Source organism: Phacochoerus africanus, chromosome X (genome assembly GCF_016906955.1).
Source record: "Phacochoerus africanus isolate WHEZ1 chromosome X, ROS_Pafr_v1, whole genome shotgun sequence".
In the NCBI taxonomy this organism is placed as follows: domain Eukaryota; kingdom Metazoa; phylum Chordata; class Mammalia; order Artiodactyla; family Suidae; genus Phacochoerus; species Phacochoerus africanus.
Genome location: NC_062560.1, coordinates 37,015,891 through 37,160,069, shown reverse-complemented (window position 1 = coordinate 37,160,069; position 144,179 = coordinate 37,015,891).

Genomic DNA, 144,179 nt, shown 5'->3' with positions numbered 1-144,179 from the left:
AGAAGGAGAGCACCCATCTTTGCCTTTTTAATTTGAGAAAGGCTTTATGGTTGCAGCACAAAGCTAACCTTGCATTTGTAATAACAGCAATACCAAAAGTGAACATTCGTTAAACATTTCCTATGTGTCAGGCATGGTGCTAACTTGCTTTGTAAGAATTTTCTCATTTGATTCTTCCAAGAGCCCTATACGAATTGTTACCATTATCTCTTATTGGGGGCAAGGAAAAAAGTGAGAAAGAGGCTAAGTTGGCTTCTCAAAAGATCTCACCTTCATGGAAAGGACCATTATAATACTTTCTGGAACAGGATCTTGAGGGTGAGACCATGATGTTTACTATGTATCCCATGCCTGGCATAGCCTGGGTCTGGCACACAGGCTCAGGATAGGTTTTTTTTTTTAAATGGAGAAATGAAAGCTCTCATTTTATCCATTGAGGTAGATGTAGTTATTTCCTCCATATCCAGATAAGAAAGCAGATTCAGAAGAGGTGGCTAGCTGATTGTCGAAGGTCACTTAGCTATTAAACACATGAATTGTGCTTTGATTGTGGCTTCCATCTCTAAAACCTATGCTTAGTCCCATATCATCATCCACAGTGCGGTAGAGATGATAAAGAAAGGGCCACAAATTCTTTGCTGCTCCTGCTCCTCCCATCAAGAAACTGAGTCTTCTTTTTTTTTTTTTTTTTTGGTCTTTTTTCTTTTTAGGGCCACACCTGCGGCATATGGAGGTTCCCAGGCTAAGGGTCCAGTTGGAGCTGGAGCTGCCGGCCACAGCCCCAGCCACAGCAACACCAGATCTGAGCCTCATCTGCGACCTAGACCACAGCTCATGACAATGCTGGATCCTTAACCCACTGAGCGAGGCCAGGGATCAAACCCTCAACCTCATGGTTCCTAGTCAAATTCGAAGAAACTGAGTCCTTTAATCCATCCACTGAAGTTTAAGCTTGGTCACTTGACTTGCTTTGGCTAATGGGATGTTGGCATATATGATGTAAGCAGAAGTTTGAGGTTTGCTTTTTCTTACTTCTGGGAATATTTCCATTACCATGTGAAGAAGCTCAGCAGAGACTCCTGGAGAATGAGAGACTATATGGACAGAGAGGCCCCAGCAATTCCATCTGTCCCAGCTATCCCCACTGAGGCTCCAGACATTTGAGTGAGGTCATTTTAGTCCATCCAGGCCCAGTCAAGCCAGTTCAAAGAAGAAGCCACAAAATCTTATGCAAATCAATGATTTGTGGCCTTAAACCACTAAATTTGGGGTTGATCTGTTACACAGCAAAGCTAATCTACACAAATGGTTACTATTATTTTATGCTGAACGACCTTTTTCACACTTAAAATCTTGAAAACTCATTCCTCATGCAAACACATACGTTCACACTAGAACACAAACAAATGTACACAGATGTAGATGCATCCTTAGAGTCAACAAACCCAGGGAAAAGAAAAGGCACCAGCTTTTCTAAAACTTCTTTTAAGCACATGAAGTTGGCTTGAAGAGGAACTAGGTCCTCAAGGAAGAATTTCAAGCATTATTCTGGTTGTAATTTACAGCCAGCTCACGGTTGCCCTTTGTATCATTGTTGACTGGCTTTTGTGGGGCAGTCTGGAGTAGATAAGCAAAGAAAGGGTATGGGAAAACAATAAGGATGAGTAAAGGATTCGCATCTGGGGAGTCTGGCCATTGGCAGACCCCAGAATTGAGCATAGGACCACAGTCTCACAGCATCTGCCAACAAACTGCTATCAACAAGTCAACTTGAGGCAGTTTATGCAGGCCAGCAGGCATAAAGGACACAGCCCACCACCTGAGTAAGCCAGCAATATATGTGCACGGAGATGCCTAGCCAACCATAGGTACTTCATTCAAAATCCAAGGTCTACAGCAAAGAAAGTTCACCTCTTACCAGAGCCCAGCATCTCTTGGATAGGCACCATCAGGGCCTGCCTGGCTTTTCAAGGGGGAGTTAGAAGCTGCCAACTGGCAGAAGCCTGAGCCCATGGCTACTGTTCTTGCAACCTTCCCACGGTCTGTTATTTGGGCCATTTCTAAGCCCTGATTGTTGTCACAGAACATCTGCATTCGACTAACCATGAGAGGCCTGATGACCTACCCAGTGAGAAAACAGAGGTGAAAAAAACTAGGATAAATAGAACAAAATAAAACTAGAGGTGTTGAAGCCTAGCAGGAGCTGAACCATACAGGATTGATAGTGCCATATAATAGACCACACACAAGGATCTGAGAGCCCAAGAACCAGGTCTAGCACAAAGCAGGTGCTCAACAAATACCTGCTGAATGAATGAATATAAATCAGCCCAGCCACAGAAACAGGGCTTTGCACCTGTTCTCTAGTCTCATTGCAAATGCATTTGCCCCCCACCCCCCCTTGATTAAACCTGGCTTTCCTTTCAAGGTCAACTCTGACCTTCACAGAGGCACTCCAGGCCACATCTTAACTGTCACAAAAATGCTTTCTGATTACCTTAGAAACTGAGGTGTAGGCCAACAGCTTTCTCTTCTAGTGATTTCAGATCAAATAAATTAGCATCTTCCGTCTCAACTATATTGTTCGATAGAAACAACTTTACATGCTAAGACAGGGGTTAATTTACAATTCCCTGCCTCAAAATAAAAACTTACTTATGTGTTTATTTTATGCCTCATCTGCTTGCACAAAAGGTTTGAGACTGTGACGGAAAAATATCAAATGCAGCATTTTGTTTGCAAGCCTACAACATGGAGAAGAAGGAAGCTTTAAAAAATGTTTTCCTGGCAGCCTCTTTTGACCTACACTTGGCATTCTGTGTAATATCCATGTGCAAGAGATTACAGTGGTGGGAAGGTCATGGGTTACGCAGTGTCAGTTCAGCCCCATGCAGGGGGATGTGAACCTCCAAGCAAATTGTAGCTGAACTTCTGGCCAAATGAGGTCATAAGATGGGAATGTCAATTCCAGAGAATGTATGTTTTCTGGTTTTACAATACAATTTGGGGAGTTGAAAGATCATGTCATTACAAATTCAATAGAGTTCAGAGGAGGGGGCAAGCAAGGAGGGACGTGGGAGAAAGGTTTGCCAATTTATCAATCTCCAAGCCCCTATATCTCTCTCCTCATGCAATCAAGAGTAATCACAGGCAGCTTCTAAGGAAATATTGTGCTTCCCAATATTTTCCATTCAACAACTGTACATCTGTAAGTTATCTACAACACCAGTGGAAGAATGGTGGACAGGACAGATGACCTCCAGGCAAGACCAAGAATAAAAACTGGCTTAAAGTGGTTGCCTAGGTGGTTGGAAAGAATAATCGAGGCTATAATGATGACAGACGAGAAGAGGGAGCAGAAGATATGCAGAACTGAGCCTGGCAAGGATGGCAACTCAGCCAGGGGTCGGCTCAGAAGGTCAGACCCCTGAGTGCCCCCGAGTGAGGCTCAGGTTGAATTGGTTTGCCTTTTATTCTCTTCAATATGAAAATGTTTCAAAGAAAACCTGAAAGAATTTTATAGTGAACACTCATATCAACACCTAGATTCTATAATTAACACTTGGCTACAATTGATTTATTACATATCTATCCCTTTATCCATCCAACAGCTCATCTCTTTTTCAACACATTTCGAAGTGAGCTACAGATGTCAGTTCACTTCCCCCTCAATACATCCCCATGCATATCATTAAGTAAAGTTCAATATTTGTTGTTTTTCCTCTTGAGGTGAAATTTATATATACAATGGCATACACACGCACATACCTTAAATTACTATTTGACGAATTATTTGATGAATTCTGACAAAGGCATAAAACAGTACAACCCAGGTTCCTATCAAGATAAAGAACATGACCATCATCCAGAAAGTTCCCTCATATTGCGTCCATGTCCTAACTCTAACCCTAGCAATCAGAGACAACCACTGTTCTGATTGTTTTTAACCATCATGGATTAGTTTTATATATTCTAGAAAGTCACGGAAAAGGAGGCATACTGTATTCACTTGTGCAAGGTTTCTATCACTCAGCATAACATCTTTGCAATCCATCCAGTGATAGAAACCATGCTATTATGTATATCAGTACCTCGTTCCTTTTTATTGCTGAGTAGAATTTCATTGTATGAATTACCACATTTTGCTTATCCACTCACTTGTTGATGGCTATTTCAATTGTTTCCAGTTTTTCTGGCTGTTACAAATCATTTTGGATTCATGTAAATATAGAAGTTGACAGGTCTAAGTGCAATAGATCTGTCAACTCATAGATTCTACTTTTCAACTGTCCTGTGGTTAACCTTATGGCTTGCCATGTTAAGTGGCAGAGTTTAGAGTTGAAATCCAAAACAACTTACAACTTAATCTGACTCATAGTCAACAATGTATATCCATTTTATTGCCTCATAAGGTAACAGACAAAATAAGAATTAATTTACATAAATAGAAAGCCTTATTTAAGGTCACCTGGGGCCTCGGAGGGCAGAGTAAACATCTTTGCGGTCTCTGAGTCCTGTCCTCACCAGAAGGAGGAGTTCCTCACCACTATCTTTCTTACCTCTCTCACCAGGACCAGTTTTAGGGAAGAAAGGAGCTCCACCTAAAGCCAAGCTAAACTCAAGACCTTGGTGTCCATGTCCCAGTTCTCCAAATGCCGGCAGAAGTTTCTCTCATGCCTTCTCCAAAGAAAATACATAAAACACCTCTATCATGTCCACACTCTCACCTCCCATTTTCTCCTCAACCCACTACAGTTCCACTGCTAATCTCAGCACAGTGTAAAGTAAGGTGATCACCGAGAGGTTTCCACTGGATTTGGCATCCATTGGTGAGGCTCGAGAGGACAGTTTCAGTGAAGTGGTGGGGACGGGGAGGTGTTTGGCACAGCCAGTGAGAGACCAAGATAACTGAGCTAAGGATAGGAAGAGAAGACCCTATGAAAAAGGAGCTGCTGCAGAAAAGGAAGTTGCTGCACATGATCTTCACGTGCTTTCAAAGGTCACCTAGAATCAACCTAGCCTGGTCACCAACTCAGGTCTCAGGGCTGTTTCCTCTTCACTTCTCTCTGGGTAAGAGCTCGGCACTCTCCCCAGACACTGCTCAGTCTCAGAATAGCACCTGCCATGTTTTCCACAGCAGCCTGGGCCTGGAGCGTCCTCCTCTGATATTTGCTCCAGCCGAGGAAGGCACTGTCCTAGCTGGCTGCCAATGCCTTGGCACATACCATCTTTGCTCCCCTGAGGTCAATGATCCCCTGGTCTCTGGAATTCTTCCCTTCCCTCTTGACCCTTTCTATCTGGCTTGTTCCAACTGCCTGAAGAGAGTTCACTTACAAATTGCCAAGGCTGTTCTGGCCTCAGGTGAAGCTGGGCTTCTTGCCTATTATTTTAAGCTACCAGCCCAGACTTCCTGGCAGCCTGAAACTTTAATGGCAGCCTCTCCATGTTCTCTGGAATCCATGAGGCTGTCTTTGGTTCCTTCTTACAGCACTGTCCCCATCTACTCCCAATTCCATCTCTTCTCATTCATTTTTAAATCCAGCATCGCTATTGGGCCTCCCACTTAATTTTAGTTTCCAGGTAATGGGAAACATCTAATTATAAGTTCATTTGTAGGGCAGATATGATTAAACACAACCCAGGTACACTGAATGATCGTCAGTGGATCATCTCCCACCCACGTTCTCCCTGGTAACGGATTTAAATTTCTCCACCACTGTCACACACGATCCCCACCCCCACAGCCTGAGCTGTGTGAGCTTTCACAGTCCTTAGGCGGCTGATATACAACATCGATGTGCTTTGAATACACAGTGACAACAGCCGCTGGAGTTTCCACTAGGGGAAGACTCCCCCACAGGGGCACCATTGTGAATATCAGCTACCTCATTATGATGTAGTAAGATGATGCTGTCATGTGATTTAGATGTCTAGCTTGGTTTGTTCACACTATTTCACTCCAGAACATCATGGCTTTTGTTTATGTGTTTGTTTTTAATAGCTTTGTCCCTCATCTCTTTTCTAGTATCAGCTTTCAGCTCTATTTGCTAGTGTCATTGTAACTGTCTTCAGTAACACTGGCCACCCCATCTTCTAATTTGTTGCTTCTAGTGAAACACATTGGAGAAAGTATATGGACTCCGAGTAATAACAATATATAAATGGGCATGGTGCCTGGAATATTATAAGTACTCAAAATATGTTTTTAAATATTATGAATTAAATGTTCCTGCTACAACAAAGTCTAGATAAAATATAGTACTATCCTTCCCCAAATTTTATAAAAGCACAAAGCTTGGCTTGAAAGAAAGAGAAACCCCCAAATTCCAGATAAGAAGAGGTAAATGAAAGCCAGAGCAGTAAATACACACCGGTGCCACTGAGTCCCACAAGAGCTTCAGCCCAGGGAGTGTGACAGGGGCTACAGCATCCTCCCACATACAGAAACTATGGCTTCAAGCCCACGCGAAGTGAGAGCTCAAATTGAGGCACCTGCATAGAGCTTGGTGCCTCAGAAATCTTTCCTGTCCATTAAGAGGGCACACAACAATACTGTTTACCAGCTCATTAAAGCAATAAGGATACCTGCTGTCTGTTTGGGCTTTAAACAGGTAAATCTAAAAAGACATCTATGACAAAAACCAAGAAATTAAGCCTCTGTTCCTTGCAGATGTAAAGTGGGAGTTGACGTTACCTGTGCGTACAGAACCCAAGCTGAGAAATTAACATAAAAACTGGTCTGGGGCCTAGGAGATCCTAGAGCCTTGGCAAAAGTAAGTGAGAAAGTCTAGCTCTGAAGTCTAGAGGGGCCCTCGCAGACTCACAATTAAAAAAATGACTAGCTGCACAAGGAAATGAACTACCATGAGGAATAGTTAGTAGATACAACAAAGAGAAAGAATACATCTTATCCACTGAAAACAATAGAAAGAACTGAAGAAGAATATAAAAGATCCTAAAAATGATTAAAGAAATAAAAGAACAGATACCATTGTGAAATTAAAGGATAATATGAATAAAAATAACCTTGATTTGAAATAATAATAACTTGTAAGAATAATAATAAAACCTTATATGTAATGGAAATTTCGAGGGAATTTATAATTTAACAGCAAAACCTAAGTGTGGTAACAGGCAGCAGGAAGAGACTAGGAGAGAAAAAGGGAAAGTCACAAGGAACACTTAATGACAGGAACATAGAAACCTCACCACTGTGCTGTATGCTCCCGGAACATGGGTCTCAGGACCATTTTCTCTTTGAATTTACATGTCCAATATCTATTTATCCAGTCTCTGATATAGAAGACCTCAAAAAATGCTTGTCAAATGACTGCAGTAGCAAAAGAACAGGCTACAGGTAAAAGGATTAATGAATAACAGGGGAAAGTATTCCAGGCAGCATGCTGGACTAAAGATTTTCTTTTCTCTCTTACAGCCCAAGATATCTACCCAAACTCATCCCATCTTAGCAATGGAAGACATTCATGGGCCAAGGACATTTATAGACATCCAGAGGCAGCAGACATTTTTGTAGAAAGCATTTTGCAGCAGACCCCAACTGAGTTCATTACTTTGTAGACTGTGGCTGCACTGAGAGCTACACTCCAGCCCTGCATGGATTTAAGAAAGCGTGAGTGGGGAAAGAAAGAGCTAGGGCAATAGAAACCCAGCTGGGGAAGTCCACGCAGAACAAAGCAGAAGGTCTCTGGTCTAAACACTGAACGGTTACCAACAGAGGGCCGGAAAGCCCCGTGACAGCAATGGCTTGACTTGTCAGTAGGGATGTGACCAGTCTGGCTTCTATCTGGATGAAACTGGTGGCATGTGAATGTTGAATCAAGTCAAAACACAATGAAGAAACAGGTGACAAAAGATAAAGGGGACCTGTTTCAGAATCAGCCCAATGATGCATCTGGAGCTTCCTCACAGCTCTAAGGCAAGGGAAGTCAATATTAATATAAAAAACCACCCTGTCATGATGGCTTGAAATTATTTTTGTCAATGATTAATTTACCTATTTCATATATGTGTGTGTGTGTCTGTGTTCCACTCTTAATTTAGGATCCACTTGTTTTTAGATTTATCTTTTAGTTTGCTAGAAAATACACTGGATTTTTCCAGCCCTCTCCACTCAATAATGTTCCTACTGCTCTTATATCACTCAAGATGTTAAGCCTGCGGAAGTAGTTCCCACAAGTGGAAGCAGCAATGGACTGTTGCTATAGGCAACACAAAACACACTTCATGAGAGGTTAACACTCCAGAATACTGGAATCACATGGTCATGTTTCTGCGCTTGTTACATCCACTCTGGGAAATAAAACTTGTCAGGTGACTTTCTGACCTTTATTTATTCATTCTATAAAATTAGGATGAATGGAAGAGGTTTGAGGCACAGGTTTGGGTATCAGGCTGACCAGAATTTGAAGCTGAGCTTTGCCAATTACTATTTAAATGACACCGGTGAGTAACTAACTTCTCTAAACTCATCTGAAAAATGGGACTAGAAGTCTTAGCAGCTGATAACAGTAGCCACAGTGCAATTCCACTGTAGTGACCTCATGGGGCAGCTTGGAAGCAAAACAAGAAGATACATATGTGATTATACCATCCGTAGTTACTCAAGGCACCACAAGGACTACTGAGAACACTTATCATGGATTTTTTGGGGGTGCTCAGCCATAGATAAAACTCCTGAAAGAAATGCATTGTTGAAGCAGGGTGTTAGGGTTTGGAAAAGCAAAATCCCACAGCAGAATTGCAGAACTTACAGTACATGGTCTCCTCCTGCCCCTTACCACATTCTCAAGAAATCAAACCAAAATCTCACCTGGATCCCAGTGCACTGATTTCACATGCAGAATAGTGGTGTTTACATTTTCAGAGCATACACATGTTCAGATGCACACCAAAGTGTTAACAGAAATTACCTCTAGGGTGTGTGATTCGGCTTATGTAAGTATAACCATGTGGGAGATTGAATATGGTCAAAAAGTCTTTGCTATTCCTCCCATCAAGAGCTGGCATCAATGCTCCACCTGCTGCACTGGGCTCACCTTTGTGCCTTACAGGACAGAGAGCACTCAGGGGAAGTGATGTGCTGAGACGTCCAAGGCTAAGTCATGAGAAGCCTTGCAGCTTCTGCTAGGTCTCTTAGGAGGCTTGTTGTGGGGCAGCCAGTTGCCGTGGAAGGAGTCTGACTGCCCTGAGGCTACCATGCTGAAAGTGCACAGGAAATGACCACATGGAGAGGCCTGGACACTGCATTAGGAAAGAGAGAGAAATGTCCAACCAGCCCCTAGGCCTTCCAGTCATTCCTCGCTGAGATTCCAGTCATCCTGGGGTAGAGAGTCTGCCTAAGCTGCAGATTCAAAAGCAAACTACACACTGCTTTTTTAAGCCATTAAATTTGGGGGGTGGTTTGTTCTGTAGCAATACTGGTAGAAAATGCACTTCTGCACTGTCTGAATTTTTGTTTTACAACCAACATGTGTTTCTTTTTTAGTTTGACAATAAAAAGGAAAAACGAAAGGGAAAGTTAAAGTCTTTTTAAAAAGACAGAGGAAATCTCCTGTACACTTTTCATATCACTAGCCTCTCCAACAACCTTCCCTTATGGTACACTTAACTGAGATTGTCATGGGCTATTCAGCTCCCTCTTTTGAAGAAAGCCACCATTTGATGCCTCCTGTCATCTCATGGAAAATAGAGCCTGTTCCAAACAGCTGCAATCACAGGGCAAAGTCCTCCAGAGATTCAGAGATAAGAGCTCCAGCTCCTTGGGGATTGTTAAGTCATTTTGAACATATCCCCACACTCTTCAGTCTGCCATACCATAAACGGACTTAGCTCAAACCTAGCTAAAAATAAAGAGAAGCAACAGCTTTAGAGTCTATAACCTGGAGTCACTGTGATGCAACTTTGGAGAGGGCCAGCCTTCCCTAATAAGAATATGGTCTTTAGGATATTGGCTCAGCAGGGACCTCAGAGAGTCTTTGGTTGTGTAACTGGGGGAATGTTCATGTCACCTCTTGGCTACTCCCTCTGCGAAACAAAGAGGTTAGGTTTAATGGTCTTCAAGAACTCTTGCAGTTATGGAGGGTAATGCTTGACGCTAATGTAGAAACCCAGGTCTTGCTCTGCAATGTGTCAGAGAAGTCAACGGTGGAAAGGAGTTTTCCATGGTGCGATCACAGGCAGAATGCTAAAGCCTCGGTGTGACCTAACAGGGCAGCCTATCATTCATCCATCCCCTTTACTAAAAGACCAAAGTTCCTGTGCATAAGGGACATTTAAGAGTAAAGGAATGTCACTTTGGCATAGGCTTTCTATTCTCTGAGGGGAATCAAGTGTAGTAGCTATTTTTCAAAAGGAAGATATGGAATGTGTGAAATGATGAAATAAGCAGATCTTTGGAATAATTTTCACTGTTTCTTGGTGGAAGAGTACTTTGGTGTTTCCTGGTATCTCCTGAATGGGCCATTGGAGATTGTCTACCAGCCATTCCCTGCCCCCAGCAGCAAAGCAGGAAGAAAGCAGCTTTCTGATAGAATGAACCTCTCCTCCATCCCCCTGGTGCAAGAATTCCCTCATCAGTTAAACAGAGAATCAGTTCACCCAGTGAATTCTAATGAGGCAGGCTGTTCAGCTGTCAGCAGGCCTCCCTGCTGAAGGCAGCAAGCAAAGAAAAAGATGGCGCAATGCTCCGAGCAGTTTATCTTCCCACACCAAGGGACATGAGCAGCAGAAACAGCTTCCATTATAGCTGGGCTACCAGACAAACCCAGCAACAAGGAACACGGGATTAAGCTACCTTGGGTCCAAGGACTCCCATAAAACAAGGCAGGTGTAGAATGGTGATTCCAAGAAATTAATTAAGGTTAGTCATTAGTCTAATGAAGAATCTAGGCTTATACATACATATATACACAAGCACCCTTTGGGTGCCAGCTCTGAATTGAAATGGAAGAACATTTCAACCTTCGTCCCAAGGGCAACCAGTTGGAGGTCTGTTTTGATACCCATTTACAAAGATGGTGATGAGAAAAGCAGGAAACAGGCTGGAGGCAAAGTAGCAGGGGTCCTAGACCGACCTTGGTCACTGGCTTTATCAGTTGAGAAAAAACAGGTAAGCACTAGGTCCGTGCTTCTGCAACAAGGGAAAGCAGTGGAATGTTAGCAGTGCCTGGACCATGGGGATAAACATAGCATTTCTTTCAAAGGCATCGAAATTGATGATGAGTACTTTCAATATAGTTTATTTTTAACTTAGAAACTGCTTTCCATTTTTTTTCCAATCAGCCTTGTGAAATACAAGCAACATAAAACAAAAATTTAGGCATATAGTTCATGAGTTCCAGCAAATGTATACACCACCACAATCAAAATATAGAATATTTTCATCATCTTCCAAAGTTTCCTTGTATTCTTTCACAAGTAATACTCCTTCTAGCTCCAGGAAACCATTGATTGCCTTCTGTCACTACAAGTTAGATTTGTCTTTTGTAGAGGTTCATAATAATGGAATCACACATGGATTTCCCGTCATGGCACAGTGGAAACGAATCTGACCAGGATCCATGAGGATGCAGGTTTGATCCCTGGCCTCATTCAGTGGGTTAAGGGTCTGGCACTGCTGGGAGCTATTGTCTAGGTCGCAGACATGGCTCGGATCTGGCATTGTTGTGGCTGTGGCACAGGCTGGCAGCTATAGCTCCAATTCGACCCCTAGCCTGGGAACCTCCATATGTCGTGGGTGCGGCCCTAAAAAAGCAAACAAACAAATAAAATGGAATCATACAGTATGTGTTTTTCATGTCTGGCTTCTTTCACTCAGAAAAGTGACTTGGAGATTCACTCATGCTGTTTTGTGGATCAAGCCATTCCTTTTTATGGCTAAATAGTATTCCATTGCATGAACATAGCAGATTTTTTTTAACCATTCATTCTCCCATCGGTGAACATGTGGGTTGTTTCAAGTTTTGGCTGTTATGCATAAAGCTGCTATTAACATTTGTACACAAGTCTTTGTGTGGACACATTTACCCTTCTTTTGGGTAAATATCTAGGAGCGGGATTGCTGGGTCTTGTGGTAAGCTCTTTAATCTTGTAAGAAAGTGCCAAACTTTTGCAAAGTGGTTCTACTATTTTACATTCCCATTAGGTATAATTTTTTTTTTGTCTTTTTTTAGGGTCGCACCTGTGGCATAAGGAAGTTCCCAGGCTAGGGGTCGAATCAGAGCTATAGCTGCTGACCTACACCACAGCTCACAGCAATGCTGGATCCTTAACCCACTGATCGAAGCCAGGGATCAAACCCTTTTCCTCATGGATACTAGTCAGATTCATTTCTGCTGAGCCATGATGGGAACTTCCCATTAGGAATAATTTATATCAAAAACAAATGCAAGTAGAATTGAGAGACATCGAATATGGGGGTTCTAAATTCAGTACGTAAGCCACAGTCAATTTCCCATGAAAAATCTCTTAAAGCATTCCCCAAAGTTACCATACACATATTTTAGGGGTTGTGACTCTGAACTGTAACACATGGGTGTGCATGTACATTGCATATACAGTAATATTCGTGCATATATATGTTTTATTTATAGTCATAGGTAACTATGTCACATACAATATCATTCTATATAGCAAAAAGTAGGGATGGCAGAGATGGGGGAGGGGCAGATCTTTACTGTTATCTGCTATTGGTGATGGTTCAGAGAAAAATCCTAAACTGTTGTATTCTTCAAATTTGAGTAATATACAGGCCTTTTCGAAGAAAATTTTTTCTTAGATGCTGGCTCAAATAAAAGTATTCAAAATATTGATCATCACATGCAAACATAACACCACAGATTCCTTATATTTGAGTTTGTCTACCTATTTGAAGCCCTTAAGCCTTTGCAAGTTAATGTAACTAGAACTATAACAGCAGTGCAATTCTAATTAACAACACTGAGTTAAAATAATGAATAATATTGTCTTGCTGAAACTAAAGAGCAACTGGCACTAAGAGTATGAGAGGGGACATTATGCCTACACAACCACAGGTCAAACAATGGCTCAATTTTCCCAGTGCTTTGCAAATTATTTTCAAATTACTAGGAAGTCTTGGCTCAAGCAATGTGCATTGGGCACAAATGCTTTATTAACATATAAGGTTTGCCTTTGTGGTTTTCTTATTAGGCCAACACAAGTTAAGTGGAACTACTGAGAACCAGCTCCGTCATAAACACACACACACACACACACACACACACACACACAGTGAGACTGTGAAAGCGGGGACCGTGTTGTTTTTGGTCTCACCATTACATACCTAGGAATTGAGAGATGGAGAGAGGGATGAAAGTCCCAAAGAGAAAACATAAGGTTGAATAATTAGGTCAAAGATTTTTTAATGAGACTTATCTTCTCAAAATAATCAAATATTTGGAGCCAATTAGACAAAATACCAACTTAAAAAAAAAATTTGAAGCTCTCAAATTCCCATTTGGCCTTTGGCAAGTGCAGACACAATCAGACACAATATGCGGCTCCTCTGAGGGAAGAGCCTGGGAAAACAGTGAAGCCACAAGGACAAGGGAGAAATTAATCAAGAACTATAAAGAAAGGCTGGGAATATGACATTGCTAGTGATGTGTAGTTTGTTCAACAAACAAATAGGAAGGCTCAAGGGAAATGAGATTTCTCAGGACAGAAGACCAAATGTGTCTTGTCAGCAAATGTGGAGAGGGAAACAAAGAAGTAAGATCACTTCTGATGGAAGCATGGGCAGTACAGGAATCTAGGGGCACTGGGAGAGAATACAATAAAGATTCCTTAGAATTTGAGCTGGATGCTACGTTTCTAAAGTATTTCCACATACAACTCCCTTGCACAGTAAGTAAGGTAACTGTGAGCTGCCACTTACAAAATAAGAATCCAAGGCTCCCAAAGGTCTAATGTTTTTCCAGTGTTCATGGAGAGAGCCAGAAAGGGAGATTGGACTTGAGCTGAGGTCTCCTGCCCACAGTCCATGCTCTTGCTAACACTCCAGAGATTAAAGACCTCAAGGCTATAGTGGTTAAGTGTGGGGGCTTGGAAGCAGACAGCCTGGCTGAGGGTATACCCTGGTACACCCCATCCGCAGCTTCATTGTCACACAATGAGATAATACATATGATGCAGCTCAATATCTTGCACATGGTCAGCTCCTTAAAAACTGTAACCATTACAGTTTCAAGGGTATATGGATTATGCAAATCATAGATGGGAGTGGATGAATTATATGCAATCTTTGTGCTAGATACATTCTGGGATAGATAATGAAGCACGGTTTAGAAACAAATTTGACATAATAAAATACTTTAACGACGACAAAAAAGATAAACCACAGAATTTTTACTATTAAGGAGTGAGAAATGGTAGTTCTTATCAAAGGGGAATAAAAAAAGAATTGGGGGCCAAACTGAACAATGAGATTAGACTGGGAAAGTCAACATTCACAATTACTCTTGTATGTTGCCGTTCAAATATCTCATGTTTAAAAGAAAGATTAGTTGATAGAGGACTTAGAATTGCATCTTACTGTGAATGTAAGAAGATTCCAATGAAACTTGTAGGCACTTTATGCATACTGTATTAAGGGGAAAATGTCTAATGAGTGGATAAAAGGCACGTTTTGTAAGGCTTTCCTCAATCATTTCCATTGAATTCAATTCTCTTCTGAAGACCCCCATTTACTGAGGGTCCACATGCTCACACGGGACTGCTGTGGTCCTGTGTGCTAAGTACTTTGCTAGGTCCTGGGAGCTCGAAGGTAAAAAAGCCCTGCCCTGCCCTCTCAGTCTAACAGCAGATTCAGAAAGATGAATACATAATGCTAAGACACTGCAGTGGTGCCATGAGCTGGCCTGTCTAAAGTGCTGGATGCCCAGATGAGAACATCTGGTAGACCAAGTCACTGACCTTGATTTTTCACTACTCTGTTATACACCTACCCATACAGCCTTGCCATGGCCTCACTGTAGGTGGGATGCTTCCCTGCTGCTTGACTTTTGGCTTTGCTATGTCACTGACTTGGATCAATGAGATTAAGAGAAGTGACACAAGCAGAGGCTTGAAATGAGTCTTCCCTCTTGAATTTCTCATTGTCATTAAAAGACCATAGCATATATATTCTGCAGATCCAAGGAGGGTGAGAGACCAGAGGAGCAGATCCAGATCCAACCTGCGGCTGGGAAACAAAACCAGCTCACCTCAAGCCAATGCACAGGACACTCAAACAAGAAATAAATGGGGAGTTCCCTTCATGGCTCAGCAGTTAATGAACCCAACTAGGATCCATAAGGATGCAGGTTCCATCCCTGGCCTCGCCCAGTGGATTAAGGATCTGGCATTACTGTGGGCAGTGGTGTAGGCCAGCGGCTACAGCTCTGATTCAACCCCTAGCCTGGGAACTTCCATATGCCATGGAAGCAAAAAGAAAAAAAAGGAGAAGAAGAAAGAAATGATCGTTTTAAGCCATGGAGTTTTAGGGTGGTTTGTTATGCAGCATATGGGGACAGCTATCTGAGATAGACCATGGTAGATACGACAAGGATGGACAGGATCAGAGAGTCATTGTGGCCCTTTCTCTGCCCACATACTACCCATTTCTCCCCCCTCACTCCCTCCACCAAACACATAAGCATGTACCCCAGAGAAGAGCTGTAGGAATTCTTGCCATTGCTGACTTAGAGTCTGATAAACAAGACTTTTGTTCGGATTGTGTTGTGGCGAGGCAGGGCCTTTGTATTAACCATCCCTGGACATCTCCAGGCAGGTTAAAGAAGAATGAGGAACAGAGTCACCCAATCCATATCTCCCTTTCTTGTTGCTCTTTCTTAAAATCAGTGGCTCCTCCAGAAAAGCACATGCATAGGGCTAATTCTAATGTAGTCATAGCACCAACCATATAGAGCTATAGATGGATTGTCCAGGAGGGGTGAGCTAGTTTGGGTAGCTGTGGCCAAACCTTGAAAAGTATCCTGCAACATGGGTATGTAGAACTGAAGTTCTAGATGAAAAGCGTTAATTTATTTCACTCTCCGGGCAAGCAGATAGATGTTAAGCAAAGGCTGGGGAGAGTTCATAAAGGGCAGGCAGGGAAGTGAGGAAAGTGGTGAGGAAAATCTATCTCCTGCTACGAGAAATACAAGACTATTCCTTTCACGTGTTCCTTCCACAGCATAGAACAATATCGGATGATATACATTTCAGAAGCAGAGGTTTTTGTTAGAAGTTTTTGTTAGTTAATTTAAAAAAGAATTTAAGGAGAGGGTTTCCAACTAAGGCAGATGAGTCCCACAGTATTAATACAGTTAAGCAAATATTGGAGGATCATAGGAAATGAGGTTGAATAAATTACATGTTTTATCAGACATCTTTGGGCTTTGAAACTGCTGACAGCCCACTGTGGAATATTAAATCTCACATTTCTCAATTTGCCTTTTTATTGATGTTAGGGAGGAGATTGTGTATGAAAATTTTTCTTCTCCCAACATTTATAAAAAATCATGCATGCATTAAACATTTGCATAAATATTTATTTTCAAGTGTGTCTTTGGCTGTGTTCCCCCAGAAGCTGACCTGAGACAAGGATTTGGATGCAGGTAGTTTATTTGGGAGGTGACCCCAGGAAGCACTGGTTGGGAAGTGACACAGGTAGAGGGAAAGAACAAATACCCGGTTCATTAAAGATCACAGTAGGGAATCGGGGCTCACCCGGTTAGGGACCTCTGGGCAAGAGTATGGATAACTGTTCTACCCAAGATGGGGAAGATAGAGGATTTACAACTCACTGCCATCCAACACTGGCCGAGGGCTGCTCTCAAAGGGCTCAATGCCTGAGCACTTTCAGTCGGCCCTCCCAGCAAGGCTCAAGAGAAAACCTTCAGGCGGAGACCCTCTGGCACACTCCATAGGTTATCGCTGGCTTGCACGGGACAGTGAGCGCTAAGAGGATGGAGGCCAGCCAGCAATAGAGTGCCCTGTAAGGTGCACGAAGCTTGATTTCCACCTCCTCCTGAGTGTGCAATGGATGTGCTTAGTAGTTCACTTCCTAATGACTGAGTATGTCAAGTTACAGTGAAGGAAGCAGCAAACACCAGCCTGTCATGTGGATAACACACATTCCATTCCCTAACTCGATGTGATGAGAAGGATAGCTCGCTTTGCGGCATTCTTCCCGCACACCTATGACCATGAGAAGAAGAGCAGGTAAACCTCAACTGAAGGTCATTCTACAAAATACCTGACTCCTCCAAACTTCCCAGGTCATGAGAACCAGAGAAAGACTGTGAACCTATCACAAACCAGACAATACAAAGAACACATGAAGACTAAATGCATGTGGTATCCTGGATTGAATCCTGAAACAGAAATGGAAAATAACAGATTGGTAAAATCTAAAGAGATTATAAAATTCAGTTAAAAATAATATCAAGGGCATATTTTAAATCCATGTGTCAACGAGAAGAGTTATATGTTAAGACCTTACAAAGACAGTCAATTGTTTAGCCCACCAGTGTGTTCTTTTGAACCACTTCAATTACAAAAACGTCTTAGTTTCTGGATGATGAGGAAGTCCTGGTAGTGGCCAAGGCAGCCTGGGAGGCTGTGGACTATTTACAACCAGCACCAGGTAGTTTGAAGTTTTACCAGCCAGGAAGGCTGTACCTGTGTTTATCTGCTAACCATGGGCCTGAGTTAAGCAACTTACAGACACACAAGACAGTGGTGTGGTGGGGATCCGAGCACGCATCTGCTGACTTCAAACATCCTTTTCCACCAAGTTGCCTCTGGATGAGCTGGGGCTGATGCAGGCCTGGGTTTACCTTCCCCCCGGGGAGGGGTAGAGCCAGGGCTGAGTGAGGCGGGGGTTGGAGGGTGGAAATCACACATTCTGCCAGAAGACTAGCCCTAAGAGATAGGAATCAGGGAAGACTTCTTGAAGCCAGCCTGGGTTTTAGCCTTTCTTGGTTGATGGAGCCCTTTAAGAGTCTGATGAAAACCACATATTCTCTCCCCTCTCCCCCAATAAACTCGTATGCACAAAATAGCACATGTTATTTTCAGAGACTTACAGTCTTCTTGAAGCCCCTCTCTGGGCCCTGGATGAAGCTACGAGGTGACTGAAACGATTTAAATTGTGTATGTTGTGATTGGGGGCACTCTTAGGAAAAAAAAAATTAGATTTTAGAAAATTCCCCAGGAAAGGGTCTTCTCTTATCAAGATTATTTGCCTCCCACTGGTAGTTCTCGTATCAGATCTACAACTGCAGCAATCCCGACAGCCTCAAGTGGCAGGTAGGATTCCAGATGCTAATTCACGATTGGATCTGGTAGGTTTCTTCGGGGCCTAGCCAAACTAGGTCAATCAATGACACAGAGAGGTTATAGCAAAGTAGAAATTAGCTGGGATCAAGTAACATACCTAATCGATTAAGTATCTTACAGAAAGGACTGCAACATGAGAGGTTAATGACAGTGGCAGAGATCTAGACTCCAAAATAGAGGGTTTTTTCCATCCTCGACCCTTTATTTAGAAAGCTGTGTTCTGGGAAGCCAATAGGGTGGAGAAAAATGTAACTCAGACAGGAGGGCAAGGCTGGTGCCATATCCCTGTGGTACCCATAATTCGCTGTACCCTGGGAAATAGGCTATCTCTCCAAACCTCACTTTTCACATCTGTACAGTGGGTGAATACTCTTTCCTTATAAGGTGGCTGTGAGAGATAAAATGAGAAATGAAGAAGCCTGGGATATCTCTTGCCTTCATTTCAGTGTGGATTGGTTCTAATTCCCTTGTTATCACAGCAGTCATGTCCCAAATTAGCATAATGATACTCAGAATGAACAAAAAAATACTTCTTTAATTATCCCTGTGTTCAGATGCTGTTGAAGAACTGTTCAGACTGGTCAGATTCAATTACCGTAAGTATCTCTGGAAGAAACTGCTACATGGAAACGAGCTCTAAGTCTTAGCTGATAGTCTCTTTATTTCAACCTATAGTTTCAAATTATAGAACCATAGAGAGAGGTGGGAGGGAAAGAGCAAAGGAGGACTCACATCCCACCTCTGGTTTTACAGTGAGAGAAGGGAGGTCCGGAGCAGTTAGATGTCCTGCTCCAGGACTAGTTAGTGACAGCATGAGAACTAAGGTCTAGATCTCTGGCTTCCAATCCTTCGGTCTCTCTACGGTAGCATGTTAATAAAATTCAATAAGACTGAAAAAAAGCGCCAAAAAAGAAATTTTACAAATCTCTTGGAATTCAGTGTGATGAGATGTTTTATTTATCCAAAATAGTCTTAGAAGAGAATGGAGAGAAAGTGCCTAATATGTAGTGAGCCATTCAGCATGTGGTTTGGTTCCACCTGTTTTGGCTTCCAGATCATTCTCGCCTGGAGCGGGGTATGTAGGAGGCAGGCAGCATGGTAAGCATGGCATTAAACAGGTGAACAGAAGACCTGGATTCTAATTTCAGTTCCAGCACAAATGTGTGAGGTTAAACAATGTCCTTGACCCCCCAAGCCTCCACTTCTTTATCTATAAAACCATGTTCCTACAAAAGGATGTTTCCGGGGCCCCTGTGAGCTCCCATGTCCCAGTTTCTCCAAGAAAGTCCCATCCCCTTCATGGTCTCACATAAACTGTCTTAAGGGGCTGGCTGCATGGGAAGAAGGAAAAGAAAATCTAAGGAGAGAAGAGGGGAAACTGAACGGGAGCGAGGACCCAGGGGGAGAAAGCAGGCAAGCAGGTGCTTGAGAAGGTGGATATGGCAGCAGGAAGGCTGGAAGGCGAGGGGCCTTGACATTGGCTCCTGCTCAGTGACATGGCCACTTGAGATTTTGGTTTTGGACGTGTTTATATTTAAACACTAAGGCAAAATGGCCCTGCTCATTCCTCCATTCATTCCATACCCCATCAATACTTCTTCTTCTTCTTTTGGTAACAACTTTATTGACATATAATTCACATACTATAGGATCCTTCCATTTAAAGTATACAATTCAATAGTTTTTCATGTATTCAGAGTTGTGCAATCATTACCATAGCCAATTTTACATTTTTATCACCCCCCCCAAAGAAACTCCACACCTTTTAGCTATACCCCCTAATGTTGCCATCCCCTCCCCCAGCTCTAAGCAATCACTAATCTCCTTTGTCTCTAGATTTGTCTATTCTTGACATTTCATAAAATATGGGAATGGAATCATGTAGCATGTGGTCTTTTGTATCTGACTTCTTTCATTTAGCATAATGTTTTCAAAGTTCATCCATGTGGTAGGATGTGTCAATCCTTCATTCCTTTTTATAGGTAAGTAATATTCCATTGTATGGATAGACTGCATTTGTTTATCCATTCATCATTTGGTGGATATTTGGATTATTTCCACTCCTGGGCTCTTATGAATAATGGTGCTATGGACACTTTTATACAAGTTTTTTTTGGTGGATCCATCAATAATTTTTGAGACCTGTTTCACACCAAAACTGAGACTTAGAGATACAAAAGTGAAGATAACCATTGCCCTCAAGGAAGTCACAATCTTACAGGGAAAGAAAAATTGTTTTTCAAAAGCTGCAATTATCTTCTGTGATAAGTGCAAGACAGTCAGATATGCAAAGACAGAGACAGAGGAGTTACAACACTTGAAAGAGGTGTTGAAAGCCAGTTGGCCCTCAGGCACAGAAGGGGGAGAGGGCATTACAGGCTATGGAACCTGCATGCGCAAAGGCACAGAGGTGTCAGAGAGAATGCCACATTCAGGTCACTGTAAATAACAATCATGCTACCTAATCTTTCCTGGTATTTGCTATGTGTCAGGTACTACACTGAGCACTTTATCTGTGTTAACTCAGTCTGCTTTCCACAGCAGCCTTATGAAACTATTATCCCCCAATTTTATAGATGGTGAAACTGAAGCACAGAGAGGTAAGTAACTTGTCTGAGGCTACACAAGAGTGAGATCCTGGATTCGAACCAAGAGTCTGGGAGTTTCCGTCATGGCTCAGCAGAAACAAATCTGACTAGCATCCATGAAGATGCAGGTTCGATCCCTGGCCTTGCTCAGTGGATTAGGGATCTGGCGTTGCTGTGGCTGTGGTGTAGGTCAGCGGCTGTAGCTCCAATTCGACCCCTAGCCTGGGAACTTCCATATGCCGTGTGTGAGGACCTAAAAAGAAAAAACAAACAAAAAAACAAAAAAACAAGAGTCTGAGCCACCATGGGGACTGCCTCATTTAATCTCAAATTGTCCTGGCTGGTTAGATTATGGAGTGTGGAAGGGGATATGCCAGGAGGTAACACTGGAAGGAGAGGATGTACTGAGCCATATGAAGAAATTCTAACTCCAAAAGCAAAAGGGAGCCAATTGGAGGTTCATACGCAATGTGATGACACAGATGAGATTTTCATTTTAGGAAGTCAAGTGGCAACAGTGGGAGGGTTGATGGAAAGCAGGAAGAGACCACAGTTTGTTTCACCAGCAATACCACTCAAAAACAAGCACTGCCCCTACTACTCTTTCTCATACAACACACCCATTACAGGTGTGAAATCGCAAAAGCAGTATTGGTTCTGCTCTCCTGGATGCAATCTTTTCAGGAGGATGCCACGGTCAAGATTTTATAAAGATAGTTCTCCTTTTTCATTCCCCATCTCTGCTATCATACGATTAAACTTGATTCCCAATGAAACAGGTCTGGGAGCTGACAAAGATCTCACAGTGCAGAAGCAAGAATTCTGAGGACACATGGCCCTCATGTATATTTTCACAAACATACTGAGGGACAGGATGCTGATAGACAAAGGGTTCATGTACCAGAGGACTATCTGATTAGGTTTTTTCCATACAAACATGAATAAAGTGGATGGCCCTCAACGCAGCAATAGCTTGCAGAACTCTCAGCCCTGCTTTCCTGTCCTCACCCTGGAGTTTTTTTAATGGTACTCCAGGTACCTATCCCCTAACACAGCCCACCTCAACTACAGAAGCAGCCAGAGGAGTTGCAAGCGCACCCATGAATAAGCGCTAATAGAAGACAAGACATGATTATAACACCGACGCAAGACACATAGAAAATGTACCATCTGTCATTATCCCTCTGCCTTAAAACCAAAGTTGTTTTATGGAATGTAGCGGATGATCCTTGAGCGAGCAAGAGTTCATATTTAACTCATAAATCCTCACAATCCCTTTATGAAGCTGCTGTGGTCATTCCCATCACACAGGTGGAAACACAGAGAAACTAAAGGACTAGCAGATTGACCTGCAGTATTCAAAAGTGTGCTGGTAAAACATATGGCTTTGGACAAATCATCTCACTTCATCCTCTCCCCAGATTGTTTTTCTTTTCACATCATCGAGTGTTTTCTAGAGCCTGGATGGTGCTGGCCTCAGCAGCTGCAACATTTGGCATGCACATCTTTTAGAGTCTTGCTTTTTTTTTTTTTCTTTTTTTTGGCCACGTCTGCAGCATGGGGAAGATCTTGGGCCAGGGATCAAACCTGCACCACAGCAGTGACCCAAGCCACTGCAGTGATGACACTGGATCCTTAACCCCAAAGCCACCAGGAAACTCCTGGAGTCTTGCATTTTTTAGCTGGAATCATGGTAGCGGTACCACAAATCTGTTGAATGAATGAATAAATAAATAGCGGGAAGTCTCTTGGAGTTAATCACCAAAGTATCATTCATCTTTTTTTCTCTCTATATATACATATATGTATGTATACCTTTGTGTATTAATAAATGTAGAAATACAATTATATAAATATATATGTATGTGTGTATCTATTAACTTTCAATGCCTTTTGTATGCTCTGAACTAAGTTATCTGTTTTGGAAGATAACTAAAATTACTATAATAGCTAACTTTTGTGGTGTGTTTACTACATACCAATAACTGTTCTAAGCTCTTTAAATAGTCTAACTCATATAATTCCCACAACAACCCTTTGTGGGATAAGCTATCATTTTTCCATTTGACAGGTGGAGAAACTGAGACATAGGGAGTTTGAATACTTTGCTCAAGTTTTCATGACTACTAAAGTGGAAGAGTGAGGATCTGAACACAGGTAGTCTGGCTTTAACCCTGAATTCTTAAATTAAAAGACAGGAATTTCCCATTGTGGCTCAGCAGGTTAAGAACCCAACTAGTATCCATGAGAATGTGGGTTTGATCCCTGGCCTTGCTCAGTGGGTTAAGGGTCCAGCACTGCCACAAGCTGTGGTGTAGGTCACGGATGCGGTTTTGATCTCTAGTTGCTGTGGCTGTGGTGTAGGCCGGCAGCGCCAGCTCCGATTCAACCCCTAGCCTGGGAACCTCTATATGCTGTGGGTACAGCTGTGAAAAGACAAAAAAATGGGGGGGGGGAAATAGGCCACTGCCTTCCTCATAGAGTGATTGTTAAGATTTAAATGGGCTCATATTGGGCAGATACAGCCCGAAAGAAAGAAAGAAAGAAAGAGAGAGAGAGAGAGACAGACAGACAGACAGACAGACAGACAGAAAGAAAGAAAGAAAGAAAGAAAGAAGAAAAGATAAAGACAATTTCCAAAATTGCTGAATGAGAAAATTATATTCCTCTCCATAATTTGTCTCCCCTGGAGAGAAACTGGTCATCTCCCCTATAGCCCTGAGTAACCTGATTGTTTTAAATGTAACCCAAATAAAATCGGGTTGCCTTGAGGCCAGCCTCTGTCTCAGCATATCCAAAAGAAACAAAAATCTAATTACCAAAACCCTTTAAAAGCACTGAAGATCTCTTGAGATGACGGTAAGGGGGGAATTTTATCATGAAACATACAGGAAGGCTAATTAAATTCTAAGTCACAAACTGTTCTTTCCAAAAATCTGTCTTTTTATTTTTTCTCTCCAGCCTTCCAGCCCCTGTCCCATTGCCGGTCTGTCTTACACTCTCTCTCTCCCCCTTCCTCTCCCGACCTCGTTTGTGCTCACAAATGGTGCCACTGTTCTTTCCACCCTCCTCACCCTGAACAGCCAACAAAGACCCGAAAAGTCAAGCAAGCAATGCAGGAACCCCTCCACCCCACTTCGCCAGGAGACACTAAAGAAGGCAAATTGAAAATACTTATCATTCATTTATTTCTGACCACAGTTCCATAACATAGGCACTACTATTATCCCCACGTTTCAGATATGTAAAGTGAGGTTAACTTAAAGTCACACAGCTGATAAAGGCAGAGGCAGGACTTGAATCTTGACCTATCTGAACCTGTAGCCAGTGCTCTTAATCTCTTTACTATACTGCAGGTGGTTCATGGACAAACACAATGATGAGGAACCTGTCGATCTGGGGGAACTTTTACTGGCTTCATGAACAGCACTGGAGAAAGAGGCTATGATGGGACTGTGAAGAGTTTAACATGCTTTGTTGAAGACTTAAGATTGTTTTGAAGGTTTTGAGAAAACACTGAAGATTTTAATCAGGAGAGATTTTAATCAGGGACATTTTAAACTTGAGCTGTTTCGTTTTTTAGAACAATGACTTTGATGACATTGTAGAGAGTGGACTGGTATCCCAAAGCCACCCAAACCTTTCTTTTTTCTGCTTGGTCAATAAGTTTATTGTCTTTATCTGAAAAATCTTCATAGAAAATTGTGGTTTGGTTTATTAGCTCTTAACAGCCCACTCCTGAGCATACATTATGTTCTTCCCATGGTTCAGGCTTGTTTTCATGGAGAGCTGGGGGATAGGGTGGAACTCCTGTACCGAGATACATGGGAAGGATTGAAGTGCATCCTGGGAACCTTTCTCTATAGAAAAAAAGAATAGCTGTGCCATGTTTAGTCCAGGGTCATAAGATAAATCTTTAAGGCAAGGATAATGATTCTAAATAAGGTCGGTTTATCATTAAGATTGCCTTCTGTCTCAGACTCCATGAATCCATACTCAAGTCCTAAGGTAAGAGAGCTAAAATAAAGAACAAATACAATCTTTTTTAAAAAAAAGATGGAGGGAGTTCCCTTCGTGGCGCAGTGGTTAACAAATCTGACTAGGAACCATGAGGTTGTGGGTTCGGTCCCTGCCCTTGCTCAATGGGTTGACGATCCGGCGTTGCCGTGAGCTGTGGTGTAGGTTGCAGACGCGGCTCGGATCCCACGTTGCTGTGGCTCTGGCGTAGGCCGGTGGCTACAGCTCCGGTTCAACCCCTAGCCTGGGAACCTCCATATGCCGCGGGAGCGGCCCAAGAAATAGCAAAAAAAAAAAAAAAAAAAAAAAGACAAAAAAAAAGATGGAGTTCACTACCATAAATACCTATGAGGCAGCAAGAACTTATTTTTCAGCAGCATCAGTATAAACATCTCCACAAGGATGGGAAAACAATGCCCTGGGTTCTGGCACCCGTAGCAATGGCCACACCTCAAAGGGCTCGGCAGGCAAGGCCTTGGGCATTGGTAGGTAGCAGCGGCAGTGAAGTATCTCCTGTTTTTGACAATGATGATAATGCATATCACTAGAGTAAACGAAAGTAGGAAAATAGAGCAATGGCAAGTCTTGTGGAGTAGCCAAGAAGACTGACTCCCAGGCTGCGTGTGAAACACTCCCTGGAGAATACCAAAACCATTTAGAGCCAGTCTGAGGGGATGTGAATTCCAGCAGTTGGCTAGGGGTGGAGCAAAAGAAAGTCAGTGTTGTGCCAGATATTCTGGCCCTGAATTTTACCCTCATCCTGGGACTGTGTAGTCTGGGAACATCTAAGGGTCCACTGAAATGGTATAGGTTAGAGATATAAGGGCTGAAGCACAGAAGGAAGAATGGGAGCTAAGGGGAGGTGACAGATACAAGAAATGGTTAAAAGGAAAATTGTCAGAGTATGGTACCTGGGTGTAGAGAGTAAGGGAAAGGGAAGAGCCTTAGGTGACATCCTGGTCAATGATGTGCCATTAACCAAAACAGAAAAATGAGGAAGAGGAGCTTGAATGGGCAGATGATGAATTCTGCTCTAGGACGGGCTGAACTGGGGGAAATAGAGTTGATTAAAGTGGAGGTACAGTTTCACACACGTGACAGAAGAGGAACACTTTAAAAGGTATTTACGCACAGGCTGTAAATGAACCCTCGGGGTAAAACAAGTCATGGAAATTATGCTAAGTGAAGAGAGAAGAAAAACAAGAGTAAGTCCTGGAGTGATGCTCATAGTTTGATACTTGTTAGTCAACTGAATACTGACACTAAAAGACTTTTACATGTCAAAATATCAGGTGAATAGGGCCAGAGGTCAAAAAATTAAGGGGGAAAGTAAAATAATATGATCGTGAGTTTGTTTTTTAAAGGAGCATGGGTGATGTAATCTAAAGAGTTTTAACGGATACTTCAACAAAATCCCTGTGAAAGGACAGCTCATGTTGGGACCTGCTCATAGATTAGTGTCCAATTAAGAAGATAGGAGGAGTTTCCGTCGTGGCGCAGTGGTTAACGAATCTGACTAGGAACCATGAGGTTGCGGGTTCGATCCCTGCCCTTGCTCAGTGGGTTAACGATCCAGCATTGCCGTGAGCTGTGGTGTAGGTTGCAGACTCAGCTCGGATCCTGCGTTGCTGTGGCTCTGGCGTAGGCTGGCAGCTACAGCTCTGATTCGACCCCTAGCCTGGGAACCTCCATATGCCGTGGGAGCGGCCCAAGAAATGGCAAAAAGACAAAAAAAAAAAAAAAAGAAGATAGGAGTTCCCCTCGTGAGCTGTGGTATAAGTCACAGACTCGGCTCAGATCTGGCGTTGCTGTGGCTGTGGTGTAGGCCAGCAGCTGCAGCTCCAATTCAACTCGTAGTCTGGGAACCTCCATATGCCCCGCGGGCACGATCCTAAAAAGCAAAACAAAGAAACAAAAATTAAGATCTTTTGATATTTCAAAGCCTGGTGGACCGGATATTTTCAGCACTATCAGTGTCTTCCAAGTGACTCAGCACCTGAGAAACGTAGAGTCACTGGGGAAGAGGCTGATTCCAGTTAATCTTTTCTTAGGACAAGGCTCAGCTGTCAGAACAGGGAAAATTCCCTTTCACTTAGCCAAACAAGAATGATATCAGGGTTGTATTAAAAGCACAGTTGGGGTGAATCCTCATCATCTAGCATAATTTCAACTTGCCCTGTAGCATCATCATTCAAGTTAATTATAAAGTTTTTCTCCAATCAGCCATCTTTCTCCTTCTAAATGTGTTTTCCTTCTGGCCTGAAATTTCTACAGGAAGAGTAACTGACTCATAAAACTTTAGGGCAGCCATAGAAGGTAAGGTTCAACTAGCTTAATCTCTTTATTTAGATGAGGATAGTTAAATGCAGAGAGGTTAAAACAAATTCCCAATGAAATGCTTTCCAGGATGAAGTAGATAACATGAATGATTACAACATGCCTTGAATCTGCTTTTTAAACACCCAATTTTCACTCCTAACATGAAATATGCCCTTTTGTTTTTTGGAAATAATGTGACCTTCATGTCCTAGCTCTCCTCCCCTGAACACTTCCAACAGAGACATGGAAACAAAATAGTATTTCTAACTTCAGGAAAGAGAAGCATTCATTATAAGGAGGATAAAGTGTATGACGTCAGTGCTGAGGATCAGTAGGGAATTAACTAGACAACTAGCTGGACAAGTTCCATCCAGAAGGGTCAGTTTCTCTCCAGCTTCAGTCAATAGTTGTCTTGAAGTACTGTGAAGCTATTGCTGCCAGACCTTCTAAATGTGCCTACTTTTCTTTCTCTCTTTTGCCTACGGGCTGCTCCACACTCTTTCAAAAGACCTTAACTCATCTCCTGAAAATAGGCTGTTGACCAGGATGAAGGCATAAATAACTTTCCTAGAGTTTCCCTGTTATTCTTGGAGCATCTGTTGGTTTTCCTGTGTTTCAGATGGATGTAGAATGTTCTAGGTGTCTTCAGCTTAGGTCATTTGGTACACAACACTCATGTTTCAGTTCTGTCTGCTTCTCCCAGTTTCTCTTCTTACAGACTATTTTCTGCAACAATTTCAACCACCAAACCAAACAGATTTTCAACAATCATATAGAAGTTCCTTCATAGTAAATAATGGATTAGGTTACCAGAGCAGTGTGATAGGGCAATTTTTCAGAAGTTCACGGTTTAAAAATACAAACAGGAGTCAGAAACAATTCAACACATACTTATCTCTAAGAGTATCTACTTGAAATTAGAAGGTTACCAGTGTTAATAGATTGTGGGTAGCAGTTCCTGTGGTGGCGCAGCAGAAACAAATCCCACTTAGGAACCATGAGGTTGTGGGTTTGATCCCTGGCCTCACTCAGTGGGTTAAGGATCTGGCATGGCTGTGAGCTGTGGTGTAGGTCACAGATGCGGCTCCGATCTGGCATTGCTGTGGCTCTGGTGTAGGCCGGCAGCTGTAGCTCTGACTAGACCCCTAGCCTGGGAACCTCCATATACCATGGGTGCGGCCCTAAAAAGACAAAAAAAAAAAAAAAAAAAAAGATTGGGGGCAAATCCCAGATTAAAACCCAAATATGTGAGAGTATTAGTTGTCTATTGCTACACAACTAATTACACCAAGTTTTAGAAACTTAAAACAACACACATTCATTAATACACACATTCAGTAATCTGGGCAAAGCTTAGCTGAGACCCCTGCCTCAGTGTCTCTCATCAGGCTGCAACCAAGATACTGGCTAAGGCTGTAGTCTAACTTCAAGGTTCAACTGGTGAAGGATCCATTTCCAAATTCATTTATGGAGTTCTTGGGAGGCTCCAGTTCTTTCAGGCTGTTGGACTGAGGCCCTCAGTTCCTCCCTGGCTGTTGGGTGGAGCCCATCCTCAATGCCTTGCCACATGGGCCTCTCCGGTATGGCAGTTTGCTTCATCAAAGCCAGCAAGAGAATCTGCTAGCACAAAGGCAAAATCTTGTGTAATCTAATCACGGAAGTGACCTTCCATCATCTTTGACCTGCTCTATTAATTAGAAACATGTCATTAGGTCTGTACACATTCAGCAGAAGAGGATGATATGAAGCAGGAATCACTGAGGGCCATTTAGAAGTCTGCCTACCCCAGTGTGGTTTCAAATATACTTCTCACTATACCAACTAGAGCTTAACATCAGGTATAAGGAATTTGAACTTTATTGTGGCCCTTGAAATGACTAGAGGGTTGGGAAATAGAAATGAATTCGTTCAGATAACACAGGCTTCTGTAACAAATAAACCCTAAAACGTCACTGGCTTTACACAAACTAGGTTATTTATTAATATAACCATGGAAAGTGGGTGTTCCTGATCAGGTGCATCTCCTGAAAGTGGTGATTCAGGGACCTGGGCTCCTTCCATCTTGTGGCTTAACTATCTTCAAAAGATCACCCTGGAGACTGCCTCCACTCCAGGAATCTAGAAGGGGGAAAGGGCATGAAGGATTCCGTCTGAGACGTTTCTGTGGATCTGACCTGGAAATGGTGCTTCCACTGAATTTCCATCAGGTAGAACTCACATGCCATTGCTAACCACAAGGGAGGCTGGGAAGTGAGGTCTGTCTATGTGCCCAGGAAGAGTACGAATCAGGTTGATGAGTAACTAGCCAGGCTCTGCCACAGAAACATTATCTACTTCATTCATTTAACAAACATTAACTATGAGCCTTTGTGTCAGACTCTATGCTAAATGTTGGGAATATACACATGAATGAATGAACAGTTGAAGAGTATTCCTATTATACTCTTGCATTTTCTTCAGTTTCTGTGGGTTTGTTTTTTTTTTTTTTTCAATTTCCTTAACCATTTCCTAATATTTTCCCCTCCTTATTGCTGGCAAACTGTCACTAAAGATAGCTACCAAAAATTCCTCCCATCCATCATGTCCATGCTGTTCCTTTTATTTAGAAGTGGAATACATTTCCCCTCCCCTTGAATCTTATGCTGACTTGGTGACTCACTGTGACCAATAACATGGTGTGGACTTGATCCAATTTAATTTCATAGTACTGGGCTGAGCCCTTAAGAGGCTGGCACCTTCTACTTTCTTGCTCTTGGAACCCTGAGACCACATTTTTATCAGAAAGTCCAAGCTAATAACATGAAGAGGCCATGTGGAGAAGAACCAAGGCATGCAACTGACAGCTCCAGCCCTGCCATTAGCTGAATGCAGCCACATGAATGAGTGACTTCAGCCAACATCATGTAGAGGAGGAGAACTGCCCGGCCAAGTCCAGCCAACCCACAGAATCACAGAATACAATAAATCACTGTCATTTAAGCCACTAAATTTCATAGTGGCTTACTACCTAGCAACAGATAATTGAAACACATTTTATTCATTTTCCTTTCCTTTCTTCCATGTTCTCCACCTTTCTAGCATGTTTTCCAGCTAAGGTTCAGGAGAAATTACTTCAGATAATGGAAACCAGGTGAAATGTATCATAGAGCAAAATATACATGATACCACAGGAACCCTGAGCAATCGCAATCAAATCCCTGGTGCAGTGTAGGCAGAGTATTTACTTGCCTTGTAGAAAGCATAGCCAGTGAAAAAATGCCAAATGAACTTTGGATGTGAACTGTTCCCCTCCTAGGATATGACCTGTTACAGCCACATTCTGCAGGCATGTAAATATTGATAAATGATAAGTTCTGTAGTTCAAATAAAAGAAAGTTCCAAGTGATATGGTCATGGATTCAAAATGTCAATAGCAAAAAATGAATGGGGATTGATATGACAGCTCATACCTGATAGTAGGGAAAGACAGGTCCCAATAATTACTGATATCCTGTTTATATTTGCATATTTCTCCTATAATTAACAGGCACTTTTTATACAATTTTGGGGAAAAAAATAGTTACAAAAGAAGTCCCAATTCCAAGAGAAAAAATGATGGTGAAACCTAGAGATGTTGCTACCTCACATCAAAGCCTAAAAGAAAATGACACACCCTTAGTTTACAGAAGAAAAATGGCTCTTCTCCAAGGGATGAGTACAAATGATTCTACCTCTGGTTCCCATTCAGGCTTGGCTAAGGCTACCTTTGTTTCCTCTGTCCTTGAGTACTCTGGGGATGGGGGAGTTGGGGGGGGGGCATTTGTCTAGCAGCCCATCAGCTATTTGCTTTCAAAGGGTGGAGGGGAAGTAGTAGGGTGGGGCCAGAGTGGAGCCAACAGGTTCTCTTTTATTTGCCTTTCTCCCATTCCATTACACTTAAGCTCGTAAGAGCTGCCCCCGAGTCTCTGTGCAGAAGCCTGGCATCACTGAGCTTTACACCACAATCTGTCGTTTGAATGACTTTTGTCTGCTTCTGAGCAGATGATACATTCACTGTCCATGTTACAACTGAGGCATCCTCATTATGGTCAATTCCCATCAGTCGATAAGATTTGCCTCTTTGCTTCATCAGAGAAGCACAGAATGGTCTTCATGCCAAACCTCTGTGGATGAAATGAGTGTCAAGGCTTATCTGAGGAGGCAGAAGACATCTAGGGGAAACGAGAAAGGAGTTGGAACTTCTGCTCTAGGGAGTCACATTTCCTGCACTTAGGTGGGTTATAGGAGCTGGAGACCAAAGAGACTTTTTAGCTAGAGGTCCAAAGGTGAGAATCTCATTTGTCGTCAGATGGCAGCCTGGGCAGGAGTCATCTGAAGGTTTCATTGGGCTGAACCTCAAGATTAACTTCTTCACTCCCATGTCTGGCACTCCACTGCTCACTACACGGCCTGCCTCTTCAGCAGAGAAGCCTGGACCTCTTTTATGGACACTCAGGGTCAAGGCTGGAATTAGAAACTGCCAGTCCTCTTAAAGGCTAGGCCCACAACTGGCAAAGATACCTGCGATATTCTATTGGTCAAAGCAGTCAGAGGAGTCCAGATTCAAAGGCGTGTACGCATGGTTAACTCCTGTTAACAGAAACATAGCATGTCTTTATAGGGAGAGAAGGAATTGATGCAGCCATTATGGAGGACAAGGCTCCTTCCACTCTCAAAGTTTTCTTAGTTTGCAAAATAAATCTGTAGTCCTAGGAGTCAGGATTGTGGTTACCTCTGAGGAAGGGTAATGACTGGCAGGATCATGAAGGGGCTAGCAGGTGTTCTGTTTTGTTTTGTTTTTTTAAGTCTATGTGTTAGTTACACAGGTCTGCTCATTTGGTGAAAACCCATCAAGCTACACACGTGCAATTTGTCCATCTTGCTGGATGAATGTTACACTTCCATAAAAAGTTTAAACAGAGTGAAAAAAAAAAAACCCCACAAACAACAACAACAAAAAGGTGATCCTTTCTGGATAATAAATTATAAGGTCACCTTGCCCATTACCCAACTCCAGGTCATATAAGAAAAGTCAAGTATGGGAGTTCCCTTCATGGCTCAGCAGTTAACGAACCCGACTAGGAAGCATAAGGATGTGAGTTCGATCCCTGGCCTCACTCAGTGGGTTGGGGATCCGGCGTTGCCATGAGCTGTGGTGTAGGCTGCAGATGTGGCTTGGATCCTGCATCGCTATGGCTGTGGCGTAGGGCAGCGGCTATAGCTCCGATTCAACCCCTAGCCTGGGAACCTCCATATGCCGCAGGTGCAGCCTTAAAAAGCAAAGAACAATTAAAAATAAAAATAAAGAAAAAATAAAGAACTCAAAAAAAAAAGAAAGAAAAAAAGAAAAGCCAAGTGATTCATTAGAAATTGAAGGTGGGGCAAGAGTGTTGGTGCCACCCACAGCCATGTCTAAGAATGGAGTTCTTTCTCTTGACCTTAAACCAGGTGACAAGGGCTTTATGAGAACCACTGGGAGCCTGACCTAGGCTTCCTGGAGCTTGAAGGACACCCAAGCAGCCATCTGACTCCCTCCTGGGGAAGTATGAAGGTGTGAGCCTATAGCTGACCAGCTGCCCTAGAAGCAGCATAGGGAGAGAGCTGATTTGCCCTTGGGAGCAGCAACACTTTCGGTGTCAGAAGAGTCCAAGATGCGTGCACGTTCCTTGTGAGCCTGATGTGGACCTTGGAAGGGATCTGGGCTGGGTGGTCCCGACAGGGCTCTGCCCAGGAGGACCACTGTTAGGGTAGCTGATCCCATCAAGGGATGGACTGTACCAAAGCCAGGAGGCTGAGGGAGAAGCCAGCCAGAGGATGCTCACCCCCATCAGAGGCCTTGCTGGGGAGAGACTTCCCAGCAATGGGAAGCCCCTGAGGGGCCAGGAAGGCTGCCAAGACAAGGGTGAACATTTGAACATTTTCCACACCCGGGAAGTTCCCTGGCCAGTAACCACTGCACCCGTCTGGTGAGAGTAATGAGGGGCGCCCTGCCCTGTCCTCAACCCCTTCCCATGCAGCAACTATGGAAGGACTGGCGAGGACAGCCAGAGACTGGGGCAGCCAGCGAAAGGAGGCAAAGAGAGGCCAGAGGATATCGCTGTGCCTCCCTCCCCGCTCCCTTTGCACATGTCCCAGTCAGAGGCAGACTGGAGTGCGGGATGGGGAGGGAAAGTGCTTGAAACTGAATAAAAGATTGAAGTTTTCAGGTTAGACTGGATGGGACGTTTTATTTACTAAAATGAGATTGCGCTTGAGACTGAAGGGGATTGAAAAGCTCTGGGACTTGCCTGAGATTTCATCCAGCAGCGAGCGAGAGGTAGCTGAGGAATCGTGTTTGATGAGGCAGTGGAAGGAAGAATGAATACTTTCTTCTTACATTCCCACACAAGTCGAGATCCAAGTAAAACACGAGTTACAATGAATGCCAGAGGCCTTTGGTAGCTGGCGACTTTGAATGAGATGGCCACCCAGCCTGTACTCAATCCAGTTGCTAGAATGAGTGCCCTTGCAAGGGCTCCCCCTGCCTCGGGCTGTTTTGGTGAGTTCCCCATGGCCCTGACTCGTGTGTGCTCCAGAAGCAGCCTCTTTTCTTTCCACACTTTCTCCTTTGCATCTTTATTCCACAAGAGTCACTGGGTTTAGAACGGATTGAGGCAAGAGGTACAATAACAAAAATAATAGAGTCCCAGCCCTCTTGAAGCTTGCAGTCTACTAGGAGTGACGGGTGGTCACGTCATCACACAAGGGAATGTAAAGGAGGGATAAGGCACGTGGGGGACAGTGTGGGGTGGGGAGAGTGGTACCAGGAAGGCCAAAGAGAGACCACCTAGTAATGGGGGACAGCAGAGAACTTTTGATTGAGAGGGGATCTGAAAAAAGAGAAAAAGTTAACTAGGGGAAGGGGGAGAATATTCCAGGTGAACGGACCAATATGTGGACCAAGCAATAAGAAGAGGGGCTGGAACAGAGAGCCAGAGGGCGAAGACCATACCAGGTAGAGAGGTGGGTAGGCGCTGGGGGGCCCTATAGACCTTGGTAATAATTTTGGACTTTATCCCAAGAGCAAGGGCATGAGGGAGCCATCAAAGTGTTTTGAGTATGAAGGAGACATTATCAGAATTAACTCCACCCTCAAAATACAACTCAGATAGGACCACTTCCCCACTCCCACTGCCACCAGCCTATTCCAACCTATCACCTCTTCTCACTTGATCTCTGAAATCACTTCCCAGATGGCCTCCCGCTTTCCTCCCTCACCCCACCCCTACCGTCTGTTCTCCAAACAGCAGCCACGGTGATCTTCCTAAAGTGCAAAACCGGTCATGCCCTCCTTCTACTCAAAACCCTCCCGTGCCTTGCCGTCGTCCTCAGAACATGACACAAAGTCTGTACCGTGGTCCACAAGGGCCTTCAGGAAACGGCCCCTGCCTGGCGCCCCTGGCCCTCTCGCAGGCCGCTTCCCTCTTGCTTACTCTGCTCCAGCCCACTGGCCTCCTGGCCAGGCCGGGCCCAAGCTGAGCCGGTTTCCCCTGCAGAGGACTTGCACCGACTGTTCCCTCCGGCTTCCCAGATGGCTGGGTGGCTCTCAATCTCAATTCATTTGGGACTCAAATGTCACCTCATCAGCAAAGCCTTTTCTAAAATAGCACCCTGCCTCCCCACCCCTAGTCACTCTCTATCCCATTTCCCTGACTTTTTTTTTTTTTATTATTATTTCAGAGCACTCACCGGTGCCTGACACATTTATTCTGTTTATTTCTGTTTCCCAACCACCTCCACTAGAATAAGCTCCGAGAGGGCAGGAACTTCCTCAGTCTTCTATGTCCCATTGCTAAGAAGTGTGCCTGGCAGATGGTGGCCCATCACTAAGTCTCTATGGGTGGATGAAGGTACGGCCACAGGGAGGAAATGAGGTGAGGGAGGGGAGGGGCAGAGTGAACGTGCATGGCCCAGCAGCCACTAAGTTCCCTGACACCGCCAAACACAAGACCAACACGCGACGCCCCAGCCAGGAGCTGTGAACACATCACCCCGATGCATAGCCTGCCCCTACCCAGTCGCCCTCCAAATGTGCCATGACACTGTAATCTCAGAGCAGAGGAGGCTACAGCAATGCCCCAGGCCAAGATGGGCAGAGGGCAGAGGGCAGAAGGCAGAAGGCTGTTCCTGGCCCCAACCCTTCCTGCACCTGTACCCAGGCCCCCTATGAGGGCAGAGGGCAGAGGGCAGAGGGCAGAAGGCAGAAGGCAGCAGTGGTCGCAGGGTGTGGGCAGGGCAGCCATCAGCCAAGAACCAATCTGGGGAAGCAGGGAGGCGGCAGGGCCAGAGTGAGCTGACGCTCCAAGCCCCCAGCACCACTGTGTTCCGTTATGCCCTTGAACTCCATGGACAAAATACAAACACAACAATAAAATGATGAAGGGGAGTTCCTGTTGCAGCTCAGCAGGTTAAGAACCCAACACAGTGTCCGTGAGGATGCAGGTTCGATCCCTGGCCTCACTCAGTGGGTTAAGGATCTGGCGTTGCTGTAGCTGGGACGTAGGCTGGCAGCTGCAGCTCCTATTCTACCCCGAGCTTGGGAACTTCCATATGCTACATGTGTGGCCCTAAAAAGAAAGAAAAAAATAATAATAATGAAGGCTTTCACGATAACAAGTGCAGAGAATTAAACCCAAGCATGAGGGCTTCCTGAGCAGGGGGCTCTGTGCTGCTGCCGTACGGGCCACGGGCCGTGCAGCCAGTCCTGCCAGCCATCTTTGCATTTGGTGAGAAATCTGTGGCTTCTGAACCAGGATGGGGTGGCAGCCTTCGCCCTCACTGTGCCAGGGCAGGAGGCTCAGAACACAGCCCTCAGCGTTTGTTCCGCCCCTTCACGGTGAGCCTGTTTTCCTGCCTGCAGTGCGGAGCGAGAGCTCTAAGCTTCTGCCCTCTCCAGTGGAGGGCATCCACTCCGACACTTCGGGCTAAACTGCGGCCTCCTCCCCACGCTCCATCCCCATCGCACACGTCAACTTTGCCCACCTCTTCAACTACTTTGGTGGGATGACGGCTTGCACATCTTGGAGACTGAAGCCGAGGGCCAGGCTTGGGGGACCAGACGGAGGGGACGAGGTAGGGGAGGGAGGGAGTGCTCCATGGGAGGACATACAGTGCTGAGAACGCTGAAGAGGTACTTTTCACCAGGATGTGACAGGAATTCATGTTTCTGTGCTGTACTCCACCGCAACTTCCTGAAGCTCTCAAGAAATTGCCTGGGGGTGGGGGAGGGAAGCCATAAAATATCACTAAAGCAAGGAGAATTTCAGTACATTAAATAAAGGTTAAGAGGAAGCTTGGCTATTGTTAATTGCTAATTGCCTACTACTTAAGGACTTCCCAAATAGACACTCAATTGATCAAAGAAAAAATTTAAGTGCAGATAAGACCCTCCCACTCACTCACCCAGATACTCAATGTGTGTGCACATAGACTCACCGAAGGAAAAAAGGCAACGTCAGGTAGAATAAAATAATAATAACAATAGACAGCACTTAGAGTGTTTATTACCATGTGCCTGGCACTCTTCAAAATAGTTTATTTGTAGTAACCAACTTAACCTTCACGCAAGTACATAAGGCATTCCTGCTATTCCTCATTTTACAGATAAGAAAAGTGAGGCATGGGGGGGTGACATAACTTTTTGTGTGTTGTCCCTGTGTACACAGGGCTAACTAAACCAGGCACCCAGTCAGAATTCCTAGAATTAAAGCCTCGCTGTCCAGAGCGGTTCTGGACAGAAGGAGTATGCAGCTGCACAGGTAAAGCTTAAGAGGAAAGTAAGTCCAAGGCATAAAGCTACAAGTCTGAAAACATATCCACAAGCACTCCTGTCCTGTTTCCTCTATTCAGTTACACTTAGGGGCACAGGCTCTGACTTTGCAGAGGGCTGGGGAGGAGATGACGTGACTACATAATCTGTCGGAGCAAAGAATAAAGGCCTTCCCATAATTCCCATCTGTTCCTGCTCCCGAGAATAAACAGAAAGTTCCCACATGGACTCATTTTTTTTTTTTTAAATACTGCAAGAAGCATGCCAAAGGCGTCCTGACTCATCGCTCACTGGTGGCCACGGCTGAGCCATGCTCAGCTGCTTCATCAGCATGGCCCTAAAAGTCCCTTCATACCAGAGCAGCGACCTGCCAAATATAGCAGGCGCCCTATTTTTAAAAAGGTTCAAATGAGCTAGCAGAGACACATGCCATCAGCACAGTTATAAAAACCCGGGCCAAGCCATCTGCATGGCATTCAAATAACGCTGAGGCAACATAGCCACAATAACAGCAGCGGCGGTGACAGTAGCGCCTGCTCAGTGAGGGCTTCCATGGGTCAGGCCCTGCGAAGTGCCTTCTATCCACGCTCTCACTGCATGCTGGTGGCTGCCCTGCATGACAGGTTTTATTACCCCCATTTTACAGATGAAAGTATAGTCTGAGAAAGGTCAAATGACTGCCCTGCATTCACTTAGCCAGCGCTCCACAGCGTCTCTGAGACACCTCATTAAATACCACCTACAGTGGTACATTTCCAGGCTGGTGACACTTGTGCTACTGGAGGTTGTACTGAGGATCTCAGAAGAGACAAACCCTAGTGGCACGCTGTTGCGTGTGCACCCATGGGTCAGACCCTCAATCATCAGCCTGGAAATGCCCTCCGAGTTTTGAGAGGTTAGAGCGCTTCAAGAATAGATCACGGACTTAAACATAAAATCTAAGAAGATAAAAGGTCTTGAGAAAAAACCAAAAACATCTTTCTGACAATGGGGTAGGCAAAAAAAAAAAAAAAAAATCCTAGCTAACAATAACAACAAAGCATGGACCATCAAAGAAAAATTAGATAATGGGCTTCATTGAAATGTAAAACTTCATGTCTTCAAAGGACACCTTTAAGATAATGAAAAAGCAAGCTACACACTGGGAGAAAACAGTTGCTATATATTTGACAGAAAACTGGTATCCATAAGGTAGAACTCTTACAACTTAGTAATAAAACCAACAAGTCAATTCAGAAACACGCAAAATAGTTTAACAGTCACTTCCTCAAAGGCGATTACGAATGGCGGTGAAGTGTAGGAAAAGTACAACATCATTAGTTGAAGTGCAAATTAAAACATGAGCTCTAAGCACATACCCACTAGAATGGCTAAAAATGAAAAGTCGGACCATATCAAGTGATGGCAAGGATGTGAAGGAAGTACCACTGGCGACACTGCTGGTGAGACTGAGAAATGGTCTAGCCGCCTCATCAACCAGTTCGGCAGTTTCTGATAAAGTTAAACATTCATTCCCCATGTGACTCAGCCATTCCACTTCTAAGTACTTATTCAAAGGAAATGAAACCATGTGTTCTCACAAAGACTTGGACAAGAATGTCCAGAGTAGTTTTCTTCATAATAGCCAGAGACTAGTAACAACCCAAATGTCCAACCACAGGGGATTGGACGAACACATTTTGGCACATCCATACAATGAAATGCTGCTAGTCATAAAAAAGAATAAACTATTAAGGCATATGATACCATGGATGGATCTCAGTAATTACGCTAAAGGAAGGAAACTAGACAACAAAATCGTACCAAAAAAAAAAATCTCTCTATGATTCTATTTATATGACACTTGAGTACATGCAAAACTAACCGATAGTGACGGAAAGCAGACCAGTGGCTGCTTGGTATGGAAGGTTGGGGTGGATTTGGCTGCAAATGAACACAAGGAAAATTTGGGGGGCATTAGAAATGGTCTCTATCTTGATCATGGTGATTACATATATCACATATGAGTATATAAATTTGACAAAACCCTTCAAACTGGATGTTTAAAATTGGAAAATTTTTCTTCATGTTTATTACACCTCAATAAAGTTGATTTTGAAACAAGTTACTGAAAAAGCATCTCAAGAAGGGACAGAAATTCAGAGGACAAGGAAGGAGGTTTGGTGAATGGGTGGCAGTTAAGTAATGGAGCAGGGAGGGGAAAGATGAGGGCTTCCAATTCCTGGAGGAGGACCCAACTGATAAGCGTATAAATACATACATATATACACACATTTATATATATATATATAGAGAGAGAGAGAGAGAGAGAGAGAAATAATTGCCTCAGCTTCCTCATCCCGTTTGGGACAGTACTGAGGTTGGTCTTCACTGTGTCCAGACCTTTGCTCCAGGACCAAAACGAAGTTCCCTACTGTGACATTGTGATTTATAATATATTAAGTCTTTGTTTTCATTTATGACACAAAGCTCCTAAAGCCCTTGGAATTTTTCTTTTGTTACATTACTGAAGTGACTTTTAGAAAGCACCTAAGGATGGGGGCTGGCTGCCAGGGGACTAGACCCTGGGTTTGGAGAGTTAGAACTTTCGGTTCCACCCCCTGGACCTTGGAGGAAGGGAAAAAGGCTGGAGATTTAATCACCAGTGCCTATGTAATGAGGTCCCCCTAAACACCCAAAAGGACAAAGGTCAGAAGGCTTCCTAGATGATGACCACATGGAGATGTGGGGAGAGTGGTGAGCCCAGAGAAGGCATGGAAGCTTCTTGCCTTTTTCCCATACCTTGCCCTAAGCATCTCTTCCATCTGGCTACTCCTGAGTCACATCCTTTCATAATAAACCAGTGATCTAGTTAAGTGAAGTATTTTCTGAGTTCTGTGAGCCCTCTAACAAATTAATTGAACCCAAGGAGAGGATTGTTAAGAATCTCTGATTTAGAGCCAGTTATCAGAAGCACAGGTGACACCCTGAACTTGCAATTAATATCTGAGGTCGGGACAGTCTTGTCAGGCTAAGCCCTTAACCTGTGAAATCTACTGTAGGCTGTCCAGCTGGGGGTGGACAACTGCTTGGTGGTGTGTGTGTGGGGGGAGAATGCATACATTGTAATTGATGCTAGAATCATCTTACCCATGCTCAGGGCCCTTGGCCTAATAATTCACCTTGATTCAGCTCCCTTCCCTCTCTCTATCTCTTGCTTCCCTTATTCCTGACTGAATTATTCCTAGAAACATTTGCTAGTAAATTGCTTTCCAGGAATCCTCACTTCAGGGTTTACTTCTGGGACACTGGGGTCTGAGTAATCTTCAAAGAAGCAGCAACCTTGGTATGTCCTTGAGTGTGTGCATGTATGTTGGGTGGAGGTGAGAAAGCAAAACTCTCAGTCAGGGAGGAGTCTGAACCAAAGTCCCAAGTTGTGATGAATTCGGGAAACAGCAAGCAGTCCAGCTGAGCTGGAGCGCAGTGCAGAGATGGCAGGTCACAGGGAGATGTGAGACTGGAGTAGCCCATAAGGGATGGAGGTCATAAAAGAGTAAGTCACGTTAAGAACTTATCTTCAGGGTAATAGTGAACCATTGAGAGGCTACAGTGAGGACACAGATCTGCTCTTTGGGAAGATTGCTGTGTTTGCAGTGGGAAGACCGTGTTTGAGAGGAGCACAGCGGAGTCAGAGCAGTTCGGGGGCTGGTCCAGGCATGCCAGTGGTTAACTGGAAAGAGATCATCGGAATGGAGCGGGAGAACATGGGTGCATTCAAGAGATGTTCCAAACAAGATTCAAGTTTTGGTCAAGCGAGCGAGTGATTGCACAGGGATGGGTAAGGAAAGAGAGGAGGCAGAAATGATCCCCGGGTGGTCACAGGTCTGGGTCCCCCAGAATCAGACTCTTATTTGGGAACTGGAAAGCAGGAAGTTGATTAGAAAATGCTCTCAGTACTGACCCTTGTTGGCAGAAAGGGACAGAAACTGGACTGTAATGAAGTCTCCATAAAGGCTTCAGTCAACCTCATGGGGGGTCTGGAGCTGGGCGGGCCCTGCAGGAGCTGTCCTGAGTGGGGACAAGGGATCTAGGCCCCTGTCCACACCAGCCAGCCCCAGGATGGAAATAACCCCGGGGGATGGCGCAGAACCTCGGATGATGTGGCTCCCTTCAACTGAAGGCAATTCCTGGGGAGGGCTGACAGCTGAGCCATCAGCCAACAAGCTTCCCAGCAGCTGAGGAGGGAGGTCCTCCTGTCCTCACAGGGGGGCCGGGCAGCACAGCACAGCATCCACCACTGACCCTTAGGTGTGAGGTGCTTGTGAGGCTTTGCAGTGGCACCCAGTTTTTGGCGTCTGGATTTCAGGAGAGGATGAGCTGATCTTGAGGAAAGGGGTTATCAGCTCTTGGCCTCTTTAGGGTCTTGGACCCTTTTGAAAAGTTGATGAAGGCTCTTCGCATTCACAACTCCAAACAAAAATCTGCATAAAATTTCAGGAATTTGTCTTAGCTTGGGTCCACCCATAAGTAGAAACCTGGGACCAAGATTTGGATTCAAGCTGTTCATTTGGGAAGTGATCTCAGAAAACTGAGGGAGTAGAGAAATGAGCAGGGAAAGGAGAAAAGCCAATAAATGTACATTAATGGGCAGGTGGCCAGCTGGGGCTCAGTCTTGCCGGAGCCCCTCTGAGAAGCCCCAAGGAACATACCCTAGAATCATCCCACCCACCCAGCCAGGCAGCTGAGGCATTTATCTGTCATCTCTCACTGGTTGAGGATCGCCTCGGGGGCATGAACTCTCTGGCCTTTCCCGTCACCATTCTCTTTGCTTTCCCACCCCTGCAGGTCCCAAAACAACACGGTCCAGTGGCCAGAGAACGCCCTCTGGGCAGAGAGGTGCAGGTGCTTTCTTACTGTAGTAAGAAACCATCAGATTGCCGATAACGGCTTGAGAGTCCGAATGCACAGCAAGGGCACCCACAGCACCTGCCACTGGACTTGTATGTTCCTGGAGAAGAATTCTTGCCAGAGAGGACTGAGGAACACGGAGATGGCAGAAGACATAGCCAGTGAAGTAGGAACAAAATAATCAAAACAACGTGGTGCCGTGTCAACAGTCTGAAGTGATGGAGACGTCTAGGGTACACAGCTTCCTCCAGCTGGGGCCCCACGGGAGTCACAGAGGAACTTACTGCTGTCAGTCAGCGAGCCTGGTTTTTCTGCTGTAACTCGGAGTTCTCCAGTCCTGACACGGCCTTGCCCGGACAATTCAAGGACCAGATGGAAGGCTGGAGTGGCCAACTGTTGGAGAGCGGTTTGGGAAACTAGGGTGCAGCTCTCAGGGGGCTAGGATTGAAGGGGATATTTAATCATTCACGAGTTCAGACTGGCAAGTATATAGAGAGGGCCAAGCCACTCGCCTCTGTGCCACAAGAATGCCTCAATTAAATGCCATTCAGTCAGAAGAGGCAGAAAGAAAAACAAACCTTTCGGCTGTAATTTCGCACTGGGTTTTTTTCATGTAAATCAAGGGGTGAGAATGGCCTGTGCCATCAGCCCTAAGTGTCAAAAGCGCAGAAGTCTGCAGCTGTTGGTCTGCAGTGTTACCCAGTGACCATTTAAACAGCCTATCAAGTTCCTCTCGGAAAACAAGGTTCTGAGTCCCAGTTCCGAGTTGAATCACTTGAAATGTCTGATGGCAGTGGAGCCATGAAGTCTCAAAAGCGGTCTTACAAAGGGAGCGTTTCCTCAAGGTTGAGCTCTACTGGTTTTTGTAGTTGTGGTTGCAGCTGCCGGGGTTTGAGTTTTCTTGCTCCTCAGAACACCTCCTCGCTACAAACAAACTGCCCTTGAACAAAGTGCTGTCGACCGAGGGGACAAGACGCAGTGTACACAAAGCTAAGGAAAGGTTAAGAGGAACTTGGTAACCTTGGGAGAGTCTGGAAATGAGCGACGCTAACAACGGGCCCTGCACGCGGTGGACGCTCGGTCAACAACCGTGCCTTGGCACTGGCGGCGGCAGCTGCTGTTCTGCAGGGAAACCTGCTGTGATCATTTCCTCCCACTTGGGAGAGACGATACAACTCTGTTTATTCATATCCTCAGGAGATTATAAAACCCTTGAATGCAGAGATTGGAACCCTCTATGCCCACCCCCACCAAATACCCCCGTGTTGACCGAATCACATATACACGTATTCCAAACAATTCCACAGTGCTCACACCACCGTGTGCTCCCTAGATGATTTGGTTGATCATTCTGCAAACATCTGGGTAAAACAAGGAGGAAATCACAGCTTAAAAGGGCAGAGCTCCTGCATTATTCTCCTGCCTTTCCACTGCTGAGTGATCTTGAATGAATTGCTAAATTCCTCTGAGTTACAGTTTTCCCAACCAGAAAATGGATAGATCACCCCCTGTTTACAAAGTGCCCTGGTAAGACAAGTGGAAATACAATCAAAAGTTTATCAAGTGAGTTCTCTCAACTAGAATAAAAATTAGACCATGACATTTTGGATAAGACTCAATATTTTGTTAGTCAAATTCCATCAAAATTATACTTAGGTGCATTAACTTAATTTAAGAACTAGTGGAAAATTATATTACTATTTGACACATTACTGCTCTGCATAATTATTCAATCAGAGCTCCCCTGAAACAAATTAATGCTGATGCAACCCAATCTTTTTTTTATTTTGAAAGAGTTCAAGAATACAGGAAAGCATGAAGAATATAATGAGCACCCATACATCCAGCTTTTGGGAGACTCACATTTTGCTATACTTTCTTAAGAAATAATACATTAAAGATCCAGTGGAAGTTCCCTGCATATCCCTTTCTCAGCCCATTCCTTTCCCTCTTTAACCAGGGATAAGGACTTAAAGCTGATGTGATTGATGCTGCGTGTTGCATGCCCTCAGCCCACCTCTGGCTTCAGCCCTCAGCCATACTGGCAGTACCCCACCTCCAGGGCCCAACTCTTGTCTGTGTCTCTTTACTCCAAGCCTTTCCTCCAAATCCTCAAAGAGTGCACTCAACCCTCATGGGCACATCACCAATGCAAGGAGCACCCCCAGGAGCAACATCAACCCATGGGGACAGAGCCTTGTATAAATGCCCTTAGGACAGATGATTCTTAGGGATCTCATGGGACTGAGCCCTGTTCCCTAAAGCAGGGACCTCATTAACATACCCTTTCCTGGCTTTCCCCCTTCTCTTGGCTCATTCTCCCTGCTCCTTCATACCTACTCCCTGGGATGGCCCCTCGATAAATGCCCTGCACCCAAGTCCTGGTCTCAGGCTCTGCTGGAAGGGATGACAAACTAAGACAAGGCTCTCTTGTAATTTTCTACTGCTTTCAGGCAGGTATGGTTCTATCACTCATGTGCCTGCATGCATTCAGGGACAATATATAGCTTTTCTGCAGGTTTCTGAACTCTATATAAATAGTATCATACTATACTTGTTTTTCGTACTTGTGACTTACCTATGCATTTTGCTGCTTTCCAGAACATGCACATTTGGTTTCCAAATGTTGAACCAATGTATTACATCCAACATACTAAACTCTAGTTAAGTCTTTCTCAGTTCATATCACATTAACATCTAAAGGGGCTGTTGAACTCGAAAAATCTCAGTACAAGTAAAATTTTCCAATTAGATGTAAATGTTTGTATGCACAGAAGACTAACATTTTAGCAAAATTATTAATTTCCTGGGGTAAAGAATTACCTTATTGCATGGAATTGGGCGTTCACCATAATTGTCATGTCTTTAATAAATTCATGTATTGCTTTAACTCTTTCTCTTTATAATGTGATTTTACATATAGCGATTTTACATACTCAGTCTCAGTTGAGTCTCTCAGCTCTGTGAAAGCCTGACTTACTTGTTTCTTTCACACATCTAGCCTTGCACATGGAAGGCATTTGATAAATATGAATGAATGAATGAATGAATGACTCACCATTTTATTCACGAGAATACTAAGTTCCCTAAAAATAAAAACACTACATACACATAGCAAATTAGTGGTGGACCTGGAAGTAAAACCCAAGTCTAGGAGCCAAAATTTGATTCAAAGCATTTTGAAATCTGTAAAATAATGTTATATTATCTTCTATAATTAGTGATTACAGTAGTACCAGTTCAATACTTCCTTTTGTTCAAAGATCAGTTTATGAAAGCCACAAGAATGGCTCTCTCTCTTAACATGGAATGCCAACAGAATCTAGAATACAACCCAGGAACAAAGCTACTATCTTTTTTTTTTTTCTTTTCCACATAAATCTATCTATCGGTCTATATCTATCTATCTATCTATCTGTGAGAAAGCACTTAACATACAGCAAAATGGAAAGAACACAGTTACACGAACTTTTATATTTATTCACCATGAAATTAAGATGTAGAACATTTCTGGCTACCCCAAAAGATGTCCTCATGCCCCAACTCAGTTAATTACCACCCCCAACTCTGCCAAAGATAACTACTGTTCACACTTCCCTCTCTACAGATTACTTTTTGCCTATGTTGGGACTTCATGTAAATGAAATCATACAGCCTGTATTTTTTGACATCTAACTGCTTTCACTTAATCATATGTCTATGAGACACATCAATGTTGCATGTATCAAGAGCCATCACTTTTTCCTTGCTGCATTCATCCGTTGCATGAATACACCACAATTTTCTTACTTACTTTACTATTGATATACATTATAAATTGTTTCTAGTTTGGGGCTATTATGTATAAAGCTGCTATGAACATTTTTTATTTTTTTATTTTTTTTTTAAGATTTGCCATGAACGTTCTTAATGATATCTTTTGGAGGATATAAAAGCCCAGATATATTCTATTAGCTATATACTCAGAAGTGGACTGCTAAGGCACAAGCCTGGCATTTAGTTTGCTTTGATAGATGCATTGCTTTGGGGGAAAAGGTGTGAAGGGTTTCCTTCACCTGAAAGAGCTGGTAGGGAGCATAGCTCCTGTTTCTAAATGGCTTCTCATTAAAAACCATAGATTTGGAATTCCCACTATGGCTGCAGTGGCTCGAGTTGCTGCAGAGGTACGGGCTTGATTCCCAGTCTGGAACAGTGCATTAAAGGATCCGGTGTTGCTACAACTGTAGCATAGGTCACAGCTGTGGCTTAGATTCAATTCCTGGCCTGGGAACTTCCGTATACTGAGGGTGAGAGTATAAAATAAGAAACCATAGATTTTTTTGGAGTTCCCACTGTGGCACAGCAGGTTAAGGATCTAGCATTGCCATGGCTGTGGCCCAGGTTCACAACTGCAGCTTGGATTCAACCCCTGACCTAGGAACTTCCATGTTGGCCCAGGCAGCCAAAAATTTTGAACATTTAAAAAGTAAAAAATTTAAAAAAATAGATTCTTTGATTGGAAGAGACCTGAAAGAGGCAAGACCTGGCCTCCCACACAATCCCAAGTCCTTCTCTAGCTCCAGTCATAGCTGCCCTGAGCTGGGCCACTTTTAGTAAGCAGATGTCACTACTTCCAAAGGACTTGGACAGTCCTGCCTCCTTGTGGCATCCATCCATTCTTTTCTTTAAATCTTCCATGCCTCAAGTAGACCATAAATACTCGTTTGGTTTGGATCTTTTCCCCAAAACCCTTTTTTTTTTTTTTTTTTGGCACTGAACAGTAGACTAGAGTTGGCTCAGATAAGAGTGAAATTTGTTTCCAATTGAAAACAAATACAGCTTCCATCAGTACTGATGAGCAAACTAAGCAGAGGTTACATGATGACAGTTTAGAAAAGTCAAAGGGTGTAGTCAACCACCAATCATCTCACTGTTGGTGCCATATGTCACGGATTCTCAGATCCTTAAAGGCTCTCAGAGACCATCCAGTCCAACATTCATCCAATGCCAAATCCCCAAGGCATTTCCAAATCTGTTTAAGCATGTCCAAGGGAGAGAACTTTGCTCATTCTGAAGCAACCCATCCCACAGTCACATAGATCCATTTGCTAGAAAGTTCTTCCTGTTAGCTTTGAAGCTGCCTTCTTTTAATTCCCACCTATTGGTCCTTGTTTCGAACTCTGAGACTCTTGAAAATGAGTTTTGTTTTTTTTTTCCATTCAGCCATTCTGCAAAGATTATAGGAGCCCCTTCAATACCGAAGCAAACTGTCATCATTTAGCAGGTAAATTTAAGAAGGATGGGGAGTTTCCATTGTGGCTCAGTGGGTTAAGAACCTGACTAGTATCCATGAGGATGCGGGTTTGATTCCTGGCCTTGCTCAGTGGGTTAAGGATCCAGCGTTGCCGTGAGCTATGGTGTAGGTCACAGATGCGGCTCGGATCTGGTATAGCCATGGCTGTGGTTTAGGCCGGCAGCTGTAGCTCCAATGCGACCCCTAGCCTGGGAACCTCCATATGCCATGAGTGCAGTCCTAAAAAGAAAATAAAGGATGGATGCAGGGTATAGGGCCTTAGGATGAGACAAACACTGTTTCATGTTTTAGGTTTTGTAATTTGTTGTTCTTTGCTCGTAACTCTTCTATTTTTAATTTTGCTATGGCTTCACTGATCACCAAAGAAGGAATATTCAGGCTTCTATCATGTATCAAGGCCATGGTGATATCTCCCATCTCATAGCTCAGTGCCCTTGTCCTCTGGCAGTTGACCAGAGTAGATGTAGCCTCTCTACTGAGCCCTCTGGGCCAATCTGGTTGGCAGTCTGGTGTGTGTTAATATAGACTAACAACAGTCTTGTAGTTAAATTCATATGCCAAGAATCAGTGTGCTGGTCTAGGCACTTTGAATCCTTGTTTCCTTTGTGCAAAATCTAGCTTTTAATACCCATCTCAAGGGAACATTATAAGAACTAAACATGTTTATGTATATGAAGTATTTGGCCCCACACAAAGCACACAAAAGATGCTCAGTAACATTCTCTTCCCTTATCTCCCTCCCACCGCTGCTTCTGAAACCATGAATAGCCAATCATGAAAAGGAACTCTGAGGTGGTACCATAGAAAGACCTATGAAACTGGCTTCCATTCTAAGCCTAAGTTGCTAATTTTAACTATCAACTCCATAAGAGGCCATTTTCTGCCCAGATTAACTATTTATCTGCGTGCCTCCTAGTGGGGTTTTCTGGCAGCAGTTGACCGGGGGTGGGGGTGTGAGTGCGGGAGGTGGGGGGGGGGGGTTGGATCAGCTATGCCCATGGCATGCAGACGTTTCCAGGCCAGGGATCAAACCCATGCCACAGCAGTGACATAGCCAGATCCTTGACCCACTGTGTCATCAGGGAACTCCTACACCCCTACTGGTTTTTGATGCATCTTATGATACCGTATTTTACATCCTAAGAATATCCATGATATGAAGCCTTCTAAAATTCTCAGACAGTACCATGGAAATTCAGCAACCCTTAATACTTAACAACTTAATTCATTCATGGGAGGAAGAGGGCTTTTCGAATACACAGGCCTAGTAACCATGCTCAAGAGGTGAGTGGGATGGAGCTGGACTGTGAGGGCAGCTTAAGGTCATGCTGACACAATGGCCCTGCCAACTGTCCCTCTGGGTGGAGTTGGCCCAACCCCTGGCCTGCAGTTGGTAATTTGAGAGCTGGGAATGTGTGACTTAGACACTGTTGGGGTGATAATCAGCCAGGTCTCAGAATACCCTAAGGTGGCTCGTCGCGCCCCTCACTGAAAAAAACTCCAGCCAAATGCAACAGCCTTGATGGTAAGTCCCACAGTTTGGCAAGAATGCCAAGCCAGCTCATCACTTATTTATTTGAGATCAGCCAACATTTATTGAGGGTCCTCTCTGCTCCATCTCCTTTACAGGAACTAGAAAATAAATTAGATTGCCTCTGGAGCCTGCAGTCTCCATTTCTGCTCTGGGTCTCCTCAGGGAAGTATCTTTTTAAGAGTATGTGCCCCCTTTGGCAACCTCTCCCAACTGCCCCCCTCCCACCAGGGTTAAATTGGTGAACTCCTAAGAGAGCAGAAATCCAGTTTCTTCCTCCGCATAATTCCAGTTTTCTCCAGGTGCCGTTTTTTTCTCCCAAAACTGGACAGAGGTACTAGGTAAACCTGGACTCTGCTAACATACGATGGCTTCGGTCCCCCAGTACCTTGCTCATGTTGGGCCAGGTCCTTGATCAGGGCAAGTCACTCGTGGGGAGGACATTTGTTTACCTCTCGAATGCAGGCATTTTCCAAGTGAGACAATGAGAACAAAACTAAACTAAATCATTTCTCTACCGGAGCTCAGAATGAGTGAAAAGGCTGCAGGGGAGGGGCGGCGGGGGCGGGTGGGGGAGAAAGGAGGAGGCATCCTAGCATCCTAACAAGAAGAGGAGCAGAGTCAGAGTCCTGCTGCAGACTTACAATTTCACTGATTTGAGACCGAGGTTAAGCAAGCCTGACAAAGTGGTTCATCAAATCGGAGGTGAATCCCGCATCTATTGGATCTCATTAATTCCCAGACTGGTTTATTGTCAATCCCAATCAGTTCAGCCCACCACGTAGCACTTTTGTCTCTCCGCACTGGCTTCCACCATCCATCTATTGGGGGCCTGACTCCGTTCCCCGAAATAATTTCACTGTTCCTGTCATGTCGGCTACTGGCTGTCTGCTGGGAATCCTAAAAGCTCTGTAGGTGGTGAGCGGGACAGCAACTGGCGACTCATTTACCAAAGCCTTTCTATTTTTAATTTTTTTCTTTCGGAAAATATTCCATGCTAAAGTTTCCCTTCCCTCCCTCCCCTCCTTTGTGGTATTTTTAGGTCGTGCAGGCTCTTCAGAACGAGCGTCTAGCTTGCTGGGCGCTGCAAATAGCTTTTCCCCTTACCTGCCAGTCACGGTGTACTACAGGCGTGTGTCATGTGGAGAGCTGGTCCTTTTTACTCCAGCCTTTTACACGGGCTTCGCTTCTGTGTGCCACTAATCTGTCGAGAAATCAAAGACACGCCAGCCTCAAAGGGGAGGCCCTGGCCCCACAGCTGCCTTCCAGGGTTATTATGAAGGCCCATCCATTCCGTACCAGGAGCCCGCTGGGAGCAACTGGCAGCAGACAGGGGGAAGCCAGAGATCAGGGATCTGAGCAGGGCCAGGCGATTTGGGCGAGGGGAGGGTGGGAAGGGGCACTCGGGATCAGGACTTGAAAGATGAAAGCATCCTGGGGATGCTGTAGTCACGACTGCTTTCAGGCGAGGCTAGACGCGAGAATTATCCCAGACGCTCGTGGGGGTGACCAAAGGTCCAGCCAGCCCAGGGTCTCCTCTGTCAGGGGTAGCTCTGGAGCTTCTATGAGGAAGAGCGAGGGGCGGAGCAAGCTGTGAGCCATCCTCCTTTCTATCATCCTCCCCATCACTCCTGCAGGTCCTGAGAGAGGCCCTGCAGCCGCCTGGCCCTCCTCAAAAACTATGGGAAGAGACTATAAATAGCATCTCTTAGGGCAGTGGTTTTCAAAGCGTGGTCCCCAGCAGCAGCCCCAGGAAACTTGTCAGAAACGCAGAACTGCACACCCCCACCGCAACTCTGGGGTTTGTTTTAACCACCCCTCCCAGGGATTCTGACGTGCACTGCAGTTTGACAGCCACTGTATTGGAAAAAACAAGGCAGGGATATCTATTGAGGAGTCAAATGAAGGAGAATTCTTTTTTAAGGTTGTCAGAGAATGAGATGGAAATACTGGGATTCGCAGTTGCTTCTCATATGACTTCTGAAATGAAGCGAAAATGAATGAAATGGAATGTTATCAATACCTAAAAATAGCAAAATGGTCATAAACCAGAGGAAAAGAAACAAGAATAACTTTTTAAAATTCATGTTATAATGTTAACTAGACCCTATCTGATGTTTTCTTGGGGGAGATGGGGGTGAATTTCCCGTTGAAAGGCTATAGTCAGTTGGGACCAGTGCACTGGGTTTTGATTATGAAGAGAACATCCCCAAAGACCATGCATGCCTGAAATTGCTGAGTCCCCCCAAAAATTGGGCTTGAAAAGTCATATAAATATGTCATAGTGATTACTGATGTTTCTAAAAGATAAACCTACAAGGACAACTTTTAAATTAAAATTCTTGGCTGTTCGATATAGTAGAATAAGATAGAAGACTCCCTCCTTGCTCTCAGCTCAGGGCCTCCTTTCTTATTTACTGAGAAAATTGAAGTCATCAGAACTGAAATCCCACATGAGCCGACTACCAACTATCCCCACGTCCCTGCCTCTCTACACCCTAGCCCATGTCCCCGGGCAGTGCGCCTTCGCACAGTGCTCTAAGGCCACCTCCTCCCCTTGTGCCCTGGAATCCCACTGGCTCTTACCTCCTCAGAGAGCAAATGTCCCCTCCTGACTGGACAGTCTCATCTGCATATAAACGTTCTCAAGCGTGGCCCACCTGTAACAAGACAGCCATCACTGTCACCTGCCACTCGATTTCCCTGCTCCGCTTTCTAGTTAAACTAAAATGAAATTGGTCCAAGCTTGCTGTCTCCACTTTCTCTTCTCCAAGTCTTTTCAGATCCCTTTCCAATCAGGCTTCCAGCCTCACCCGCTCCATGGAAGTTATCCTCCTCCAGGTCACCATGTTGTGACACCACCATGTGACTTCCATGTTGTCAAACACAGGGACCTGTGCCCACCTCATCTGGTTCAGCCCGGGAGCCTTTGATATAGCTCTACTGACTTCACTCTCACCTCCTTTTCTGTCCTTTGCTGTCTCCCCTCTGAATCCCCTCGCTTCTCTCTATCCCTAAACTTTGGAATGTCCGAGAACACGCCAGCGTCTCTGGCCTCCCTGAAGGCCCTTAAACCTGCCCAAGCTGCTCCCACCGCGGGGTCTTTGCACTTGCCATTTCCTCTGCCGAGAAAGCTCTGCCCCTGCATTTACACTCCTTCCTTCCTGATTTCATTCAGGCCCCTGCTCAAATGTCACCTCACCCGAGAGGTCTCCCCATCCCTCTCTCTAAACCCATTCACAGCCCCGCTCCATCCCAGGCCACCGTCTCTCCTTTCATCCACGTTATTGTCTTTCATAGCGCTTATCACTAGCGGGCATATTACATAGTTACTTGCTTACTGTCTGCCTCCTTCACATAGGATGTAAGCTCCAGGTTCCCCAGGCTCTAGCACAGCGCCTGGCACATAGTAGGCTTTCAGGAACACTGTGTTGAATGAACGAACAGAGGTATATTCTCTGTCCTGGGGAAGGAGAGGGTAAGGGCGGGCTCCTCTCTGTCCTAGAAACTTGACACTTACTGAGCATTTACCAGCTCCCTGAAACATTCTACACATTCGCCCCGGTCGAGAATGGAATTAGTTCTCCTTATTTATGAGGAACCTCATCTTGTGAAGCATCTTATCATCTGATATGATGAACCTCACACCAGAGTCTCCTGTGATGCTTTAGAAAATGTGAAGGCCTGGCTCTACCGCAAGGACCGCCTGATTCGGGAGGTCAGTCCTGAGAGTCTGAAAAGGAGACTCTTGAGAGTTGAATGGAGTGGTCTCGAGCATGAACCCTGAAGGTGCGCTCTCCGTTTGAATCTTGATGCCATCATAGCTGTCGGACTTTGGGCAGGTGACTACACCACTCTGAGCCTGTTTTCCAATCTGCAAAGTAGCGATAATTCTATTTCACAGGGTGGTCATGAGTGAATTAGAACAATGCCTAGCATGTAATAAGCAGGAACTATTATCACCTATGTTGTACAAGTTTCTCGGGTGATACAGGCATGTAACCAGGTATGAAAACCGCTGATACAAACTGCAGACACCACCGAATGAGCGAGAAAGAAGATCGTGGCGAGGGGTAGGCAAGCCAGGGGCTGAGGAGAAACCAGAAGGCACACACTGGCTGGTTTCTGAAAGGTGACTAGGATTAAGCAGCTCACAGGACAGGTACGGTGCCCTCCTGAGGGTACTCAGGAACTCTGAGGCTGGTCGCAAGGAATCGGCCCCTTCTGCATTCTATTCTAGTTGGTTGTTCTCACCCAGTAACCATCTCCAAGGTAGATGAACTGTCTTCTCCAACCAAAGCTGGTGATAGAAAGACCCAGGTGCAGTGCTCAGGGCTGCTCAGCGCTTGAGACTCATAGGGCTACAGACCGGGCCCTGCCATGGTGGGGGTACGGTAGGCAGCAACAGCCCATCCTCCAAGACTCCAGGAGCCCTCATGCTCCTCACAAAAACCTTACCAACCTGCCCCTTAATGTCAGAAATCCCTTTAGCAGGGGACACACTTTTCTCTCCACAGCAAAAGATGCTTAAAATGCAAACACCTGCAGGAGAAGCACTGCTGTAAATTGACTACACATTTGATCAGAAAAGCTTAGTCACTGAGCAAAGGAGATTTTGATGGGAGAAGGGCACAATAGGCTCTTGGCCCCACACCAACCCCATTCTCTCCTATTTCCCACCCCCCATCAAGAGCGTGAGAGCTGGGAGACTTAATCCAGCTGAAGAGGTGTGATATAAATGGCACAATAATGATTTCTATTTTTCTAAGTCACTTCTTTCTTGGGGCATGGTTTCATTTAGCTGAAGTAGAACTGGCAGGGCTGGGCCAGGCTTTTCATTCTACCTGTGAACCAAACCGAGGTTTTACCTGCCAATGGCCAGTGTGAGGTATGCATAGAATTCACTGGTTCCACCAGCAATCATTTATTGGGCCTCTGCCACGAACCAGGATGGATATCTTGACACAAGTTCAGGAACTGATGCCTCTCTGTGTGTATCTCCTTGAAGGGTCACTCTTTGCTTTCCTCCAACCAATTTCCAAGCTCATAGCCTCCCTAGCCATATTTAGGGTCATGCAGGAAAAGCTGCTACATTTGTATCTAAAACTGATGAATGTATTGGTGCTTCTCCCTGCCTCTGATACCTCTTCACCTCTCCTCCTTCCTCCCACACTTCTCTCCCTTCCAGCTCCTTCTCTGAATGCCTGCAGTCCCTAGAAAGCCCTCAGGAGTGTGGGCTATCTCTCCAGGGCTGGGGAAACTCCCTGCCCTTCTGCCTGGCTGTCAGCATCCAACCTCCTTCCTTATCTCCCCCTGGGTCTCCCTAAATTCTCTGCCTTGATGGATTCATTGTGCGAGCAGACTTGTAGCCACTACTTGGAAAGGATTAGTCTAAAGGGTAGAGCACTCAGTTCTTACTGGTTACTTTCCTTCTTAAAAGATAGTAAGATTTTTTTTTTTTCCCAGAACAAGCTTTCTTTTATGAGGCAAGTCTCTCCACTAAATCCAGGCAAATAACTTTCCCAAGCCCTACTTCTGTATCCAATGCCCCCATTTTGCCCTGTTTGGCTTTTCTTCAAGGCTACAGAAGGGGCTAAGAGGACGGCCAAGCCCCAGGCCACAGCTGGTCATACCTGGGCAGCTCAAGTACACCTGACATGATCTGGGACCTGGAAGTAGAGCCGCCATCCTGGGTGGCCCTCCTTGAGGTAATGCTTGTGTTGGCCACGGTGTGTTGTGGGCTTCAAATAGGAAGGTCAGAGAGAAAGCCAGGTTACTTTACCCCATTTAATCTTAGCCTCCCTACAAAAGAGATATCATCATCCTCACTTTACAGGTAAGAGACTGAGGCAAAGTGAAGGCATAGTAAGTCAATGCTTTTGGCTGCTATGTTATCCTACACTCCGAGGGATACCGAAAGGCCCATGGTTCAAAATTATCTTTGAATTGTCTCTTATCCAGAGTGCAGGCACACACACACACACAACCACTCCTATTTTACTATAATTAATAAGCAAAACTGTCAGCATATTAACCCAAAAGATCCATTAGATTCTATAACTTGGGTTATGTAACCTGAAAGGTATGAACTAAGCAGACTCCCAAGGGGCTGATAAGACCCCTTGCCCTTATCCTTGGGAGAAGACGTTCTGGTATGGAAGCAGCACTGACTCAGGAGTCCTAAGTCCTGGGTTGTGGATCTTGCATGGCCACTTACAAACCTGGTGACTTTGGCAATATGTCTTTCTCTCTCCAAGCCTCAGTTTGCTCACTGATAAAGTGGAACTTCGATACCTGCTTTACTTGCCTCATGAGGAGAATCAAATCAGATAATGGAGGGGGTGCCCTATCAATACACTTGTTAAGAAAGAAGACAATAAATGTTTTGGTGCATTCACATTTAGACAGTATGAATTTTATAGTCACTGACTCAAGTAAACAAAATCATAACTTTAAAAAATGTCCTATAAACTGGACTTAAATTCTATTTGGTATTCCCATCGGTTTGAAGCAGAAAACATAGTCTGATCACTAAAAGGCTGCCAGACACTTCGGCGATTTTCTCAGCCATCCAGATTAAAACTCGAACAAACTCAGAATTCCCTGTGCTACCCCTCTCCTTCTCCTGTGCTGGATCTCAGCTCATGTCTTATCCAAATGCTGTCCTCACCATCAACAGGAAGAGGGGCCTCCCTCGCGTTCTCCATCTAAATCTTTTGAGATGTGCCTATGTCCTCATTCCTTTCCTGGCTAAGTGGTCCATTCTTTGCTAAGATGTCCCACTATTTGGTATTACATCTGTGTGTGTGTGTGTGTGTGTGTGTGTGTGTGTGTGATATATGTACGACTTCTTATAGCTTAGACCTTAAAAAATAGGTTTATCTCAAGCACTTGATCCTCTGATTTTTTCTATGTTGTCCCTCTCAGGCAATTTACTCACCTTCCTGACTTCCCCAAACTCACATCTAAGGTCAAGATCCCCAGTCATCATAGAATCACAGTGTCAATGCTGAAAGAAACTGTTTCCCAGTGGAACCTTGCATCTCTAACTGCTTAGGAGACATCCCTCGACCCTGGCTGTTTCTCAACCACCCCCAATTCACTATGGCTGCAAGCAAATTTATCATCTATTCCCCAGAGAGCCAGCTCCCCTCTACACTGCCTTACAGTTCCCAAGGGACGTGCCATTACCTCGGCTGCTCAGGTTCAAAGCTGAGAGCCTCTCTGAATTGTTCTTTATGTCTCTCTCTTCATATCTGGTTGGCCTCACCATGCTCAATTCTCACCACTTCAGGCCTCTGGAATCTGTTTTTCCTTTCCACACAGACGGGCACCACCAGCGTTCAGGCAATTATTGCTTCCTGCCTCAATTACTAAAATCGTATCTTGATTTGCTTCCAATTAAAATGCATCCTACCCGACAAGTCTCGCATCTACTTCTCTGTGACCTCCAATCAATACTTGTTGAGACATAAGGGGTTCTTAATGGGTGGCACAGGGTTCACAGATGGGCTCCAGGGGAAACTGTGAGCCCTCTGAAATTATACAAAACATTACTTAAGCCAGACAATTAGAAATCTGATTTAAAATGCAAACGTTTCTCAGACGGGGGGGGGGGGGGGGGGGGATGTCAACTTAAACTCACACCTAAAATTCAATGGACCTCTCCTGAGACCAGATTTGAAGGGAAAGAATGAAGGCCCTGGGGCCCAAAGACTGAGTTTTGGTTCATCCTCCTTTTCCATGGGAACATCCACGGCAGCCCTTGGATTGGTTTCTTAGACTCTAGTCAGTCATTCATTCTTTCTTTAGGCATTTATTCTCTATACATGGAGCAGAGTATGTACTTAAATTTATCATTTAATTTCATCTTCACCAGGAGCCTCTAATGAAGACTGTATTATACCTATTTCACAAATGAGGACACTGAGGCTTAGAGAAGTTAAAACCCTGGCCCAAGGTCACACATCTGTACTGTATAGAATGGCTGGGATCCAAACCCAGTATAACTCACATTCCTTCCAAAATACCTTATATTTTGGAGTTCCCATTGTGGCTCAGTGGGTTACCCACCTGACTAGTGTCCATGAGGATGTGGGTTCAATCCCTGGGTCTGCTCAGTGGGTTAAGGTTCCAGCGCTGCTGTGACTGTGGTGTTGGCTGGCAGCTGCAACTCTGATTTGACCCCTAGCCTGGAAACTTCCATATGCTGCAGGTGCAGCCCTAAAATTTTTTTTTAAGTACTCTTTTTAAAATTTTTTAAATTTCCTGTGTGCAAGGCACTGGCCCTACCCTAAGAATATAAAAATGAGTAGAAGTAAATAAAATAATGTACATTAAAGCACCTGGCATTGAGCCTGACCTGAAGTAGGAATTCAAAGCCGTTAGTTAAAAGAACGATCTTTGAAAATAACAGCACTAAGTGCTCAACTTAAAGAACTGGCAGTGTGATAAGAGAGGGCCCTCCAAAGCCGTAAGGGGCACCTGCTGGGGGCGATCAAGTTAGGCATCATCCAATGGAGGAAGAGAGGCAAGTGACCAGCCATGTGAGATACACTGAACTGGGAGCAACTTGAAGCCAAAGGCTTGGCCTCCATCAGTTTCTCTTCCCTTCAACAAACAGCTTTAAATAAATCTAATCCATAATTTTACAGATGAAATTGAACCCAAGAGAAGAAATAAAGAAGAAAAGCTGTTAACCATGGGTAGTTTCTAGGTTCTGGTAAAACTCCAGGCTAAAATTTCCCTTTCTCTCCTTTTTCCTTTATGTACTTACTGGTCTACAGTGAGGGCATACGGCTTTTGTCCATAGAAAAAGACAACATTATTTAAAGAAACAGGAGTAGATGCGAGACTCCAGTGTCAGGGTATAGAATCTCCTCCTCTGTTCTATCACAGAAAGCCCACACTTCTGTTGCATAACATGTTCTTGAGCAAGCGTAGCTGTAACTATTGTTAGAGAAAGTTTATCTTACAGATAAACACACTGCCATTCCCAAAGGCCTGAAATTTGACTACATCGTATAGCAAAAATCAGGCATAAGATTTTAGCCAAACTAGAAAGGTAAGAAAACTTACCCTGATAGGGGCCTTAATGCTGCTTCTAAGCATTCAGCATAATTTCTTTTCTACCGAGGAAGCTGATGGGATTCATTAGTCCTCATTTGATCACTCCAGGGTCAACCTGGGTTTTTAATTAATCACTCTCCCCTCCTTCTGTCCTCTTTTAACCAGGGGCCTGGAACTGCTACTAACATTTGGTGCCTTAGGGGAGAAATCCTTTCCTCAGACAGATAGCGAAGCTGTCTTGCACACCATCTTTTTCCCTTTCTGCCTGCAAACAGCCCTCTCTGTTCTCTCAGTGGACAGTTTCCACTGTTAATGTGATCCATCAAGAAGCCACCTCGGGGAGTCCTTGCTCAGGTGATTTCCAGCTCGCCTCCAAAGCCAGCAAAAACTATACTTCTGCCCTTCCTCTGTTTCCAATTCCCAACAACCTAGTTTCCTCCAAACTCCCCCTGCGCCCCGACCCCCCACAAAAGAGGCGAGAGGGAGTCTGTGAAAAACTCAGCCAGTGGACACAAAAATGAACATAACAACAACAGGAATGGCAAAGTTGCAAGGTTTGTGTTGTTTCTTAATCCTTTCTTCTGAGCTGATGTGAGAGGTCAGCTTCCAAGCATTAAAAGATACATATATTATTTATCCTTATCAATGATAAGAGCAAGAAGATATTTTATTCCAACATTTGTAGCTCCCCCCCCCCCCCAGAGAAACACTGGGCTTTTATTTTCTTCTTGGATTCTCCATTTTTCCACCTCATTTGTTTTCTACAGCCTGAGCAGAGGCAAAATCCCACTTCTACTCCGTTTTCCTTCCCCCAAACCTCCAGGGGAGGTCGGGAGTGAAACGGCGCTTCCCCTGCGCGCCCATCTGCCTGTTCCATGGGGGCTGCGCTGAGCCTTTCTTTCCCAGCCTAGCTCACGTGCTACCTGCTTCTCTTGCCTGGCCTACCCACGGGTTGAAAGCCTCCTTCCGGGCTCGGAAGACCGGAGCTGGGGAAATTAGCAGGAAGAAACAGATGCCTTAACTGTGGGGGCGTTTATAAATAAAGTTCAGAGGACAAATAGCTTGCTGGAGGCGAGGGAGAGCGTTTTTTTAACACAAGTGGCTATGGCTGCTACATGAGTGTTCCCTCAGAAGCAAGCCTGGCCAGCGGGATCAGTGATGGGGGCTGGAAGGTGTAGACGATGCCGGGCATGCTCCGCATCCTCAGGAAGCAAGCCAAGGCACTTACTGTGGACGTTTCAAAGATCTAAAGCACCCATAGACTCCTCTGGGTCACACCCTGGCACCTCAAATACACAAACGGAGGGGAACGCAGGTGGCCTTAGGCCTTGCCTCCGGAATCCCCAGGGGAAGATAAGCCCAGGACGGCAGCTGGAGAGCAGAAAGTTCCTCAGCCATCATAGAGAGTCAGTCAGTACTATCTTAGAGTAGGGCTTTAAACCTGGGCTCCACGGACAGATCTGATGATAGCATTCAGAGGTCTGTGAACTTAGATGGGAAAAGTCTGCCATGTGTATACTCGTAACTTCTAACTAAAATGTAGCGTTTTCTTTATGAATGTAGGAAACAGACTGCAGTGTTATTAGTAGTAGCTGTGTCTTTGCTACCAATAAATGTCACGGATTCATTTGTATCATTACAGTTGTTCCGAATATCTCAACATTTGTGCTCATCTCTTCCTCAAAACTACGGCAGTTATTGGATCTGTCACGAGATCTTACCATTGAATTTATCAATAGAAGATACAAATTATTATACCACAAATGTGTTTACTAATCTTTTGATAACTGTATTTCAATACAATTGGCTCCCTTTTTACTTCTGTGTATTTCGGAAGCACTTTTTTTTTTTAGTTTTCCCTCTTTTTTAAGTACAGTTGATTTACAGTATTGTGCCAATTTCTGCTGTAGAACAAAGTGACCCCGTCATACATATATATATACACATTATTTTTCTTATATTATCTTCCATCATGCTCTAGCCCAAGAGATTGGATATAGTTTCCTGTGTTGTACAGTAGGACCCTACAGTTTATCCTTTCTACATGTAAGAGTTTGCATCCAGTAACCCCAAACTCCCAGTCCATCCCACGCCCTTCCCCTCTTCCTCGACAACTACAAGTCTGTTCTCTATCTGAAGCATTTTAAAAACATTCTTCGGAGAAGGAATCCACTGGCTTCACAAGACTGTCAAGGGGGTCCATGGCACAAAAAATATGAAGCACCCCATGTTTGAGCATGTTATGCAAGAGTCTACAATGAATGAATATAGACAGCTTGTTCTATGTAATCACCAAGCAAATGTATCATCAATCCTATTGTATTAATGAGGAAACAGGTTTAAAGCTGAATCTGTCTGGTTTCAAACTCTGCGGTCCTACACACACACACACACACACACACACACACACACACACACACACACACACACACACACACACACACACATATATACATATCTTTTTATGATTCCCAAACATCCAGTCAAAAATTCAATTAGCACAGACACTACTGGCCATCAAACTAAATTAACTAATGATCTGTCTCTACGATGCCACAAGATCTGGTCGAAACAATGAAAAGAAATCAATCTAACAGCTGTTTTATCTAATTGCACTCATAATTTGATGGCCCTCTCCCCCTTCCCAAAGTGGCTGAGTAGGCCAAGAGTTCCCTGTTAGGGGACACAAGTTAAATGAGCCCATCCTTTGGCCGTATGAGGGCCTGAATGGCCTCCTTCCCCTACTAGGGCTCTGATAACTAGGCCTCCCCACTTGCCCCCCTTTCCACCATGGACACCTAGCCTTCTCTACCCACCTAATGGCTTTAGAGTGAAATTACAAAGAGAAGGGGAAGGGAAGGACGAGGAGGGGAGTAAAGGGGAAGGCAGGGCTAGAATGGCATTTTGCTCGGAGAGTTAGGGAGAAAGACAAAGGGGCCTGTACTCACGTGGAATTCACTTTAAATATTTGAGAACCAAAATAATTCCTTAAATAATGGATTAATTTATGACAACACCAGTGAGTGCCACAAAGGAAGAATTCAAGGCCTTATATAACAGAGGGCCCTCACCTAGTCTGGGGCATAAGAAAAGATTTCTCTGAGGAAGCACTGTTTGCCAACTCATCTTTTATAGTATTTCTAGTTTTAATATCCTGCTGGCATGTAACCATCTTTTCATTCTAATATGAAATACAAGTCAGACCTCACCTCTGCAGTCTCCTCTGGAGTAGAAGGGTGGTTTCCCCACTGTTTCTAGTTATGATTCGACTGCTGGGACGCAGCAGCCGGTGGCAAAGGTATCTGTCATACGAGGTTAGTGTACAGCCCCAAACAGCTGCTGCTGCCCCTGGCCTGTGTCACCACAGCTAAGCTGAGCGAGGCTGAGAAGTGCAGGCCACCCGAAGTGGCCCAGCTCAGCCCCACCACGGCAGCTTGCTGCAGGGATTAGGGAACACCAGCCACCGGCCTCAGCGGGATTCAGACGGCCTCCTGCGAATCCCATCAATCAAACTTTACAGTCTGGTGTCCCATTTGCCCGTGCTGTACAGCATAAATCCAGTGTCTTTTCAACTAGAAGCATAATAGTCACAGTTACGATGAGGGATGGTCTGGTGTGAGGCAGACGGAGCGCTGACCCACCCTGCAAAGGAAACCTCCTTTTCCCGGGAGACAAAGAATCACTCAGTGAAGGTTTAAAATTCCTACTTGAGAGCAAAATTACAGGGCATTCAGGAAGTACTCCTGATAAATTATTCTGTGGTATTTTTTAATCCCTTTTTTTTCTCCTTCCTGACATCACTGATAATGGGTGCTAAGCAACATAGAAAAGAGAAGAAGAAAGAGGAACAAAGACATATCGTTCATCAAAATAAAAAATCATAAATTGAGTTGTATATGGCATTTCTAACAAATAAGTACACAAATTCTTTAAGCCCAGAATGAAATTTTTTACCCACCTGAAGATTTCTTCCTGAGGCATATGTTCTGTTGATGGACATAATCTCATGACTTTTGGAAGAGACAATTTCCCACCCACATAAGAAATATCCTTATTCTGGAGACGTCTGCTTCTTACACATTTATTGTCTTGCTAACTACATTCCAGGGGTCATCTTTGTTCTCTAGAAGAGGCTTTATTTTATTTTATTTTATTTTATTTTATTTTATTTTATTTTGTCTTTTGTCTTTTTAGGGCCGCACCCATGGCATATGGAAGTTCCCAGGCCACAGGCACGGCCACACCAGATCCTTAACCCACTGAGTGAGGTCAGGGATTGAACCCAAGTCCTCAAGGATCCTAGTTGGGTTCATTAACCACTGAGCCACAATGGGAACTCCTAGAGGAGGCCTTGTTTAATGGTCATTTACAAAACAGATTTTCTTGGGATGTGTCATACCTAACTCACATTAATAATCACAAGAACATCATACTCACCATTCCCTTCATGACACTTGGAAATTTACTTGCTATTTTCTTAGCACAAAGAAAATAGGATTCCTTCTTTACGTGAATAGATTTTGCTTTACTTGCTATTAAAATGGAAAAATAAAATTGTTATCAATCATATAGCTTTTCTATAGCTCTCTGATACAACTTAAAAACCTTCTAAGAGCAAAACAGAACCGTACATCTTTTAAAGAAACCAAATTTACTTAACGTATCATTGGGTTTTGCATTAGCTACTTAGAAGAGATCATTTGATGGCACTTAATCTAACTGAATAATTATTCTGATTCGTATTAGCAGATTCTTTCATAGGATTTGAATCCTATCCCTAAGGAAATTGATCAAAGTCCCCATTTTTTTCTGTATTTTTCTAGTTTATTCTGTCTTCTATGCTTGTTTTGCTTGGACTTTCGGCTGAAATACTGAAATAACCTGTTCTAATTGCATAGCATATGATTTCTCAAACTAATTCTGAAGAACACTGGTCTTTCATGAATTGTTGACACGCCCATAAAAAAGGGTTCAAAAGTCAAATAAGGAGTTCCCATCGTGGTGCAGTGGTTAACGAATCCGACTAGGAACCATGAGGTTGCAGGTTCGGTCCCTGCCCTTGCTCAGTGGGTTAACGATCTGGCGTTGCCGTGAGCTGTGGTGTAGGTTGCAGACGCGGCTCGGATCCCGCGTTGCTGTGGCTCTGGCGTAGGCCGGTGGCTACAGCTCCGATTCAACCCCTAGCCTGGGAACCTCCATATGCCGAGGGAACGGCCCAAGAAATAGCAACAACAACAACAACAACAAAAGACAAAAGACAAAAAAAAAAAGTCAAATAAGATCGGACTCTGCAAACTGCCTATCCCAGGAAAGTAGCAAAGTCCCTTGGCATGACAAATGCTCTAAGGATCCTGTTATGAAGAAACCTGTGTAACTTAATTTGATTCAGCACTCCCAAAGCTTATTTAACCATAGACTCGGAGTTCTTCTGTGGCACAGCTAGTTAAAGATCGGATGTTGTCACTGCACTGCTATGGTGCAGGTTCGATCCCTGGCCCAGGAACTTCTGCGTGCCAAGGGCACAGGCAAAAAAAAAATTAAATTAAATTAAAAAAAAAAAAGACTGCCCCCCCCTTCTCCACTTCACCCACAGTTACAGATCACAGAACACTTCTAGTTCTCAGAACATGGTTTGGGAGACTTTTATAGCATATGATAGTTGTGTCTACATGCACATATGGTTTTGCAGACTATAGCTTGATTCATCCAAACTCATATGTAGTCAGGGTTGCTAACTGGTTGTTCCCAAAGGAACTGCACATTTGACTCAGCTCAAGAATTACTGTGTTGCTCCCTTAAAAAGTCAGTTCCCAGGAGTTCCTGTTGTGGCATAGTTGTTTAAGAATCTATCTGCAGTGGGTCAGGTCGTTGCAGGGGTGTGGGTTCAATCCCCAGCCTAGCGTGGTAGTTTAAAGGATCCGGCATTGCTGCAGCTGTAGTGTGGGTGGCAGCTGCAGCTCGGATTCAATCCCTGACCTGGGAACTTCCATATGCCACCAGTGTGGCCATAAAAAAAAAAAAAATCAGTTTCCATAGATAAATACATTGACTATCCCTACACAAAGTTGAAACTCCAATCAAAATAACATCTCTGGGACTGTTTCATTCTTTATTTCAAAAAGTTTGCCTCCTCCCCCAATTCTGCTGTCTCAGTTACCAATTTCAAGACAAAATCTTGGGGTAAGAAATGAGCAATGTTCAAGCTTGAAGAACTTTAGAAAACTCTAGTTCAACTCCTTCAGTTTACAGACAAAAGAACTGAGGCTCCAGAGCCCATAACCATTAGTAGCTGGTTGGCCCAAGAAATCACATCCCTTCTCCAAGAGGGCCTCTCTGACCCAGTATCATATTTCTCCTTTTTTTTAAGCCAGTAAGCCAATTTTACCTGTGCTGATCTCAGTACTGTCGGAAGGTTTCTGTTCACAGGGAAGAAAGCTATTTAGGTACACATATTCCATAGGCTGCCAGAGGTACTCTCTTAGGACAAACTCCCTTAGGGAAATTTCACATCACAGTGTGAGGTCTTAGGATCTCACGTATAGACTTATTTCTTTACTAGGGTCTTGTAATTAATTCTAATTAAAGAAAACATTAAGTAATGTTTTCCAATTAGCCCACAAACGGTTTTCGACCCATGGTAGAATGCATGTTTGCTCTCTGCTGGGGACATTAATATTATTAAATGCTGATAAAACACACACACCACTCACTGCCTGCATCTTGTGGCAGCTGCAGAAGTGCTTTCTATAGAAAGGGCAGAGATAAACTCTTTTATCTTGGCTTTTGCATTTATTTGGGGTGGCTGTGGGGGTTGGAGGAGGAGCAGCTAGTGGAAAGTATGAGGAAGCCCTAAAGCCTTGGGTGCCTGCCTCTCTTTCTCTCTCTCCCCCTTCCTCTTCCTGCTGTTGACCGAACCACACTTCCCTGGGCAGGTGACGCTCGCCCAAGTCAAATGCTACACCTGTGGCTAATTCTCAGGCAACACAAGGAAGGCTCTGCCACATTAGAAGCAATTGGCTGTTTGCAGGAAGCACGATGATCTGTAGTCACATCTCATTAGGGGCGCCTGGGCCCCGTGGTGCACAAGTGAAGCAAACGCTGCCAATGTAATTTGTTTTATATGCCTAATTCTCTTCCTTATAATTAACATCTGAAATGCGAAAACAAAACGAGAGTGCTTTGCAGGCGTGCGGGCTCGGGCTCCGTAGAGCACTTGCAGGGAGCCTGAGATTTTCGAGCGGCACTCACCCTTGCCTTGTCCTTTCCCACAACAAGCCACCGTGTGAGCTGGAGTGGGACGTGCACAGGTCATCTGGAGGGCTGACTCCTGGGATACAATGTGTGTAGGGAGGGAGGAGAGGACGGAGTAGTGAGAACCAGCATTATCTCCCACCAGACACATGGCTTTAACTGCTGTCATCTCTGCAATGAAGTGACCCTACAAAGATAACTCAGCAGTAGAACAGAGCCACCAGTCAGGACCTCGCTATGCACGGCCCTTGGCAGCCTTTGCAGTCATTCTTCCACCGCCACCCCCACCCCACCCCCCGCCATCTCAGCTAGAAAAGGTCAGACACGGAGAGAAAGACAAGAAATGTGGCGTGGTGGGGTTTCTGCCACCAACCACGCCAGCAGACAAACTGGGGAACCAGGAGAGAATGCTGTTCACAAGGTCTCTGCAATGTAAACGGGGCTGGGCAGAGAGTTCCCAGTTTGGCCATCAGGTCTGGAGCCTGACATCCAAGATGAGCCCAAGGAGACGAAGTCTACATCCTGGGTGTACCAGGCAGCTCTAGGTTGCAAACTCCAGAAACCGACCCTAGAGAACTGAAGTTGAAGGGGAACTTGATCAAAAAGCCAGAAGAGGAGATGAGTAAAAGAAGCTGGTGACCGCCAGCCTGTATAGGGTCCTGCTACAAGACCAGCCTGGTAAAGAATCCCAGGCACTGCCACCTCTGAACACTGCCACTGGAGGAGGTCACCACTAAACAATGGGTGCCACCCACCTCCCTGTCTCCCACCAAACTCCACCCAGGAATACAGGAAGGGGGCTCAGGTGTGGGGTAGCCAGAATACAAGTATCTCCTAGCACTGGTCAGCACACTTGGCAGTATGTTGGTTGTTGTTCCAGTTAATGAGTTTATGCTAAACCTCTCAAGAGTCAAAGATATTGTAGGGGGTGTGTAATGGCAGAGAAAGCTGTTTTTCATCTCCCTCTGTATCCCCATCTCCTAACCAGCTCGTGCCTAATGTCCTTTTGCCACTCTGCTCCTCCTTTCTATTTTTTCATAACAACGTCAATAATTACTTATTAAGCAACCATGAAACTTGTTAGATGATTTATTTATTACTTCATTTTGTCTCCACAGAAACTCTGAAGCAGGTATGATAAGTCCCATTTTCAGCTAAGGAAATTAAAGTTTTCAAAGTTAAGCAACTTGCCCAAACTAGTCACCCAGCTGATATATGACAGAAGTGGGATTTCAACCCAAGTTTGGCTGACTCCAAAGTCAGGCATAGGTGGGATAAAGGACCCCCTTTCAATATAAAAAGAATCAATAGACACCAACAAGATAATAGTACTTATGGTATGCTTTGATTAAAAAATACATAACACCAAAAGCAATGTTAATTCATATAAATTAAGATATATTTTGTGAATCCTAATAGTATCCACACATCATGTTTTATTAATCGCCAAAGGATCTACACGCATTTGGAAAACATATGTGAAGGATATATTACTCATCTAGAGTCCTTCACAAGACCCCTCATGCATGCCCCTTACAATAACTATGTGCCCCACCCCAGCTGGGAGGCAGGCATGTGACCTGAGGTTAGCCAGTTGGTTCGGAACTTTGATGCGAGTTGTAAGTCACGACAGACTGCACTAAAACCTCCAACACTGTGATGCCCACAGAACGTGCACAGTCAAGGTCCGAGGAGGAAAGGGTGGAAGGGAAAGAGGGAGAGAGGAAAGGAGGAAGGAAGGGGGAGGGGGATAGGGCAGGTTTAATTAGGAAAAACCGGCAGGAGAAGCTAAGCCGACTTGCAGGTTTAGGTTAACAGGTTCCTCGTGTTCAAAGGCCAAGTCCAACAAAGTCAGGCTCTGCTGGAGGAGGAGCAGGCTGGCGTCACAGGTCCTGGCAGGTGAACTAAAGCAGTCCATAACCTGGAGGACGAAGCCAGAGACCAACGGAGCAGAGAAAGGACTCAAGCAATCAGACACAAGCTGGGTCACCGGCATATTAAAAGGCACTCAACACCAAACCCGCCGCCCGCCACCCCCCGCCCAATGCAGGGCTTCCCTTACCACACAGTCAAGGGGCAGAGCAGGCCTCAGAGATGCGGCCAGCCTGGGCCTCTCCGCGCCTCCTGCAAGACATCCTTTCACAGACTGTTCTCTGGGACCCTCTTGTCCTGCGAGCTCTTCATTCAGCTTTCTATGAAGGAAGAATGGGTACTCAAATTCTCCTCCCCTCCTGGAGTTTCAGTGTCGACGGTGTGTTAAAGGGCCTTGCAAAGCTGAGGTAATAAGACCTCTTTTCCTTTGTTGAACCAAACAAGCCTCAAACGTATTTGATCCTAGAACCCTATTTGGCGGGCCGCCCACTGTTGTGTCAGAGAGCACTAAGGTTCAAAGACAACAGCTGTGGAACCACTGGCTCACAGCACTGCCATCCGAGGGCACTGCGGACCCTTCTTCCACAGAGCCACGTCCTGAAGACCTCTCTCCCTACCCTCAGCCCTCGGCCTCGCACACTCATGACGTTTCCACGTATGGTCATCTCGACGTAGCCCCCGAAATATTTTTGAGGCTGCTGCGTCACCTCTCCTGGCGAGCTTGCCGTGCCTTTTCCTCAACCCAAGCCCATCTCCATCTCCCCCGTCTCCAACTCCCATTATCAAGGGCAAGGGCATGTGCTTTGGACCTGTCTGCTGGAGTCTGAATTCTGGCTCTGCCACTTCCTAGTGGCGTGATTTTTGGGCAAATGACCACCTCTCTGTGCCTCTTGGTTTCCCCATGTGAAAACTGGAGCGGGTAATGTTGCTGTGAGGATTAAATAACAATATCCGTAAGCACTCACACTAGCAGCTGGCGGAGAGTAAGCAAGCTCTGGGAAAGTGCCGGCTCTCATAACTCCCTTGGCTCAGTCATTATTCTCTTGTCCACTCCTGCATTAGACTCTGCAGTTTGAGAGCAACAGCTATGCCTTTAGCTCTCTGCTGCCTACATCCAGCGCAGTACCTGCCACTGGCTGGCTACACCGTATAAGTTGGAGAGTAAATACATGATCTTTTGTGATTCTGAGAGAAACCAAATGGAGGCCAAAATTTGTTTTCTGGAAAATTGTAGCAAATCGAGAGAAACCAGCTAATGATTAAATTAAAAACAATAACAACAACAAACAGTTCAGGTGTGAAGCTGCAGCTGAGAGATGTCTGGTTCCTATCCCACTGCCAGTTTTATCTTTCCAAGTCCATAATTATGAAACAAAGGATATGCTTTGTTTAAATTGAGCATCTTCTTCTAATGGAGAATTGATTTTCTCTCAGCAAAAATGTTCAGTGGCCTTACAAAGGGGGAAAATAAACTCTTACATTTGCATGTCAAATGTTTTAATTTTCAATTAGGCAATCTGTGCTTCTATAACATTCTAGCAATGGTAGCAGAATGGAAGCCGGGTTCTGAGCTCTAAAATGCTCTTAGCAGCTCAGCTTTCTAATATTCCATTCTGAGGCGAGCATTTCTTGATTGGATGGGAGTTCCAGAACGCCCAGACATTTCTCTTTCTTCTTCATTTGGGGGAAAGAGAACTGTTTTGATTCCTGAGCCTCGGTTTTCTTCACAAGATGATTGTCAGAAATGCCCCCTGCCCTTCCACTTTCCTGTTCCAGCCATGAGAAAAGAGGTAGCATTTAATGATTCTTACTTGTAAAGGGGATACAAATAAGAAGCAGAGAAAGTAGTAGAAGTGGGGAGATCACCAACAGTCACGGCCCCCATTAGTGTGGGTTTCTAATTCTAGCCACAGATGCAGTGGCAAACCCAAAAGAGTTTGTTCTTCAAATTTTAAGTAAGATTATTTTAAGTTAATCATATACTACAAACTCTTAAAACAGCCATTTCCAGTCAGTAAACCATTTTTACAGCTCTCTGCTTGTCTGTTTTGCCTCGTGGTGCCACCTATCTTGCCCTGTCCTCATCCTCAACTCAGATATGACAGTGGGAATGGACAAAGATGCAAAGAGAATTATCGAGTAGCAAAGAACAAAAAAATACGCAAGTCTATTTTCCCCAGCTGCAGTTTTCAGTTCACCTGGGAAGTGTTTTATAGTTTGTGGAGTGTTTCAAGTTTAAAACCACCACAGCCACAACATACTTTTTTTAAAAATCTCCTCTGTGTGTGTGTTTTGTTTTTTGGTTTGGCTTTGGTTTTGGTTTTTATAACATGTAAGGGAGGATGTTTAATGGCCTAGTTCACCACCTTCAGAAAGACTGGCTCTGTTCTTAGCCTTGAAATGGACTTGGCTGTTATCTCCAAGTCAGTCACCCTAGTAATCTACCCTGCTGTTTTTCCAACTCTAGAAACAGAACGTACTTGCCTTCAGTCCTACAGATAAGGTGCAAGGACTATTTAAAAAGTTAGCCAATCTGTCGACTCCAGGGGCTTTTTACCAGGTAGAGAACGTTAATATTCTAAGTAGTTCTAGCCCTCTAGCCTGTGCCTGTTTCCAGTTGCTCCATCATCCGTACAGAGCCTTTCCTTTAATCTTTCCCATGAGCGTGTGTACTGGTTCAAATGGTGATAATTACCATAAAACAATTGTGTTGTCCTTCTCCCAATAAAAATCGCTCTGTTAATCAGCCAACTCGCAGCCCCCTCATCTGAAGACCCTTATGCCAAACTGGCAGGGTAGAACGCGGCTGCAGATAAATTAGCCCACGTGTGATTGCATGCGAAAACACATTGATTTAAGATTTTTTTTTTCCTCTCCCGTTCAACCTGACAACTTGTCTAAATAGGCTTCTGCCATGACCTGACAGTTCGTGGACAAGCTGTGTACAACAGACCATTAAAACGAAATGCTCTGAATATGGAGAGTACAAAACACAGACAAAGGGATGAGATTGAAAGATAAAAGGATGAACAAAGGGAATGGGGGGTGGTTATGGGGGAGTGGGGCCTGAAGAGGTGCCCTTCCATTGTGCTTACAGACTTTGTCGTAGGCTGGATTCTTTGAAGCAGACCCTGAGATGGAGTTTAGGGTGAAGGATATTTACGAGGCAGCAACGGCTATGGAGAGGAGGAGGAGGAGGAGGGAGCAGGATTGGGCAGAGGGAGAAGCTCAACTGAGATGCAGGCTGAACACAATCTCCACCCATTCCCCCATCTCCTGGGGAGTTTGGGAGTGGTCCTGTGTTGGGGTGAAGCCGTTGGGACTTTATTCCCCTCCTTTCGCTTGGTCATTGCCAAGGCAAAGGTGTGTTCTTGGGCTGAAGTGGCTTCCTGCAGCTGAGGCAAACCATGACCAAGCTGACAGCTGCAGCACAAAGTCCTTCCTCGGAGCGGGATCTGGGTCACACGTCCGTGTCTACCACAGAGATGTTTACAATTGCCCACAGAGTCCAGCTCTCTGTATCTGTAAAGTCACTTCTGGGCCTTGATCATGTTATAAATCTCCACTGATCACAGCAGTAATAACAACTTTTTTTTTCCTTTTTGCCTTTTCTAGGGCCACATCTGTGGCATATGGAGCTTCCCAGGCTAGGGGTCGAATTGGAGACCCCTGTGGCCAGAGCCACAGCAACGCCGGATCCAAGCTGCGTCTGCCACCCACACCACAGCTCACGGCAACGCCAGATCCTTAACCCACTGAGCAAGGCCAGGGATCGAACCTGCAACCTCATGGTTCCTAGTCGGATTCGTTAACCACTGAGCCACGACGGGAACTCCAACATTTCATTTAAAAATAATTTTTTTTTTTTTAATTTTTGGCTGCCCCTGCAGCATGCGGAAGTTCCCAGGCCAGGGGCTGAACCTACCCACAGCAGCAACCAGAGCCAAAGCAGTGACCACGCCAGATCCTTAACTCAATGCACCACAAGAGAACTCCATAACAACTCTTTTTATTAAGCACTAACTAGCACCAGGCTATGAGCCATACCTACTTTATAGTTCATTCAACTCACATAATAACCCTAAGAGGTAGGAATTCTTAGAAGCCCCGTTTTGTAGATGAAGAAACTGAGGGTAAAAAAGATGAATTGTCAAAGGATATATGACTGGCGGATGGCAGACTTGGTCTCTGAACTCAGGGCTGTCTGATTCCAAAGTCCACTTGCTTACCTATGACACTGTGCTGATTAGAACACTACAGCCAGTAGGCCAATACTGCACCTCCTTCCCTGACCTTCATCCACGAGGATTTAATGGAAAATACTTTTATTAGGGCTGTCGGAACTCATGAAAGAGCCCACTTCTTGGGCTGGGAGCAACAGCCATATATTCCAGTGGAGCCTGGCTCCTCTGACTGGCAGACCCAATGTTTTATTTAGCATATGCTATGTTCCATTTCTGATTGGACTCTGGGGAAGCAGGCTTTGAGAATTAGACAGAGGTCAACATGCAGGAGATTTATTAGGGCCTGCTCTTGGGATCAACCCCTGGGGAAGGGAGGGGCCAGAAGCAAGAGTGGGCAGATGAAGAAATTGGACTACGATGCAGTTCCACTGAAGGCCTCAGCTGATCCCATAGGTAGCTCTAGAGCTAAAATGCTCTAGGAGTTCCCACTGAGGTGCAGTGGAAACGGACCTGACTAGTATCCAGGAGGACTCAGGTTCAATCTCTGGCCTTGCTCAGAGGGCTAAGGATCCCGAGTTGCCATGAGCTGCAGTGGAGGTAGCAGACATGGCTCGGATCCCACGTTACTGTGGCTGTGGCTGTAGCGTAGGCTGGCAGCTGTAGTTCCAATTCGACCTCCAGCCTGGGAACTACCATATGCCACAGATGTGGCCCTAAAAAGGAAAAAAATAAAATAAAATAAAGAATAAAAAAAATGGTTCATCGGAGTTATCCTGAGTTGGCAGAAGAAGGCTGAAGCTATGCAAGATGGTCACTAGGTGTGGGATGCGCCAGGCATGGGACATGACCTTGGGTTAAGTGGCTCTTTGTAGCTGAGACAAATTACAAAGGGGGAGTCGGCTGAGAGCTGTCAGCTGTCAAACTCCCCACAGGAGGGGGAATGAGTGCTTCATCCTTTAAAGGGGATCCAGGATGCAAATCACAGCACCCACCCTATTTTTTTTAAATGCTCCCAGGGTTAAATATTATTAGTCCCATTTTATAGGAGAGAAAATTGAGGGTGAGACTAAGTTCACGACTTATCCAGAAACATGTAGGTAGGCTTTAATTATTAATTCATTCATTTAACAAATATTCATTGAAGACCTTCTGCGTGCCAGGCATTGTGCTGGGTCTTGAGAATTCAATGGTGAACAAAAAAGGACCCCTGACTTCATCCAAACAATATTTTCATGTTGACAACTGTCCCAGATACAGAAAAAATTTGAGAAGTTTATCAACTTCTTTAGAAGGCTAAAATTTTAATTAGACCCATTTGCATATACCGCCAAACTTCTTTTCAAGAGAGTTAAAAAAAAATTGTAAGCGTGTAGTCCTAAAGTTTTGAGAATGGGGAAAGGGGAAAGCAACTTGGTCATGAGATTTGTGGTTAGCATAATGAGCAAGTATTCAGTATAAATCAACCTTAAACCAGCCAGCCAGTTTTGATCTGGAATCCCCAAAGGCACTGCAGATAATAACACCTACTTCTTCATCATTTCATTGATAGCACAAATAGCATCAGCAACAAGAACTAACCAGTCAAGCACTAAACTTTTATCAAGCATCTATTTTCATTAGCACATTTCCTACTTAAGAAATTGTTGTTTTAAGAGAGTAAGTCAATTACTTTCAGACACAGAGTGAAAAAACAGTATAGCTAAACCAGGTCTCTTGTACCTAGGAATTTTCTTGTCTGATAATTTCTTTCTTGACACCTGTTGAATCCTGGCACAAACACAATGGTGCCAAACTTACCACTCACAGATGCCAGTGCCCTCAACCCACTCTGTTCTTTGGTACTGGGGCTTTTAATTTTTTTGGAAAGGAGAAGGGAAGAGGTGCCTCTGCTATGGGTTCTGATTCAGCAGGCCTAAGGTATAGCCTGACATTCGCATTTGAAAAGTGTTTTCCCCACCTCCACACCCTCTGAATAAGAACCATGACTTAAGCATCTAAAACGTTCCCTCTCACCCTATAATGTCTGGTGTTCTGTTCCATCAGTGAAGTCAAGGAGCTTGTTAGCCAATTCCTTTTGAGGAACTGGAGCTCAGGTTTTATTTATTTATTTTTATTTATTTATTTTTTTTTTTTTTTTTTTTTTTGCTATTTCTTGGGCCGCTCCCGCGGCATAAGGGAGGTTCCCAGGCTAGGGATCCAATCGGAGCTGTAGCCACCAGCCTACGCCAGATCCACAGCAACGCGGGATCCGAGCCGCGTCTGCAACCAACACCACAGCTCACGGCAATGCCAGATCGTTAACCCACTGAGCAAGGGCAGGGACCGAACCCGCAACCTCATGGTTCCTAGTCGGATTCGTTAACCACTGCGCCACGACGGGAACTCCTGGAGCTCAGGTTTTAATGGGTGATCCTGAAGCACACTGACATCCCTTCCAAACTAACATTTGTAGGTCAAGTGTATTTGAGACCCGACCAGTGACTGAATTATGCAGACCTTCATGGCAGATTCAAGTCATGGTGGATTTCCTATAAACAAAAAGACATCAGGATTCTGGGACTCCCAGAATAGTGGACATGATAATGGGCATAAAAAGGTGATTTCTCCAACGCAAGGCAGAATGGACCAGAAGCAACGCTTATCATCCACCACTTGGCAGGGAAGAGGTTAAAGGGGTCTTCTGAAAAAAAAAGACCAGTCAAAGGCTAGACAAATGCAGCTTTGTGTTGCAAGGATGATGCAGACCTTGCACAGGGGAAAAAAAGCCAGAGAGTTCTGCAACTTGTAGGTAAGTATAGGACTGTCAGGACAGTAAGAGGAAGAATCAAAGCTGATGCAAATGTTTACTCAGGATAGACCAACAAGTTGTGCAACTCTTATTTTTCCTAAGCTGAGCAAGATTTGCTCAGGGGGAGAAGTCAGGGATAATAAACCTTAAGATTTTAATTAAAAGGGTAGAAATGGTCATAGTGGCCCAGATCTCAGAAGGAAGCACATGTACTTGTATTTTCCAGTCTTTCAAATTCTTTTAGCTACATCCCTGCTTGCTAAAAATCTGTGTACTTGGGAAAGGGTGGTCCAAGGGCCTTGCTGATGGCCTTGGATTCTCAAGTAGGCCTCCAGAGAAAATATTTGGACTAGTGTTCTGGGACTTCCAACCACGAGGAGGTAACTTGACACACTAAAGAATGATAAACTCAACAGTCATAACAACCAAAGCTCTCAGCAGAAGTCACTTCTGTTCATACCCCCAGGTGGACTTGGCCATGTCAACAAACTGCCCCATATGGATAATCATCACCATTTTTTTCATCAGGAATCTCAATCATGTAAAGACTTAATAATAGCAGCTTATGTCCAAATCGCTTTTAGGCTTACAATGTACATTTAACATATACCAAAGCCACAAAATAACCCCTTGAGGTATGTCTCATATGCTTCTATCCTACTAATGTGGAAACTAAGGCTTATTCAGATCAAGTGACCATCCAAAATGTTTACCCAGGCATCCACTTCTGATAAGGTTGGAGTAGTTTTTTGCAGACTAGCCCTTTCATGAGAATGACTAGAAGAGTGGGTCAAGAATACAAAGACCATGGGTAAAGGCCTCAGAGAGTTTCCAAAGCAGCAAGGACCTGAAAGGCCGGTGTCTTAGTCCTCCCAGGCTGTTCCAATAAAATAGTGGCAGGTGGATTGAATAACAAACATTTATTTCTCACAGTTCTAAGAAGTCCAAGATCAAGGCACCAGCAGATTGAGGGTCCACTGAGGGCTTACTTCTTAGTTCATAGATGGCCATCTTCTTGTTGTGTCCTCACAAGGTGGAAGGGGCAAGGGAGCTCTTTGGAGTCCCTTTTATATGAGCCCCTTCCCCCCACCCCCACCCAGGAGGGCTCTGCCCTCAGAACATAATCACCTCTCAAAAGTTTCCTAATACCATCACATCAGGGGTTAGGATTTGAATATATGAATTGTGGAGGGGGGACAAAAACATTCAGTCTATAGCGATCAGGATCCCAGAGAGAAGGGAAGTGCTTGAGGGGAATCTGAATCTGGCATTCGGTACCCAATTTCCCCACTGAGCTATCTGCTGATTCGTAAGAAACTTGAGGCCAAGAGTTTAAGAAGCCAAGCATAATGTGGCAACTAAGAGACTGGGAAGCCAAATGGGGTTTTTGGAAGTCTCACGGCATGGGGAGACAAAACTTGGAGTTCAGGGCTACCCAGGAGGCCAGAACTTGAGAAGCCAAGATTTCAGAGAGAAGAGAAACATCTTGAAAGTGAGCCGACATTCTCTGAAGCATCTGGCACAATGCCCTTCCTTTCTGTAGAAAGATACAGTGAGGCTGAAAGTAAAAGGATGAAAAAAGTTACACCATGCAAACATCAACCAAAAGAAAGCTGGTGTAGCTATAATACTAGCAAACAAAGTAGACTTAAAGGCAAGAAGAATTATAGGAGATAAAAAACATTTTTTAATCTTTTTTTTTTTTTAAGGCCACACCTGCGGCATATGGAAGTTTCCAGGCTGGGGGTCAAATTGGAGCTGCAGCTGAGGCTCATGCCACAGCAACACCAGATCTGAGCTGCATCTGCAACCTACACCGCAGCTTGCAGCAATGCCAGATCCTTAACCCACTGAGCGAGGCCAGAGATCAAACCTACATCCTCATAGACACTGTATCAGGTTTTTAACCCACTAAGCCACAACACGAATTCAAAAAAGAACATTTTATAAAAGAGAATCAGTCTACTAGGAAGATAAAACAAGCCTATATGTATATAATGACATAATCTCAAAATATAAAACAAAAATAAGCAAGCTCCCATTGTGGCTCAGTGGTAACAAACCTGACTAGTATCCATGAGGATGCAGGTTCAATCCCTGGCCTTGCTCAGTGGGTTAAGGATCCGGTGTTGCCATGAGCTGTAGTGTAGGTAGCAGACTCAGCTTGGATCTGGCATTGCTGTGGCTGTGGCATAGGCCAGCAGCAGCAGCTCCAATTTGATCCCTAGCCTGGGTACTTCCATGTGCTGTGGGTACAGCCCAAAAAAGCAAACAGAAATAAATAAATAAAAATAAAACAGCAGAAAAAAACAGGAAAGAGACAAATGCACAATCATGGTGGATTTTAACATAATTCTTTTACTCTTGAAAATCTAAGACCACCAGCAAGCCTTTGGACCAAACTTTCCTAAATACACATCTTTCTGGCAAACAGAGATTTATCTAAAAGAATTCCAGGAGTTCCTGTCGTGGCGCAGTGGTTAACGAATCCGACTAGGAACCATGAGGTTGCGGGTTCGATCCCTGCCCTTGCTCAGTGGGTTAACGATCCGGCGTTGCCCTGAGCTGTGGTGTAGGTTGCAGACGCGGCTCGGATCCTGCGTTGCTGTGGCTCTGGCGTAGGCCGGTGGCTACAGCTCCGATTGGACCCCTAGCCTGGGAATCTCCATATGCCGCGGGAGCGGCCCAAGAAATAGCAAAAAAGACCAAAAAAAAAGAATTCCAAGGAATGAAAAATGTAGGTATATGTGCTTCATTCTGAGACTTGGATAATTTTTATAATTTCTACGTTTGCAGTTATTCCCCTCCACAACTGCTAGAAAAAAAAAAAAAAACAGGCAAAAAAATCAGGAATAACATGGAAGATCTGAACCATACAAATAAAATTCTCTCTCTCACACACACAGACACATATTTCAAGTGTGCATGAAATATTTATCAAAATTAAATATATCCTGGGCCACTGAACACATTAAAGCAAATTTAAACAACTGAAATCATAGAGTGTGTTCCCTAATCGCAGCTGAATTAAGCTAGAAGCCAAGTTAAAAATAAGTAAACTAGAAAATTGTCAAATATTTGGAAATTAAATATTATACTTGTAAACAATCCTCAGGTAAAAGAAGAAATCACGGTAAAACTTAGAAAATATTTTGAACTTTGTGATAGTGAAAATAAAGCATAACAAATTGTGAGATGCAGATAAAGCAATGATTACAGGGAAATTTATAGCCCCAAATTCATAAATTAGAAATCAAGGCTGAAAGTCAGTGATCGCAGTATTCATCTCAAGAAGAGAAAACACAGCAAATTAAACTCAAAGAAAGTAGAAGGAAGAATATAATAAAGACAAGCACAAGAACATGTATGTAAATAGAGAAATTCTACAAAGCTAAAGCTGGTTCTTTGCACAGACTAAAACCAGTTGGTGAGACTGATAGAAGTTTCTGGCCTGACACAGAGCCATGACTTAAAGCCAGGGCTTAATCAAGCACTCCTCAAGCAGCCTCTACAGTGGGAAGCTCTCAGCAGCTTTCTGATCGTGTTCTAGTTTAAAAATCTGGCAAAAGGCCAGCTAGGGAGTGCCACCGGGAACTGGAGGTGGGGGTGAGGGTGGGAGTATGACTCAGTGCCCAATCATAATACAGTAGATGAGAGGTCACTGGGCTCCCTTTCTGGAAACTTCAACAATCAATAAGGGAAAGAGTCTCCCAAACTGCCAGGAGCTCTTTTAAAAAAACTGAACATTTTTACTGGCCAACAGTTTTCATTTTTTAGCTCTCTCCTCTACAGTATCACATGATTACAGAGTAAATCCTCAAATGGCAATATATGCGCTTGGTTTCATATTAATTACTTCATTTAACGGAAGTAGTCACCCACCAACAACCATTTTCTGTCAACGAGCTCCAGCCCAGGCACCCAGCTGAGGACTGATATTCCCTAGCCTCCTTACTGAGCTAGAAAACTCAGGCTGTGTGAGTTGCAGACCACTGGAAAGCTTTAATTTGAGCTAACACTTCTGTGATTTCCATCTTGCAAGGCAATCCAAGTGGCTTTCCAAAAGAGAAAGGGAACTGTCACTTACTGAGCACCTACTGTGTGCCAGACTTTACATTAACTAATCCACTAAATCCTCACAACCCCTCTGGGCTGTGTGCATTTTCCAAAGAAGAAAATCAAAGGACAAAGTGGTTAAATGGCCTCACTACAGTCATAGAGCTTTAACTGGCAGTTTTATTTTTCTTTTACGTCGAAGCTCACTTTCGTGAGAGACGATCAAGTGAAATAATTAAGAAAATGGGTTTTGCAGTTAGACAGACCTTGCTTCCAGTTCTGGGTCTACCACTTATATGGCTGTGACTCTGGGCAACTTGACTGACCTTTTTTGAAGAATGATGCCAGAACCTACATCCTGGGACTATTGAGAGAATTAAATGAGATAATCCAGCCAAGTGCTAAATACAGAGCTTGACATGTACAATAAATGGTTACTGTTCTTACTCTTACTACTATTGCTATTACTATTACTACTACCACTGCTGCCGCTGCTCTTGCTGCTCTTCCTACTGCTATGCCAGTATGCTGCACTATCTCACCTATGCTGCCTCCATTTACTTTTTTTTAATATAATGATTTTTATGTTTTTCCATTATAGCTGGTTTACAGTGTTCTGTCAATTTTCTACTGCACAGCATGGTGACCCCGTCACACATACATGTATACATTCTTCTTTCTCACACTGTCATGCTCCATCATAAGTGACTAGACATAGTTTCATTTACTTCTAATGCTGAACCTAGGGCCGTCCTAGCTTCATCTGATGCCATTCTAAAAAGCCAAATTCACCAGTCATAAAAAGAAATGAGGAAGTGACAGCTGATGGTGAAGCACAGGCTTCAGGAGTTAGGTCCCATGAGTTTTGTTCTGACCACTGAGTCACATAGTGACCAACAATCACATGGAACATTGGCCAGCTCTCCTGTGGTTCCTCAGGGGTAAAGACGTAAACAAAAGCTCCTGCTTGGAACATGAAAATTCACTACCTACTTTAAAACCTCCATAGGGGAAAGGATTAGGAACCACAATTAGCAGTTCTTGTTGATGGAATCATTTCGGTTTTCCATCAGGCTTTCCTTGTAATGTCTCATCTACTCAGCCGGTCTTCTGGCCTATCTGAGCAGAGCAACCCAGAGAGGATAGAGGAGAGGAATGACACCACTATACAGATTATGAAAATAATCCTGAGAAATCAGAAAGGAGTCTAGTTGGTGTATCCTCAACGTGTTCAGATATGTGTCAAATGAACGTGCGAATGAACTGGCAAGCATTCGTGTGGTCCTTCCTTGCATCCCAAGCCCTGGAATGGAAAATCCAATTTTCTTCCCCAGATTTGGCCTTCTGTTTGGCCCATGGGCTTCGCCTGTGTCAGAAGCAGCTGTCCCTATGCTAGAAAAACTTCCCAACACTGCTCGTAGTAATAGTGAGCAACGTGCTAAAGTTCCCAGTTTCGGCTGGGTTGAACCTTTTAACATGCATCACAATGACGGTTATTCGTTTTGTGGCTGACTTCCTTGACAGGTCCGTCATGCAACATAGAAACTGGCACAGAGAGGATACTTGCTGAAGAACAGCTGAATGAATGAGCAATGAATGAATGAATGAGCTACTTACTAGCTAACAAACCAATGTTTAGAAACGGTCCATGTTGCAGATTTCAGCTGAGTGCTGCTGTACATCTTCTTTTCCTTTCCTCGACTTCACCTCCCAGGGACAACTCTCCCAGTTGGTTTGATTAAAATTAGGAAATGTATAGTTAGGATGAGACTGGCTCATCACCCCTGTCAGCAGCAGGGTGCTTACAGGCTCCCCTGCATTCCCTGGGTGCAGAGTCAGGAAAGTAAGCGGCTTCCAATTTGTCCCCATAGTGACTCATCCTGCTGTAATGTTGCTTTATCCTGTGTGAGTGGAAATCTGACTCCTGAGAGAACCATGGCCGGCAGAGCCACCTCCTAGAAACCAAACACACATCTGGCAGAGGTCACTTGCTTCCATCTCCCACACAGAAGGGCAGATTATCTCTATGCTGATTAACTTATGAGCTGTTGGTATGGCCACATGTCACTGTGAAGCACCACGGGGCCTGTGGGCCTCAAATAGATAATGCCCTCTGTACATTTCTTTTCATTTTGCCCACAGGGTGGAGATGTCCAGAAGGCAGAGAAAAACTTAGATTAAAGTGGTGGTCTAGAAAGGCAAGCATCCCGAGAAGCAGGCCTAGGGGAGGGAGCAGCTGAGTGCAAGGGCCAGGGTTACAAGGGCAGCTTTAATGCTTTAAGCCTGTGCGAGGGCAGCTGCTCGTGTGGGAGTGCGTACATACACCCCACGTTCGTCACTCATGCCACAGATTCTTAGAACTTACGGGTGCTCGTGAACATCCTGTTCCTGACAGAATGTCCAGGAAGCTAATCTGCATTACCTCTAAAAGACTTCAGAATCTCTGGTCTTGGAGTTCCCATCATTGCTCAGCAGTAACGTACCCCACTAGTATCCATGAGGACAAGGATTGGATCCCTGGCCTCGCTCCGTGGGTTAAGGATCCTGCATTGCCGTGAGCTGTGGTGTAGGTCGCAGACACGGCTCAGATCCCACGTTGCTATGGCTGTGGTGTAGGCCGGCGGCTACAGCTCCCATTCAACCCCTAGCCCAGAAACCTCTGTATGCCGTTGAGTGTGGCCCTAAAAAGACCACAATAATAATAATAATAATAATAATTTAATAATTGCTGGTCTTGTACTTCTTCGGACTTGACTACAAATAAAAGCCTGGTTAGGAACAATAGATTGTATTGATGCCCCTACTCAGATCCCTTTTTTGGCAGGTGCACCCAGACCCCGGCTGTTGTGAGCTGCTGGCTGCTAAGAGCTCACAGCTGTCCCCTTCTCTGGCGGACTGGCCTCAATTAATGGAAGCAGAGTCCCTAGTCCAAAAGCACTCTACCCCCTGTGGCCTGCAGCCAATGACTGACCACAAAGGGGATATAAGAGGCCAGCCCCCTTACTTCAAGATGGGGCAACTCTGGTGCCATTTATGCTCCAAGAGCTACCTTAGGATACACTAAAGCCGGACTGCAGCTGGACTACATCCCTGCTCAGCTCCTTCCCTTCAAGGCAACTGAGACACAGACATGTTAAGTAACCTGCTTAATGTCACACAGCAGGTCATGGAGCCAGGATTTGAACCCGCACTGTCTAACCTCAATTACAATTCATACTGATTTTCATAACTCTCTTTAACACCTGCTTATATTCCTTTCCAGAAAGCAAGTTTGCCTTTGACTCATTCCTTCTGTAAGCTTTAATATCTGGGGAATCTGGGATGTTTTGAAACTATAATCCTGAAAAACAAATCTCAATAACCAGAATGCTTTCCTCTAGTTTCAGCCCCTCCAATCCCAGCCAACATTATGCAAAGATCAATTTCATATTTGAGCAGATGCTGAGCAGTCTTCACTGCAGTGGCTACAGAAAGGATCCACTTAAAACAGGGAAAATTCCTTCAGAGCACAGCCTTTTTCAAGTAAAATTCTGTCAAAGCACACTTTCAGGTAGTCACAGTGGCAGCAGCTGGAAGTTACTCAAGGTATTGGGGTCAGGAGGGATGATCGAAAAATGACAGGCCAGAGTCTCCTGAACTCTAATCGGAGTGCAAATTGGTTCAACCACTTTGGAGAACTGTCTGACAGCATCTGCCACAGTGGGATGTACACAAACTAGCAATTCCGCTCCTAGGAATCTACCCAACAACAATGGGTGCACAGGTTCACCAAGAGACATGTTTAAAGCAGCACTGGCTGTAATAGCAAAAAACTACAAACTACCCAGATGCCCATCAAAAGTAGAAAGGAAAAATAAACTATGGTACATGCACACAATGGATGACTATATGTCAATGGGAATAACTCAACTGCGACTACATATAACAATGTGGATGAATTTCACAAACATGATGTCAAATGAAAGAAGGCAGACACATGAGTATATCCTCAAGTTTCCATTTACGTGATAATTAAAAACAGAAAAAAAAATAGATCTATTGTGTTTAAAAGACAAAACAGTAGTTATCTTTGGTGGGGGACCTGACAGCAACAGGGCCTTCTAGAATGCTTCTCATGTTCTGTTTCATAATCTGGGTGTCGACTTTATGCAAATACATCAAATGGTACACTTACGATCTGTGCATTTCCTATATGAATACTATGTTTTGATAAAGAGCTGAAAAATGATAAAGGACAATTTGGCCAAAAGGGAAAGAAAGCGTCCCCTCATAGCCAGGCTGTCTTTATTTTCCAGAAGGTAAATTATTTCAGTGAAGTTCAAAGCAGTTTTCTAACCCAGTGACCACACTAGTAAGTTCCAATTCCTCAAGGAGATAGTGCGTTTCTCTCAGAGATCTCTCCCTAGTCCTCATATTCTGCCTTACGCTGCTTCTTGGAATGTTTCCTATATTCCAAAGAACTAGGTCTAAGGCATTTACTCTAAAACTGGAAGACAATTAAGGGAAGCCTTCATTAACCACCAGAATAAAATGTCTCTATTTGCCCGATCCATGTTTACCTAGTGCATGGGGCAATGACGGAGATGAGTGAGCAGAGCAGGAGAAGGCTGTGTTACACGGAGCCAGTCAGCGCCAAAGCAACAGGAGCCCCTGGCAGGCAAGGGCTGCCTTTGGCGGCTCCTCCAGAACCTGTTGGTTTTGCTGGCGTTCCCCACCAGCCCTTCTTAACACCGTGATGGAGTAACCTCAAAGAAACCAATAACCCTGCCAATTTATTTCTATATACCACAAGGGTCCTTGATGTGGAAAAATCAAGATTTCTAGGCCTCTTCAACATCTGTTTCTGGCAATTGCAATGTGTTGTCTTTTTTCATTGCAAAAAGCAGCTGGTGAATCGTCATGCTGTTCCACTTCTTTTTATAAAGTCCGAGTAAAATAAATAATGCCTTCTGAGAAATTATTTGTGACTTCACCAAAGAGGAGCTAAAGAAATAGTCTCCCTTCCTTATATGGAGGGCCTTTCTCCCCTGTTGGTGTGAAGACAGAGGGTCACACTTAAGAAAATGTAAATTTGTCCTGAATTACCTCTGCCCTTTGCTTATGGGCCTGGGGGTGAGGGATGTCCATTTATTCACTTGTTTACCTCACACAAATTTATTGAACACCTCCTGTGGGTCAAGCATTGTGCTAAGAACTGAGGGCATGTCAGTGAACTAGACAAATACCCTATTTCCTGGAGATTAAAATCCCCCGTGAAAGATCTACTTGGGACAGAACAAGATGCTGCGCAAGAACCATGCTCCTCCAACAGAACTTGGATTCTCTTCAGCACAGAAGTCTTCATTCAGAAAAATTCAGGAAAACACGTTGGGTTTCTCAGTCTCCCTTCCACCCAATGGTCCCTGCTCACAGCTTTTGCTATTCAAGACACTTCTTAAGCTTTTCTCTCAAAACATACCTGTGGACGTAAATAAAGATGGAGCATGTCTGCAATAGAAGGGCCTGGATGATCTGAACCCTACCAACCTTTTTCACCTCATCCTTTAAGGACCCTTCCTCTTCTACCTCGCTTACTTTTCTGGGGTTAGACTGGCCATCCTTCTGATTCTCAAACATGCCAAGCCGTTGACCACCTTAGGATCTTTCTGCCAGCTGTGCTCCCAATCTAGATTCTCGACCTCAGATCGTCTCAAGATGTAGTTCAACGGTATCTTCTCAGTACTGAAATACCAGCTTAAATGCCACCCTCTGCCCCTGACACCTTTCCTGATATCACCTAAAATAGTTCCTACTCCATCACTCTTCATCACATCATCTTGGTGTTTTCTGGTCTTTAAGCATGTGTATTGCCTGTTTCCCTGGCCCCCATAGGTTGTAAGTGCAATAACATGGAGACCTGATCTGTCTAGATCACTGCTGCGTTCCCGGCACCTAGAACAGTGCCTGGTATGTAGTAGGCACTCCATATATATTTCTTGAACAATTTAATGAACAAAAGAATGAATGGCAAAATATTAGAAAAATATAAAAGTTCAACAATGGAATCTGTTAAATAATTACGGTGCATCTCCACAGATCTTAGTGTTTTTCAAACTACAAATTGTGATCTATTTATGTCATATATTCAGTTACTAAATCACGAAATAGCATACTGTACCTATTCTATACTATTTTCTTTAAATACAGGATCAAAAATATCTGAGTACACCATAAATCCCAATGATAAGTATCAGGCAATTATATGTATGAGTGTGTGCACTAATTTGTGTGTGTGTATGTGTGTGTGTGTGTATGTGTTTACTGAGTAGCGATGTAAATGCATTTTTTACTATAGATCATGATCAAAAAACTTAGACGTCACTGTTGTACAAGATTAAAGACAAGGAAACATATTCTTAGTAAATTAAATGGAAAAAAGTGGGTTGCAAAAGAGTAAAGACAGTGTATGCATGTAAGATAAAATGTTAAATTGAAACATTATTAGGTTTTTTTTTTTTTAAAAAAAAAGCATAGATAGGCATAGAAAATGAATTGAAAAAATATTAACCAAAATGTTGAGAATCTTGAGTAGATTTTTCTGGGCAATTTTATTGTTTTCTTCTTTTCATACTCATTTTTGTTTCAAAATTATCTACACTGAACATGTAATTTTTAAAATGTAAGTTATTTCTTGAAGATACTGCATAATATTCTTCAGAAAAACAGGCTTTTCTTTAATAAAAGTACCTCCACGACAATGCCATAAATTATTGCAAATAAGCTTTTAAGTGCCTATAGAAAGCATAATTATGACTGGGAGTTCTCTATACAAAGTGTTTCATCTCACATTATCTTGTCTAACCTCCATAATGATACAACAAGGGAGGCAAGGCATAGTCATCCTTATTCACAGAAGAGGAAACTGAGGCACAGAGAGGTTAAGTGACTTTTCCACAGTCACACTGTAAGTCAGTGTTTAGCCTGGCAAAACACCCAGTCGACCCACTCCCTGTGCTCACTGACACTTCACCTAGTATCATCAGCCCTGATACTTCACTGTGCTATGTAGGGCATAATTACCTACTTTTTAATTACTTCCCCTGTAGTGGAGAAATACAATTTCCTTCTCTTGTTTTTTTGCCCTTATTCTAAGTCCTCTAGGCTGCCCCCTCTAGAGAATGGCTCAGCCACTCCTTCAGCCATATTCCTGTCCCTGGAACCACCAGGGTATTGCTGTTTCTGTGTATTCATCGGGAACACTAGAATGTGGGGGATAAGAGCTATCAGAGTTGAAATCCTAGTTCTGCCACTTACTAGCTCTGCAATCTTGGGCAAGTTGCTTAACTTCTCTGGGCTTTGATTTCCTCTTCTGTAAACTAGGGAAGATGATAATAACTGTTTTGACTTCATAGGGTGGTTGTTTGGATTAAATGAGTTAATACATGCAAAGTACCTGGCTACTGTCCAGCATTTTACTCAATATGCGTTACTGCAAAGTACTGCTATTATTATTATTATTATATAGCTTTGGAGGATACCGTGGCCAAACGACTCTCATACCTTCACACTGTATCCTCTGATTCTTATTTTCCTCCTCACCCACCATCCAGAGTGGAATTTGCTCTCTCACCCTCCTTGTATTGGCACTGGTTTCAAAACTCCTCTTGGTGTTCTACTCCAAGAAAGCTCCTGATGTAGCCCTCTGGTGTTTGAAGCTGCAGCTTCCAGTGCTGGCCATTGCCTATGCATATGCATATATGAGTCCTGCTGAGGGGGCAGAAGCATCCAAGAAGAAAACTGGTAGCTGTCCCTGCTACGGACATGTTCAACTTGCCTCCCAGTATCTGTTGGCCCCTCTTCTAGCAACAACCCAGATATGCTTGGGCATAGATTCCCCCTGGAGCCTAAGTCCAAGTGGTCTAGGCGGGTTCTAGCTCTCACACCAGGGTGCAGGAAGGAGAAAGAGAGAGGGAGTCACTTGCTGAGAGCTCCTGTCAAAGTCTCAAGCTTCCCTCTGACTGGATGAGCAAGACTTGGAACAGAGGAAATAAGGAGAAGCTACAGCCAGTGCCCTACCACCCTGGGAAATCCTAGAATCAAGCTAATAGATGGAGGAGAGCAAGGCCAAGCCTCCAGATGAGAGAAATGGGTCTTGGTGACAGCCCTGGAACTCTGAATCCTGCTTTATCTAAAGCCAGCCTCCGCCCTGAACTTCTCCACCAGGAAAACCAGTACTTTAGTGAATTTTCCCTTAGAATAGCTGGAGTTGGGTTTTGTGATAACTGGAAAAGAGTCCTAGATGATAAATTCTTGCAGCAGATATGTCCTCAGAACCATCAGTGAAAAACAGCTGAGACAGCCTAGAGGAGGACGGAGCAAAACAAACACCTGAGGAAAATTAAAGATAAAACGTGGCAAATGGTCTCAAGGTCTCTCCGGGAAAAGCCAACCCGAATGTCCTTCGCATGACTCCGGCGTCCACGTGCCCTCATTTCATTTGAAAACCCACCTCTTATTCAGTTTCTTCAAGACTTTCCACCTGGGCTAGTTGTCCCAAAGAAATACCAGGAGAACACCACTTTCAGCAAACTCGAGAAGCAAATGTGGTTGTAACAGAATTTAAAGCACGATGGAGTTGTTTATATCAAACACATTAAAGCCAGAGCATGAGGCTCCTAAGAAAGAACAGCTATCTGAAGCAGAGAGTGGTGGGCCTGGAGGACAACAGAGGTCAAAGCCTTTTTAGTCCAAGCCTGTGCTCCTCAGAGGGGCTGGGTTGGCTGAGCTCATGAAATCAACCCTATTGCTTACGGGTGGGGACCTGGGATACTTGTATGGTGGACTGTAATGAGCAACCTCACAAGAACATGAGAGCCCCATCATTGGAAGCATTTAATCAGGGTCTGAATGGCCATCAACAAGGCTTACTGTGGAGAGGATTCCTGCCCTGGGAGTGAGTGCGTGTGTATGTGTGTGTGTGCGCACGCGCCTGTGTGTATGCAGATAATACACAGCCTGGGAAAACGAGAGAGAGTGTAAAGAGGGAGGAATAATTGGATTTTGTTGACAATAGATTGGACCCTCTCCCATCCCCAAACCACACCCTTCCCCCACCCAACACACACCCTTCCCTCACTTACATGCCACACGACTGCGACTGCGACACTTCTCAGAGAGGCGACACTTAGTCCCAGCATCATTTTCATTTCCCCTCACTTCTGCCATGCAGTGAAGTTGCCCTTGCGCAAAGCTGTACACTTCTAGTCTTGAGAATGGCTGGAAGACCAAAATGGCAGCTGTCTGGGAGAAAATGCAAGTCATCAGGGGCAAGAAAAAGAGGCAAGCTGGGACAGGTGGCTCAGCTTGCTCTCTTTTCACCCTTTGCTATGTCCCAAACCACCCTCTTGGCTGCCTTGTTGGCAGGTGTGACCTGGAAAAGGCTGTTTGTGGTGCAAAGTAAAGACTTCCTAGCTCAAAAGCTTTGGTGCAAGAGTGATCTCCCATCAATGAAAGAGCAGAGAAATGCCAGGCTGGGGGCTGCTTTCAGGGCCCCACACTTGAAGTCCCAGAGAATTTAACTGGTGTGATAAGACACATGCATTGCCCAGAGTGTTCAAAAGAGAGGCCCTCTATAGGGGTGAGGGTCCAATGTGGTTATATCTTAACAGTCCCCAAAGCAAGAGAGTGCCCATGTCTGAAATCGGCTTTGAGGGCCAGAAGTTCAACTTAAAGCCATTTTGGTGTCTTCTGAGTGTGGAACAGAGGTGAGCAACATAGCAGGAGGGGAGGTAGGGAGTGGAGAAGTGGGGGGCTAGGCATTTCTCAGACAAGAGTGGATGATTTTGTACAGTTTCCATACATTTCTGTAAATGAGAAATGTATCCTCCTCCTCCTAGTGAACACAGGAGGACTCCCTCCTCCCCAGACTGCAGCCCGGGAGGGGTTTTTAATGATGACCTCCAGTGTGACCAGAAATCACAAACTCAGCTTGGATTTTTCTGAGATAGAAGTCAAGGGCTGGTGGGGGGAGGTAGGGAGGGCTGTGAAAAGAAAATAGTTATTCCATTAATTCCCCAAATATATCTTAAAAGCAGTCTCATTAAACCTTGTAACTAAAAGGCATTTAATTAACAAACCCTTCCGCAGAGGCTTGCAGCTTCCACCGTGAACTGTGTGAGAGAAACCTTGACAACAGTGTCCAGGTGGGTTTCTAGGTTCTGGCCAGGGGTGTCAGGCAGTGCGTTAGATCTCAGGAGCTATGCATGGAATTTCACAAAACAGATATTGCTTACATCTCTAACTCCAAACTCAAGCTAGATCAAAGAAAGCCAAGGCCAAACAATTACCCTGAATTTGGGGGCCAACACAGATAATCAAGTTGGGTAATGGTAAGAGAGAAGTTTGAAAAAAAGGTTTCTTTATTCAGTTAATATAGCCTAAGTGAGTATTTTCCTCATCATCACATAATCGTAGCTATATAGACTTCGTCTTAGTAATAGCTCCTTTTAAAAATTCTTACACGTGAGCTCAAAAGTTTTTAGTGGCTTAAACTTTTTTTCACTAGGCTTTAAATTGATGGATTTTGATTAAGACAGATTTATTGTAATTGCAGTTGGGATTGTTAGAATGTTTTATTTTGTAACTATAGATACATTCAATACATTGTGCTTAACTAATGGATATTGCATCATTCACCTGTATCCTGTTTCATGCCTATTTTCTCTCCAACACAGGACTTTACGGAACAAAACACATATTCCTAAATTATATCAATAACAGTCCTGGCTTTATGTAAATAGACAGGAGTTCAAGCTCCTTATAACTGGAGCCCTATCTTATACTTTGGTGGGTTCCCAACGCCCATTACATTCCTCCAGCTTAGCTGATGCCTAACAAAAATTTGTTAAATTGGATACAGGGGATTTCATGAGCTCCAAGCCACTTATTAGTCACCAGCATCTGCATGGCTAATTGACAGCCATGACCCAGGACATAAACGGAACAAGGCCACGGAGGGGCTGTGACGCCACCTCTTTTCCACACCAAGATTTCTCCAAGTGTGGCCTGCCAGCCACCAACATCAGAATCACCAGGGTGTATACTAAAAATTCAGACTCCTGGGCCTTCACATTGGCCAATACGGAATTTCAGGGATGGGGCCCAGGGTGCTGAGCACTAAGTAGGAAGACCTGTGCTCTATACCCTGCATTGGGCAGGTGCTTTTGAGAAAATGCCACTTCTATTACATGCTTGAACCCCCAAAGAGTGAATCTCATTGCATTTCACACGCCATCAGCTCCCGGACCCAGGGCTATTTTCTGAGACACAGTGAGAGGAAAAATAAAGCTGCCAAGTTTACTCTTACTACCCCACCAGCTGTATGAAGCACCCTTACTTCGTAGAGGAGGGCGTGGAGGGGGGGGGGGGGCGGTGCGTCTTAAAGTTGCGTAGACTCAACACCTGCCCTCGCACACGCCTCAAAGCTTATTAACGCCTTACCTGTATCCGAGGGGGAGCTGCGCGTCTTCGCGCATGCGTGCGTGCCTCGTGCGTACCTGCCCGCCTGCGTGTGCGTGCGTGCGTGCGCCTGTGCGTGCGCGCAGTCGCGCACACGGGAGATGCCTAGGCAGTCTCGATTATCTGGTGAGTGTGGCCCTTGGGTCTTTATTTTTATCAATTTGTTCTGATTTTGTGGTTTGTTTTCTAAGGAACTGAACTAAACAAATGTCAGGATGCGCAATACCAAATAAAGATGTTGTATTTATTTTAAAAAAGAGAAAGAGGAAAAAAAAAAAACTTGGAGAGGCCAGAGGCAGGCTTAATTAAAGGATGGACAGATAGCTCCTATAAGGGCATCCTAAAGGGAATGCCCTAAATAGAAGGCCTCAGGGTTTAGGAAGAGTCTCCAAGCACACAAAGGAATGCAGCTTTCAGGAGAGAGCATAGCAGATGTGCTGCGCTAACTTCGTGTCTCCAGAAAACAAGCAGAGCCTGCCGAGCTGGAAAACCTCAGATGTCCCCTCACCCCATCGCGAGCAGGCTCACCCTTAACATCTGCAGAACTGAGCCAAGAGTACAAAGGGAGGCCCACATGCCATATGTCTGAATGTTTGAAAGTTATGTATCAAGCTAGCAAATGTTTAAATGAAAAGGCTTCTTTCCTCTTATCTTGACAAACTGTCATAACAACTTGGAAGGCCAGGTGTGAATTTAGAATTCAGGGGTTCGCTGGAGTTCCACACTGGAATTCAGTGGAACAGAGAGAGCTGGCACCCGGCCACCCCCTCCCTTTCCCACCCGCCCGGCCATCCTGCCCTGAGTGGCCGCAGCCACACGGTCGTGGATCATTCAGCCAGCTCGCCAAGCTTTTTCCACAGACCTCCCTCCTGCCGCCCTCCGGATAGCCACAGGCTTCTCAGCCTGTGCAGTCAGCCCAGACTCATGACTTTGGGGTAGGGAATTTAGGGACTCAGGAACCCAACGAGTGGCCCAGAAGGAGGGCAAATTCTGAGTGGACACATCTCCTTGGCCCTTCAGAATCCTGCTTAGGAGGGCATGTCCAGAGGTGATGGCCTCTAAAACAGTACTCTTTAAACATAAATGTGTACCCGAATCACCTGGGAAGCTGGTAAAATGCAGATTCTGATTCTTTAAGTCTGGAGTGCTCAGGAGTCTCCATTTCTAACAAGCTCCCAGGTGATGCCTCTGGTCCACGGACTACACTTTCCCTAGCAACTGTCCAAAGCCTCTAGGTCATTCCCTAGCTCTGGTCCACGGATGCATAGTGCTTTTCATACCTCTGGGACCAAGAGGTGTTTAATGAACTCTTGCTCAGGTATTTGGGTTGATTGATGAAAGAGAAGGAAGGAGAGGAGTGAGGAAGAAAGGGAAGGAGACTGGGGATAAAGCGGGGGAAGGGAGGGAGGCAGCTCTTACTCCTAGAACTAGGCATCGTTTGTGTGAAGTAGGCATCAGTTTGCATTCACTGTGACTTGCTTGATACCACCAGCCTTTTATACATTTTTTTTTCCTCTTTTTCCCTCTGTGTTTGCCCTGATTTTCTGAGTCCTTCAAAGACAGCGAGTGACCAAATATTTTAGCTCTTCTCTTTGCACGAGCTCACTCTCAGCAAAGCTTAGACTGAAGCTCAAGTACCGTGGTTCACACGCCTGTATCTTCCCGCGTCACCACTGTGCCTGCTAAATAGAGACAGTGCTAACTTGGAGAGGTTGTGAGTCTTCTGGAAATTTCTATATCACCGAAGATTCAGAAAGTCAGTTCTCATTCCCTCTGTACTCTTTAGTTATTAAATCATAAACTTTAAGGCACTTTAAAGGGCCCAAAGGAATTTTAATTTGATGTGGATGACTTTCAAATCTGAATAAAAATTAGATCATATAAGACCATGCAATTGCTATTACTTTTAAATAATAGAACAAGTTTTGAAATAAGCAACAGCCAATGTAAGACTCCTGTGTAATTCAGTGGACCCCCTTATCTTCTGGACTGATAAAGGAGGCAGTGGGGGAAGTAATTCCAATTCATTCGTATGTGAGTTTTCGTAAGATGGACACTCCTACACCTATGTTAAGCTAAGTGTTGACATTAATGACATTCTTTAAGGAAAGGATGGCTGCAGTCGCATAGTCCAGGCAGCTCCCAGGAGGTATTAGCCTTGGCTTTTAGCACTGAACTCCAAACCATGAGGTGAGTTGTTCATGAAGCTCCTTGGAAGGCAACCCCCCTTGTTAAAACAAATGCTTTGCCAGATAGATCAGAATGTATTACCCTAGACCTGCTCTGAGACTAAACTTGGGGTGATCAACCACAGAGGAGAGTTTAGGGTGAGGAAGAGCTGTCCCCTATGCAAACATCTTTGCCCCACTACCTGTCACAGTGGTGTCAAACACACACACACCATTGCTGCCACACACCCTGGCATAGTCCAAAGAGCAAGGCACCCCTCGCTGAAACCTCCCCCTCCCAGAGCACCAGGCAGAGGGAGCCATCGGATCCAGAGAGTAAGTGAGCGCAATCTACATGGAGCTCAGTCACGTGGGGCGTGGCACCCACGGGCTTGGCCTCACAGGCTGGAAGAAGAGTGGCTCTGAGATGTGAACGGGCATCAGAATCACCTGTCAGGTTTGTGAAAACACAGATGAAAAACACCCCCGGGCTTTCTGATTCAGCAGGTGTTGATTGAGGCTTGAGAATCTGCATCTCTCACAGGTTCCCAGGTGGTCCTTCTGGGGCTGCTCCAGGAACTACACGTTGAGCAGCATGAGACCATTGAAAGCATTAGACTGCGAGTGGTAGCATCTCCTTCTGCACTTGGTTTTGACTGGCAAAATTTAACAGCTACAGACTAGCCCTCTGCTTCTTACTAGGATCCTGACAGGTGCTCCAAATTCCATCATTGCCGATCTGCTCCTTTGGACTTGAGGTTACTGTTAACATAGAAAAACACCTGGGAGAGGTCCGGCCTTGCCAACCACCACTTTGGTGCAGGGCTTCTCAAATGTGAGCCACTGAAAAGCACCTGAGAAGCATCAGAAACTTCAGATTCCTGGGCCTCCCCTCAATGATTCTGTTTTCATGAGAGTAAAGCCAAGTTAATAGTTTTCACAGTTCCCCCAGGTGTCTGTCATTGCCTGAACTTGGAAATCCATTACAGAATTTACACAAGGTGATGCAGTGGTCAGATCCTGGGAGTGGGGATCTGGGTGCTGCAGTCTGCTTGCAGTGAGGCTGAAAATCATCAGCGATGATGCTGACTGCTTCCCGGTTTAATTCAGGTCTAACCTTTAGTCCATACCTATGTCAGTTCGAAAACCCTCTCCTCAACTTGGATACCTGCATTGACTGCACACTGAGTATAATTGGTTCCAGGGTGTTGACTTGGTTGCACCATCTTGAGAAGTGTGGTTGCTGCGAGGGGTTAAGCACATCTGGACATATGTTTTAGAGATTCTAGAAGCTATCGGAGAGAAGGTCTTGCGCTTTCTGTCACTCAAGTAACCAGCACCTCTAGGCTAAGCACTAGCTTAGCTACAGAGACGATAACAGCATGGACCCTTCCTTCCATGACCTCACAGCATCCTTGGTTCAGAACAGGGTGGGAAGAGATTGAAAAACAAAAACAATATAGAAAACAGTAAACAGTACTTGTTGTTAGAGCAGAAAAAACACCTTGTTGCTGTCATCACTCATCTCCTAGTTACTCATTTTTCCTCGAATTATTTAATGGACCTGGCTCCCACCTCTCTCTGCCACTGCACCTTTCATAATTCTTGGCGATTTCAATCTTCTGTAGATTATTCTGTAGATTATTCCTCCCACTCTCTAGCTTCCCAGATATTTGACACTTTTTCCTCCAAGGAGTACGTCCCTGTCCTATCTCAGCCATTCATTCCTATGGTCAGTCATTCCTAGACTTGGTCATTACCAAAGACTGTGTCTTCAACACAAGCTCAGTTTTATGTGTGTTCCACCCTCCAACTCTGACCTCCCACTTTTCCACATTACCCTCTCTAAGCCCCCAACTCTAACAATTCTTTTTTTTTTTCTTTTTTTTTTTTTTGGTCTTTTTAGGGCCACACCTGCGGCATATGGAGTTTCCCAGGTTAGGGGTCGAATGGGAGCTGTAGCCACCGGCCTACACCACAGCCACAGCAACACGGGATCCGAGGTGCGTATGCAACCTACACCACAACTCATGGCAACGCTGGATCCTTAACCCACTGAGCGAGGCCAGGGATTGAACCTGCATCCTCATGGATGTTAATCAGATTCCTTTCCACTGAGCTATGACAGGAACTCCCTAACAATTCTTATTTATATCTTGCTGGGAGTTCTTATTTATCAGCTTCCCACTCCCCTTGGTACCCTTCCTGGCCTCACTTCCTTCCTCATCTGGCTTTGATCCCATCATAATACCCACTCCCTTTCCCACTGCTTCAACCACCTCCAGACCTCGCCGATCTCTCGATGTCTCCTTCCTTCACACCCCAGTGCTATTTAAATCCACCTCTTAACTTCCTTGGCATCTACATACAAGGAACTGAGGCAGCTCCATGGTTACTGGTCTCACTTTAAATTCATGACCACTTGGAGTTCCCAACGTGGCTCAGCGGAAGCGAATCTGACTAGCATCCATGCGGACGCAGGTTTGCTCTCTGGCCTCGCTTAGTGGGTTAAGGATCCGGAATTGCTGTGAGCTGCAGTGTATTTCCCAGTCGAGGCTTGGATCCCGTGTGGCTGTGGTATAGGCCAGCAGCTACAGCTCCGATTGGACCCCTAGCCTGGGAACCTCCATATGCCGCAAGTGTGTCCCTAAAAAGCCAAAAAAAAAAAAAAATCATGACCACAAATTTCAGGTAGTTCTGTAATGCTGCCTAGTGTCTGCCATTTCCGTAGTCATTCTGTTCCTTCTGTCTCTAAAACAACTGTTGCACTCTGTCTCATCACTCCTCAAATCTCTAGCACTCCACCTTTCATCTTCACTCTCAGCTGATAATCTTGCTTCTTTCGCTGAGAAAACAAAAGTCATCAGAAGAGAACTTCCATAACCCTCCTCATCAAATTTCCCAGCCTCTCTGCATCTGTGATCATCTTTCCTGTCACAGTAGCTAAACAGTCCATGCCCCTGTCTAAAGCCAAAACAATCTATGTGTGAACTGGATCCTTCTATCTTCCCCAACCCACTGAAACTGTTCTTTTCAAGGTCACAAGTGACCCCCCCCCCCCCGCAACACACAATTAAGTCCAAGACTAATTCTCAGACCTCACCCTGACTTGACCCATCAGCCCCATGTCTCCTTACGGAAGCATTTCCCTCTCTAGGCCTTGCAGATGCTGTAACCACTTGGATCTCTTCCTACCATTCTTTTTATTTATTTATTTATTTCCACTGTATAGCATGGGGACCCAGTTACACATACATGTATACATACTTTTTCCTCCCATTGTTGTGCTGCATTGTAAGTATCTAGACATGGTTCTCAGTGCTACACAGCAGGATCTCATTGTAAATCCATTCCAAGAGCAAGTTTGCATCCGTTAATCCCAAGCTCCTGATCCCTCCCACCAAGGCATCCACAAGTGTATTCTCCAAGTCCATGATTTTCTTTTCTGTGGAAACGTTCATTTGTGCCATATATTAGATTCCAGTTATAAGTGATACCATATGGTATTTGTCTTTCTCTTTCTGACTTATTTCACTCAGTATGAGAGTCTCTGGTTCCATCCATGTTGCTGCAAATGGCACTGTTTCATTCTTTTTTATGGCTGAGTCATATTCCATTGTGTTTATATACCACATCTTCCTTATCTAGTCGTCTGTTGGTGGAAATTTGGGTTGTTTCCAGGTCTTGGCTATTGTGAATAGAGCTGCAGTGAACATGCAGGTGCATGTGTCTTTTTTAAGGAAAGTTTTGTCCGGATATATGCCCAAGAGTGGGATTGCTGGCTAGATCATAGGGTAGTTCTATGTGTAGATTTCTAAGGTGCCTCCATACTGTTCTCCATAGTGGTTGTACCAGCTTACCTTCCCACCAACAGTGCAGGAGGGTTCCCTTTTCTCCATACCCCTTCCAGCACTTGTTATTTGTGGACTTATGAATGATGGCCATTGTGACTGGTGTAAGGTGGTATCTCGTGGTAGTTTTGATTTGCATTTCTCTAATAATCAGGGATGTTGAGCATTGTTTCATGTGCTTGTTGGCCATCTGTATATCTTCCTTGGAGAAATGTCTATCCAGGTCCTTTGCCCATTTTTCCATTGGGTTGTTGGCTTTTTTGCTGTTGAGTGTATAAGTTGCTTGTATATTCTAGAGATTAAGCCCTCGTCCGTTGCATCACTTGAAACTTGATATTCTTTTCTCAGTCCCTTCTGCTAGTTACTTCTCATCTTCCTGACCTCTAAACGTTGGAGTGAACTAGCATGTCGTGCTTGGCTCTCTTCTCTGTTCACACTCGCTCCCTACATGCTCTCATCTTGAATCTCAAGACCTTAAGTACCATCTACTTGCTGAGAACTTCGAGATTTAAATCTCTAGCCTTCATGGCTTCCTGGATTCGCCAGCTTGTTTTTCCCATTTCTTCCTCAACATCTTTTCTCTTGTCAAACGAGGCTCCTCAATTGTAATATGCCTTAAGCCAGAGTCTCTGTCGCCCTCCCCCAAACCTGCTCCTCCTGGGGTCTTCCACAGGGCAGAAAATAACACCATTCTTTAAATAGCTTAAGACAAAAATCTTGGTATCAACCCTGAATCTTCCCCTTTTTCTTACATCCTATGTTCAGTCCATCTTCAAATGCTTTCAGTTATACCTGCCAAATAGACCCACTTCTCAACAGAAATTACTCCCTACCACCAGGGTTTCGTCTACCATCATCTGTTATTTACACAATTGAAAAGGCTCCTGACTATTTGCCCTGCTTCTGTCATTGACCCCTATAATCTCATCTCAGCACAATAGCCAGAGTTGTCTCTTTAAATGTAATAAGTCATGTCCTTTTATTCCTCTGCTCAAAATCCCCCAGTGGCCTCTTACCTCGTTCAGAATGAAATCCATAGCCCTTTTTGTGGCCTATGAGATCCTACATGATCTTGCCCTTCGACCTCTAGGCCTTCATCTTTTGCTCACTGAACTCTGGCTACAGTGAACTTGCCATTTCTAGAATGTTCCATATTTAGACTTCCTGTTTTCTCACCCCAGATTCTCTTAGCCTAAATAGTCACACAGCCCATTCTTTTGCTGAGTTCAGGTTTCTACTCAGAGGTCCCCACTTGACAGAAATCTTTCCTAACCTTATCTGTAGTAGCACTCCCATCGCTCCATCCCTCTCCTGGCTTCATTTTGCTTCATAGCATCTGACTTATGTCATAGCCGAAGTAGAGCCTGAGACAAGGAGAAAGTCCTATGAAGCAGGAGTGAGGAGATGGGGCGGGTGAGACCAGAAGGAGGAAAAGGCAATGTACGGGTGCTTCATCAGTGTGCTCTGGGCCATGGTGGACTTGGGTCACTTGGGCTCCATTCTGGTGGCACTCTCTGAAACACATATAGAATGCATCCCAGAAATTTCAACCTGAAGCGTTTAGCTTACCCCTGAGAGTTAACTTAGCCACACAGCCAGGTGACCTGTCTACAGGCCAAACAGTCCCAAGGTGTTAGAGAAGCTCCAGAACAGAGAGTGAAAAAACATGGTATACACACTTAAGGAGAGATGCTGTGACACTAAAGGAGTCTGAGTTTGCAAGAAACTGTCCCCCTGGAGCAGCAGATGGCATAGGAGGGGGGTGATGGGAAATGCTGTGAGGCACCACCTAGGTGTGTGCCATTTTCTACATTAATTCTGGTCCCCTAATAGACTAGAATAGAAGCTGGTATTGTTTCTTTCTTTCTTTCTTTCTTTCTTTTTTTTTTTTTTTGCTTTTTAGGGCTGTACCTGCAGCATATGGAGGTTCCCAGGCTAGGGGTTGAATTGGAGCTGCAGGTGCTGGCCACAGCCACAGCCACACCAGATCGAAGCCGCATCTGCAACCTACACCACAGCCCATGGCAATGCCAGATCCTTAACCCACTGAGCAAGGCCAAGGATCGAACCCACGACCTCATGGTTCCTAGTCGGATTCATTTCTGCTGCACCTTGACAGGAACTCCTGGTGGTGTTTCTTAAAGTCAGGTTTGTTAAGTTACAAGTTACACACAGTAATAATGCAGCCTTTTCAAGTGTAGAAGTCAATGTATGATAAATACATTTTGTCTTATAGCCACCACCACAGTCAAGATGGAAAACATTGGCAATACCCCCAGAGTTACTCTGTGGGGCACAGTCCATTTAGCAGTCAATTGTCTATCTTCACTGGCAGTCTCGGTTCTGTTTTCTGTCCCTATAAGATTGCCTTTTCCAGAAGGTGTGACTGGGTCACCTTGCTATACAGTAGAAAATGACAGAACACTGTAAACCAGCTATAATGGAAAAAAAAAATCATTAAAAATAAATAAATTTTTAAATTAAAAAAAAAAAAAACAGGAGTTCCCGTCGTGGCGCAGTGGTTAATGAATCCAACTAGGAACCATGAGGTTGCGGGTTCGGTCCCTGCCCTTGCTCAGTGGGTTAACGATCCGGCGTTGCCGTGAGCTGTGGTGTAGGTTGCAGACGAGGCTCGGATCCCGCGTTGTTGTGGCTCTGGCGTAGGCCGGTGGCTACAGCTCCGATTCAACCCCTAGCCTGGGAACCTCCATATGCCGCGGGAGCGGCCCAAGAAATAGCAACAACAACAACGACCAAAAAAAAAAAAACAGATTTTGCTCTAACCCATCCCTCCACCACTTGATTTCCTTCAGGCTATAGGCTTGTGGACCCATGCTGACTTCCATGGCCACAATGAGAAACAGACACAGGAATGACACTGTTAAACTCATATTCTCCTCCCTCCTCTTGGCCAGTACGACTTGTCACTGATGAATAGAATTCCATGAGCAGCCATGCTATTCTAGGAGTTTCTCAACTTTTAAGTGATGTGCCCCATCCTTGGGTGCTTTGTTCATGACACGTTTTCTTGCAAATATTATTGAGTTTCCTCTGGCCGAGCCAGTAGTACTAATAGACTTGTATCACATGTAATAGCAAGAGTTTCACTAACCCCTACCCTTATCTGTAGTCGTTCTAGGAGACCCCCGAGGTGTCTCTCATGTGCTCCTGAACGTGTTTGCTCAGATAGCCTGTGCCTATCTCCCACCCTTCGCTGGGAGCCCTATTTTCCTCCTACCATCCATGGAGCACCCCATGAAAGCCTGGGCCCCCTGACATGCTGGTAGAGCCCAGCTTTCTGGAGCCATGGATGGAGACTACCTCTCAGACTTTTGAGGTACCCTCTGTTAGAGGGATCCCATAGCTATGTGGCTTGTGTGCCACTAGGTTCCCAAGTTGAGTGTCACAGCTGTTTTTACTTACAGCCCTTGTGTGACTATGTCATTCAAGAAGCACTTACTGAGGACCTATGATGCACCAGGCCCCATTCTAGGGCCTGGGACAGAGACATTAATAAGACAGGCAGAATCCCAGTGACAGACACTTCCTATCTATTCAGCCTCTTTTTTGATCCCAGTCTTGGCTACAGCCAACAGTTTTACACATGCATCAACCCATTTTAACTGGGTACAGGTTAGAATTTGCCAGAGGAGCCTGTGTGAGATCGGAAAGGGAGTAGAAGAGGCGGCTGTTCTTAGGAAATTCTGGAAGCCAGATATGACAACTTCCCAGGAACTTTCAAGAACCAACTATTTCAGTGCTTTGTTCGAAGCTGAGAGCTTCAGTGATAGCATCTCTGACCTTCCAGCTTCAGTCTTCTTGACCTTCACTCTTCTACATCCTCCCATATTTGGGCAAGCTGTGATTCCTCTATTGAACCTCTTTATTTCTGTAATACTAAAGGGAATTCTGTCTTTGAACACAAAGTACATGCACCAAACCCTTGTCTTGGGCTCTGCTTCTGAAAGGGAAGCCAAACAAAGGCAGACCTTGTCCTCAAGAAGGAAGGGACAAACAATAAGTGAGCAACCAAACACGATCATGCCGGCCTGTGATAAGGGCTGGGAATAAAACAAAAAGGGTGATGTGTGAGAAGGGGACAGTTACTCACAGGGCTCAGAAAAGGACATTTTGGGAATTCCCACCGTGGTGTAGTGGGTTCCGAATCCAGTGTTGCCGCAGCTGCAGCTTGGATTCAATCCGTAGCCTGGGAACTTCCATATGCCATGGGTGTGGCCAAAAAAAGAAACGAAAAGGACGATTTAAGGAGGCAATATTTAAACAGACCTGGAGGGTGAGAAGATGTCCTGTAGGGAAGAGTATTCAGGACAGAAGGAACAGCAGGTAGAAAGGCAGAGGGTGAAAATGGGCCTGGCTAAGGATGAGCAAGAAGGCCCTGTGGTTGAAACAAGGCAGAGGGGAGAGAGCAGTACAAGATGAGATGGGAGAAGCAGGCAGAAGCTGCTGAGGTAGGATCCGGTTTGCTCTCAGAAGGGGAGTTTTATTTATGCTACGTGGAGTGGAAAGCCGTAGGAGGTTCTTAAGCAAAGGAGAGGCACGATACGATTTGTGACATGAAAGTCTGGCTGCTGTATGACAAATGGAATATGGGGGAGGGGAGGCAGGAATGATCACTCTTCTCGCAGCAGGACCCAGACGTAAATTCAGAGGCACACAGAGGTCAGCTTAGAGTGCCCTTGACCACGAGGCTCGTAGTCATAACCACACCTCCTTGTCAAGTCCAGAATTCTCTTATTGGGTGAGTTTCCTTAGGCCTGGCTGCTTCCTCCCTGGCTCATCCTTCTCTTAGGGGTTGTGCCCCCTTAAGAGGCTCCTTAGTTGCTCAGACACAAAGACTTCTGATAGGCTTGTCCCTGCAGCCCTCCAGACACTCCCAGGCCATGTGAGTGTTGGCTCAGGTGCCACTGGCACCCCACCAGCTTTTCAGGAGGATTCAAGTCAGAGACATCCATGTGCATTAAAATTGGTCTGGCCTACTTAAAAGGAACAAATGAGAAAAGCAGACACCTACGTTCAACGGAGCTATAGCTTCTCAGACACTCCAGCCATTTTGGCAAAAGGAGATGTGTGAAAATGATCTTGAGATTGTTAATGGTACAGAATCACAGAAAATATGATGGGATGGAAACATCTCGAGTGATAGTCTCAAAATGGAGTTTTCTATTCTGGGTTGAGAAACAATGAGGAGGGGCTGGCTTTCAGGAGACAGCCCCTATTTCCATAATTATGGGCAATTGCACAAGTTACTTAGAAAACACACGAGTCATAAGGCTGGACTGTTTTTAGACCAAGCCATAATTTAGATGTGGGAAGTGGTTCCACATCTTTGTACCACCACCACAACATACGCTGTGTTTCAATCTATCAGGAGCTCAAATTTGATCAGCTTTTTTTTTTCTTTTTTTAAGAAATGTGCAGCAAATTGCTTTTCCTAATTAAGGTAGATGAAGACATAAGCACGCATACTACTTACCACTCTGGGATAAAATTGACTTTCAAATGATATTTAATGGACCAGCCTGATGGTAATGTTCTGCAGTTCCAGGCAGGAGGCCTGAATTTGATTCTCTTACCACAGGAAGAGAGAGTGAGTGTGTGTGTGTGTATGTGTGTTTATGTATGTATATGTGTATGGCAACCTGGACTAAGACAGGAGGAGGTTGCTTTTCTTATTGACCCTTTCAGATGCCTTGGATACTGCAGACAAATGACTCAGATCACAACCAAACCCTGTGCTCACCTACATTTCAGTGACATTACATCCTCTGCCCTTCCAACAACACCTTTTTCATTTAAAATCTGACCCAGTACTGTGTTTTAATTTACCTTTGTTTTGGCAACTCCTGTGTCCTTGTTCAAAACCTGTAGATCCTTCTGATCAAGGATCTGGGCTTAATTAGAAAAAAAAATCTATAATAAATTAAAATTTTAAATATAATGATTATTTCTGAACAAGCCATCAGAAAGTAATTGCTTACCATCTGTCTTCTGTTGACCAGCACTAAATGGTAAATAGCAATAACCTAGGCTGGAGAGTCGTGCTGTGGTTATGCCTCCCCAGCTGAGAGCCCACTCTCGCCCTGAGCTCAGCTGGCATTATCAAAGCCATCCTCCAAGAACTGAAGGGAGTGAATAAGAAGAGGGGGAAAGGTCAATTAGAATAATGATATGCTAAGGCTGTCACCAAAATTTTCCTAGATTCTGTTATAATTGTACTCATTCAACTCGCCCACATTTCTGTGTTTAAATTATTTTTATACCAGTTAAATTGCATTGTGTTTCTATTGAGTCCACTTCTTCTGTTTGCTTTTTAAAATTTTATTTTTTTTAGGGCATATGGAGATTCCCAGGCTAGGGGTCAAATCGGAGCTGTAGTCTCTGGCCTATGCCACAGCAATGCGGGATCCAGGCCTCGCCCGCCACCTACACCACAGCTCACGGCCATGCCAGATCCTTAACCCACCGAGCGAGGCCAGGGATCGAACCCGCAACCTCATGGTTCCTAGTCAGACTTGTTTCTGCTGCGCCATGATTGGAAGTCCTGCTTTTTAAAATTTCTTTTTAAAAAAATTTGTTTGCGGAGTTCCCGTCTTGGCTCAGTGAAAATGAATCTGACTAGCATCCACGAGGACACAGATTCAACCCCTGTCGTGGCTCAGTAGGTTAAGGATCCAGCATTGCCGTGAGCTGTGGTGTAGATGCCAGATGTGGCTTGGATCTGGCATTGCTGTGGCTGTGGTGTAGGCTGGCAGCTACAGTTACGATTAGACTCCTAGCCTGGGAACCTCCATGTGCCGTGGGTGTGGCCATAAAAAGTAAAAAAAAATAAAAATAAATAAATAAAAATTTGCTTCAAGAAAAGCCATATAAAATGTTGGAGACAATGGAACCATTAAGGCAGAATGTAGCAACCCTTGTCAATGACTGTCTTTGTGGGCCTGGGAATGGAGAAAGCAGTGGGGCCCCAGTAGGCAATAATATAAATTTTCTATTGAGAAAAGGATACTTAGGTGAACAGAAACAATCATCCGTAAAGGCCCTCTCCCTGGGGCAGCACCAGAGGAGACCTCAAGAGATTTCAATGCATAACCATAGCAAGGAATGTGATTTGTGGATTCACACATTATAAAAGCTACTTCTGTTGATTTTCTGTAACTGTCATGTGAAATAAATTGCTCTATAGCTTGAAGATTGTTTTGCAAGTAAAAAATGTTTAGGATGGCATTTTCCTTTAGAGGAATGAATTTATACTGAACTAAAAGCCTTGAACAGCTTTTTTTTTTTTTACTTATTATTTTTGTTCATGAAGCAAGTGCAGTTTTGCAGACCACTGTAATACATATTGTCTATGTTTTGCTGTCCATGTTGGAACATGATGGAAGTGACAGCGTTTATGGCCCATGAGCACAGGAGTTGCTTCCGTGTTAGAATGCAGCCACCACTTCTTCCTCCATTTTAGTATATATGATCATTTTTCTTTGGTTTCTAGCTATAGCTACTGTCCCCAAAGCCTATTTCTTATTGCCACAATAATGTGTGGTCATTTTCTATAAATCCGTAATTTGGCATGCATCTGTTTGGCTTCACATGATAAATACTCATGTAGCCACAAGCAGTGAATTTAGGGTCACGATCCTTTATGGCTCCACTTGCCATGCTTAGCAGTGGATAAGGCCAATGATACTTTTCTCAGCTCTAGTTACTCAAAAAAAAAAAAATAGACTCTGAGAAAGGACTTAGGTTCAGGCTGTTTATTTGGGAGGTAATCCTGGGAAACACAATTGGGAGAGTGGAGAAAGTGAGATAAGAAGGGGAGAGAAGAGAGGAAAAGGGTGCTTTAATGAAAAGGGGCTTCCACTGTGCACAGTTGGAGCTTGATCCTGCTGGGACACTGAGGAATCTTGTGGAACAGACCTCAGAATTGCCCCACTTAAGGACAGAGAAGCTGGGGTACTTATACCCCCAAGTCTTGCTGCTGCTGCTTTTTTTTTTTTTTTTTTTTAATGGCTGCACCTGCAGCATATGGACGTTCCCAGGCCAGCGATTGAATCCGAGCCACAGCTGTGGCAATGCCGGATCCTTTAACCCACTGCACCCAGCCATGGATGGAATCCTCGCCTCTGCAGTCAGGTTCCTAACCCACTGCACCACAGTGGGAACCTCCAAGTCTTGCTTCTTATGGATTGAGAGTGGCTCCTGCGTCCTTGTATCTCCCAGCACTTCTGGGCTGCCCTGCCAAGAAGTGAATAAGTTCCTGAGGTATGCCCGAGGAAGCTCTTGGGCAGAGAAATCAAGGAAGCCCAGCACGCAAGATGAGAACCCGCTAACTTGCACAGGACCTGAGGCAGCTGCAGGCACACTCAGAGGTTGGCCAAGGGAATATGGGGCAGGATATCAATTAGCATCTACTACAGTCACCACCATTTTGGGGCCACTGACTATGTTCCAGACACTATTCTCTTTACGTATATTAACTACTTTATTAGACTGTTTTAGTACCTTGGACATAGTTACTTACATAATCCACTAGCTTCCTGGAAGACAATTCAGTATTGCCGCCTTCATCAGGTAACAGAGAAAGCAAGTACTCATGTCACTCAAAGTGGTCAAGGAGTTCCCATCATGGTGCAGTGGTTAACGAATCCGACTAGGAACCATGAGGTTGCAGGTTCCATCCCTGGCCCCACTCAGTGGGTTAAGGATCGGGTGTTGCCGTGAGCTGTGGTATAGGTCACAGATGTGGCTCGGATCTGGTGTTGCTGTGGTGTAGGCCAGCAGCTGCAGCTCAGATTCGACCCCTAGCCTGGGAACCTCCACATGCTGTGGGTGCAGCCCTAGAAAAGACCAAAAAAAAAAAGAAAAAAAAAAGAAAAAAAAGTAGTCAAGACAGCCCAAGCCACTTTCCCAAAGCCTTAAATTAAGTCCTTTCTTCTTCTGGATAGTGAGAGAATTTGCTAAACACAGTCTTACACTTTCTGCTGGTTCCCTAAGCTTTCCCTGAAACTTTCAAATTCCATTTTCCCTCTGCTTTCATTTCCCTCAAAGGAAAGTAGAGGAATCTTCTCTAGAGGCCTGCTCCTCACAGAAGACATATTCCAGTTTTTCCAGAGACATGAAATGTACATATGCATAGCATAGTCGTTGTTAGGTAACATTTTATCAGGAACACTCAGTGCTTTCTATCAGTAGATTCCCATCTCATATTTCACGAATGTGGACAGCAAAGCCAGTCCAAGTTTGTCTGGAATTTGTGTTTGTCTTTTATCATCATTCATGTTACTCTCTAAAGGGCCAGTCCCAGTGGCAAAGTGGTACTTATCCCCTCTGCTGGGTACAGTGCAGAAGCTGAAATTGGGTAGAACTTTCTAGATGGCAGTAAATACCAATCTTAGATCAATAGGTATCAAGCGGGGCATCCCTTGCCAGCTCCATTGGGCTTACTTCCATGTATATGAAAGCCTGATCCTCAAAGCCAACTAGGAAGGAAGTTTTCGTGATGGTATCTGCTTACCATGATGGGCTAGACCATCAGTTTTCCCAAGACCCCTTTCTCCAGTTGTCTTGGTGAGGGGACTCCTTGTTGGGCAAGACACAAGGTACTGATGTTCTTTGCTAATGTTTTGTTCCCACCTTAATCTAGTCTTATGCTGGTCTGATGTCAGCCCAACGTATAACTCAATAGTAGTCTTCCGAAAACAAATGTGAAAAGGAGATGGAGCCACTGACCGATACTAACACTTTACCTTCTGGCAGTGGGACAGCAGGCTCCCGGTTTTAAAATTCAAAAGGGAAATCGAACAAATCAGCAAGTCTTTGTTACTCTCAAACAGTATTGGCTCTTGACCATGTGTGACTGGTACCCTGGCACATGGAGTTGACCTTGTGTCAAACATGGTTGCTTTGAGGCGTAGTTACCAGGTTGAACTCGGTCAGCTTGCTTAACCATTTGATCAGTCTTGGTCAAAATACACCAGACAGTTCTGAGCAGAGAAATCTCCGCTCTTGGCCACCTGTGGAGTGCCAGCACAGACTCTGGTTTATTCATGATTCTCCCGGAAACTAAGACATCTGCACCTTCAGCTCTTGTTTAGATATTCACATTCCATAAATAGCAGCAACAGCCTGGTAAGGCTGCAGAGCTGGAATGCTTCCTTCAGTTCTGTAGTTTGCCTACTCCTTAGGCTCCTCTTGACTATAACAGCGTCTCAGGCTTTCCTTGTTTTTAATGAACCTGAAGATTTGGAAGAGTATTAATCATGTCTTTTATAGAATGTCCCTCAGGTGGGATTTGTCTGCTGTTTTTCTTATGCTTAGACTAGAGTTATGGGAGAAAGACCACAGGGGTCAAGTGCCGTTCTCATCACATCATACCCAGGGATGCACGCTCAGTGTCATTCATCACTGTTGATGTTGACCTTGTGATCACCTGGCTGAGATAGTGTTTGCTGGACTTCTCCACTGTAAACTTATGTTTTCCCCCTTTCCATCTTTACACCCTTTGAAAGGACATTGCTACCTGCGGCCCACTCTTAGGGTGTAGGGAGTTTTGTACCACATCCTCAAGGGTGAAACATCTATGTATATTTTTGGAAGTGTTCTGCTCTGGAGATTTGTCTGTTCTCCTGCATGTATTCATTTACTCAACCAGTATCAACTTGTAGATATTTATTTTACATTTTTGTTACTAACCCAGTAATACTTTATTTTGTTGCTCCAACTTTTCCAACTTTGGCCATTGGCAACACTTTCATTTGGTTCTTGTATCCCTTTGACATACTTACATCAATGGATATTTTTAGCAGTTCCCTACTTTGGGCACTACAAGATGTTCCAGGCTCATGTGGTATACTTCCTGCCCCAGCCCTAGAATTAACTTGCCCCATTTACTTTTATTAGGGTACTGTATTAGAAACTAAGCTCTTTATTATAAGACGTGCTTTTGTCACTGGGGTAGCACTGCTTCTAGCCCCTCTCAGCTGCCAGAGCAAAGAGCTATATGTATATATTAATTCACGTATCTGAACATATCTATGATCATTTCTATAGGTAACATCTGTATCGATAGAAGGTAAACAGGAGTTCATACCTATGTCTCCAACTCTATTACTACATGGATCATTCTAGGCTTCTCCCCATGCTTACCTGTAGGTGTCCATTCCAACAGTGAGAGACCTGGCTCCTACCATCCACCATCTATTTACTAAATTGTTCAATTCTAGTATATATGTGTATCAGAATCATTCATCCAGACCTCCGCGTGTACATGTTTATGTGTGGTTCTTTTTGCCTTTCATCTTAAGAATCTAGTCGTTTCCTAAGTTACTTATGTCAGCACCTCCTCGTCTACCCCCTTCGGTGAGGCTGCTTCATCTCCCTGTAATACAGTTAAATTCCTTTTACCATAGTCTGCATTCTATCCCGGGATGCCTACCTAGGAAGCTTTTTTCCTCCCACAGTGGGAAAACTGACTCCCATTATTCTCAAGATACTTACTCATTTGCTCAAGCTTAAAATGCACAAATAACTTCAAAATTGCCAACCCTTACAATTGTATAAAGAAACCCTATTAAGTAGGGTTCAGTGTTTGTTTGCAGTTTTTATCATGAGGTAAAATTTTCATACAACCAACTGCACAAATATTATGTGTACAATTCAATGAACGTTTGACAAATGCATGTACCTGTGTAACCCATACCCACATTAAGATAGAGGATGTTTTCATCACCCCAGAAGATTCTTCACAGTCAAGCCCTCCCCAGAGTTAACTCTATCCTGATATTTTTCACTGTAGATTATTAGTTTGCCTGTTCTGGAACATCATATAAATGGACTCATACAGTATGCGATATTCTGTGTCTGGCTTCTCTCACTCAGAGTCATGTCTGTGAGATTTATCCGCACTGTGTCTGTAGCCTTTTAATTAGTTTAGTAGTTTCCAGGAATGGAGTCAAGCCAGTAGTGTGCTGGTAAATGTTTAACAGCCAGCTTCCTGGAAGGAAAAAAAAAGCCCTGATTTGTAGCATTTGCTAATTTTTGTGGTATAAATACTTCCAGTGTTGCCAATTTCAAGATACTTGAAAATTGTCACAAATGGCTTTGGTGAGCTGGTACGAGCAGGCTCCAGCATGGCACTGACAGCAGAGGCCAGAGGCATCCTTCAGTGGTGATCTCCCCACAAACTAGTTAAACCCTTATGGTATTATCTCCTGTAATGCCACAGTGACCAAGTGTGCAGGATTGTAAATGTCTAAGAAGGCTTTTGATAAGAGTATATCAAGTGAGTCAAACACTGAGGACCTATTCTGTAACAGCCACTACATGGATGCATGTTTAAAAAAGGTCTGCAATCCTTTGCTTCTTCAGCATCTAGGCAATAAAGGGTCCTGCCTAGCTCTCAGTAGAGTTATCACAGGGAATTGTGGTACATTTGGCCACAGGAAGAAAGTCACTTAGGTTTTTGGCCTTAAGTCTGTGGAATTCTGTTTTTTGTTGTGTGTGTGTGTTTTCTTGTTTTGGGGGGGTTTTTTGGGTTTTGTTTTTTTTGTTTTTTTTGTTTTTTTTTTCCCAAAAGCCGTATTAGTCCACTTATGGCAACACTAATTCAAACAGCTGAAATTAGGAAGATGCATCTGCCAGCTTCTGCCTCGGGCAAGTTACAAAAGAGGAGTCAGGTGCAGCTGCATGTCACCTAAGAGAAAGAAGGCGCATTACGGTTATGTCAAGGAGATTTTCAAAGAAATGGTCCGGAGCGAAATCCTCAGCCACTTGAGCAAGAAAGAGCTCTTTCCTCACAGCCTGGCTCACTTAGCACCTGCAGCTTCGAGAGAGAACATTCAAGGCAGGCTTTTCGAATGGCTGCTTTTATTGTATATTTTCTAAGTGCTTTTCTTAAAGACATCTAGAATTAGGGTCAGGAAAAGGGAGGGAATAGGAACAGGAAAGGAGGATCCTTAAAGATCCTGCTCAGGGCTCCCCTTCAGGTGAAAGGCTCTTTAGACTTCAGGGCTGTGGATAAGAACCATTTGAGTTCATTAACACCCTCTTCAAAACAGTACATGAGAAAGAAAACCTTCTCTTCCCCATACTGATCCCTGAATTTGGCTTTAATAGGTTCGTGTGTGGCCAGGGCTTTTTGAAGGCTAATAAAGCAGTATAATAAGCAGCTAATGGGATCCAAAGACCTTGAACATCTCATATAGATGCTGCTTGATGGATATGGAGCACTAGTTTTCTCTCTATGCAATCCAGACTTCACTAGAAGCCCTATTTTTAATACAGTCCCTCTCTGGTTATTTCATCACCATCATTACTAAAATCACATGCTCTTCCTACACTGCCTGTCTCTTTTCTGTTGCTCTTTGGATACAGTTTCATCAGACCCTGTTTCTGACTCGAGACTGTGGTCATGATACCATTGTATCAGGTCTCAGCTTGGCACTCTCAGCCTTCCTCTCAATGGTGCATCCTTGTTGTTGAACTTGTAGTCAAACCAGGTTTGATGACTGTCCAGCGCTCCTGCTGCCTTTAACCCTATGCTCCACCTGACCCCCATGCTTAGGCCGAGAACACTTCCTTCCCCCACTCATTCCTGTTAACCAGGGTCTCCATCCTTGCTGCCCCTAGAAAGGGGGGAAAAATCTGTCCTGCGACCGAGAAAGCAACTCACATCCTACCCACTTCAGAGTCCTCTTTTCTTGATCCAAAAGTGATACCATGTATTGTCCATGTAGGATATTTCCAAGTCATTTCTGCCTCTAGCCATACCTTGCCCCACTCTGTGCCCTAAAAACCACCATAGATGAGCCTTTCTAGACATCCGCGGCTCGGGCATATTCCAAGATTGAAGGAAGTGATAACTTATGCTGGGTGACGAACCAGCCAACAAAAGTTACAGTAGATGTCCTCAAGAATAAAGATATGGAGTGGTAAGGCTCTCTCATCCCACCTTCCTTGGGCGCCACATAGATGCTGATAGATAGTTTGATGGTCACACAGTCTGCAGATTACTGGTACTCTTTAGAGACACCCATGCCCCGCGACCCCCACAGCTTATACCCTCTCTTTTCTTTTTGTAGTACTGGGCTTGCTAAAGAACTCAGTGCACAAAAAGGCTTGGCCAAGGCTTTCCACAATAAGTTACATAAGAAGTTTTAAGATAGATATTTCCTATATCAGCTTAATATATTGTGAACTTCTGATAGCAGTCTTTCAAGTGCGTGAGCGGAATTTCCCTTCATCGGAGTTCTAAAGCGCTTTGACGTTCATGTCTCTGCCGTAGGGCCGCCATGTCATTACATAGCATTTTCTGCCAGACTTCTTGAAGGTACAACCTAGACCCTACCTGTCTTGAATCGTCAGTAGTTAGTATGGGTCTTCTACAAGTTGTTTACATACATGTTTGCCAGATCGCTGTTAACTGTTTTTGCACAGCACACTGGCTGGATCAAGTGTGAGTCCTCAGGATGAGGGGACTGTATCTGTTTTATTCTCTGCACAGAACCTAGCACATGCAATTGCATAAGTTCCTTTGCAAATCGATGCTCTAATGTGTCCAAACTTCCACTGCCTGTCTCTCGTCTCTGCATTTTTCTTTGTCAGCAGTGCACATTTGCAAAAAGGTAGGGAAACCAGGAAGGCAGAGATCTTGCCTGCTGCCTTTAAGAACCAAACAGGAACAAATCACTCTCTGTGACCTCGCCGTTAACGCCTTTGGAAATGAACATCAAGGACTATGGTTTTAGATGGGAAGCGAGTGACATTAAGACCAGGAAAAGCCTTAATAGATGATTGAGCCCATTTCACTAGCTCCCTCAGGCCACCTGCCAGAGCAAGAAGAACATGAAGTAACCCTATCCGCCAGCTTCACAATTAGAATGAATTCATAAGAAACAAAAGATCTTGTTTTCACAGGAAAATATCCTTTGTGATATCCAACAAAAGGAGAATAATTTTGAAAGCATGTGACTTGGGGTCCCATCCTGCAGTTCTTGCACAGACAAAACTCTCATTGACTTTATCAATAGAATTGTTGCTACATAAAAGTCTTTTGCAAAATTTCCATGATGCTTCAAAGCGCATTTTAAGTGCATCAGCCCCAGCATCCCGCACCCTCCCCCTGTTTTAATAAAGCTGGAGAAAGTTTCCCTTAGATTGCTCTACTGTGCAGCGGAAGATGAACCCAGCACAGAATTGGAAGTCATTGGACGCCCCTCACCACCACCCCTGCAGACGGTCATAGCAAAATCCATGACAATAGCAAGAAGGTCAAATTTCAGCTGATCTCTGAGCTCGAATTTTCCGTTTCAGATTGCTCTTGTCAGGTAGACAGAAAATGATTTCTTGCAGGCTTCAATAAATACCATCTCCAAGTAAAATCCACATTTTTCAAATAGATAACAGTATAATGATTGGTATTGCTATTCCAGCTATGGTTGAATAGCAAGCAGTCCATTCCTTTTTATGTTGTATACTCCTTAAGAGCCTCAAAAGACGAAATTGGGCCTTCGGTACTGCTGGAATGAAGGACAATGGGCCTGATCTCTTCTTTTGAATTCTCTTAGCAAATGTACTGCATAAAATAGAATGCAATGCTAGCTAGGAAAGACTTCCCTTCTCCAAAAAGAAAAAGGCGGGTGGGCAGGCAATATCTGTTGTAATAGATTCTCCATTCTCACTCATACCTGTGTTGTTGTTCACTCAATTGATGCAATTTTTAGTACGTAGCATATTCTTAAACTATGAAAAACATTCTTGCTTTAATTCATGAGTTTTTACCCTAAAATGGTAAGTAATCATTTCGCAAATGGGCATAAAATAAATCGAGGAAGCCTGTGGCCTCTCCCCTGGAACTTTTAAGAATCAGGAAGATGCTTCCCAGTCTGAGATGGCATGGGACAGCAGTTAGCTTCTTTAGGAGGTATAACCAAATTATGTGACCATTCAAGGGAAGAAATTAAGACATCATCATGAAACCTAAAGCCTTAGGTCTTCAAAAAAATTCCCTAATAACTCCCTCCCTCCCTCTCCCTCCCTCCCTCATGCACACGTGTACGCATGCTCTCTCTCCCCACCCCCCACACACACAATATAGGGACTTTTCCAGTTTTTGAATTTTTAGAAAATTACATTCTGTTCTGTAACACTCAGATCTTAATTGTACACTTATTCTGAAGTTATCTCACGTCCAAGTAGCTTGTCTTCTCAACCGAAAAAAGAGGAAAGCTAAGGCAGAAACTATGTCTTCAATTTCACATATATTCTTTCACAAACAGTAATATTAATTAGAATGATGACTAATATTCATTGGGCACTTGATATGTATCTGTTCCAGGATGCTGTTCCAAGTGTGTTACCTGTTTCATGTTATGTAATACAGCTCATGGAGAATGTACAGATCTTAAAAAAATGAGACAAATAGAAAGTGTTAGTAAATAGTTGTTGACTGATCTAAATAAATGGAGCCCAATAGAAAGTTCTGAAAACCATTGACAAAGAAGCAGTGGCCAGTAATGCTGTTTTAAATGAGTCTATATTGGTGCTTATCCTTAGCAGGTATAACGGAGTCACCTCTTAGCTTCCCAGTATCCACTCTCTTCCTCATTAGAAACAAAGCCCTGATTTTCTTCCCCAGAATTCCTTGCAGCTACATATGGCCTTATGGCTAAGTTCTCACCAATGAAATCATACAGAAGTGTTGTCTTTTATTTGTGGGAAGATCTTTAAAATGGAGACCAACCAGTCGTCTTTTCCTTCCTCTTTTCCTGCTGTTCAGAACACATATGTAATGCTGCTATTTAGCAGCCTTTTTGAACCATGAAGTGACCTTGGGAATTGAAGCCACACACAGCTGGACAAGATAAAGAAGTGTTAGTGCCTGCCACAGTGAAGCATTCATACCATCTCTGGCTTTCTACATCCAAACTTCTATTGAGTAAAAAAACAATGGGATTTCTAGCTTGTTTAAGCCACTGTTAATTTATTTCCTGTTATATGTGGCCCAACCTAGAGCAAATTAACAGTTTGCATATATACAACAATGAAAATGTTTCCTTGATATCTGTAACAGAAGGATATGTTCATATTTAAAGGAGACCAAATATTCTTTTAAAAAGTAAGCAATTTTTGTGCTTACCCATACAATTTTTTCTGATTATGAAAATAATACATTTTTATTTTAGAAAGCTTTAAAAAACACAGAAAAGCAGAAGAAGGAAATTATACTTATCTGTAATTCTGCAAATCAGAAAACATGCTCTTAATGCTCTGGATGTTATAAAACATGTAAAATTAACACAGAAATCCTTAAATCTTAAAGCCGAACGGAACCCTGCAAGTCATATTGTCTGGCATCATACCAAAGCCAGAATCCTTTCAACAGCACCCCTTTCTGATGTCTCCCCAGCTCTTCCTTCAATAATCCCAATAAATGAAGACCTCAAAGCTTTATGAAATAGGCCACAGTTGGAGTCATTTATTTTCAGTTCTACCTTATATTAATAAAAATTTGCTTCCCTGGCATCTGAAGCAACCAAAAATAAATGTTTTGTCCCTTGAGGAGTTCCCGTCGTGGCGCAGTGGTTAACGAATCCGACTGGGAACCATGAGGTTGCAGGTTCGATCCCTGCCCTTGCTCAGTGGGTTAAAGATCCGGCATTGCCATGAGCTGTGGTGTAGGTTGCAGACGCGGCTCGGATCCTGCGTTGCTTTGGCTCTGGCATAAGCTGGTGGCTACAGCTCTGATTAGACCTCTAGCCTGGGAACCTCCATATGCCGAAGGAGTGGCCCAAGAAATGCCAAAAAGACAAAAAAAAAAGTTTTGTCCCTTGAATATCATGCTCCTTTAAATTTTGAAGATAAACAGCAAGAGCTATGTTTTCCATAATCAGTCACAAATTGTGTGTCAAGCATTGTGGCATGAATGAAACCATAAATCATGATTTAATCCAGGTGACAGTGAAAACAACGAAGTGAGGGAAGAAGTAAACATGTTCAAAAGACTTTTTTTAAGGACAGAATTTGGTAACCAACTAAATAGGGAGGGTCAGGGAGCCAGGCAATAAGATAGGTGTTGTTATCTTCAGTGAAACAGGTAATATTCAAATAGCAGAAGAGCATTTGCAAATTAGTGGTAGTGATGGGGAATCAGGATAAGAGGGTTCAAAGAGATAAACTAAATTTTGAAACTAAATCTTTGAGATACCTATAGAACACTCAAATAGGGATTTGCAATAGAGAATCAAAGATACATGTCTGACCTATAGAGGGGCATTAAGCACTATGCTGTCCTCTTAATTCAGCTTTTAGAGACAGTGGAGGGATTAGAGTGCTGTGCTCTTGAGTAGTATTGTGATCAAAGAATCCAAGAGTGTGTATGTCTTGCACTAGACACTGCCATTCTACCTTGAGAGGTTCAGGAAAAAGACACAAACATGAAAAAAGTCGAAAGGGAAAAAATTAAATAAACCACATCTTATCACTTTATATAGCCTTAGACCACGACCCCTCAAAAAGATACTCTGATGTTTAGGCTGGGCCATATGGAACATGGTCACTGAGTGTACAGCCTTTCCTATGTTACTTAGCCTGCATGCCTTCAACCCCAAGCAGATTATTGGTGATCCCTGCTAACATTTCACCTGCCTCCAAGTTGGGATCTTACTCTGCCCCAGCCCCATGTTTAAAAAAAAAGAAAAGAAAAAAAGAAAAGTGAGTTGGCCATGATCCAAGATGGTAACCCTGAGTAAGCTTATCACTTCTGCCATATGGATAGCAGAGAACGAAGAGAGGAAGAAAGTCTCCCATGGAGGTAGGCCCCAATCCCTCTCACTTCAGCAGTGTTTCAGGGAGAGTGGCAAGGCAGCCACACACACCCTAGAGCTGACCTGTTAATACACAATGGCTGCCCACATGGCATAATCATGTCCCAGAATCTGATGAATCCAAAACAGTACTCCTCTTCCCCAGCTGCAGATTGAAGGGAGGAGGGAAAACAGGCTACTCCTCCTTCAGTAACTTACACAGCCAAAGGAATCATCACTTTGGGACAGTTTTCTAGACTTCCTGGTTTGTATTAAACTTGGGGCCAATTAACCCCCCCCCCCAGCCATTCATTTGCATAAGGACTTCTGAGATCTCCATTGTATACCCAGGCAGTTGAAATCTGATCACTAAATGAGAATCTTGCATTTATCTCTCTGTTAGTGTTAATCTTGTTGCTTTTGTTTCCTAATTCTTTGAATCTTCATTTCATCATCTAACATGTCACCTAACACTCTCAGCCTATTTCTCCTAGCTTTGGTTCACTTCTAAATTTGCTTCATGTGGCTTTTGGGTCTTCATTCAAATAGCTGATAAAAGTGAAAAGAGAAAAGGCCAAGTTCAAGGATCTGGAATCTACAACCAAAAACCATATCCCAAGTTGACATAGATGTAATTTTTATTTAATGTTCACATTACTTTGAAACCCTCCAAATGAAGACTATTTGGCCTCTACTTTTCATAGACAACATGACTACCAAATAGTGGTTTAAACCATGCTCTCCTACTGGCCATTCCATTATTCTGCCAATCTTTGGAGTCTGTTTCCATAAAGAACATGAAAATAGTTAACTTTTTAATTATATACAAATACAATACCAGAGAGATAGGTTTAACAAAATGCTCACTGTAGTCATTATCTCTAAAAATTCAACTTTTCACATGTATATGTGACAGATTATATCCCTAATCTGTTTGCATTGTCTGAATAAATACATTTTATAACTGGTAGCAATATTTTCTTTTTTTAATTTATTTTGTATTGTTATTTCCCCCAACACTTTTTTCCTCACTGTACAGCATGGGGACCCAGTTACACTTACATGTATACATAATTTTTTCTTCCATTGTCATGCTGCATTGTATCTAGACATAGTTCTTAGTGCTACACAGCAGGATCTCATTGTAAATCCATTCCATGAGCAATAGTTTGCATCTGTTGACCCCAAGCTCCCAATCCCTCCCACCCCCTCCCCCTCTCCCTAGGCAACCACAAGTCTATTCTCCAAGTCCATGATTTTCTTTTCTGTGGAAACGTTCATTTGTGCCATATATTAGATTCCAGATATGAGTGATATGGTATTTGTCTTTCTCTTTCTGACTTATTTCACTCAGTATGAGAGTCTCTGGTTCCATCCATGTTGCTGCAAATGGCACTGTTTCATTCTTTTTTATGGCTGAGTCATATTCCATTGTGTTTATATACCACATCTTCCTTATCTAGTCGTCTGTTGGTGGAAATTTGGGTTGTTTCCAGGTCTTGGCTATTGTGAATAGAGCTGCAGTGAACATGCAGGTGCATGTGTCTTTTTTAAGGAAAGTTTTGTCCGGATATATGCCCAAGAGTGGGATTGCTGGCTAGATCATAGGGTAGTTCTATGTGTAGATTTCTAAGGTGCCTCCATACTGTTCTCCATAGTGGTTGTACCAGCTTACCTTCCCACCAACAGTGCAGGAGGGTTCCCTTTTCTCCATACCCCTTCCAGCACTTGTTATTTGTGGACTTATGAATGATGGCCATTCTGACTGGTATAAGGTGGTATCTCATGGTAGTTTTGATTTGCATTTCTCTAATAATCAGGGATGTTGAGCATTGTTTCATGTGCTCGTTGGCCATCTGTATATCTTCCTTGGAGAAATGTCTATCCAGGTCCTTTGCCCATTTTTCCATTGGGTTGTTGGCTTTTTTGCTGTTGAGTGTATAAGTTGCTTGTATATTCTAGAGATTAAGCCCTCGTCCGTTGCATCACTTGAAACTATTTTCTCCCATTCTGTAAGTTGTCTTTTTGTTTTCTTTTTGATTTCCTTTGCTGTGCAAAAGCTTGTCAGTTTGATTAGGTCCCTAGTGGTTTATTTTTGCTGTTATTTCTGTTGCTTTGGGAGACTGACCTGAGAAAATATTCATGAGGTTGATGTCAGAGAGTGTTTTGCCTATGTTGTCTTCTAGGAGTTTGATCGTGTCTTATGTTATATTTAGGTCTTTCAGCCATTTTGAGTTTATTTTTGTGCATGGTGTGAGGGTATGTTCTAGTTTCATTGATTTGAATGCAGCTGTCCAGGCTTCCCAGCAATGCTTGCTGGATAAACTGTCTTTTTCCCATTTTATGTTCTTGCCTCCTTTGTCAAAGATGAGTTGACCATAGGTGTCAGGGTTTATTTCTGGGTTCTCTCTTCTGTTCCATTGGTCTGTCTGTCTGTTTTGGTAGCAGTACCACACACTGTTTTGATGACTGTGGCTTTGTAATATTGCTTGAAGTCTGGAAGGGTTATGCCTCCTGCTTGGTTTTTGTTCTCAGGATTGCTTTGGCGATTCTGGTTTTTTTCTGTGGTTCCATATAAATTCTTGGATTGTTTGTTCTAGTTTTATGAAAAATGTCCTGGGTAATTTGATAGGGCTTGCATTGAATCTGTAGATTGCTTTGGGTAGTATGGCCATTTTTACAATATTGATTTTTCCAGTCCATGAACATGGAATATCTTTCCATTTCTTTACATCTTCTTTAATTTCCTTGATGAATGTTTTATAGTTCTCAGCATATAAGTCTTTTGCCTCCTTGGTAAGGTGTGTTCCCAGGTATTTGATTTTTTGGGGTGCAATTTTAAAGGGTATTGTTTTTCTTTGTTCCTTTTCTAATGTTTCACTGTCAGTATACAGAAATGCGACTGATTTCTGAATGTTAATCTTATATCCTGCTACTTTGCTGAACTTGTTGATCAGTTCAAGCAATTCTGGGGTTGAGTCCTTAGGGTTTTTTATGTATAGTATCATGTCATCTGCATACAGTGACCGTTTTATCTCTTCCTGTTTGGATGCCTTTTACTTCTTTTGTTTGTCTGATTGCTGTGGCTAGGACTTCCAATACTATGTTGAACAGCAGTGGTGAGGGTGGGCATCCTTGTCTTGTTCCAGATTTTAGTGGGAAGGCTTTCAGTTTTTCTCCATTGAGTGTTATATTTGCTGTGGGTTTGTCATAAATGGCTTTGACTATGTTAAGGAATGTTCCCTCTATACCCACTTTGGTGAGAGTTTTTATCATGAATGGATGTTGAACTTTGTCAAATGCTTTTTCTGCGTCTATTGAGATGATCATATGGTTTTTGACTTTTGTTTAATGTGATGTATGACTTTGATTGATTTGCATATGTTGAACCATCCTTGTGAACCTGTGATGAATCCCACCTGGTCATGGTGTACGTACGGTCTTTTTGATATATTGTTGGATTCGGTTGGCTAGAATTTTGTTGAGAATTTTTGCATCTATATTCATCAAAGATATTGACCGATAGTTTTCTCTTTCGGTGGTATCTTTGTCTGGTTTTGGAATTAAGGTGATGGTGGTGTCGTAGAATGTCTTTGGGAGTGTTCCTTCTTCTTCAACCTTTTGAAAAAGTTTAAGGAGGGTGGGCACCAGTTCCTCTATGTATGTGTGGTAGAATTAGCCTGTGAAGCCATCTGGTCCTAGGCTTTTATTAGTAGGGAGTGTTTTTATGACGTATTCAATTTCATTTCTAGTGATTGGTCTGTTCAGTTGGTCTGTTTCTTCTTGATTCAGTTTTGGCAGGCTGTAAGACTCTAGAAAGTTGTCCATTTCTTCTTACGTTGTCAAATTTGTTGGCATATAATTGTTGATAGTATTCTTGCATGGTTTTTTTTTATTTCCTCAGTATCCGTAGTGATTTCTCCTTTTTCATTTATTTTCTTTATTTGGGCTTTATCTCTCCTCTTCTTGGTGAGTCTAGCCAGAGGTTTGTCAATTTTGTTTACCTTTTCAAAGAACCAGCTCTTGGTTTGATTGATTTTTTTCTATTGTTTTTTGAATCCCTGTTTTACCGATTTCCTCTTTGATCTTTATGATTTCCTTCCTTCTGCTGACTTTAGGTTTTTTTTGTTCTTCTTTTTCTAATTCATTTAGATGGTGGGTTAAGTTGTCAATGGTAGCAATATTTTCTTGCACACACTTCCCACACAGAAGTGTACAGAAGAAAATATTATGTATGAAAAAAAGAAGACGACATACAGATGGCCAAACAGGTACATAAAAAGATGTTCAACATCAGAGAACTGCAAATCAGAACCACAGTGAGATACCACCTCACAGCTGTCGGAATGGCTATTATCAAAAAGAGAGGAAAGAACAGCATTGGTGAGGGTGTGAAGAAAAGGGAACCCTCATGCACTATTGCTGGGAATATTTGGTGCAGCCATATGGAAAAACAAATGTACCCCTATATTCAATGGATATTTAGGTTGATTCCATATCTTGGCCATTGTATATAATGCTGCAGTGAAACATAGGACATTAGGAGAACAGAGGAGCCAGGGTGGTAAAAAAGAAATAAAGAAAATTCAGATGTGCATAGCATGAATATGAGAAAGAGAGACAGGAATAAGACCAGCTCTTTATTTTTCCTTCTTTTCTCTCCCTTCCTCCTTGGTTCCCACTTAAAGACATCCTTATGAAAAGAATTAGAGCAAAACCAGTAAAGGGTTTCTGTCCCTTACATGCTTTTGATACAGCAGGCAGTACTTTATTAATGATTGCTGTGGCATATCATACTTCTCAGTAAGGATGCAATTTCCTATTCCTCATCCATGAATTATCTTTGATATGTAGAGTGGAGTGCGCTTAGACCCATTGGACAAACCCATTCTCAGCAAAGTATTTTGTCAGTTATTCAAGGAAGACTGTGTGGCTTAAACCTTAGGAATAATGTGAGAAAAAAGAATATATACATGTATGTGGAACTGGGCCACCATGCTGTACAGGAGAAAATTGACAGAACACTGTAAACCAGCTATAATGGAAAAAAAAAAAATCGTTTTATTTTGCTCTAGCAGCTCATCATTGCCCAAAGAGACTTTGAGATAAAGAGCAAGATGAACAAGAAGGAAAAGTTCTTAATGGGCAAGGTGAAAAAGTTCACGGCTAGTTCTCTCTCCAGAACTAATAAAATGCCTGACCTTGGAAAATCACTTAATCTCCAGGAGTCTCAGTTTTCTCATTTATAAAATGGATTCATGACCACTTCTCCTCAGCGAAACAAAACTTTCTACCCCACACTCAGCCTGCACACTGAGAACCCTAAACCATACTTTACCGGCTACACTAACATGACTTTGCTTTTCCATTGCCTTCACTAGTATTACTTTATTTTCCAGGATGGTTTGGTTGTTTATTGTAGGATCTTGCCAAGAGAGCCATCCACTCTTCAATGGAAAGCATCAGTAGATAACTTGCACTCTAGTATTAGTCTTTTAATCCCTCATCTCAAAATCATCATTTTGCTGTTTTCACCAGTTCTGGACACATGGTGATTCTTATCCAATCCTAATCAAGTCTCCCTGTATTGAAAGCCTTACATCAAATTTCCAATTCTCGATAAAATCTAACCTTACTTTCATCCCTCTGAGACAGTGTCAAAGCAAAAAACTCAGCTCTGTCTTACCATGTGTTGGTGGTGTTTGGGAAGTTAGCTTTCAACATCTGCCAGAATCATTGTGATAATATATGTGGAAAATTTTTTGAATGTTGTAAATTGCAGTGAAAAAGTGAGTTGGTAGAATGATCATGGGCTAGCCCTTCCCCTCTCTCATGTGATACCTTTGCAGTGGGCAATGAATAATACCCTACTAAATTGGAAGGTGCCAGTATGTCAGAAGGCGACATAAACACTCCTGTGAATGACAACTCCCTGGAAGGATTGTAAGATGCTGGGGACTCCTATACCCACCATTGGAAGGAGAAACTTTTTCACCAGTACCTGCCATTGGACTGTTCTAATTCACCTTCGTAGACAAGAAAGCTGTCACAGTACAGTTGTCAAACCAAAGGTGACTTTTTAATCCTGGATATAACTAGACAATGGCTGTGTAGATTGGTGGGTGGCTACCACAGACATCTCCACTTGAGTTGCCAAATGTAGGACAGGCTCTTCAACCTGAGGATTCAAAGAACACCATGTTAATTTGGATTGGGTGCATAAGCTTTACACACGCTAAATTGTTTACTTTGATTTATATGGTTTATATGTTCTTCAGCCCCTTCAAGCCACCCAAATATTACTTATTCATCACTATACATCTCTTCTATATTTTTATAGTGAGTCCATCCGCTCATCACTGTTTCATGTATTTGTATGAAACCTAAATTCATACCACAGCAGTTACTAATCTAGAATATATAAACATAATATCCTCAACTCTGAAGAATGTGGCCAAAACAAGGAAGTGGCAAAACAGTCTTTGGATTAGCCAAAGGAGGCTAATTATTAACCAGCAAACTGGAAGCATCTCCCATTATCCTCAGGTTAAGCATTCAGCTCAGTGCTTGACATGAGGAGCACCTTCAATAAATGGAGAGCTTGGTTCATGTCTGTCTTGATAAAAATGTCTAGCAGCTTCTAACACAAAAGCACTTTGATAATGTGTTGATTGATGGGCAGACAATTTGCCCAAAAAAGACAAATGTATGAAAAAATATTCACTATCACCAGGTAACCAACAAAGTTCATATGTAAATGAAATATCATTATTTGCCCACTCATTAGCACAGTTACAAAAGATGACACACAGTGCTCTTAAGGGTGGAAACAGATGACCAGTGTTATGCAACATTAGCGTTGGTACGGATACAACCAGTCTGGAAAGGCATTCACCTCAGGCCTTTGAAATACTTATGTCCTTGATTCCACTGCTAGGAATTTATCCTAAGGAAATAATTTTGAATGTAGGCACAAGCAACATTACAGAGAGCAAAGATATTGGGAACGAGCTCCATTTCCAACAACGGAGCAATGATTCAGCACTAGCTAACCTATATTTCACGTTTATTATCTATAGAAACTTTGTAAGCATTTTGCAAGTATCTCATTTAATCCTTACAGAAAACATGAAGTGGCTAATATCCTCATTTCATAAATAGTGAAACTAAAGTCATTTACCTATTTACAGAACTGGAACCTGAAGGAATCAACAGAATTGGGATCTCTTTAACTCCATAGCACTTACACAGCACTTCTATACTATAAAATGTATTATGCATTCAAATTAAATTATAATGAGAGGGTAAAAGTTTAATGTTGAATGAAGACAGGATAGAAAATTGTACATATTTAACCTTAATTTTGTAATACACATACTGGAAAAATGTTTTCATGAAATGCACCAAATGTTATTAACAGTGGTTATTTCTGAGGGGATGTTTTGTGTTCTAAGCTATTTTCTACTTTATAATGTTTAAAAAACAAACGTGGAGTTCCTGTCGAGGCACAGTGGTTAATGAATCCAACTAGGAACCATGAGGTGGCGGGTTCGATCCCTGGCCTTGCTCAGTGGGTTAAGGACCCAACGTTGCCGTGGGCTGTGGTGTAGGTCGAAGATGCAGCTCAGATCTGGCGTTGCTGTGGCTCTGGCGTAGGCCGGCGGCTACAGCTCTGACTCCACCCCCAGCCTGGGAACCTCCATATGCCATGGGTGCGGCCATAGAAAAGACCAAAAAATAAATAAATAAGTAAAAATTTAAAAAAATAAATAAAAAACAAACGTTAAGAAAGCCATAAGAGGAGTTCCTGTTGTGGTATAGCAGAAACGAATCTGACTAGGAATGATGAGGTTGCGGGTTTGATCCCTGGCCTCGCTCAGTGGGTTAAGGATTTGGCGTTGCCCTGAGCTGTGGTGTGGGTTGCAGATGTGGCTCGGATCTGGCATTGCTGTGGCTGTGGTGTAGGCCGGCAGCAACAGCTCCAATTCGACCCCAAGCCTGAGAACCTCCATATACCGAGGGTGCGACCCTAACAGCACAAAAGACAGAAAGACAGACAGACAGAAAGTTATAAGAGGCATCCATGTCCTACAGATAAACTTGGGCTTATGCAACAGTAAAGATTTTTTGCTTGCTCTGGAGTCTGAGCATACTTGCTTTTCTAGGATCCAAAGTAATATGTTTTTTTTTGGTTTGTTTTGTTTTCATTTCTTTATCTCCGTCAATGAGCTGAGCATCAGGTGGATAGATCAGGGTTGATTTTTTATAGAACTCTTTGCCATGTAGGTTGTAAGAAGCGACCAGTTGCCTCCTCTCCATTCCTTCAGGCTAGCTGGTGTCGCACACCTTCTGGCGCTTGCGAAGGTGCTCACCCCTCTCCAATCATCACATGACAGAGAGGCACGTGGTGACCTTCTCAACAGGGTCAGATTAAGCAGATTATAATCCTCGGTCTGAATCACAGCAGAGATGCCACATGGGAAAGCCCTGGAAATACAGAGCTTTTGGTACCTTCACCCTGAATACAGCCTGAACTAAAGAAATGTGGACACACAGCAGAAGCCAAGTCCACACAAATGCACAGATCATTTTTATGGAGGTTGTTTCCTCACTTGCTTGAGAGACTTGACCAGAGCATAACAGCAAAGGATAATTGTTAGGTAGAGGTTTGTGGTCCTGTTGTAATCACATTGTTGTAGAAGCTTCTCCACTTGAGTCATAAACGTAAGATATTCAATAAGCCACAGCAGAGAAAACATTCTCAACTAGTAGGAGGCTGAGCCACATAAACTAGGATGATTAAGTTGATTTTTTTTTTTTGCCATCTCTTTTTCTGTAACTTTTCATAGAGTCGCATTGAGCTCTGTGCCCAAACTATTTGTTACTTATTTACATACAGTTTCTATACAGATGGTAGAGCCATCAATTAAAGGTCTGTGACTGTGGCCTTATCAATTCACTACCCTTCCAGCTGCCAGTTGGCTATAAATTATCTCCCTTCTCATCCTGTTCGTAGTCCATGAATTGGACTTACTTTTAACCTCTGTTGCTCTTCCTGCTCAGCTTTATTGAACTTATTTTGATGCAAACGTTAATTAACTACTTTTTCTCTACATATTCATGAGATATCCAAGTTGGTCATAAGCCTGCCTTATGAGACTGTACAAAGAGAAAGAAGATAGAGAAAAATAAAATCAACTTGGATTACTATAACAACATCTACACAAGACAATAAAGATAAACATTGACTATCAGAGCTCCTAGGTTCTCATGCAAATGGGAAAGTACTGTGTTATTTAGAAAAGAAACAATACCAGCTGGACTCTTCATGGAATCTTAGAGTTGGACCAAAATGTTTTTGAGATCATGTGATCCAATGTCCTATTTAAAAGACAAGTAATGTAAATCAATCAGGAGAGGTCATTGCTAATTCCATCTCTTAAGATTCTTCTGGGAGTTCCTGTTGTGGCTCAGTGGGTTAAGAACCGGACATAGTATCTCTAAGGATGCAGGTTCAATCCCTGGCCTCACTCAGTGGGTTAAGGATCTGGCATTGCTGTGAGCTGTGGTGTGGGTCACAGGTGCAGCTCAGATCCCACATTGCTGTGGCTGTGGTGTAGGCTGGCAGCTGTAGCTCTGTTACGACCCCTAGCCCAGGAAATTCCATATGCCGTGGGTGCGGCTATAAAAAGAAAAAAAAAAAGATTCTTCTGGAGTGATAACAACACACGCCTACTTCAGAGACCCATTCTTGGGTTCTCTTGCCCCAGTTGACAAGAAGTCTTTAGACCTGCTGAAATTAACCCTTGGTCTATCAAAGTCTATTCTTTCTTGTTGCTCCATGAGCCTGAAACAAATGTTTAGGACTCCTTTCCACCACCCCCGATGGCTTTATACCAAGGCAGTCATAAACTTTTCAAAGCTCAGCCAGATGGATGGGGAGTAAGGAAGTCCACATGAAAAGCCGCCTCCCTGTGGTGTAGACAACTGCCTCAGCTCGGATTTATTAATTCCAAACCCTTAGAGAACCACTTATCTAGAAAAGTAACTTCTAAGAAAACCTAGGTGAGAAGTTCCTGGTGTCACTGCTAGAAACTTTCTCCATGGCTGGTGGTCCAGTTACCTGTTCCCTCCACATGGTATCTTATTCTTCAAGGCCTCTCCATGCCACTTGAACCTCTGACAGCATGGTGGTCTCATGAGAGTGACACTTCTTACACGGTGGCTGGCTTTCAGGAGACACAAAACAGAGGCTACCTCTTAAGGTCTGGGCCTGAAACCTGGCACAACCTTATTTCTGCTATAATTCTATTGGTCAGAGCAGTCATGAAGCCTGCCTAGATTCAAGGGGAGGGTACATGGACCCCATCTCTCAGTGGAAATAGTGTCAAAAGCTTGTGGCCATCTCCAGTCCATCACACCCGGGCAGCTTGAATGGATGGTGTGCTTGCTGAAGGCAGTGGGGTATCAGAAATTTGCACAGATATTCTTGAGCCAGAGTTTTCTGTCCCTACCAGGTGTCTTCCCTACTGTGTGTGGCAGACAGAGCCTGGAGTGAAGCCCACAGGTTTCTCCATTCCACGAGTATTTAATAAGCACCTCCCATATGCTCGCTACTGTTCTACCTACTTGGAATATCAGTGAATGAAATAAACAGAAGTCATTGCCTGCGTAGAGCCTACAGTCTAGTGGAACATAGACAGATAAAATAACTTTATCAGGTGCTTCCTGTCCACCAGGTACTGTATTTGGCACTTAACTGTGCATTAATCCATCTGATCTGATCCTCACAGGAACCTCCAGTGGAAACGCAGCTTCTCTCCACACAGCTGGGAAATAGCCATGCTGAGGTGTAAAGCCAGGGTCTCAACTGAGTCCAAAGTCTGTGTTCTTAATGACCTTGCTACATCATCTATCTCATGCTAATAACGTTCTGAAACTGCAGAGGAGCCTAGGATAAAAGCGTCCATGTAAGTCCCACATCAAAATAGAGACCCAGATAGTAAAAAGCACCAACATCTGCCAAGCACCTACCATTTCTAAAGAATTTTCATTTACTACCTTACCCCACCCATCCCATGAGGTTTGGGATTTTCTTTGCAGATAGGACAGTGGAGATGCAGGAAGTTTCAGGGACTTAGCCAGCATCTGCCCTAAACCCTCCACAGATCTGTCCATATGTGGAGACCTGGGCGTAAGCATAGCCATACAAAGACTTAGAGGTCAGCCCACAATCAGATGGAAGAGTCCATCTGGCAAAATATAATTATTATCCTACTCTTATAAAGAAAGCAAGTATCATGGCTCACAAAAACTCTCCCAACTGCTCCCACAAGCCAGCGCTGAAAGCGTCATGAGAACCATAGGAGCATGTTGAAGAACTATTTCTACCTCCCATCGAACTGTATTTCTCTTTTCTTCAGAATAGCCCTTTACTGCCTTAATCCACTGTTGGGCCCTCCCTAGGCCAGAATCACTACGATTTGTTGTGGAAAGAGAAAGGCGTTCTCATTATAAAATAATATTTTGCACCTTGATGTTCCTGTAATAAATAATTTTACCATTACAACAAATCATGCCCTCCTTCAAGACTCTGAGCTCCTGGAGAGCAAGGACCAGAGAGCGTCCATCTTCGTGTCTCCAGTAACCGGTTCAATGTGGGGCATGGAGTAAGTGCTCCAAAAAAATTATCGGATTTAATTGAATCTTACTTAGCCCCTGCACATCCTGAGCAGATTTTCAGGTCGTTTATGACTTTGGAGGTCTAGGGGTAGACGGCAGTGACTTAATAAAAGGTCTTTGGCATGTTTGTGGTTAGCAGAATTAAAAACAAGCTAAATAACAAAAAGCATAAGTGGAGATTTCTAAACACTATAATATAAACGCAATGTAAATATTAAAAGAGCATATTTTTAATAAGTTTTTTTTTTTAAGTTTTAGGTTTATAGCAAAAATTACAGAGGTAGTACACAGAGTTCCCATACACCCTACATGTGGTTTCCATTTTTTTTTTTGTTTTCTTTTTAGGACTGCACTTGTGGTGTATGGAAGTTCCCAAGCTAGAGGTCAAATAGGAGCTGCAGCTGCTGGCCTACACCACAGCCACAGCCATGCAGGATCCGAGCCCTGTCTGCAACCTACACCACAGCTCCTTAACCCGCTGAGTGAGGCTGGGGATCAAATCTGCATCCTCATGGATACTAGTCGGGTTCTTAACCACCTGAGCCATGACAGGAACTCTCAGTTTCCACTATTGTTAACATCTTACATTTTGTCCTAAATAATGAACCAACATTGACGTGTTATTATTAAGTCCATGATTGATTCAAATTTCTTTTTCTTTTTTTTAGGGCCGCACCTGCAACATAGGAAGATTCCCAGGCTAGGGGTCAAATGGGAGCTGTAACTGCTGGTCTACACCACAGCCACAGCAATGCCAGATCCGAGCCACATCTGTAACCTACACCCCAGCTCAGGGCAACGCTGGATCCTTAACCCACTGAGCAAGGCCAGGGATCAAACCTGCGTCCTCATGGATGCTAGTCGGATTCATTTCTGCTGAGCCACGACAGGAACTCCCAGATTTCCTTTTACTGTTGCAGGATTCCCGTCTAGGATCCCACCTTAAATTTAGTCATCACGTCTCCTTAGGCTCCTCTTGGCTGTGACAGTTTCTCAGACTTTCCTTGTTTTTGACAGTTTTGAGGAGTACCGGTGAGGTATTGTGTAGGTTGCCCCTCTGTTGGAATTTTCTGATGTTTTTCTCCTGAGTAGGCTGGGGTTATATGTTTTGGGAAGGAAGATTGCTATGCTGATTGTATTATATCCAGGGTACACACTGTCAACATGACATCACTGTTGATGTTGTCCTTGATCACCTGACTGAGGTAGTGTTGTAATGTTTGTCACCTTTCTCCGTTGCACAGTTACTCTTTTTTTCCCAAAGGACTTACTTATTTTATGCAGTTACCTTTTATACACAATAAAATGAGCACAGCCATTTTAAGTGTACAGTTCATTAAGGATTGATAAACCACACCAGTGGTTCTCCCCCAGAGGTGATTTTGTCACCCAAAAGTTACTTGACAAATGTCTGGAGACATTTTTAGTTGTTGCATCTGAGATAAGGGGAGGCGTTATTGGCATCTAGTGGGTGAAGGGCAGGAACTGCTGAGTATTCTATGATGCACGAGGCAGCCTTCCTCAAGAAAGAATTATCCAGCCCCAAATGTCAGTAGCAACAAGGTTTAGAAACCCTGATATACACTCATGTAACCACTGCTCCCAGTCAAGACCTGGCAGCACCCCAGAAGTATCCTGTGCCTTTTCGCAGTCAGTCTCTGACCGCCTGTCCCTGGGAAGCACTATTCGGTTTTTCTAGCATAGAATGGTTTTGCTTGTTCTTGAACATCGTATTGATGGATAGTACTTTCTCTTTTTGTCTCTGGTTTCTTTCATTCAGCATAATGTTGAGGTTCATCCATGTTGTTTTATGTATCAGTAGTTTGTTCTTTTTATGGAGCAGGATTCCATTGTACAGCTCTACTGTACTTTATTAATGGGCATTTGGGTCAGTTCCAGTTTGGGGATTTTAGGAGTAAAAGGAAAACTAAGACTAGTTTAGAAGTCTGTGTGTGGACAGATGTTTTTAGTTCTCTTGGATGAATACCTAGGAATGCAATTGCTAGGTCATATGGCAAGTATACATTTAACTCAAAGGGCTTATATTTTTAAAAGAAGAAAGACAAATAAATCATTCTTTATCTTATTTTGGACTATATGGACTCTCTCACTACATCTACTTTCTCATCTCAGCTAGAAAATAAGTTTTGAATTAAATAAAAAAGTGATGTCAGGGACATCCTCTTCCATTTTTTCCATCCCCAGGCAGAATTCCTTGGAATAGGTGATCAGACTTCATCAATTCCTTTCTCGCTTGCACTTTGCCAAGCAAGAGTTGATGTTTCTTAAGATCAGAACCAGAAACAGCTGTGTCTCTGGTTCTTTGGGTAATGTGTGTTTGATTTTTTTCGAGAAGATGTTTATAGAAAATGGCCTGCGGTATTGGCAGTTGTGAGAACAGATCTAACTTCTGCTTGGAACTGCTATAAATTTTTAAAACAAACCAAACCCTAACATCACAATATGGCTATGTAAGGTACCTCCAAGCCAAATCCATTAGATTGGGAATGAAATATTTATTATGATCTGAATGAGACAACGACAAAGAAAGGACTTTAGATTTTCCTTAAAGTTGTACTACCAAAACTTTGAACGTTTATTTTCCTACAGTGCATTTGGGGATTTAATCTTTGATTTAAATAAGGGCTCAGGGAGTTCCCGTCGTGGCGCAGTGGTTAACGAATCCGACTAGGAACCATGAGGTGGCGGGTTCGATCCCTGCCCTTGCTCAGTGGGTTAACGATCCGGCGTTGCCGTGAGCTGTGGTGTAGGTTGCAGACGCGGCTCAGATCCCGCGTTGCTGTGGCTCTGGTGTAGGCTGGTGGCTACAGCTCCGATTCCACCCCTAGCCTGGGAACCTCCATATGCCGTGGCATTGGCCCAAGAAATAGCTAAAAAGACAAAAAATAAAATAAAATAAGGGCTCAGTGTGGCCATCGAAGAAGAAAAAGTACAAAATTCACTAAAGAAAAATGAAATCTTTTCAAGGTAAAAAGTAAAGACTGGAGTTCCCGTCGTGGCGCAGTGGTTAAGGAATCCGACTAGGAACCATGAGGTTTGGTCCCTCCCCTTGCTCAGTGGGTTAACGATCCGGCGTTGCCGTGAGCTGTGGTGTAGGTTGCAGTCGCGGCTCGGATCCCGCGTTGCTGTGGCTCTGGCATAAGCTGGTGGCTACAGCTCCGATTCCACCCCTAGCCTGGGAATCTCCATATGCCGCGGGAGCGGCCCAAAGAAATAGCAAAACGACAAAAAAAAAAAAAAAAAGTAAAGACTTATTTTGCTAATAAGCATTCCTAACCCATGTTTGAGGTAGAGAAAGCTATTCCTTAGGTTTAAAATTTATTTGTAATATATGTTATCAAAGGATCTTTCCCATAGAAGCTAGTAAGTGATATCCCCCAAATTTTATAAATTCATATCCAAAGATAATATTTTAAAAGCATATTGGTGAAATGTTTACATTTCTCAAAAAATTAAATAATTTAAATAGGGACAATAAAGAACTCTGTGTAATGAAAGGAACAAAGATCCAGAAGTTGAGAGACCTAGATTCTAGTCTTGTCTCTGTCACAGACTAGTTAATGGAAAATATACTAGATGAGCCCAAAGGTTCATTTCAGCTCTAACCTTTTATGAAGCCCATTGTCTGGTTTTCAGTACACACATAAATAATAGACTCCATATATTTGTATAAGCAACCTTTTTATCAGAGTGTTATAACTCCCTTCAAAGTAATCCTGGAAGGAGGGGAACATTAGATTAGAAGCATTTGTTAAATTCTTTTGTTATATGGAGCTACTACTCACCTTACAAGAATTATAATACTAAGATGTCTTCATTAAATTTTTTAGTTACAATCTGATGAAAATTTAGCATTGCCTTTTACATCTTTATTTTCGGTAGATTTATGTCTCCTTGTTGAAAGGTTAAGCATTCGTATGACACTTTGATGTTTACTAAGTAGTTAAGTATCATGTGAAAGTTAATTCTCATGGGAGACATTTTAAAGGCTGTCTGGGTTATTTAAATGGAAAGAAATTGCTTTGGGAAGAAAGTATGTACAAATGGAGTTAACTTTGAAGGGAATATATGCCACCTTAATCAGAAACCATCATGAGAAGCTGAGAAGGGGGTATGACTGTTGTCATAGCAGGCTTCCCACAGAGCACATGGCTTCTGTTCCTAGAGGGTAACTAAGGTCACATCTTGGGTGCTTCCCTTTCATATAGTCAGGATTACCATTTTGGCACCTTTTTCATGCATTACATTACTCTTTTTATATCTGAGTTTTCAGCATTTGACACGTCTCTTCCCACACAGTGTCCCTCAGTGAGGTATATCCTTATTCGGGTTATCATTTCAAGGTCATAAAATCATCTGTTTTCAACTGGGAAAAACCTATTGAAGTGGAGTTTTTTGGGGGGGTTTTTGGTCTTTTTAGGGCTGCTCCACTGGCATATGGAGGTTCCCAGGCTAGGGGTCTAATCGGAGCTGCATCTGCCAGTCTACACCACAGCCACAGCAATGCCAGATCCGAGCCCTGTCTGTGACCCACACCACAGCTCACAGCAACGCGGATCCTTAACCCACTGAGTGAGGCCAGGGATTGAACCTACGTCCTCATGGATGCTAGTCAGATCCGTTTCCCCTGAGCCACAGCAAGAACTCGGGAGTGGACATTTTTGATGTTAGCCTAATAGTATGAAGCACAGTAACCCTCTTGGTGTGAAGATTTTTTTTTAAGACCCCTAATTCACCCTAGGGACACATAAATGCAAATAAACAATAAGGTCATCTGCAAATTATTTTTGCCATGAAAATGGAACATTGACTTCTTTGACTTAAGTGATTAAAATACCAGATTCAAATATCATAGCGGCTTATCTTTCTGCATTCTAAATGGCATGGTTTAAAAACAAAAGACACTGTCCTTTTAAGTTGAAGAAAATCCAAATATAATGGCTACATCTGTCTGTGAATGAACTATAGTTTGAAAACCATGATGTTCAGAATGAATAGAGATAATTATATTGTTAAAATAACCAAAATAAACAAATCGCCCTACCACTGATATAAGGGTAACATTAGCACCTGAGTGAGAAAGTGGAATTTACCCACAGGGCTTCTTTTTGATATAACATGAAGTGTCAGGACATGATGTCCATGAAAGCATAGAGTCATAGGCTCACCTTGAAAAGGGAATTTCTTTTCCTTTTCCAAATAAGAACTTACTCTTTTTTTATAAGATTATTTTCTCAATTGAAAGGAGAAATGATTTTTTTGGACAAAATACTGAAATCAACAAATGTAGACAGTTATTTTTACCTTGCAATAATTATCAGATATCTGTAACCCACTTTGAATAATAGCGTTTCCATGGGAGAAGAATCGGTAGTGAGAAATTGACTTTTATGGAGAAAAGGCTAGAATTCCTACCAGGCATCACACTAGAGAATTAGGCTGTTTCTAGAGATTTGCAAACATATCTTTGGGGAAGAAATTAGCTTGCTGAGGTGGGAATGCGTTGGATCCTAGATAGCAAGATGTTTAGTTCTACCGTTTTGGGGTCTTTTTAGGGCCACACCCTCGGCATATGGAGGTTCCCAGGCTAGAAGTCTAATCGGAGCTGTAGCTGCCGACCTACACCACAGCCACAGCAGCACCAGCTCTGAGCCACATCTGCAACCTACACCACAGATCAGGGCAACGCTGGATCCTTAACCCACTGAGCAAGGCCAGGGATTGAACCTGAGTCCCCATGGATGCTAATCAGATTCGTTTCCACTGAGCCATAATGGGAACTCCTATTTCTACCTTTCTGAGAGGCATTTTCCAGAGGCAACATGTTGAGATTGACTCCTCCTGTCCTTGCTTCTCATAGACCTTGGCTCTAACCTTGCATGTGCCCCCGCCCCAGCAGTATGTGTGTCCTGCCCAGCTATGCCAGGCCTCCTCACTATCAGCAGAGCTGCCTTCCACACCGGTCCTGCTAGCTCGCCTTCACTGTCTCTCTTTCTCCACCATTCAGTATCTAATTTCCCTTCCTCTTTTGCTATCTCTGCAACATACATTGATATGTTTTGCTAAGTGCATGTATCACCATTGGCATAAAAATTTGGAACAATCTCCATTTCCCGGTGTTCCACACCCAAAAGATCCCGAACTATTCCCCAGTCATCCCTCAAATAAGTATTGGCACAGTCTTGATATGAGGTGGAAATTTTCACTCAAATTGTTTGTATTGTCCTGGGTTTTTTAACGGAGCCAATCCAGGGACCTCCTGCCTAAACATTACCCCCATGAAAGCACCTAACCAGACCACACCCCCCTCAAAGGAACTTTATTTTATTTGTACAAAGGTAGACCAGAGTTTCTTGGTAACTCAGAAGTTGGTGTAAGCAGAGGCTCCCCTGTCTCCAACACTGTGCCACCACTGCAGTGCCACAAGCTGCATCACTCATGTAACACTGGAGCATTCACATGTCAGCCATCTCTTCATTACATAATATGCATCACCTTTTGGCTATTTGTCCTGCCTTGGGTTTGAAGGTGGGGTTTTATATACACTAAAAAAAAAAAAAAATGGTACAAATCAATCATTTTAAAAGGAGATAGGGATTCCTGACTAGTATCCATGAGGATGCAGGTTCAATACCCGGCCTGGCTCAGTGGGTTAAGGATCCGGCAGTACCCTGAGCTGTGGTGTAGGTTACAGACAGGGCTCAGACCCCAGGTTTCTTTGGCTGTGGCGTAAGCCGGCAGCTACAGCATGGATTCGACCCCTAGCCTGGGAACTTCCATATGATGCAGGTGTTGCCCTAAAAAGACAAAAAAAAAAAAAATTTTTTTAAAAAGGAGATAAGAAAACTAAAAATCCTCCTGTCACTCCTGTAGACATACCCAGTGCTTGGAGAATATTGGATAGCCCTAAAGACTGTTTTCTATGAGATGCTCTAAGATGTATACTTTGCTTGCCTTGATTTTAAATGGTATTTGTGAACACGTCAAATTCTAGGAAATATCCTCCTGGAGGTTTTTTTTTGTTTGTTTTTTTGTTTTGTTTTTTAAGTCCCACATCCCTTCAATTCTGCCAGTTTATTAAAAACAGATAAATTTAGGAGTTCTCCTGTGGTACAGCAGGTTAAGGATCCAGCATTGTCACTGCAGTGGCCCAGGTCACTGCTCTGGCGCAGGTTCGATCCCTGGCCTAGGAACTTCCACAGGCTCTGGGTGCAGCAAAAACACACAAAAATAAACCATACATTTACCTACACATTCACAGAGAAGTTTACACCTCAAAAAATATATTTTAATGTTTTGTAATATCGAGTTCTTTCTATCTCTTTGTAGCAAAGCCTCACTCACACTTGGGTCTCTTCTTAAAAGTTGCACTTGGAGTTTCCGTCGTCGCGCAGTGGTTAACGAATCTGACTAGGAACCATGAGGTTTCAGGTTCGATCCCTGGCCTCGCTCAGTGGGTTAAGGATTCGGCGTTGCTGTGAGCTGTGGTGTAGGTTGCAGACTAGGCTCCGATCTGGTAGTGTTGTGTCTGTGGTGCAGGCTGGTGGCTACAGCTCCGATTAGACATCTAGCCTGGAAACCTCCATATGCCACGGGAGTGGCCCTAGAAAAGGCAAAAAGACAAAAAAAAAAGTTGCGCTAGATAATAGCACATGTGGCTAAAAAAAATTAGCAACATCCTAGTGTGAAATGAAAATGCAAGAGGAATGGGAAATATGAGAACCTCTGAACACAGACACATTGCAGACGCAGGCCTAGCCGAACACCTCTGTCTGATGCCAGATCGCACACAGACCACCCCGAGTGTGAATGATTACAGAGGAAAGAGAAACAGGGATAAACATCAAGGGTAAAACTCAAACCTCAGTTTAGTCTTAGATTCATCAAAGACCAGAGCTCTGATTCCCGCATGTATTTCCCCTCCCCTCTCCTACACGTCCGAGGCTTCCACCCCCCGCTCCTGGCCTGTCTGTCCATCCTACTACCTCACCAGAGCGGCTCAAAACCCAGGCTCCCCACCGCCCACCCACAATGAAGCTGGGCACCGTGGCATCAGGCCTCGTGGCAGTCCTGGCAGAGGGTAAGGTCGTGGCGAAGTCATCAACTTGGAAACAAGATATCTGCGGCAAAGCCTGTGAGCTACCTATGCCAATATCCATTCTCCCCTTTCTCCTTAGTAACAGGACTCTAATTTCTAGCTGGGCATGTTGCCACCTGAAATAAACAACTGCATTTTTCAGTATTCTCAGCACTAAATATGGTCTCAATGTAAAAGCCATAGTCCCTCCAAATGCTTTCAAATCTTAAGTCGTAAGATGTAACCAAAGAACTATACACAGAATTATTTGTGGGAGGGCTAGGATTGCTGCTTATAAAGGAGCTGACCCAGTTGAGAGTTTGTTTCTGCATACCTTCCGGCTGGCTGTGTGAAACATGAACATGGTATCCAAGGCTCCGGCCATCCAAATACCTTGTGCCATGCAGTATCCTTAAAGAATGTTTCTGAACCTATGGAAGCGTAAATGTCTGAGCCTGGAGTCCGATAGTACATCCATGGGGTCACAGTAGCATCTCTGGTCACCTTATCTTCATATTTCCTTTATGCAGAGAGAGAAACGATTCTCTGTTAAGTCCTTGTCATTTCAGGGTTTTCTGTTATATTGATATCTGAGAAAAGAGTGTTCCAGAAGAGAAGACAGCAAGAGCAAGAGCTCCACAGCTGGAGTGTGTCTTGCAGGTTTAAGGAGAATTCAAGTGGCCGGTGTGGCTGGAACAGGATGAACAAAGGGGAGAGTGGGAGATGTGATCCCCAGAAGCCACCCCATTCAGTCTTAAAGGCCTTTGGAAGGACATTGGCTATTACACTGAGAGATGTTAGGTGTTATTGCAGAGTTTGAATCAGAGGAATAACATGACCTAACCTCCATTTCAACAAGAACCATCTGGTTACCATACAGGAGGGAAAAAAAAAAAGTGTAGATGCAGAGAGACCTGTTAAGAAGCTATGTGAAATAATCCAGATGGGATATCATGGTGGCTTGAACCAGCACAGTATCACAAAAGGTGATGAGAAGCGCTGGATATTTGGTATTTTATGAAGATAGAGCCAACAAGATTTCCTAATGGATGTGAGAAAAGTCAAGAGTATCTCCAGAGATTCGGGCCTGAGCAACTGGAAGGATGAAGCTGCCATCAGTTTAGATGAGGAAGGCAGTAGCTAGAGCTGGCTTGTAGGTAAGGTAACTAAAATCATCCTCCCCCCTAAAATCTCCTTTGCTTCTAGTGCTTAGCTCACAGAGTCAATGCAGATCTACCCAGTGACTCCAGGAAAAAGCCCAAAGGTCACCCTGACTCCTCCCTCTCCATAACCTCCATAACCTCCCATCACACCCCCTGATTTCTGCTTCCTAGATAGTCCATTTATCTATCCACTTCTCTCCTCCATTGCCATCACTTTATTCGAGGCTACCATCATCACTTACCTGCAGAATCACAAGAGCCTTTGAACTGGCACTGAGTCCACTGCAAATTGCACCATTCACTGCACTGCATTTGAGAGCACCAATCCCTCCAGTGGCCTCCATTTCTTACTGTCTTTGGATGCAGTCCAAAGTGCTAAGTGTATTTCTTTTAACTCTTTGTTCTGAAATAATTTCTGACTCACAGAAAAGTTGAAAGAATAGTACAAAGACTTTCCATATACTCCTCACCCTGATAACCCATTTTACATTTTACTACTCTCTCTCTCTTTCCATATGTATATGAAATTTGAGAATACTTGTGAACATAATACTCTTATCCTTAAATACTTCAGTGTGTATTTTCCTAGGAATGAGACCCATCACTTCTATAACTGCAATACAGTTATTATAATCAGAAAATTAACATTGCTACAATTATACAGACTCTAGATATTTCCAGTTGAACAGATTGTGTCCTTTATAGCAAAAGAGATATAGATGGAGATAAAGATGTTGTTGACATCCCTGGCCCGGGATCACATGCAGCACTCAGTTTTCCTGTCTCTTTGGCCTCTTTTATTCTAGAACGGTTCTTTAGTCTTTGCCTTTTATGACATTGACACTTGCGTATCTACCAGTTATTTTGTAGAATGCCCTCGTTGGCGATTTGTCTGATGTTTCCTCATGGATATATTTATGTTGTGCCCGTTGGGCAGGGCAGTCACCAAAATGCTATGTCATTCTCAGTGTATCCTATCAGGAGGCAGATCCTTAGCATGTTTTTATTTTATTTTACTTTATTATTATTATCATTATGTTTTCTTTTTAGGGCCGCTTCCACGGCATATGGAGGTTCCCACGCTAGGGGTCTGATCAGAGCTACAGCTGCTGGCCTGCACCACAGCCACAGCAACTTGGGATTTGAGCTGCATCTGCAGCCTACAGCACAGCTCATGGCAACACTGCATCCTTAACCCACTGAGCAAGGTAGGGATTGAACCCAAAACCCCATGGTTCCTAGTCAGATTTGTTTCTGCTGTGCCATGACAGGAGTTCCCTTAGCATGTTTTTAAAAATCTCTTCAAGGAGTTCCCGTTGTGGCTCAGCTGAAACGAATCTGACTAGCATCCATGAGGACGCAGGTTCGATCCCTGGCCTCGCTCAGTGGGTTAAGGATCCAGCATTGCCGTGAGCTGTGGTGTAGGTTGCGGACACGGCTTGGATCCCACATGGCTGTGGCTGTGGTGTAGGCCAGTGGTTATAGCTCCAATTCGACCCCTAGCCTGGGAACTTCCATATGCCACTGGTATGGCCCTAAAAAGACAAAAAAATAAAAAATAAATAAAAGTCTCTTCATAATGTTACTTCTGCTGATGCATCATCCTCATCTCACCCTCTACCCATCATTGCTCCAAGGCTCTCAGTCATAGCCCCAGATAATCCATGCCAGCCCATTTTCATTGGGCTAATCCATGCTGTTCCATCAGATCCCAGTGTAGACAAGACTGTTCCTCAGTCCCCAGACCTGGTTTGGAGCCTCTCCTCTGAGCTTGCATGGCACCCGCACCCCCTATAATAGTGCTTATTAATTAGGCTGCATGGTAGTTGCCCGTTTACTTGTCTGTATCCTCCAGTGCACTGCAAGCACTGAAGGCAGGGACTGGGTAATGTTTGCTATCATCGCCAGCACTCAGCTCAGGGTCTGGTGCAGAGTAGGCACCCAACGAATATTTACTGACTGAAGCATCACTGCTTCCTCCTGCGTGTTCCCAGAGCCCTGCGTAACTCCATTATGTCTCTCACAGTGTTGCTGGATTATTTGTCTACATTTGAGCTTCCCTGCTAGGCCAGAAATTCCTGAAGCCAGATCTGAGCGCTTGCATTTGTTTGCAATACACCTTAACACAGAAGGAAAGAAAGAAGGGAGGGAGGGAGGAAGAGATTGGGTCTTTTTGTTCTAGAACTTTGTTCCTTCTGAGTTTGTGTCGAGCAGGTGTAGAGCTCTTTGGAGCGTCTCTCCCAGCCACCCCGCCCCTCACACCCCACTTCCTGTTTACTCTGCCTTCCAGCATTACCCTGGGGAGAGGTGGGGCTGGGAACCCTACCATCGCTGTCAGCCCCAATTCAGGAATAGCTGCTTCGAGATTGAGTTTATGCGCTTTATGAGAGTTACTAGCAAGATGCTAAGGTTCTAGTGTGAATTCTCGTCAGTATAGATACTAACGAGCAATGAAGTAAATTAAGGGGAAAAGGAGAAAAAGAGTCCTGGAATAATCACAGATTAGTCAGAATAATCCAGAACTTGGCCGCATCATTTTATGAAGCCTAAATGGACAAATCAGGTGAAAGAGAAGGAGCTCATTCCCCAAGGGTTTCCTTTTTCTCCTTTGCCTGGCCCTCATGTTTAAATAACAACTGCCAAACACTTACTTCAAGATTTTACAAATTATAATTTAATCTTTGTAATATCTTTTGCTTTTTAGGGTCGTACCTGCGGCATATGGAAGTTCCTGGGCCAGGAGTCAAATTGGAGCTGCAGCTGCCAGCCTACATCATAGCCATGGCTACACCGGATCTGAACCGCATCTGCAACCTAAGATACAGCTTGTCGCAATGCCAGATCTGAGCGAGGCCAGGGAACAAACCCACGTCCTCACATATGCTATGTCTGGTTCTTTTTTTTTTTTTTTTTGAGCAACCCCTGGCCTAGCTCAGTGGGTTAAGGATCCGGCATTGCCATGAGCTGTGGTGTAGGTTGCAGACGCAGATCAGATCCCAAGTTGCTGTGGCTCTGGTGTAGATCGGTGGCTACAGCTCTGATTCAACCCCTAGCCTGGGAACCTCCATGTGCCTCGGGTACGGCCCTAAAAAAAGCAAAAAGATAAAAATAAAAAAATTAAAAAAAAAATAAAACAATAAAACAGTAAAACATGAGGTTTGTACCAGTCCTGGTAATAATGATTTCCTTCCTAATAAGATGGAAGTATACACAGTAAGTGTGCCCTGAATGGTAGTTCACTGTGCCCTGAATGGAAGTCTGTGAGGTAGTATCCCCATTTTGCAAAAAAGAAAACTGAAAATCCAAAAGGTTAATTAACTCCCCCAGGACACACAGAATGAACTGGCAGAACTGGGGCTAAATACAGATTATTTGACTCTGAATCCTAGTTTTCTTTTTCTACTGGGTAATCAGGTGAAGGAGAAGGAGTTCTGGGCATCACCTTTCCTGCTACCTCACCTCACCACAAGCACCTCTCTTATTATGGCTCTCATGTTCACAAAGGCAACATCTAATATGTTTCTCCATTGAAAAACTTTTACGCTCCATCCCAGCACTGACTGATCATGGTTCAATGAGAGCAAGCAGGACTAGGTATCAGCGATGAAAACATCACTAATCAGAAGGGGCTACATAACTATATCTTTTGTATATTACTGGCGCGAGGGTAAATGGTATAACCATTGTGGAAGACACTTTGGCAGTTTCTCATAAAGTTAAATATATACCTATCTTATGAGCTAGCAATTCCACGCCTATGTATTTATCCAAAAAAGGGCAGGGGGGAGTTCCTGCTGTGGCACAGAATCCGACTGCAGCAGCTCCAGTCGCTGCAGCAGCACAGGTTTGATCCCCAGCCTGGCACAGTGGGTTAAAGGATCAGACATTGCCGCAGCCCGGATTTGATTGCTGTCCCAGGACTTCCGTATGCTGTGGGAGGGTCCATTAAAAAAAAAAAATAGAGGAGTTCCCGTCATGGCTCAGTGGTTAATGAATCCGACTAGGCCACAATGAGGTTGCACGTTCGATCCCTGGCCTCACTCAGTAGGTTGAGGATCCGGCGCTGCTGTGAGCTGTGGTATAGGTCTAAGACGTCTCGAATCTGGCGTTGCTGTGGCTGTGGTGCAGGCCAGTGGCTACAGCTCTGATTAGACCCCTAGCTTGGGAAGCTCCATATGCCACAGGTGCGGCCCTAAAAAGACGAAAATAAATAAAAAATAAAGACTTGAAGTAGAATGTTATTTATAGATTTATTCATATAAATTAAAAATAGAGACAACCTAAATGGCCATCGACAGAAAAATAAATTGTGAACAATTTATGAAATGAAATACTGCTCAGCAATAAAAAGGAATGAACTACTGACTTATACAAGCGCAAGGATGAATCTCCGAAATATGTTGAGTGAAAAAAGCCAGACCCAAGAGTACATACTATATGTTTCAATTTATATGAAGTTCAATAACAGGCAAAACTAATATATGGGGATAGAAATCAGAATGGCGGTTGCCTGGGGAGGTGGGGGGAGGAGGATGAGAAACGTGAGGAAACTTCTTAGGGCGACGAGAATGCTCTGGACCTTTATAGAGGTGTCAGTTACGTGGGTATATGCATTTGTCAAAACTTAAACTATACACTTAAGAGCTGTACATTTTATTGCATGTAATTATATGTCAATAAGAAAGAAAATAACGAGATGAGGGCTGCAGAAATAGATGCTACACATAAAGATCAAAAAATATCTTTAGAAGGGAGAGAAGTGAGAAATTTTTTGTCTTTTTTCTTTTGTCCTTTTTTAGGGCCACACCCTCGGCACATGGAGGTTCCCAGGCTAGGGATCTAATCAGAGCTGTAGCCGCCAGCCTATGCCACAGCCACAGCAACACAGGATCCTTAACCCACTGAGCGAGGCCAGGGATCGAACCCGCATCCTCATGGTTCCTAATCCGATTCGTTTCCACACCACAGCTCACGGCAGCGCCGGATCCTTAACCCCACTGAGCAAGGCCAGGGATCGAACCCGAAACCTCATGGTTCCTAGTCGGATTCGTTTCCACTGCGCCACAATGGGAACTCCCGGGTCTAAGATCTTTACCACAAAATATATAATAAAAAGTGCCGCTATATTTGAAGCAGTCCCTTTCAGTAATGGCAGCCCCACAAGTAGTGTCTGTTTATGCAGGGCTCCTGTAACCAAGATTAGAGCTTAAAAGAAAAATAAAGTCTCTTTCACAAAAGAAGACTAAAAGTACCTTTCAGTCCTGTTTTCAACAAGTTACTGTGTTTGAAATTCTATATTTTAGCCAGCCCAAAAGCAGTGAATGGATTAAGTGCCAATAGTATATAACCTTTCATTTTCTGGCCACAGGCTAGAGGCCCAATGTTTTAGTATCCTGTTGATTCTGTAACAAATTCCCACAAACTCAGTGACTTAATGCAGAATTAAAGTCTCACAGTTCTGGAAGTCAGATGCCTAAGATGGGTCTCACTAGGCTAAAATCAAGGTGTTGGCAGGGCTGTGTTCATTCTGGAGGCACTAGGGAGAATGTTCCCTTGCCTTTTCCAGCTTCTAGAGTTTGCCTACATTTTTTGGCTCGTGGCCCCTTTCTCTATCTTGAAAGCCAGCGAGGGCAAATCAAGTCCTTATGCTGCGTCACTCTGACTCTGGCTTTTCTGCCTTCTACTTCCATTCTGAAAGACTTTTGTGATGATACTGGGCCCATCCAGGTAATCCAGGATAATATCTCCATCTGAAGGTCAGGTGACTAGCAACCTTAATTCCCTCTGCAACCAGCCTTAATCAGTCCTCACCAGGTATTTATTGGCAGGTACCTGATATATTCACAGGTTCCAAGGATTAGGATACAGACATTTTTGGGGATCATTATTCTGCCTACCATGCCGAAATTTAACAGAACCGTAAACTGTTCTTTACAACATCTCTCTCATCATCCATCTCTTCTAATCCCTCTCTACATCAGCCATCAGACGAATGTCTCCAAAGGTTCCAGGTTTATTATAACTTGTTACTCAGGTAAATGTGACAAAATAGACCCTTTTCAAAAATTACATTCTACTGCTGATTGTTTTCGCTTAGTTCTACAGGCTTCTGAAATTTGAGGGGAAAGTCTCTGGTGCAATTATCTTACTGCTGTGTAACAAACCACTTAGTGACTTAAAAGAATGAAAATATTTTGCACACAAGTCTAACATTTGGGCAGTGCTTGATGAGGACAGCTTGTCTCTGTTCCACTTGGCATCAGCTAGAGTAGCTTCAAGGCTAGGGGCTAGAATCCGTTGAAGGCTTGCTCACATGTTTGGCAGTTTGATGCTGGCTGTTGGCTGGAACACCTACATGCCACCTCTCCACATGGCCTGGGCTTTCCCACAGTATGGCAGCTGGGTTCCAGGGACGAGTATCCCAAGAGAGAGTCATGTGTCTCATCCAAGAGGAAGATGTATCACCCCTGATGGTCTGGCCTTGGAAGTGATGTCCATGTTGACTTTGTCAAGACAGCCACAAAGCCCCACCTAAACTTAAGGAATAGAAGCCCTTGATGGAAGGTGGTGACGTTGAAGAAGAACATTTGGGGCCAGAAATAGCTTTGTGATCTGTTTTAGAAAATATAATTTGCCACAACTTCTCTGCCGCTTTCCCATTTCTTCTCTTCATTTTAATCTCCTCTATCTTCCATTCTATTTGTCCCCCGTATATAATTGCCCGTCTTGGTCTTTTTTTTTGGTAAGGACCCTCTATCTCCAAATCAGGTCAACTCTGAGTTGGTAAACAGTAGTTTCATAAGGCGATGTAAAAAGACTGTAGCACGTTCCCAGAGGGAAATCTCATTGCTGGAATCGGAGGTTATTCAACGATTTTGAACCAACAAAAGCGGCAATGTCATATGCTTCAGCCTAACCATCTGCTGCCTTTCTAGTCAGAGGAAAGGGTGCCACAAGCTACTATCAGATGAGAATGCTTACCTCTCTACTCCTCCGGTTTCCAGTGGGTGGGAAGGTCCCCAAACACACCTTGCCTTTCCCCATCACTCCCATTATCACACTGACCCAGGAGCAGTGGGATGACATCTGGTGAATCTGGAAAGATGAAATTAGGTAGGCTTGTCTTGGTGCCTCCCCCCTCCGACTTGGGGCCAAACTGGCTGCAGGGATCAGACCTTTTCTTCTGCTCCCCAACCCACTAAAGGGAAAGGGCTGCCGGTTCCCGAGATTCCTGAGTGGGCCCCAGTAGCTGAGTTAGACATGGAAATTTCTGGCACTTTCCCCTTAAACATTTAAGCTATGAAAGCACTGTCTGGGCTGTGGGATGGAAATCCTGTGAAATCAGATTGTTATGATCATTATACAACTACAGATGTGATAAATTCATTTGAGTAATAAAAATTTTTAAAAAAAAGAAAAAAAAAAGCACTGTCACAAGTATTTACCACAACAGAAACTAAATTATACCCCCAAAGCATCCATGAGTTGCAAGCCACAACGTCAATTAGATGCCACAAAATACTACACCTTGTTTTGAATGAGCAATGTACACGAACCACACTCTTTGCATTCTACACATAGTTTGGCTTCTAGGGAACATATCCGTGTTCTTGCACAATGGATATGCTTCATTTAAAAAAAAAAAAAAGGGCTTCAAATTAACATCACATTGTGAACAACAAGAAAAATTTAAATACCTTGGTCAGAACTAACAATGTGGTACTTTCATTTTCGTCTTTCCTTGACTACCAAACAGGAAATCTCAATTAGATGTCTGCTGAGTAGAAAAAAAAAAAAAATGCCATTATCCAAGGACACAGCAAGTCCCATCAGGTATTTCAACATGGTGGAAGAGTAGTCAGGTTTTAATTGGCCCTATTGAGCTCACCCACAAGCTACAACATTCTTTACCTCAACAGTGTGGTATTCAAAAGGAAAAAAAAAACTACAAAGTTAGTTTCTACCTTTGAAAACATCAAATGAATCTTGTTCAGTTTCATCTGAACGTTATTGATAAAAGTGAACGCTCATTGCTAAAAGTACACATATCAACACTAGTAAGATTGGTATTGAAAAGTAAAATAGATCAGAGGAAACGCCCCACCCCCAACATTGTTTATTTCTTCCAGAACCAGGCTCTGTGCTTTGCTACTATTTTCTCCATCTTCTTATCGCCTGGGTTTGAAAGCACTTTCTCTTAGCAGTTCAAGGTCAGAAAGTTTCCTTCTATAACCCTGTTCTTCACTAAATGGAAAGGACTTTCTCCAGTCAAAATTCTTACCAGTTTGAGGAGTTCCTCTGTGACTCAGCAGGTTAAAGGATCCAGCATTCTTTTTTGTTTGTTTGTTTGTCTTTTTGCTTTTTCTTGGGCTGCTCCTGCAGCATATGGAGGTTCCCAGGCTAGGGGTTGAATCGCAGCTGTAGCCACCGGCCTACGCCACAGCTACACCAATGCCAGATCCGAGCCACGTCTGCAACCTACACCACAGCTCACGGCAACGCCGGATCCTTAACCCACTGAGCAAGGCCAGGGATCGAACCTGCAACCTCATCGTTCCTAGTTGGATTCATTAACCACTGAGCCACGACAGGAACTCCAAGGAGCCAGCATTCTTGAATAAAAATTTAAAAATCTGTACATTGTAAATCATCTATACTAGAACTTAAAAAAATTTTTCTTAAGTTTTTAAAATTTTAAAAAGACTCTGGCATTGCCACAACTGCAGCACAGGTCTCAGCTGCGACTCCAGTTCGATCCCTGGCCTGAGAACTTCCATATGCCTCGGGCATAGCCATTGAAAAAAAAAAAAATCCTTACCAACTGGGGATTATTGAAGTTGAGCACACCAGCAGATATAG